The 144,179-nt window shown below is 42.0% G+C and overlaps 1 protein-coding gene and 1 non-coding gene across 2 annotated transcripts; both read left to right on the forward strand.

Moving 5' to 3' along the window:
* Positions 1 to 18,735: 18,735 nt before the first annotated feature.
* Positions 18,736 to 79,086, forward strand: LOC126481277 (protein mono-ADP-ribosyltransferase PARP11-like). The gene is made up of 2 exons (XM_050104909.1): positions 18,736 to 18,776; positions 77,911 to 79,086. The coding sequence occupies exon 2, from the start codon at positions 77,913 to 77,915 to the stop codon at positions 78,999 to 79,001; it is 1,089 nt and encodes a 362-aa protein (XP_049960866.1). The 5' UTR covers positions 18,736 to 18,776; positions 77,911 to 77,912; the 3' UTR covers positions 79,002 to 79,086.
* A 63,544-nt stretch (positions 79,087 to 142,630) lies between these two features.
* On the forward strand, positions 142,631 to 142,704 carry Trnat-ugu (transfer RNA threonine (anticodon UGU)). Its single transcript has one exon. It is a non-coding gene; the product is annotated as a tRNA-Thr (tRNA).
* Positions 142,705 to 144,179: the final 1,475 nt, after the last annotated feature.

Genomic DNA, 144,179 nt, shown 5'->3' on the forward strand with positions numbered 1-144,179 from the left:
GATTCACGATTACGCCATGCTTACCAGGAAAACAGTGCATTTCATGTTCACATAAACTAGAAACGAAACAATACAAAGGAAAAAGCACTGCAAAGAATGGTAAGATACCCAAAACATGCCTATCAGCTTTCCACCAGTACTGCCTACCAATCAAGGCATTAAACTCAAGGACCTGAGGCCAATTGATACCTGAAGAGCACCGAGAATTTTATGCTTAACTGAGAAGCAATGTGCCTGTGCCATATAAACTAAGGGTAAAAAAGCGACAGATCAGTAAACACAAGAACAGCAGAAACAACAACACTGCTCTCAGAGACGATGAAGATGATGGGTAAAAAAAGGTGTGTTTTTCAGGTGCTGCAGTGAAATAATTAAATTTATTTGGTGCTTTTTTTATTTTTATAGAACAAAATTATGGTATATTGCGAAAAATTTGTACCAACGGAAAAAATATTGCAACACCAAAAGGTAATTAACGTGGAGTATTGAATTTTCGGAAATAAATTTGTCTAGGTAACATATTTAACTGATTAACATTGCAAGATCATAGGTTAATGTAATTGCCAGATAAGTCCTTTCAAATGTGAAATGCTTTTACATTAACAACTGGTGTAACCGCCAGAATGTTGAATGCAAGCAAGCAAACGTTCATGCATTGTGTTGCACAGATGCCAGATGTCACTATGTGGGATGAAGTTCCATGCCTGTTGGTATTCGTTGGTCAACACAAGTACAGTTAATAATGCTTGGGGATGACGCTGGAGTTATCGTCCGATGATGTCCCTTATCTGCTCTATTGTAGACAGATCTGGTGATCGAGCAGGCCAAGGCCACATCTCAACATTCCGTAGAGAATACTGGGTACAACAGCGCTATGTGTGGGCGAGCGTTATCCTGTTGGAACCCCCCCCCCCCCCCCCCCAGAATGCTGTTAATGAATAGCAGCACAACAGGTCGAATCACCAGATTGACACACGATTTTACAATCAGGCTGCGTGAGACGACCACAAGAGTGCTCCTGCTGTCACACAAAATCGCATTCCAGGCCATAACTTCAGGTGTAAGTCGATTGTGTCTAGCGCACAGACTGGCTGTTTGCAGGCCATCAACTGGCTGCCTTTTAACCAACACATGGCCATTAATGGCACTGAGGTAAAACCAGCTTTCGTCAGAAAACACAACATACGTCCACCCTTCCTTCCAATGAGGTTTCACTTGACACTACCAAATGGTGGTGCTTTGGGGTCAGGCACGCTACAAGGTGTCTGACTCGAAGCTGTCCTCGAAGTAAACGGTTTATAATAGTTTTTGTGTCACTGTGGTGCCAACTGCTGCTTACATTGCTGCTGCAGATGCAGTACGATGCGATAGAGCCATATGCCGAACACAGTGGTCTTCCCTCCCGGTAGCGCCGCGTGGCTGTATGGAGCCCGTTGTTTGATTGACTGATTTATTGATCCATTTTCATCTACATCTACACAATGTGCAAGAGATATTTGGATTTTTATGTTAATATTAACAGTTTTACATATAATATACATTTGTACATAATAACATACACTAATACATCAATTAATGATGAATACTTAAATAAATGTTGTTACGCTATATACAGAGAGATAAAATGGTTCAAATGGCTGTGAGCACTATGGCACTTAACATCTATGGTCATCAGTCCCCTAGAACTTAGAACTAATTAAACCTAACTAACCTAAGGACAGCACACAACACCCGGCCATCACGAGGCAGAGAAAATCCCTGACTCCGCCGGGAATCGAACCCGGGAACCCGGGCGTGGGAAGCGAGAACGCTACCGCACGACCACGAGATGCGGGCTTTTGTCTTGTATCATAGCTGTGTATTGTGTGATTTTGAGTGATGGGTGGTCTTTTTGTATGTAACTTTTGCCTTAAGTACATTATATTTTCAAGTATATATATATATATATATATATATATATATATATATATATATATATATATATATACAAGGAAGTGGCAGGATCATCCTTCTTTGAAACAACGGTCTACATGATTTGCGATTATCTACCCCTTGCATTATTCTTATAATTTTTTTTTTTTTTTTGAATTTTGAATGTTTTGATGTTCTTTCGAGCATACGTTTTCGTGACCACCGTTGCCAGCAATCATTACAGTGGCTACATTCCTGCCGAGTCATCTTGACTAACAACTCACTACGTTCAGTCTCAAAGGCAAGTAACGCTCACGACCAGTGTTGCCAACTCTAAAAACCCCGAGTCGCCAGATTCAATATCAAAAGTCGCTAGAAAGTCGCTAAAACTGATTTTACTAGGAGTGTACTGAAAATTTCGTGCTGTGAATGGAGCAAGAAGCCAGTGGGGGAGGGGGGGGGGGGGGAATAAAATATTAATAAAAACTGTCTCATACGTAATTGCTATATTGTCTTAATTAAATGACGCATCGCGTGTAACAACAGACATATAAAATACGCTAACGTTTAATTAAACATTTTATCATAATTGACGCAACACCTAAATTGATGGTTCAATCACAGTAGTCAAATATACTAGAAGTATACAACTATATTTGTAACAAAAGAAAGCAAGAACTCAAATTAGGTTACGAAACATATACATACCGGTATGTGAGCTATTCGTCGTCGTCACTCAGAACATCAAATAACTCTTCTGTTTCATGCTCTGACAGAACTGTAGTTGATGTAGAGGGTTGAACGTCGCTCAAAAGATGATGTTGCAGTTCGGCTGGTTTTGTCGCAAAAGAGTAACTTTTGTTCGTTCCAATAAGCTCCAATACATCTGATGGCATTGTTTCTTCAGCTGGTCTCTCAGTATGATCAAAGCATTAATTGTCTTTAACGATAATCTGTTACGTTGTTTAGTTTTTATAATGTTCATCGAACTGAATATTCTTTCCACTTCTGCATTTGAATGCGGTAGGCATAGAACAGTCATTGCTAGCTTTGAAATCAAAGAAAAAGGATTCTCCCCTGCGGCATTTTTATACTGCAAAACCTCACTCCAAAATCGAACAGTGTTAGTAGTGTTATTCCACCTAATGAAGTTGATATTACGCGATTCTTGCAGCATACCGTCTATGAAATCGCCACTAAAACCCAATTCTTTGGCTACATCTGCTACAGCATTATTTTTATTAGCTTCTAGAGTTTCTTCAACATTCAGCATTGACATTTTTTTCAGGATCGTAACGTTACTTGGCAGTCTTTGTTGACTTTCTTTTATGAGTTTCAGACTAAACTGAATGCATCTCTTCTTCAAATAAACTTTATTTTCTTCAGACAAACTTGACTCAGACAATTTCTGTTCAAACATAAAGCCAAGGTACGGATTTGCGTACATACATTCGCTAGGAACTGGTGTTGTCAACAAATCAACAGTTGGAAACACTATGTTTTGTTGAGTGACTGCATGAGAAATAAAAGTGCATCTAGTAATTTAGTGGGGTCATTGTCTTCTCCTTCAAATGCTTTTATTGCTATTTGTACGTCTTTTAAAGCATGTTTCAGGTAAAACATGTAAATATGATTTGAGTCGTCACAATACATCTTGTACAAAAGATCGGCAGTGTAACAATTGTCTTGAACCATGGCAAGTGAAAAATGTAGCTTTAGTTCTTCCCACTGCTCCAGAATTCCTCGTATTGTTGATTCAATTCAAAGCCAACGTGTTGCACAGACCTTCAAAAATTTTAGTGGCTGTTTTCGACAATTTATTGTCTCATAAACCTTTTTATATTCCTCTTGTCTTTTGGGTGAAATGGAGAACCAATTATAGGTTTCCCGTACAAGAAACTCTATGTTTCTAGCTATGGTACTCACTGAGGCGTGTGAAACTGCAAGCTGAAGAGAGTGACAAATGCTTCAAAACATATTCTCTCTTGAGTTGTTCGAAAAGCCCATTGTTTATTCCAACCATTGCATAAGCATTATCTTTGCCAATTCCTACCATATTAGCTATTGGAAGTTTGAGATCTTTCAAAGAATTCACAAGAACAGCAGCCAGATTTCTTGCATCTGCATTTTCAACTACAGCGAGTTTGAGAAATACTGATTTAATGGTTTGGTTGTTTGCACTATAGTACCGTATAACGATACCCAGCTTTTTAGATATTGATACATTTGTGGATTCATCTATTAGTACACTGTATTTTTGGTTACTTACATCTTCAACCAATGATTGTGTAAAATATGGAGCCAAAACTTCAGTTATAATGTTAGTGCACTTTGTACGATGTAATTGCATGTTTTAGCGTCCTCATCACTGGAAAACACCTTCTTGCGCAGCATTCCTAAATGATCTACAGATAAAATAGAACAATGTTCCGCATTAAATAAAGAAAGGGCGCCTTCCGCTCTGCTTGCTGTTCTAACTGTAGTTTTCAGAACAATTTTCACAGGTAAGGTGGTTTGTGTTTTTTTTTTTAAATCAATTTTTTGTTTATGCTTAATAGTTTTCGAATGCTTTCTAATATCACACAATTCAGCATAAAACTCTGTTGCACGTACTTGACATCTTGCCTTGGATAAGTCTCCAACGACTGGTTTCGGCCACCCATTGAACTCAGGTTCTGCTTCCCACGCATCCCGATATTTTTGAGCGTACTGCTTCTTCTTCTGCGGGAAATCCATTATGTAAGCCACCACAAGATAAGTTTCACCAGTTTATAATCACTGAAAATACATTAAAACTCAGGCGAACTAGGGGTCGTGAAACAATCTACTCACTCTGTAACTCGATATCAGTCCTATTGTTCATTGTTTAAAACGTAATAATGTCTTAGATACCCCCACAGAATTTTTCTTGCGTAACCACTGTGCATGAGGTAATAATTTGACTGCGAGTTAGCATTTCGAAAAATTAGAGGTTGCTGGACAGAAGTGTATTTTATTATACTTAATATTACATATGGTTTTCGTCCATTCGAAAAATAAAGGGAGTTCAAAAGTTGAAGAATTATAGATCGATACGCTATCGACGATAACAGGCTAGTGGGTAATGAATAATGAATTGTTCCATAGTCGACGTTTTCTTACTCTGTAGGCAATTCCTACATTCAGGTTTACTAAATGCTGAACAATGCTACATGATCTGCTAAGAACTTAATTTAACTTAGTAAATCTAGAACAAAGTCAGTGTTGTACCCATTCTATAGTTAAAATCTTAGTTTTGTTATTGAAAATACTGGCCCAAAATAGTTTTGATTTGTACTTCAAAAGTCGTCAGTACTCCAAAAGTCGCCAGATAAGTCGCTAAATAATTTTTGTCGCTAAAACGTTTTTCTTGTCGCTAAGACGAAGGCAGAAGTCGCCATTTCTAGCGACAAAGTCGCTAAATTGGCAACACTGCTCACGACCGTTACAGCGTGTATTTAAAGCTAACCTGATTTGCATCTTCACAGTGGCGCTACTAGTGTTTCACTCATGCGACTGGTGGCTGGTGCAAAACTTGAGTAGACATCGTCTTTCAGATGCGGAAACACGACTACCAACTTTCGTTTCTGTCGCACAACCCTTTCTTGGTGATGCGTTTTTTTCCCCTCAGTGTGTGACACGTACACAGATCAGTATGTTAGTTTTTTTTACCTCTCTTTCTGCATCGAAATCATTTCCTACAAACATGTCACATAAGTTACTACCATTGTGCTTAGAGCCAATTGAACCATTTGAAAACAATCATGTGGGAAATTAAAGCGATTTTATAAAGCCACCTCCAGACGTCTGGGGCAAAATATCGGCAGTGGGGACATAGAAAATGGTGCATGTAATATATGACTACAAGTAGTATTTATGCAGAAGAAACAAAATCTGTTTACGAATCCCGTCTGTCACAATGTATGCTGTTATTTTTGATTTGTTTTCTGAGTAGAATTTCCCGCATATGCTCCTCTTATGCTGCTCTTAAGCTACCCTAGTATTCATGAAGAGATTTTTCAAATTTTGCTACTCCTCAAGATATATTAATTTAAGCAGTGGTAATTATAATGTAAGCATTGCTTAATATTAGTGTGAAGCAATTACGTCACCTTTACTCAATAATTTTATTATTGTGTTGTGTACTTTCTTTTGGTTTGTTTTCTTCCAAATAATTGTTTTTTAGAAATCAGCTTTTCCACTCTGTACTTGTCATTCATAACCAGTTTTCATATTATCTCAGTCAACACACAGGTCCTTTGTTAAACTGGTAATGCTGTTTCTTTCATAGTATGTTCGTCTGTTCCCGTGTTTTGCAAATATGTTATTTCAACACATTTAGGCCTACCTGTTAGGCGTCTAAATGATTAATCCTGGAGACGAAAGATATAACGTTTCGCTTCCTGCACCTATTTTCTTAAATAAGAGGCAATATAACGAATTTTCAGCCTTCCATGTTTGTCGCGATATTTCATCGCCACACAACCTTCAACGTCTAACTGTCCTTCTGCCAGAACACTTATTTGTTTCTTGTGTCACTTGACTAACACTCCTTGGTTTATTTTTACACCTATCAGATTTCACTGGCGATAAATGAAATGTCATAGCGCTTTCTCTGCTTTGTGAACCTTAATTGCAATTTCCACAATAAGATCATATTGAAAACTTAACAAATTGGTTGTTAATGCAACAACGACATCGCTGCGAGTATCTTCAGGAACGTGTAAATTTTCGCGACTGTTTACATGTAATCGCGTCATGTCAACCTCACCGGGCGTAACGAACACCACGCATCGACGACAAACCTCCCTGGCGTACAGAGACCACTGTCTTAGTACAGTAGTCTCGTCTTCTAATGCGTCCAGGTAAAAAGTCACCTTGTTTTCGCTCTTATCACTGCTTACAATATTAAATACAGCTATACTGAGCAAACTGGCGCAGTGGTTAGCACACTAGAGTCGCATACTGGAGGTTGACCGTTCAGATTCACGTTCAGTCATCGTGATTTAAAATTTGCGTGATTTCGGTAAAGCGCTCCAGGTAATTGCAGGGAAAATTCCGTTGAAAAGGACACGACCAATTATCTCCCCTATCCTTTTGTAGTGCGAACTTTTGATCTGTCTCTAATGATCTCATTGTTGGCTAGATGTTAAATTCTAGTCTTCCCTCCTTTTACTCACAGTTTGGTGACTGCTATTCCAAATCAACAAGTGGCTACAGAATTGCAAGATATTCGTATCTTGGCTGCACCGCCAAGCACGCTCTTATCAGCCAGGCGATGGAAACAGACTAACGCTTAGATAAACTTGTGCGTGCTGAAGTGCTCGGAGAGAGCATGCCATTGCAGATCCTCTGCCGCCTTAAAACTCTGGCGGGCAATGCAGTTAAGATGACATTTACCTGCCAAACCCTTATTGGAAGCACCTGGTCATGAGTTTCCGGAAGAGTGGGACGCCACCACTCGCCAGCCGCTATGGATTGTGTTATCTACATTTGTAATCATAACTCAGTTCGATTCAATGTCCGAAAGTTCTTGACAGTATGCGCTGTGGACCTTGAAACTTAGATACTAGGGATATACCTGTCTACAAACATTGTTGCTGTCTTTTCCAAAGCAGGAGATTCTACTTCATGCATAAATACAATGCTGGTAAGTAAAATGGCAACATAATGAAGGATAGCAAATAACGAATTTTACTTATTGTGCGTAGACACCGTAAAAGGTAGAATGCATAATTAAATTTATAGATGACTTGGAGAAACACAGAGCGTAAAATTCAATATACAGAGCTGAGAATTCTGGCAACAATAATGGTTCAAGCCGGCTGGACATTGAATCGAAGTGAGCTAGGATTACAGATCTAGACAACACATCCATAGCGGCTGGCAAGCGGTGGCGTCCCAGTCTTTAGGAAATTCATGACCTGGTGCTTTCAATAGAGGAGATACACTTCTGGCCATTAAAATTGCTACACCACGAAGATGACGTGCTACAGACGTGAAATTTAATCGACAGGAAGAAGATGCTGTGATATCCAAATGATTAGCTTTTCAGAGCATTCACACAAGGCTGACGCCAGTGGCGACACCTACAGCGCGCTGACGTGAGGAAAGCTGAGATGCATACAGTCTCAGCAAACTCACGAAATTTTATTCGGCGGTCTTGCATTACAATATCATGGATTTTGTCATCAACGGCCTTTTTTGCGGTGACCTCAACTGGACGGCTGGAGCGCGCTTCGTCATTGGTGCTTGTACGACCACGCTTAAATTCATTAATCGAAAAGTGAATAGTCTTCAATGATGGTACAGACTCGGTGTGAACTTCATACAGTTCTGTTTTGATTTGTATGGCAGACCAATCCTTCAAGTGAAAATGTTTAATAACAGTAGGTGACTCGGTTTTCTCCGTTTTCGATCGCAGTCAACACATTTGCCAATTCAGACGCCTGTCAACAACGAAATGTATGCTGTACAGTGCTGAAATGCTTTATACGATCCTTGGAATAATCAAGCCTACCAACTATGAAGACATAACAAAAATATTCCATTCTTTTGCGGAAATTTACCAGACTTATCAAACCACCCTCGTAAGGTGGACGTAGTGTTTGTTGGAAGTGGAAGGATGTGGTGTTTGAAAAGATCAGAATTTATGCTTTCTTGAGGTCAAGAGACAGAAAGATGGCAGATTTGTGGTTGCTAAGTTGGTAGTACAGGAGTTGGTTACGCTACATGAGTTAGTTGTCATTCGCTACATACAGCTGCATGTGTTAATGATTCAGTGTTATGCAATTATAGATATATTTTTGAAACCAGTAGTGACGTTAGTGAGAGAGAGAATGGCGGAAAAACTCGGTGCACATTTGACGACTCATGGGCTTCGGCTGCCTGCCAGGACGATTTTGCGCAGTGGCAGCTCCTTTGGACAGAAAATGAGAGTGAGGCCGTTAAGATCATCCTCAGCAGGCAAGACAAAAATACTGTTAGTCACGCCTCGTGCAAAGTCAGCGGTATGTGTTATGGGTCGTCTCCATGAAGAATGTGCCTCTGTTACCGACGCCGGGTCCACATGTCTTTGAAGTCACTGTCGCTGCACCAAACATGTTGCATTAGGCAGACAAACTCTCCGTTCATAACAAAATCTTATTGCAGTTGTGCTGATTTGTTCCATGTTCATTGGATTTCTGAGTATGTTTATCAGTACAAGTTGTGAACTGCAATGCGTTAAGAATATATAGCGTTTCTAACAGGGTTCCTCTCTTCGTAAATTCTCTTACACGACGATTTCAAATAACACAATGTGTTTTGCAACACACACTCATCTTGTAGCTCTAGAATCGATCTACTGTCACAGCGTTGTTGTCCAGTCCTGCAAGTAGGATCCAACAGATGCCCTTTGATCCAGAGCTTTTGCATTTCGAGTTATGTGTGGTGTCACTCGTCCGAGGAATCGTAGAGCTACGTTAATCTGGCGACTGTATTTTGTCCAATTAGTTCAGCTAGCCACACAGAGTGCCATGAGTAATTAACTGACCTCAGGTCGAGACTGACAGAGCCATTATACCACATCTACATCTACATACATACTGCGCAATCCACCAGACGGTGCGTGGCGGAGGGTACCTCGTATCATAACTAGCATTTTCTCTCCCTGTTCCACTCCCAAACAGAACGAGGGAAAAATGACTGCCTATATGCCTCTGTACGAGCCCTAATCTCTCTGCCGGCCGGGGTGGCCGAGTGGTTCTAGGCGCTACAGTCTGGAACAACGCGGCCGCTACGGTCGCAGGTTCGAATCCTGCCTCGGGCATGGGTGTGTGTGATGACCTTAGGTTAGTTAGGTTTAAGTCGTTCTAAGTTCTAGGGGACTGATGACCTCAGAAGTTAAGTCCCATAGTGCTCAGAGCCATTTGAATTTGAACCTAATCTTTCTTATCTTATCTTTGTGGCCTTTCCGCCAAATGTAAGTTGGCAGCACTAAAATTGTACTGCAGTCAGCCTCAAATGCTGGTTCTCTAAATTTCCTCAGTAGCGATTCACGAAAAGAACGCCTCCTTTCCTCTAGGGACTCCCACCTGAGTTCCTGAAGCATTTCCACAACACTCGCGTGATGATCAAACCTACCAGTAACAAATCTAGCAGCCCGTCTCTGAATTGCTTCTATGTCCTCCCTCAATCCGACCTGATAGGGATCCCAAACGCTCGAGCAGTACTCAAGAATAGGTCGTAGTAGTGTTTTATAAGCGGTCTCCTTTACAGATGAACCACATCTTCCCAAAATTTTACCAATGAACCGAAGACGACTATCCGCCTTCCCCACATCTGCCATTATATGCTTGTTCCACTTAATATCGCTCTGCAGTGTTACGCCCAAATATTTAATCGACGTGACTGTGTCAAGCGCTACACTACTAATGGAGTATTCAAACATTACAGGATTCTTTTTCCTATTCATCTGCATTAATTTACATTTATCTATATTTAGAGTTAGCTGCCATTCTTTACACCAAATACAAATCCTGTCCAAGTCATCTTGTATCCTCCTACAGTCCCTCAACGACGACACCTTCCCGTACACCACAGCATCATCAGCAAACAGCCGCACATTGCTATCCACCCTTTCCAAAAGATCATTTATGTAGATATAAAACAACAGCGGAACTACCACACTTCCCTGGGGCACTCCAGATGATACCCTCACTTCCGATGAACACTCACCATCGAGGACAACTACTGGGTTCTATTACTTAAGAAGTCTTCGAGCCACTCACATACTTGAGAACCAATCCCATATGTTCGTACCTTAGTTAGGAGTCTGCAGTGAGGCACCGAGTCAAACGCTTTCCGGAAGTCAAGGAATATGGCATCCGTCTGATACCCTTCATCCATGGTTCACAAGATATCATGTGAAAAAAGGGCGAGTTGCGTTTCGCAGGAGCGATGCTTTCTAAAGTCGTGCTGATGCATGGACAGCAACTTCTCTGTCTCAAGGAAATTCATTATATTCAAACTGAGGATATGTTCGAGGATCCTGCAACAAACCGATGTTAAGGATATTGGTCTGTAATTTTGAGGATCCGTCCTTCTCCCCTTCTTATATACAGGCGTCACCTGCGCTTTTTTCCAGTCGCTCGGGACTTTACGTTGGGCAAGAGATTCGCGATAAATGCAAGCTAACTAAGGAGCCAATGCAGTAGAGTACTCGCTGTAAAATCGAATTGGAATCCCATCAGGACCTGGCGATTTATTTATTTTCAACCCATTCAGCTGCGTCACAACCTCAGGGTTGTCTATCACTATGTCCTCCATACGGGAACCTGTACGAGACTCAAACGGCGGTATGTTTGACCGACCACAAGAGGATGGATTTGAAGACATTCCTATACACCGAGTTGACACCGATGAGTGGGTAGAATTAGATGGCACTGGTAGCGTTTTTGGGTTTAAGGAAAAGTTGGATATGGGAAACTTTCTCGGCATAGGATAGTAGCCTGCATGAAGAATCAAACTGTAGAGTTTGGCAAGGATTTCTATGAAGTGCATGGGCATTTTTAAAATTTCCGATACGTAATATCGTCGTTATCAGGAGTAGTGTTTAGTTTTTTTGTACCATTTGTATGATCTCTTGTGCTATGATTAGAGTATTAATATCTGCTTGTGATCTGTGGTTTATCTACTGGAAACTGGAGCAAGAGGTGGATGGGAGTGTTAATTCGCTCGTGGACTACATGGTATTAATAGTAATCAAGCTGCAGGTCGTCATCAGGGGTTGTAAAAGTATCTGGAAGGTGGAATGCAAAGTGCTTAGCTTCATTCAGGTTGTCAGGACTGGCTAGTAGGAAATAGGTTTATTTGCAGTACTTGGAGGAGTTTATGGTTAATGTACTGTTGAGAACGGTACTTGTTCGGAGACAGTCCAGGCGTTTCTTTGCGTTCAGTAGGTTTCTGATGTGCTTCTGTATTTGGACATGGAGTGTGAGTGATTATTAATATCTCCATGTTAATCCTAATAGTACAATCTGTAAAGTCACTACGCAGAAAGTTTGAGAGGCAAATATGATGAGACATTCATATTTTATTTTATTTTTAAAAAATTATCCTTTTTTAAAGTTTATTGCAATACCCAGAAAACCTATGGCAACATGCATATACATCCCGAACCATATACTACTTCCGTTTCTCATTTTTGTAAATTATTTATTAAAGACTTCCAAGAGCTTGACGCCGCTCTCAGGTGCATCATTTACTACTTTGTTTCTGTGTCACAATCAAGTGTAGACGTTTCATTTTCATCCACTGTAAGTAATTTACAATGAGGAGCCTGCCAGTCAAATCAAATCTGGTAAAGGATACTCTTATTTTATTAGGAATAAACTGTTCACTCACATTAATAATAGTTTCTGAGGTTTAATCGATTTCAACTTGAACACTTTTAATATTTTCGTCTGATGGTTCTGAGTCACGATTCAGTGCATTAATCATTTTCATTTTAAATCAGACCGAACATTACTACTGAAGATGGCCAAGGTGACAAGGAAGCAGATAACATATATGATTTTTCACTCTTTGTGAAGTCGCACGAGGGATGTCCCAAAAACACAATCTGAATTCTATGAAGTTTTTAAACGATAATGACGTCCAAATATTTATAAAGTTTTTAGACGATACTAAAGTCCAAACACGGTTCTTCGAAAACAAAAGGGTACAGAATCATGCTTTGGAGTACAGAGTGACAAGGAAAATACATATCTTCTTGTTGCGATGATTCAAATTTATCACTGAACATAAAAATTTTCAAGCAGAAAATTATGTTTGTCATCCACTTTGCCTGATAGATACCCTAGAGCATGGAAAGATATCCGCCGACATGGTGCTATGACAAGAGAGGTCGCATTTAATTTTAAAGAAAATCGATATAATCATCTCTAGGTTGTTATTTTCTCAAAGTATTTCCAACAAACGTGAGAATTCGGAACGCATCAGCTTGATGCAAATGTTCCCTGACTTTTTCGTGTTGAAGTCTTGTTTGGAATTTGACATTAATTCAACATCAACGTTTTTAAATTCTTTCAGGAACTATAGCCGTACCTGTGTTTGTACAGCTCATCTTTCACACAAAAACGTGTCTGAGGAGAATTTCATGTACCGGTATCTGACGCCTGTTGATAAGTACAAACATTCTTTTTCCGAGAGCTGTTCAGTGAAACCACATATGTCTAAAAACGATCGTAGTTTACTCAGTTTTGTGAAAAACTTATGCATTAATATATCAAGTTAAGCGACCGAAATACATCAAAATTTTGAGCATTGAATCACTTGTAAATTTATTCTTTATTTTCAAAAACATTCGTATAAAATTTATATTATATAAGTCCATAAATACAGGGTGTATATAAAGTCTGGGAACACGTTTAATCATTTATTGCACAAGACCTAAACGTTGTACAGATGTCATACATATTGCATTTTGAAGAGAAACTCTGAAAGTTTTTTTTACAAACATTCGATATGTGAACCATAAGTGATCCAGCAGACGTCATTGTGATAATCGAATTCTTGCCATACCTGTCCCAGCATGGCATCATCTACTGTGGCAGCCAATTCCCATATTCTCTCCCAGAGCTCTGCTACATGAAGTGGTAGAGGCGGTACATACACCAGGCCTTTATAACGTGTCCCCACAGAAAAAAGTCACACGGAGTGAGATCTGGTGATCGGGGAGGCCATTTCATGAAACAGCTGTTCTCTTCCATAGCACGGCAGATCCATCAATGCGGCAGCTCCGTGTTCAGGTACCCACGAACTTCACGATGAAAATGGGGTGGAGCCCCATCCTGCTTAAAGATGAATGGAGAGTCCGATTGCATTTGAGGCATCAACCATTGCTGCAACATGTCCAAGTAGGAATATCCAGTGACAGTGCTCTCGGTGAAGAAGAATGGTCCGTACAGTTTTCGACGTGGCAAGGCAAGGAAAACATTTACTTTGGGGGAATCACGCTCAAATTGAATGCATTCGTGTTGATGCTTTGTACCCCAGATTCAACGATTATGCCTGTTCACTTTCCCACTGGTGTGAAAAGGGCTTGGTCTCTAAAAATTAAGCGATCAACAATTCTATCCCCATCCTCATTCAATTGTTGCAACTGCGAACAAAACTCAAAACGCTTGTCTTTGTCTTTATCACTGAACTTCTGCTCTAGCACTAGTTTGAATGGTTTCATAGACAGCTTCTGTCACAGGACTTTCCACACTGTCATTGGAGCCATTTCAAGTTCATGGGATGCACGATGCACTGACTTCTTTGGTCTCCTTATGAATGTCTGTCATAAGCGCTCCACATTCACTTCACTCACACTGGGACGTCCATTTCTCTTTGTCGGGCACAAGCAACCCGCCGAAACGAATTTGCTGTGTCAGTGGTAAACGGCCTTCCTTGTTGGTGGCTTCTTACTGTACTGGGTTCTAAACATCCGTTGAACAGCTGTAGCTCACTTGTTTTTGTCGAACTCCAACATACAGAAAGCTCGCTCCGCACCTGAACTCGCCATGTTTGCGACTAGCGCTGACTATCGGCAAATTACCAAACTACGCTGTGGCGGTATACATGAAAAAAAAAAAAACTTTCAGGGTTCCTCTTCAATATGACATTATGTGTGATATCTGTTCAATGTTTGGTTCTTGTGCAATAAATAATTGTAAGTGTGCCCGGACTTATGTACACCCTGTACATTACTTACTGAATTGTATTTCATATTCGCTTGACTCTCCCCTTTCATGGCTGCGTCCACTAGTGAAGAGATTCCATGAGTGAAGCCTGGTTTTCCTTCCAACCGCTGCTTATTCAAAACTTTCTTCTGCAACAGTAATGATGTACAATGCTCAAATTGTTTGTTATTGCTCGTGAACCTCTGACAGTCTTACAGCGTGTTTTTTTGTAACTGTCTTCGTTGTTGATACTAAGTTCCTAAATTTCGTCTGCAGTTTCTCAAACTCTGTGTCGGAATTCTTTTCTCAACAAATTATCACTTTATGCACATTTAGTGTGACACTTTGACCCTCAGTTAATGTACACACCCGCAAATCTAAAAGAGAACTATTGACGTTTCTGTGACGGACGACAGCTTACTTTCAGTTCCTTCATACGAATAATATCCGAGAAAATAAATTTTCTCCCATAAGTGAAATGAAGGCAAATACACTGTCGTCACTACTATTGCTACAGCCCCTATAAACTGAAAAACGACCGGAATGGTCCATGTTGTTTGTGTAATATAAGGGACAGTCTAATGGAAACGAGACAGACGGAAAAAAGTAAGTAAACTGTTTATTATTCCAAAAGCAATCGCCATAAGTGTTAGTACATATACTCCACTGTCAGACAAGACGGTCAGTGCCTTCAAGGAGAAATGTTTGCAGTTGCCTACGGTGCCATGATTGTTGTACCCAGACGTGTACATCTTTATCCGGAGCAAACTCAGCGAAATGACAGAGCGTAGGCGAAACATGTGGGCCACCCCCACATGTGGCCAAGGTTGTTCCGAGTATGCTGCAGAAACCTCGTTGGGAAGCCCTTACACAGCCTTCATACAATCACGATCTCTTCCCACGCGATTTCCATATTTTTGGAGCTCTGAAGAAAGACATTCGTGTCGTGGCCGTCAATTTGCTTTGAACAAAGAGGTTCATGTTTGGGTGCAATCATGGTTCCACAATAACCGCATACATATTTCTATGGAGGTATTGACCATCTTGTGTCATAGTGGGTTAAACGCATTAACAGTTATGGAGACTACATCTGAAACAATAAACAAAAATGGTTCAAATGGCTCTGAGCACCATGCGACTTAACTTCTGAGGTCATCAGTCCTAAGAACATGACACACATCCATGCCCGAGGCAGGATTCGAACCTGCGACCGTAGTGGTCGCGCGGTTCCAGACTGCAGCGCCTAGAACCGCTTGGCCACTCCGGCCGGCAAAACAATAAACAGTTTATTTACGTGTTTACTTCTATATTGTCTTCATGTGATTGCCATTTATGAGAAGGAAAGGCTCGGTTTGATCTGCCCTTTCAGCGCCTCTCTTGCGATCATTGACGTTTCATATCCTCCGACCAGTAAGGTCTGCGTAAAGATAATTCATTCAGTTAAGGGGTTTGAAGTAAACAACGCACATACATCAGGAAAAGAATAAAGTTATCACACAAATTAATGTAACACGAAGTTGACGGTTTTTTATCCGATTTTGAAGGCAGTGTGGCACACTTCCCCTTATACAACTGAGCCCAAGAAGATTCATTAAACATTTAAAAAAAGTGCCCTTTAAGAGCCACCCTCGAATACACACTGACTGATGACAGTTGACCGCTATTCACGGTGATTATAAGCTCTCCCGATGAAAGACAAGCTGCATTTTTTTTCATGGTGCATTATGACTGCTAGGCCTGCAATCTTATTACTTTAGGCAGGCCGTAGTGCTGCAGACAGATCTCTTAACCACCACCACGCAGCAAAATTGTGCTACGCAGTTGAGTCCACGGGCACTGTGGCCCATATAGCACCACGTGGAGGTGAGGCTGCGTAGAGCTCTTTTATCTGCAGTTTGATGTTATCTTATATTTACTTATAGCAATTACACTTATTTTTAAAGAAAAATACAGAAATTGGGAGTAGAAAATTATAAATTTATGATATAATTTAAGAAGAGAATGAAAGAAGACAGGAAAGGGTAGGTATAAATACTCCTTCACCAACACCACCTGGGGAAGGGAACTTGATAATGAACTTAAAGTCTAGCGTCCACATGTGGTGGTATTATGCACATGAACCTCCCTCTTTGGGAAAACTCCATTTGTTCAGTCCGTGCGGATCTAATCTATGTTGGTGTTGTTTGTCAGAGAGCTGTGTTCAAAATGGTTCAACTGGCTCTGAGCACTATGCGACTTAACCTCTGAGGTCATCAGTCGCCTAGAACTTAGAACTAATTAAACCTAACTAACCTAAGGACATCACACACATCCATCCCCGAGGCAGGATTCGAACCTGCGACCGTAGCGGTCGCTCGGTTCCAGACTGTAGCGCCTAGAACCGCATGGGCACTCCGGCCGGCGAGAGCTGTGTGATTTGGTTTTTGTTCGCTTACATAACTACTGTTACCACTTAGTTAGTAAACAAATTCTGCATGACTTTGGAACAATACCTGCCTGAATGTAATCTGATTAAGCCATATACCGTTCTTACATAGCTGTAGAGAAATAATAAGCCATCAATAACCTATTATCAACGTTGTAAAAACATTTTTGTAGAATATAACTAGACTTTTTTGAGTAGTGGTCCTATTAATTTTCTGTAACTGCGTAACATGCATGATCTGTTTCTGTTATGTATTTACACTGTTTGCTTGATTACTTTATATTAAATTTATATTACATTCATATTATTACATTTACAATGTGTAACTATTAACAATGTTGGATACAGGTTTAACGTGGATTCTTGAACAATATATATCCATGGACTATTCTAATTACTTCTACTTTTACTTTGATTCATTCATAATAAGATATTAATTACAATCTTTGACTAATGTTCACATGAGTAGTTCTGTGTGTTTTACATGTTTTATGTTATGTATATTTTGTGTGTCTATGTTATATCAATCTTGTCACCGTCACGAGTTTCATCGTCGGTACTGGAGTTACTCGTGCTATCTAGGTCGTCCTGTCTTCATCGTCTGCTCCTTCTGTATTGATGAGTCTGTTTGTATATGTCCTGTTCTGCTTTTGAGATGTTGGCGATTGCGTTCGACTGCGTCCATGTATCTGGGTTCCTCAGTGCATCATATAGTGTTGTTTCTGTCAAGTGTTCTACGTCATTACGTAAGTACTTGTTCAAAAGGAAGTGTTCTGGGAAACCAATTTCCCTGAATGTGCAACGATTGCTTTCTGAAAGTGACATGCGCTGCAAGTGCATGGGATAAGGGCCGTGTACAGACACAAAATGAACCTTGCCTCGGTTGAAGTTGTCTTGGCGCAGCCGTGACCGCTCCCTGATATGGGGAAAAGTAAATAGAAATCGAGGCCCTTATCACTCACATCTCACTCTTTTTGCCGTGTCCACACATCAGTTTTTAGTTAGCGCCTATCTTCTTTGTGTTGCCCAGTGATCTGCAACTGTCTCTCAGGTCTACCCATTTTCAGCCAGTATGTTGCAGCCCGATATGTGATGGTTATATCTATCAGGTGTATTCGAGGCACCACATACAGCAAATCGCCTGATGTGCCGAGTGCCCCAGATACTCTAAGTAGCAGATACCTCTGCCCCCGCCTAACAGTGATCCTGTTCATGACGAGAGCGAGTCTATCTGCCCATGTACTAACTTCAGAGCTCAATACCGACTCGAAAAGTGCATAGTGGTACATTCTTATGTGTGAGAGTGATAGTCTGTATCGTGTCGAATTAATGAAATTAGTTTGTGAAGTATAATTTCGGCTTTATTTCCGATTAGTCGTATGTTCGTTGAAGCTATGTCGTTCGTCAATATGTGCAGTGGATAATTATGGTATTTTCAGATGAAAGCCGATTTTGCATCATGGGTGACAGACCCACAGCTCGTCAGGTGTGAACCCAATGAAACCCTGAAGGTAACTATGGGAAGCAAGGACATACCAAGGTGTTGGAAGGCTGTTCTTTGTTCAGCCTTCCAACGCCTTGTGCAGGGAACAATGAAAAGTGATCAGTACGAAGTTGTTATTGGGCGACCTCTGATATTCACTGCTTGTGATGCTTTCCCAGATGCGCAGTGGATTTTCCAACAGGATGTGGCTCCAAACCACACATCAGAAAAGGTGAGTTTTGGTTATTTAATCTTGGTAATACAATATCCAAGGTTACTGCTGTTACGCATCGTCCAAATCTATAATGTCATATTTGTGATGACTGAATTGAGTATCAGAGAACTTTCATGGCTGGGAAATTCCCCAGACCTTAATCCAGTTCAAAATTTGCGGCGAATGGTTGGGAAAGGGGTTCAGAAGAAGCGGCCTGCAACAAAACATGAACTGTTGGAGGTGATTCTGAAAATGTGGCACCATGAAATTGACATCAATACCGTAAATAAACTGATTGACTCCATGCCTGACAGATTGAAGGCTGTTGTAAGGACCAGGGGGGTCCAACAAAAAACTAAGATCATTTAAAGCATGACAACTGAATAACACACTTGTGAACACAGTATTTTACACTATGACCGAATGCGACCTATAGTAACATGGTGTCAAGTGCCCATTCACTTTATGTGGCTTATGAAGTAAGTGCATGTCTATGCGTCATATTGTGACCGCTTTAAAGTCCTCACACGCTGTGAAAAGACATTTGACATCAACACGTGCGGTTTGGCTATCACGATCTCGATCAGTACGTTAAAATCGGCCCGTGCTGCAGCGAAACCACATGACTATGTGACTAAAATGGACGAACACGGCACCCCACTTGCTCTTACGAAGATGTCAGAGTCACAAACCTTTCGTCAGCAACACCAGAGCAGCCCGACCACGGTCTAACGGTAAGTCGTTCTAGGCATCACGTTCATTTTAACTCTAAATATCGTCGACACTTTGAAGAGGGGAAGGGGTGGAGTAGCATCGGTAGGTTACCACTCCCTGGTTTATACAGGATGTCCAAGGGGGAAATGGTCAGTATGGAAGGATATAGTTGGAACGATCATTCGCAGCAAGAAAAGTTTAGTAAACAAGGGATCTAAAACGCATACCTTAAGAGCAATGATCATTTCTCCATCTTTGATACTATGAAACAGAGCTCGTCTACAGCAAGTTGTTTGCTTTCCATATTTTGTGAGGCGGTAGTATGAGCCAAAATAAAGAAAACAAATGTCCAGTAGAGATGGGCTCCAAAGTGCATACCTTAAGAGTTACGAGCACTTGTTCATCTTCGCTCCTGTGAAACACAACTCTTCTGCTGAATAAGTGCCCGTAGCTCTTAAGATGTGCATTTTAGAGCCCATGTTTAGTAGACTATTTTTTCTTGTTTTGGTCCACACCATATGTTCCCAAAATATGGAAAGCAAAAAGCTTGCCGTAGAATAGATTTCCCTCACAGCGTCAAAAAAGAAGAAGTGTTCATAGTTCTTAAGGCATGCATTTTAGAGTCCAAGCTTACCAAACTTATGTGCTTCGAACGATCGTTTCTGTCACATCCCACTCCTCCTGGGGCACCTTGTGTAAAGAGCCTTGCACGTGCATCGATGTATCGGTCGACCAACCAACCATGCATCCAACTTCGTGGCTGCCTCCACACTGTCCGATACACGGCGCTCAGAGACCACAGCCGCCTTGCTCCTGTTGGTCGCTGTTTATAAACTCGTATGTTAGGTTCGTTGCGGTTGTGTTGCTCGAGATGCCGTCTGGTTAGACTGTTGTATAACAATTTTTGAATTAATGATCGTATAAGAAGGTGAGAACTATTCGATACAGAATGGGAAAACGAAGGTGAAGTAGATGCTGCTGTGGTAGAAGACATGGAGCAGGAAGTAAACAGAGAAGAAGAGTGCCAGGAAACTGTAGTTGCATGTGTAGAACTAAAAATTTCACTATACGTGTGTGTGTATATATCTTGTAATCTCACTTGTTCCACATCATATCGATAAATAATCGGGAAAATGATCTGTGGAACATGACATAACTAAAACTAAACTAAACTAAAACTGCCGAGGAAGTTATACTGGAAGAAGTTAATGCTAGTATCAAGACTCTTAAAAACAATAAAGCGCCGGTGGAACACAATATTACAGCAGAAGCAATAAAATATGGCGGAGAAATACTAATAAGGGTTTTGCATGAGATTATAATGGAAATACGGCGGAAAGAAAATATGCCGGAACAGTAGAATACGGCTGCACTCTGTCCTATACATAAGAAACATGACAAAGCGGACTGTGAGAATTTTAGAGGAATTACACTGCTATATATAGTATATACAGAATTAGGAAAAATCATGGGCAGCGACTGAGTACACACGTAGAAGAATATCTAGGAGACTTCAGTGTGGTTTAGGGAACTCATAGATCCACTACAGATAAGATTTTTACGATCAGACAGATCCTTGAAAAATGTTATAACATCGATGTCCACCAGCTCTTCATTGATTTCAAACAAACTTATGAAAGTATCAAAAAGGATCATCTCTGGAAGGCAATGCAAGACGCATGACTACCCAACAAATTCATAAGATTGGTTCAAATGACTTTGAGAATAAAGTATGTAAAGTAAAGGTAGAGGACACGTTCTCAAAGGCATTTTAAACTAACCAAGGATTGCGACAGGGTGATATGCTCTCCCATACCGTGTTTAATGTCGCCTTGGAGAGGGTAACGCGAAAGACACAAAGTGGCAACCCTGTTGGAACACTGTTTAATAGAGTGATGCAGAATCTTGCATTTGCAGATGATACTGATTTGCTATCCAGGAGGAAACAGAACCTGAAAGAAAAACTTGAAAAATTAGAAAGATATGGAGCGGAGATGGGGCTGACAATTAATCAGTCAAAGTCAAAATAATGTTAACATCTAAGAGAAGGTATAGTGAAGGAGAAAGAAGGAAGCGCCGGCACGCCAGTCGGGAATGACAGGGAAGAGAAAGCTGTGAGAAGAATTCAGCCAATCGCTCGCTGACTGGACCTCACTCCAGGAAGATAACGCGACAGCAGCGGCCCCCGTGTGAAGAGGACATAAGCGCCGTTACCGACTTGTGATGGCCCAGTTCTATAGCAGCTTCCAGATTAGCTACACCAGTAGCAGCAACAACGCTAGTCCATTCGCTTGTACTCTCTACGTAGCACTGACTTGGGATTGTCTACACTGAAGAAGACTGATTATTTTGTATGTCGCCCTTTGCTTGCGACACATCTGTGTAATTGCCAAAGTTAATTATTGTAATTTTCTTTTTGTAATAAAACTCATTAATACCACTTGTTTCATTGTTTGTCTAGCGAACCCAGTACGCAGGCTTCCTAGACACTATACTAACAATATGAGAGAACAAATATATGCAAGGATTACAACTGATAACAGAAGCTACTTCGTACTGATGAAAGTATTTAAAGCAAGAAGCCTTAGTAGGAATCTGAAGCTGACAGTGTATCGTACAGTAGTGAGGCCTGTGGTGATGTACGGTTAGGGGACTTGGACAATGATGCAACATGATGAGGAGTTGTTGCAGGGATGGGAAAGGCAGATATTTAGGGAAATCTTCGGGCAAGTGAATGGTAGGGGTTTTTGGCGAATCAGAAATAATATGATCAGAGAGTCGTACAGCAAAAGAGTAACAGACTAAATTGGTTGGGACACGTAGAAAGAATGGCGGAGAGCAGCACAATCAAGAAAGTTTTCAAAGGAAAACCAGGTGGACGGCGTATAAGGGGCAGACCAAGGACCAGATGGCTAGACAACGTGGAGGAGGACTTGAAAAGAATGGGAATTAGAAGACGGAGAACCAAGACAGCCAGTAGAGGAGAGTGGGCGGAGATTGTCCGGGAGTAAAGTAAAGTAAAAAGCTTGCCGAAGAAGAGATTTGCTTCACGGTGTCGAATATGAAGCAGTGTTCATAGCTCTTAAGGCATGCATTTTAGAGCCCATGCTCACTACACTTATTTGCTTCGAATGTTCATTTCTGTCAAATCCCATTCCTCCTGGGACACCCTGTGTAAAGAACCCTGCACGTGCACTGATGTACCGGTCGGCTAACCAACCAACCATCCAACTTCGTGCAGCCTCCACACTGCCCAATAAACGGCACTCAGCGACCACAGCGCCGCCCTGTTCCTATTGGTCGCTGTCTATTAGGTTCGTTGTGGTTGTGTTGTTCTAAATGGCTTCTGGTTAGACTGTTCTTTTTGGATTATTGATTCCATAAACAGGTGAGACAAAACTAAGGGTAGGTAAACGACTTATCAAAGTAAGAAATTCATCCACACTTTTTTAGTGAAGGAGACGGACTCCGACGATTTCCGAAATTATTTAAGAATGGACAAGAAGTGCTAGTCGGAGCTGCCAAACCTCGTCGAACCATATTTGACGCAAAAGGTTACTCTCATCAGAGAACCTGCAATGTGTGGGGAGAGGCTCTTAGCTATGTTAAGGTTTCTAGCTACTGTCAGAACTAACGAGTAGCCCTAATTTAGTACAGCTGTATCTTTGCATTTCCTGCGTAAAATTATTTCTGAAATCTGCATACTTGCCAGTTGCCTGAGGAAACATACACGGAAGCGCCAAAGAAATTAGTGTAGGCATGAGTATTCACATACAGAGAAACTGAACAGGCAGAATAAGTCGCTGCTGTCGGCAACGCCTATATAAGACAACAAGTGTCTGGCGCAATTGTTAGAGCAGTCACTGATGCTAAAATGGCGTGTTATCAAGATTTATGTGAGTCTGAACGTGGTGTTGTAGTCGGCGGACGAGCGATGGGACACAGCATCTCCGAAGTAGGGAGGAATTCGGGATTTTCCCGTATGACCATTTCACGAGTGTACTGTGAACATCAGGAATCCCCTAAAACATCAAATATCCGACATCGCTGCGGCCGGAAAAAGATAGGACCAATGGCGACTGAAGAGAAACGTTCAAAGTGACAGTAGTGCAAACCTTCCGCAAATTGCTGCAGATTTCAAAGCTGGACCATCAACAAGTGCCAGCGTGCGAACCGTTTAGCGAAACATCATCGATATGAGCTTTCGGAGCCGAAGGCCACTCGTGTACCCTTGATGACTGCACGACACAAAGCTTTACGCCTCGCTTGGGCCCGTCAACACCGACATTAGAGTGTTTATGATAGAAACATGTTGCCTTGTCAGACGAGTCTCGTTTCAAGTTGTATCGAGCGGATGTACATGTGCGGGTATGGAGACAACCTCATGCATCCATCCTGCATGTCAGCAGGGGACTGTTCAAGCTGGTGGAGGCTCAGTAGCGGTGTGGGGGGTGTGCCGTTGGAGTGCTATGGGACCCCTGAGACATCTAGATTCGACTCTGACAGGTGACACGTACGTAAGCATCCTGTCTGATCAGCTGCATCAATTCATTTCCATTGTGCATTCCGACATCATCATCATCACCATTTAAAACTGATTATGCCTTTCAGCGTTCATTCTGGAGCATAGCCCCCCTTATAAAATTCCTCCATGATCCCCTATTCAGTGCTAACATTGGTGCCTCTTCTGATGTTAAACCTGTTACTTCAAAATCATTCTTAACCGAATCCAGGTACCTTCTCCTAGAACCGCTCAGCCACCGCGGCTGGCTGATGCCAGTTCCCTCCAGCACTACTTAAGACGCTAGTCGAGTTCATGCCATGTCGTGTTGCAGCACTTCTGCGTGCTCGTGGGGCGGTACACGATATTAGGCAGGTGTACCAATTTCTTTGGCTCTTCAGTGTATAATGGTGAAGCGAAACAGAGACACACTGATTTTTTTAAAGGACATCATATTTTGTGCATTATGAGGTGTACTAAAAGCATAGTGAATACGTTGGAAAAATAATTAATATTCGTAAGCTTTTTGTTCCTTAATAAACGAATGAAAGCCGAAAATCAAAGTGAGTGATCGGAAAACGTACTACATGCGATGACATATCACAAGAAAAGGGAGAGTAAAACGGGAATATCTGTATTATAAATCTCAGTGATGGTAATGATGAAGAAAATCTACTCATTAACTCTGCTGGTTGGTTGGTTTGGGGAAGGAGGCCAGACAGCGTGGTCATCGGTCTTATCGGATTAGGGAAGGATGGGGAAGGAAGTCGGCCGTCCCCTTTCAGAGGAACCATCCCGGCATTTGCCTGGAGTGATTTATGGAAATCACGGAAAACCTAAATCGGGATGGCCGGACGAGGGATTGAACCGTCGTCCTTCCGAATGCGAGTCCAGTGTCTAACCACTGCGCCACCTCGCTCGGTAACTCTGCTGGCCTCAAGTGCTTTGATGAGAGGGATAGTACGAGGGCGTGTGGAAAAGTAATGTCTCCGAATTTTTTTTTATGTGAAAACGTTTGAAGTTTTTTTAATAAAACTAACGGTATTAACGTTTACATCTTTATTCTTCATGTCTATTTTTTAAAGCCCTCTGTCGCTAGAGGACTCAGACTATAAGCGTGTATCATGACGGTGTGTAACGAACTATGTTGTTGTGTGAGAAACAGCTTGCAGCATCCTGTAATCGAGTTGCGAATTCGAAGAGTTCCCCCACATATGTAGAACCTTTTCTTTTAGCATGACAGTGCCAGACCACACTCGAGTGCTGCGACACCTGCAACAATCCGATGCCTTGGGTTCACTGTCGTCGATCATCCCCCATACAGCAGCGACTTGCCTCCATCCGATTTTCATCTGTTTCTACAACTCAAAGGACGCCTTCGAGGACTTTACCTGGAGAGTGATGAAGCGTGCAAGCAGAGGTGAGGTTGTGGCTCCATCAACAAAGTCAAATATTCTACAATGACTGTATCAACAAACTGGTCTCTTGTTTGGAGAAATGTGTTCGTCACCAGGATGACTATGCTGAGAAATAAATGCACCGATATGACGAATAAAGATGTAGAATGTTAAAAACGTTTGTTTTATTTAAAAAGCTTTAAGAGGTATCGCACAAGAATTTCTGGGGCATTACTTGTCAGCACGACCTCGCAATTTCCTGGTCAGTATTTCCGATTTCGGAAATTACGTGGCAGAAAAGGGAGATTGACGATTCCCTAAAGTACAAGATTTTATTGAATCCATGGCAAACTGACTAAAATTATAATTTCTAGAATGAGGTGAATGGCATGAAGAGAATATTTCGACTGGGCTGGCTGTCATTATGTACGAGGGCTAGCCACAAAGTACATTACGTTTTAGAACTAAAAATAAATAAAGTATTGGAAATTTTTTTTATTATATATAGATGAAAGCCACACTTAAATTCTACTTTTCTACATAGTTGCCATTTAAATTAAGGCACTTACCGTAGCGATGGACGAGCTTGGGAATTCCTTCGTCGTAAAATTCGGCCGCCTGCGCCTTCAACCACGTGGTTACCTCTTCTTGAAGCTGTGCGTCGTCATCAAAACGCTACATAGCCAACCACTTCTTCATTGCTGGGAATAAGTGGAACGCGCTCGGTGCCAGGTCGGGACTGTACGGCTGATGAGGAAACAACTCCCACTTAAAAGATTCGAGAACTTCACGAGTGGCATTTGCCGTGTGGGCCCGGGCGTTGTCGTGAATCAGCAAGATCTTTGAGCCCAACTTTCCCCTGCGCTTGTTTTGTATTGCTCTTCTGAGGTTGTGTAGAGTTTGGCAATATCTTTGATAGTTTATTGTAGTGCCTCTTTTCAGGAAATCCACAAAAATCACACCTTTTCTGTCCCAAAAGACAGTCGTCATCACCTTCCTTGCCGACATTGTCTGCATGCAATTCTTGGGTTTTTGGGGGTAATTTGTGTGCCCCCACTGCATTGACTACAATTTTGTCTCGCAGTTCACATGCTTAACCCATGTTTCGTCACCAGTAACGATGCGATCGAGTAATGAGTCGCAACGCTTCAAGAAGAGGTAACCACGTGGTTGAAGGCGCAGGCGGCCGAATTTTACGACGAAGGAATTTCCCAGCTCGTCCACCGCTACGATAAGTGCTTTAATTTAAATGGCAACTATGTAGAAAATTAGTATTTAAGTGTGGCTTTCATCTGTATATAATAAAAAAAATTCCCATACTTTATTTATTTTTAATTCCAAAACGTAATGTACTTTGTCGATAGCCCTCGTATATGGTTGAATTATTCTAAAGCTGTTATAGGTACTTATGTGTACTCGGATGGGTTTAAGGCACAAGAGACACAAGCAGCCACTAGGGGGCACCAAGGTGGAGAGAGGCGCCAGAGGTGCTCAAGTGCAAAATTTGTATACACGGTGTGTCATAACTGTTAGCAAAATATGACGCAGGTGAAAGATGCTGGCTCTGAGCACTATGGGACTTAACATCTGAGGTCATCAGTCCCCTAGAACTTAGAACTACTTAAAGCTAACTAACCTAAGGACATCACACACATCCATGCCCGAAGCAGGATTCGAACCTGCGACCGTAGCAGTCGCGCGGTTCCGGACTGAGCGCCTAGAACCGCGAGACCACCGCGGCCGGCATGTCGCTGCACAAGTCGCTGTAATCTCCTGGCGAGGTTCCTCCTGCGTGCGTGGCTTACGTCTTTCACGGTTCCCTACAAGTAAAAGTCCATAGGTGTTAGATCTGGCGGCCGGCCGGAGTGGCCGAGCGGTTCTAGGCGCTACAGTCTGGAACCGCACGACCGCTTCAGTCGCAGGTTCGAATCCTGCCTCGGGCATGGATGTGTGTGATGTCCTTAGGTTAGTTAGGTTTAAGTAGTTCTAAGTTCTAGGGGACTGATGACCTCAGCAGTTAAGTCCCATAGTGCTCAGAGCCATTTGAACCATTTGTTAGATCTGGCGACCGTGGAGGGAACTCAATGGGCCCTCTTCGTCCAATCCGGTGCCCTGGAAAACTGTCATCCAGGAAAGCTCGTACGGCTACATGGTAGTGTGGCGGCGCCCCATCCTGTTGGTAGAAGACCTCTTCATCAACTCCATAAAGCGCACGTACACCTGGCAAAATTGATGTGTGCAACATTTCCAGGTACACTTCACCAGGGACAGTAGCATCAAAGAAAAAGGGTACTACTAAGCCCCTAGATGATAGTCCACAGCACACATGAACCCCTGGTAGATTGACCGCTTTATACACACATTAACCCGCGGATTTGCCCCAGTACACACTGTTATGCCGATTCACGATTCCATTAAGTTTAAATTGTGCCTTGTCACTCCACACTATCTTCGTCACAAACTGTTCGCCATCAGTTACCATTTGAACATTTGCTGATACCATTCGCAAAATTGGATTCGGCGATCAGGATTGTCATCATTAATTGCGCGCAGTAATCGTGAAATGTAAACTTCTCACTTTGCAGCTTTCAGAATTCTTCGTACACTTGTACCGCTAACCCCCACTTCACGTGCACATTGAGTAGCAGACTTCTGTGGAGAATTAACAAACGTTTCCAACATGAGAGCAGACGAAGCAGGACTTGTAGCTGTACGCTGTCTTCCTGATTTTCCTTTGTGAATATCACAAATCGTTCCATGCAATTCAGACTTGTCAGTAATGCGTTTAATTGTTAGGAGGGTTGGGGGCTCAGTTTCAAACTCCCGCTGCCACTGACGTTGCACTTCAATGACATTATCAAACTTGAAAAACCACTTCACAATACATTTTCGTTGCTCGAGTGCCAAGCGTGTCCAGCCATCCTGTTTTCTCAATACCGAGATGAAAGTACTAACATCTGTTGAGCCAAAGACCATACTACAACATACTCATAACTCAAATCGAACGACAGTATCGATATCTTGATAGAACCTGATGAAGAGTGGATACATTTTTCTGACGGACTCTGTAGAACTTGGCAGTTAAACAGTGTTTTAGTTTAACATGTCAATGTAAAATTACATAAAATTTCTTTGTCTATTTGTCCAATTTTTTCCGCTCGAAAGTGAAATAATTTGAAAAATGTCGAATTAAAAATTATTTCATAAACTAAAATCTACAAAAAATTTGTTTTTTTTGTTCTTTTCACTCAGCACATTTTTACTGAAGATAGAACAGTGCAATAGATCTATTTCTTTCTGTTTCGATAATGAGCTTTTAGAGGTCTTTGAAACTGCCTGTAATGGATATTAATTGTTTCTTCTATCAATATTAAGCACTTGAAAAAAGTTAAAAAAATATGTTTATTAACATTTAGCGCTGGAAGAAGACTGATAATTTTTTTCCTGTCACAGAGGAATGTGTATGTAGTATTTATTTTAACAGAAAGAAACATTTCGACGATCATTAAATTTAGATCCGTTTTTACAGATCTTATGAAGAGCCTAATGATCGGTAACAGTCAAGACACTTTGCGCAGTAGTGATTTTTAGATATTCGTTGACTATTGTGCAGCGTACCATTAGCCGTGCATTGTCGTCTGCTTTGATGCTGAGCTGTAATGTCACTGTTTTTGTTTTGTTGCGTTATTTCATTGCTATTTTTTTCGAAAATGAGTGATGATGTGTTGCTGGGGCATTGCAGAGTTACCTCATGTTCCAGTTCAGAAAAGAAAGCCGATAATCAGGAATTCTTGGAAGCTCAGAACGCAAGTTTCTCTTGCCTTCAATGCATGCTTACATTAAAATGGTGGCAGACTTTATTACCCTTCCCTCCGCATCATGTCTCCCTCGTAGGATACCCTATCCGCTTTGCCCATTCCCTGCAACTCCCATTCACAAAATACCAAGTTAAGTTGTTAAGTTTGCGAGTAGCAGCTACAATGGGTCGTTTGACAATTATGGGACTGATGACCATAGCTGTTACGTCCCATAGTGCTCAGAGCCATTTGAACCATTTTTTGCTACTCAGAGGCCAAAATGCCACTGGAAAAAGCTTCAAATATATATACCATGTATGTACTGTCTATCAGTAAAACTGCATTGATAGTAAAACTAGGATTTATATGACGTAATTTTTCGTTTTACTATTGGTTAGGTTCTGGAGACCTTTCCACAGTCAACCAACTAAGGAAACAATGCTTCCCCCAAGTTGTGCAGACGAAATTCAAGCAATCTTTAGAAAGAAAATCGGACTTGGCTCTAATCTGCGACGAAACTACCGACTCTTCAAGCCGCTGTATGTTCGCAGTGTTATTCAAAACTCAGGGTCCTGTATCTGAACAGCAAATATTTTTGATAGAATTTACGTTTGTAGGTACCTCGATCAGCAGAACCTGTTCTCAAGAGATCTTGCATGCTTTTGAAATTAACCATGAGAACGTGAAGTATTTATTAACTGATTCTGCCCCATATATGTTTAACTGTTGTGAACTACTGAAGGGAATTATGGAGAACATTTGATTCACATCACTTTCTGGACTCATAAATTCAGCTTGTTCAATGATATCTTGCAAAAGAATTTGAAAGAGCTTAAAGCCATTGTGTCGAAAACAAAGAACTGTTGTAACGTGTCAAGCAAAATCAAACACTTGCTCGGTTCGTACCTTGACGGAAACTTCCCAGTTATGCGAACTTCATTGTATTGTGAGCCTATGTTGAGTACATGCAGAAGTTGGTTTAAAGCTGCCTGTTACATACATACAAATTTAGATGTCCTCCACTCATTTTTCCAAACAATTGTCACCAAAAAATGTTCCCAAAGTTAACTGGTTGGCAGAAATGGAAGACGCAGATTTCGCAACCTGATAAAATTACAAGCAGCATTTGTTTTTAGAAACTGTAGGTTTATTGCAGACGTTGTTTTGGATTTAGAATGAGCTAATTACCCCTATACTCATTTGGTGTTTCAGAAGTAACAGGGTGGAGGATAGGATGAATGGAATTGCTTCTGGTCATATTGGTGAACTAGTTAGTAAGATTATTGAGGAATTTAGTGACTCCTTAAAAAGTATTCATATTCTAGAGGAACTTTCCTACAACATTTATGCCACCTAGAAGCTCTCTTCCTTCCAAATGTCATGTTGTCCCTTCTTTGTTACTATCCATAATCTATATCCTGTTTGTCTCTCCTGTATTGTGCACCCAAATCTTTCTTGTGTTTTCCCATCTACCTTTGTTACACACACACGCTTCACCCAAGCTTACCCACATGGTCACAGACAACCTCTGTGACACCCTGTAGCAGCATCCGCTGCCGTTATGCTGCACTGCATACTGTTCTAAATTACATGCATCAACTGGATCACAATTATAACACCTTCCAGCAACCAATCACTACATTGAACTTTCAAATTCACCCGTCCCTCCCATACATTACTACCATAACAACTTTACATCTTTCCTTTTTTCCATGTGTGACAATAAGTATGTGCAGTTTAAATATTGCAGCCCCACAAAACCACCTTCTTGCTCCCAGCACAATATTTTCCATTCTTTTCACTCAACAAACTCACACTAATTACTCAGTTATTCTTATAACCATCTACTGCTTGCACTCACCCATTTCCTGTATGATTTCCCATTCTTATAACCATCTACTGCTTGCACTCACCCATTTCCTGTATGATTTCCCATTTTCTATCATAATCCCTTTCCCAATGGATCTCTGCTCCATCTTTATGCACCAACACAGAAAAGTATTCCTTCCCTTGCCTCAAACTCAGTCCCACAGCCTATTCTTTATATTCTGTTTAAACCATGGAATCCTCCCCAGCATCCTAACCATAAATATCGCCTTCTCGGATCCCATCCCTTCTTTGTCAATGATCTTCACCTTTCCAAATTCTGCCAGTCCCTATCCTTCATGAGCCTGGTATTGCAAAAACACCTCTCCATGGTGTAGACATCCCTGGACCACCTCTATTCCCTCCTCAAAATACTTTTACTGTGCAGTCATTACATGCACAATATCCCTGAAATAGTGACCCCTGCACTCTAACAATGGAGGAGCATTCCAGACCCCACCTACCTCCATAAATTGTCCTAGCCACTGACATCCTACTCCTGTCAACACCCATTCTCCTCACAGTAAAATCCCTCATGAAACCCTCACAGTACACAGACCCTGCCTAGCTATCCTCTTCAATTTACTACATCCTCCAAAACTCTCTTCCAACACCCTACAAAACACAGAAGCCAAGCAAACCCAAAACACCATTGTTAATCTCTCCGCCAAAAACCTCAGTCTCACAAAAGTTTCAGGCCTACCCAATCTCTCCAACAAAAGCCAATCTAATCCCAACATTGAACTTTGCTCATCTCAGTTCATACCACCATCCAGCTGTGACCCTCCCCTCCCATCTACATAACCACCCACTAATCAGTTCCAAGAATTCCTTACCCCCAACCTGGCCTCACCAGCCTTTCCCAGGTCCCTGCCCAAGAACACTAACCTTTTGGCAGAAGAAAGGATAGCCCTACACAACCTGAAAACAGATCCATGCCTAATCATCCTCCCTGCAGACAAAGGCTCCACAACTGTTGTGATGAGTCACAATGACTACCTGACAGAAGGCCTCTGCCAACATTTTGACTCCTCCACCTACAAGATTTGCCAGTGATCCTATCCTGGAAGTCAATGTAACCTCTAATCCCTACTGAAATCCACAGGCCCTTCCCACAACTTCTCACCCGAGTCCAACTCCCTCCTCACCTCAACCACATTCAACACACCCACCTTCTACAAACTCCTCAAAATCTACAAACCCAACAATCCTGGATGCCCTATGGTAGCTTGCTATTGTGCTCCTGTGCTCCCACTGAAAGAATTTCTGTCCTTGTTGACCAAAACCTCCAACCAATTGCCTGAAACCTAGGCCCTGACTAAAAGATACTAATCACTTCCTTCATTCCACCATCCCTGCACCTTTACCTCCTGGGCCCCTACACATCACTGTTGATGCCAGCGCCCTATACACCAACATCCCTCATGCCCATGACCTTGGTGCTATCGAACACTATATCTCCCAATGTGCTTCACTCCAAACTCACCACCTCATTCCTTATACATCTGACCAACTATATCCTGACCCTCAATTACTTTTCCAGTAAAGGGAAGGTTTACAAACAAATCTGTGCCACAGCCATGGGAATTTGTGTGGCATCCACCTACACCAACTTTTTTATGGGCCATCTAGAGGAAACTTTCCTTGTCTCTCAAAGCTCTCAATCCCTAGTCTGGTTAAGAATCGCTGATATCTTCATGATTTGTACTCAGGGCCAAGATACCTGGTCCATATTACTTTAAAACATCAATACTTTTCTCCCCATGCACTTCACCTGGTCCTCCTCTACACAATGTGCCACTTCCCTGGACGTTGACCTCCACCTCGCTGATGGCTTCATCCTTACCTCTATCCACATTATATCTATTAACCACCAACCTAGAATTCGAGAGCTGCCATCCCTTCCACACCAAAAAATCTCTCCCATACAGCCTAGCTACCTGTGAAGGACATATCTGCAGTAATGAGAACTCCCTTGCCCAGGATGCTGAAGGCCTCACAAAGGCCTTCACAAAAGGGCAATACCCCCCAAACCCAATCTACAAACAGATTTGCCTGGCCATATCCTCACACACACCCAATCCTCCCACCACCTCCAAGAATCAGCTACAAAGGTGTCCCCCTCATCACCCAGTATCACCCTGAACCATATCCTTCGCCAGGGCTTTGATTATCTCTCATCCTGCCTGAAATTAGGGACATCCTACCCAAGATCCTACTCATCCCTCCTAAAGTGGTTTTCCATCGCCCACGCTACCTAAACAACATCCTAGTCAATCTGTCTGCCACTCCCATTCGCAGCCCTTTGCCATATAGATGTGATCCCTGTGGCAGACCAAGGTGGGAGACCTGTCCAATCTACCCACTCAGCACCTCTGACCCCAGTCCTGTCACAGACTTACGCTACCCCATCAGAGGTTGGACCACCTGTAAAAGCAGCCATGTCGTAGGCCAACTCCGCTACAAACAAGGCACAGCCTTTTATGTCTGTATAACTACCTGTCCACCCAGACGAATGTCCAGCACAAAACTGTTGTTAAGGATTATGTTGATCACCAGTAGCATAAAATGCATCCGAGCACAACATGCTCAATTTCAGTGGCTACTTCACAACCTGACCCATTTGGATCCTTCCCTCCAGCACCAGTTTCTCTGAACTACATGGCTGGCAGCAATCCTTACAACATATCCTCCATTCCCGTAATCATCCTGACCTTAATCTCAGGTAATCCATTGCCCTGGACCCTCCACCCAACAGTTTCCTCTTCCTGCGACAAGTCATCCCTTCCCAATTCACGTCTCCGACTCACCTCCAGTGCAGCCTCTTCCCACTGTCTGCTACAGGTATACCTACCGTCCCTCCCTCTCACATGCCTTGATGGCACATTGGCCTTCCTCCAAGCTGCTAACCACAACTCCCATTTCCTTCCCTGCATCTCAGCTCCCTCTCCCTCTACCTACCCCACCCAACACTAATTGCCCACCTGTTGCAAGCAGCATTGGTGGTGACAGTGTAGCTGGCCCCATGTAGGGCCATTGGCGTGTGTGTGCGTGTGTCTTTGGTTACCCTCGCTTGTCAAACGATAACTCTGAAATGTAGCAAGTTCTCCTTGTTTTGTGTCTGCCTGTCAACAACTGAACGTTTCTGGTTTTCAGCGATTGGTCTCCTCTAATCCTTAAGTATTAACACGTTATTAGGACATTTGAATGATTTATTTCATCCAGCTAATGTAATTCAAGCTGTAATAATTCAGTCACTGCAAGCACTGAAATTAATGCACTTGGACTTTCCAAATCCTGCCTTAAAGTCTATATGAGTTCCCTGTTCATCTATGGATGCAAAGAGATTTTTTTATAAGTATATTTTCATTGACAAAGACTGGACACAACTAATGAGAGAGATTTCCATTGTAACATGTGCTATGTTATCTTGCACTAAGTATGGGTAGGATGGCCGAGTGATGATGTAACGTGTTATGTAATCATGATCAGGAATTTAATAAAATAATATTGGACGTTTATTAGTAACTTTTACATCTACCATTCATGTAAATAATTCAGAGCCACGATAATGACACCTTTAATGATTAATTTTAGAATTCTATTAAAGTGAAATAAAAGCAGTACGGTAGTATCTGCCAGGTGGTTATAGTTAAATTTTCCTTATTTAACGCGTTATAACATCGAAACTAATTATGTACGAGTACCAAACTTGGTAGCATATATGTCCAGAGTATGGGGTGCATGATTTCAATGCGCTACAGCGCCACCGTCCAGTTCCAACTATGGCCACGACTCACCGTGATCAATCATCGTGATTCATAGCCTCACACACCTGACCAGTCCCAGTGCACTAGTTGCCGTGTGAACATGAGCTTGGGCAAAAGGAACGGGGCATTATTGGTGAAGCTCTGTTATCAAAACAACAGTAATGCAGCAGCTGCACTTCGAGAATAACGCCAGATCAAAGGATTACGAAATGGTCCTCTTTCTCCAACTGCTGTGGGGAGCATGATGAAGTTCGAATCAACTGCAGAACTGGGAGTCGCTCCAGCAAGAGGCCGACGACTGTTTGCACCACAGGTGGTTGATGAAATCGCAGTTGCTATGGCAGACAACTCTGCACGAAATTCCCGATCGGCTGGCAGTGCGCATGCTGTGTCACGACGGTTGAACATCTCATGGGCCACTGTACCGAAGGTGCTTCGAACTATTCTCAAATGGTATCCGTACAAAATCCATATCGTACAGCAACTTTCAACACAGGACGCCCAACGAAGTGTTGACTTTGCTCTCCACTTTCTCGAACGGACTGAAGTTGACAAGGGCTGGCCCTGGACCATCCTATGGACAGACGAAGCCCATTTTTCTCTGATGGGTGAGGTGAACACACAGAATTATCGAATGTGGGGATCTTCATCTCCATCACTGTGCTTGAAGTCCCTCTGTATGGTGAAAGTGTCAACGTATGGTGTGGCTTCACAGCTGCGTTCATCATTAGCCCATACTTTTTTGAACAGGTCGGCGCTCAAGACAGTGCAGTGTGATTGGCCAGCGTTACTGCGATATGCTTCGCCAGCATGTCATACCCGCACTACAGGAGAGCGGAGCACTGAACTCAAGAGTTTTCGTGCAAGATTGGGCTCCACCGCACATCGCTCATGAAGTTCACCTGCTTTTCCGAAAAAACGTTTGGAAACGATCGAATTATCTGCCGATCGTTTCCAAATGCTTGGCCAACACGATCACCAGACCTCGCTCCCTGTGATTTCTGGTTGTGGGGCTACCTAAAGGACAGGGTTTACCAGCGGAACATTCACGCATGTGCTGAACTGAAGGGTAGCATATCAAGAGAGGTAGCCGATATACCTACGGACATGCTTCGTGCTGCTGTGTAGAATGAAATCCTGCGCTTTCAGACTCTTCTGGACACTGATGGGTGCCATATTGAGCCTTCTGTAGTTCTGATGATACCGATATGTAATTTCATGATGTGTCGTAGCAGCACATCTAGAGTGTTTCAGTTGAAGTGATTCTGCATTATTTCTCTTCCCCATGTCCTTGACATTAATGCTACCAAGTTTATTCCTCATACGGTAATTAGATTCCGTGTTATAACGTGTTAAATGAGGAAAGTTTAATTAAAACCACCCGGTATTCCGCGAAATAACACGAAAATTACTATCCTTCTCGTGAAATTGTTCAGAAATTAATGCAAAAAAAAAACCATGTCTGTAATTATGCAGTTAAAAATTCAGTTAGTTTTGTTAATGTTGTGACAAAAAACTGAGAGTGTAGAAGAACTCGTGGTTGATGAACTTACGAAATTAGTACAAACAGAAATTAATTGTTGCATGTGTATTTTCTGCACATTACATGAGCTGTCTTTAAGAGGAAAAACAAATTCATATGCCGTTTTCGATTATGTATTGCAGTCAGGTGACGAGACATCTGGGAAATATTTTAATGTGACCCTAAAATATCATCTACAATCCTCATAGAACCTAAAATAATTTAGATTCTGAAAAAACTATATTGTTTGATGTTGTGCATTATCCTATAGGTTGTGCATGAGTGAGAACACGATTTGAAAATCAATACTAAAGCTTTTGGTTTTATTTATTTATTTATTGTTCCGTGGGACCAAATTAAGGAGAAGTCTCCATGGTCATGGAACGAGTCAGTACATGAAATTATAACACGATATTAGAAACAGATAAAATGAAATATAAAAAAACATATTCAGGTGACAAGTCGTGAGTTTAAATGAAGAAAATCAACAATGTAACACTGGAATTTGCTTAATTTTTTAGCTCTTCCAGGAGCTCCTCGACAGAGTAGAAGGAGTGAGCCATGAGGAAACTCTTCAGTTTAGACTTAAAAGAGTTTGGGCTACTGCTAAGATTTTTGAATTCTTGTGGTAGTTTATTGAAAATGGATGCAGCAGAATACTGCACTCCTTTCTGCACAAGAGCCAAGGAAGTGCATTCCACATGCAGATTGGATTTCTGCCTAGTATTAACTGAGTGAAAGCTGCTAACTCTTGGAAATAGGCTAATATTGCTAACAACAAACGACATTAAAGAAAATATATACTGTTAGGGCAATGTCAGAATTCCCAGACTATTGAATAGGGGTCGACAATACGTTCTCGAACTTACACCACATATAGCTCGAACAGCCCGTTTTTGAGCCAAAAATACCTTTTTTGAATCAGAAGAATTACCCCAAAAAATAATACCATACGACATAAGCGTATGAAAATATGCGAAGTAGACTACTTTTCGTGTTGAAGTGTCACTTATTTCAGATACTGTTCTAATGGTAAATAAAGCAGCATTTAGTTTCTGAACAAGATCCTGGACATGGGCTTTCCACAACAGCTTACTATCTATCCGAACGCCTAGGTACTTGAACTGTTCCGTCTCGCTTATAATATGCCCATTCTGTCTGATCAAAATATCGGTTCTTGTTGAATTGTGAGTTAGAAGCTGTAAAAACTGAGTCTTACTGTGATTTAGCATCAAATTATTTTCCACGATCCACGAACTTATTTCATGAACTACATTATTTGATACTGTTTCAATATTACACACATGATCCTTCACTACCAAGCTGGTGTCATCAGCAAACAGAAATATATTTGAGTCACCTGTAATACTAGAAGGCATATCATTTATTACACTCCTGGAAATGGAAAAAAGAACACATTGACACCGGTGTGTCAGACCCACCATACTTGCTCCGGACACTGCGAGAGGGCTGTACAAGCAATGATCACACGCACGGCACAGCGGACACACCAGGAACCGCGGTGTTGGCCGTCGAATGGCGCTAGCTGCGCAGCATTTGTGCACCGCCGCCGTCAGTGTCAGCCAGTTTGCCGTGGCATACGGAGCTCCATCGCAGTCTTTAACACTGGTAGCATGCCGCGACAGCGTGGACGTGAACCGTATGTGCAGTTGACGGACTTTGAACGAGGGCGTATAGTGGGCATGCGGGAGGCCGGGTGGACGTACCGCCGAATTGCTCAACACGTGGGGCGTGAGGTCTCCACAGTACATCGATGTTGTCACCAGTGGTCGGCGGAAGGTGCACGTGCCCGTCGACCTGGGACCGGACCGCAGCGACGCACAGATGCACGCCAAGACCGTAGGATCCTACGCAGTGCCGTAGGGGACCGCACCGCCACTTCCCAGCAAATTAGGGACACTGTTGCTCCTCGGGTATCGGCGAGGACCATTCGCAACCGTCTCCATGAAGCTTGGCTACGATCCCGCACACCGTTAGGCCGTCTTCCGCTCACGCCCCAACATCGTGCAGCCCGCCTCCAGTGGTGTCGCGACGGGCGTGAATGGAGGGACGAATGGAGACGTGTCGTCTTCAGCGATGAGAGTCGCTTCTGCCTTGGTGCCAATGATGGTCGTATGCGTGTTTGGCGCCGTGCAGGTGAGCGCCACAATCAGGACTGCATACGACCGAGGCACACAGGGCCAACACCCGGCATCATGGTGTGGGGAGCGATCTCCTACACTGGCCGTACACCACTGGTGATCGTCGAGGGGACACTGAATAGTGCACGGTACATCCAAACCGTCATCGAACCCATCGTTCTACCATTCCTAGACCGGCAAGGGAACTTGCTGTTCCAACAGGACAATGCATGTCCGCATGTATCCCGTGCCACCCAACGTGCTCTAGAAGGTGTAAGTCAACTACCCTGGCCAGCAAGATCTCCGGATCTGTCCCCCATTGAGCATGTTTGGGCCTGGATGAAGCGTCGTCTCACGCGGTCTGCACGTCCAGCACGAACGCTGGTCCAACTGAGGCGCCAGGTGGAAATGGCATGGCAAGCCGTTCCACAGGACTACATCCTGCATCTCTACGATCGTCTCCATGGGAGAATAGCAGCCTGCATTGCTTCGAAAGGTGGATATACACTGTACTAGTGCCGACATTGTGCATGCTCTGTTGCCTGTGTCTATGTGCCTGTGGTTCTGTCAGTGTGATCATGTGATGTATCTGACCCCAGGAATGTGTCAATAAAGTTTCCCCTTCCTGGGACAATGAATTCACGGTGTTCTTATTTCAATTTCCAGGAGTGTATAAATAAGAAGCAGCAGTGGCCCCAGCACCGACCCTTGGGGAATGCCCCTTTTAACAGTGCCCCATTGGGACTGAACATCACTACCACTCTCAATATTGTGCAGAATTACCTTCTGCTTTCTGTTCGTAAAGTAAGAGGCGAACTAATTGTAAGCTACTCCTCTTACTCCATACTGGTCCAACTTCTGCAGTAATATTTTGTGGTCAACACAGTCAAAAGCGTTCGTTAAATCAAAGAAAACACCCAGCGTTCGCAACCTTTTATTTAGTCCGTCCAAAACCTCACAGAGAAAAGAGAATATAGCATTTTCAGTTGTTTAACCATTTCTAGAACCAAACTGAACATTTGACAGCAAATTATGTGAATTTAAATGATCCAGTAACCTTGTATATACAACCTTCTCGATAACTTTAGCAAACACCTATGGAATAGAAATAGGTCTAAAATTGTCAACATTATCAATGTCTCCCTTTTTATAAAGTGGCTTCACTACCGAGTACTTTAATCGGTCAGGAAACCGACCATTCCTAAAGGAAAAGTTACAGATATGGCTAAGTACTGGGCTAACATACGTAGAACAATACTTAAGTATTCTGCTAGATATCCCGTCATATCCATGAGAGTTCTTGGTCTTTAGTGATTTAATTATTAACTCAATCTCCCTCTTGTCAGTATCATGGAGGAGCATTTCAGGTAACAGTCTCGGAACACTTTCTTTTAAGAGCGCTGTATGATTCCCTGTTGGGACTAGGTTTCTATTTAGTTCACCTGCTATATTCAGAAAGTGATTATTAAATACTGTACATATATGCGACTTATCAGTAACACGGACATTCCCACTACGCACTGATTCTATATCCTCGACCTGTCTCTGCAGACCAGCCACTTCCTTTACGACTGACCATATGGTTTTAATTTTATCCTGAGACTTAGCTATTCTATCTGCATACCGCATACTTTTTGGTAGTGGTTCAGTAGCGCAAAGGTTGGGAAATGTTAGCCATATGAAACTTTGAATGGCAAGAAAACATTTTATGGGGAGAATACGACATGCGGCAATACGAACAGAAAAACGTAAATCACGGGAAAACGTAAAATATGAGAATGTAAGAACTGGTTTTATATGAGCGATCAAAAAGTTTCCGTTCTAAGGCCGTACGGACCAGAATTGGTATGTCAAGCAATATCAGCGTGAGCTTTGAGGTAATCATTCCACTGACTCAACAGGTTGAACATATCCGTTTGGTAAAAAACATGTCGTTGTGCGTAAAAAAGTCCGTAACAGCTTGCTGCACAACCTCATCTGACGGAATCGTCGACCCTTCTAGGCCTTCTTTTATGCAGATCAAAGGCTTGATAATCGCATGGGGAAGTATCAGGACTATAGGACGGTTGCTCGAGTACAACGGATGAGGCTGGCCTTCCATGTAGACCGGAGTCTTATGTCGATTCGTGACCAGTACGGAACTTGGCGCACCATTCCCCAAGGGTGGTTTTCGACAGACATGCTATCCCATACACGTTCTTCATTCTCCGATAGATGTTTAACAGTGGTTGTCCTTTCGCAACGAAGACAGGAATAATAGCCCGTTGGTCGTGTTTGGACGTATTTTGTATTAAAGTCGCCATAATTCATGTTTCCGCATTTACCACGCTCATTAGAAAGACTTAAGTACCAAAAAAATGGTTCAAATGGCTCTGAGCACTATGTGACTTAACATCTGAGGTTATCAGTCCCCTACAACTTAGAACTACTTAAACGTAACTAACCTAAGGACACCACACACATCCATACCTGAGGCAGGATTCGAACTTGCGACCGTAGCAGTCGCGCGGTTCCGGACTGAAGCGCCTAGAACCGCTCGGCCACCGTGGCCGGCTACTTAAATACCACACCAATATCTTGCCAATACGTCGGTGCTTACATACCTGCATCGGAGTTGTGCCACATTGTACATGCGCTGCAGCAAAGCCTCAAACGGAAATTTTTCGATCGCCCCTTATACACTGACAGAAAAAATCCCAACGCCGAAAAGAAGATGTACAAGATAAAGTAGCGCCACTATGAGAGTGCAAACCACGTTTGCTTTACATACGTGCCTCAGTTATCTTTGAGATCGGACGTAGCGAGTTGATGTTAATCAAGAATGCCGTTAAGACGACGAAGACAGCACTATCAATAACTCACTGAGTTTGAATGGGGTTACGAGAAGCTGGGGGTTCCTTCCGCGATACTGCAGAAAGACTTGGCGGGAATGTAGTCACTATACATGATTTCTGGCAGCGGTAGTCATGCGAAGGTAAAGTCGCAAGAAGGCAGGACTTCAGACGGTGATGTGTCACTACCGAGAGAAAAGACCGTCCTGTTTGACGTATGGCTGTGGCACCTCGTACTGCGTCTGCAGCAGCATTGGTACCACACTGACGCAACGAACTATTACAAAACGATTAGTTCAGACTGCATTCCACTTGCAAGTAGGCTGTTTGCTATATAAGTAGCCTGTTTAGGTTTTTATGTTGGTAACGCCACGTCGCGCTCTGTATGAAAATCACTATCTGTGCTGTGTGCAGTCTGTGGCTGGTTTGTATTGTTGGAATATTTGCTATTGTAGTGCTGGGCAGTTGGATGTGAACAGCGCGTAGCGTTGCGCAGTTGGAGGTGAGCCGCCAGCAGTGGTGGATGTGGGGAGAGAGATGACAGAATTTTGAGAGCGGACGATCTGGACGTGAGTCCGTCAGAAAGAGTAAATTTGTAATACTGGATATCATAAACTGATATATATATATATATATATATATATATATATATATATATATATATATATATATACACTCCTGGAAATGGAAAAAAGAACACATTGACACCGGTGTGTCAGACCCACCATACTTGCTCCGGACACTGCGAGAGGGCTGTACAAGCAATGATCACACGCACGGCACAGCGGACACACAGGGAACCGCGGTGTTGGCCGTCGAATGGCGCTAGCTGCGCAGCATTTGTGCACCGCCGCCGTCAGTGTCAGCCAGTTTGCCGTGGCAATCGGAGCTCCATCGCAGTCTTTAACACTGGTAGCATGCCGCGACAGCATGGACGTGAACCGTATGTGCAGTTGACGGACTTTGAGCGAGGGCGTATAGTGGGCATGCGGGAGGCCGGGTGGACGTACCGCCGAATTGCTCAACACGTGGGGCGTGAGGTCTCCACAGTACATCGATGTTGTCGCCAGTGGTCGGCGGAAGGTGCATGTGCCCGTCGACCTGGGACCGGACCGCAGCGACGCACGGATGCACGCCAAGACCGTAGGATCCTACGCAGTGCCGTAGGGGACCGCACCGCCACTTCCCAGCAAATTAGGGACACTGTTGCTCCTGGGGTATCGGCGAGGACCATTCGCAACCGTCTCCATGAAGCTGGGCTACGGTCCCGCACACCGTTAGGCCGTCTTCCGCTCACGCCACAACATCGTGCAGCCCGCCTCCAGTGGTGTCGCGACAGGCGTGAATGGAGGGACGAATGGAGACTTGTCGTCTTCAGCGATGAGAGTCGCTTCTGCCTTGGTGCCAATGATGGTCGTATGCGTGTTTGGCGCCGTGCAGGTGAGCGCCACAATCAGGACTGCATACGACCGAGGCACACAGGGCCAACACCCGGCATCATGGTGTGGGGAGCGATCTCCTACACTGGCTGTACACCACTGGTGATCGTCGAGGGGACACTGAATAGTGCACGGTACATCCAAACCGTCATCGAACCCATCGTTCTACCATTCCTAGACCGGCAAGGGAACTTGCTGTTCCAACAGGACAATGCACGTCCGCATGTATCCCGTGCCACCAAACGTGCTCTAGAAGGTGTACGTCAACTACCCTGGCCAGCAAGATCTCCGGATCTGTCCCCCATTGAACATGTTTGGGACTGGATGAAGCGCCGTCTCACGCGGTCTGCACGTCCAGCACGAACGCTGGTCCAACTGAGGCGCCAGGTGGAAATGGCATGGCAAGCCGTTCCACAGGACTACATCCAACATCTCTACGATCGTCTCCATGGGAGAATAGCAGCCTGCATTGCTGCGAAAGGTGGATATACACTGTACTAGTGCCGACATTGTGCATGCTCTGTTACCTGTGTCTATGTGCCTGTGGTTCTGTCAGTGTGATCATGTGATGTATCTGACCCCAGGAATGTGTCAATAAAGTTTCCCCTTCCTGGGACAATGAATTCACGGTGTTCTTATTTCAATTTCCAGGAGTGTATATATATATATATATATATATATGATGCCTTTGAACATTATTAAGGTAAATACATTATTTGTTCTCTATCAAAATCTTTCGTTTGCTAACTATGCCTATCAGTAGTTAGTGCCTACACTAGTTAGAATCTTTTATTTAGCTGGCAGTATTGGCGCTCGCTGTATTGCAATAGTCAGAGTAAGGAAGATTTTTGTGAGGTAAGTGATTCATGAAAGGTATAGGTTATTGTTAGTCAGGGCCATTCTTTTGTAGGGATTATTGAAAGTCAGATTGCGTTGTGCGAAAAATATTGTGTGTCAGTTTAGTGTTGATCAGAATAAGTAAAGGGAAAAATGTCTGAGTACTTTCAGTTCTGCTCAGCTGTTTGAAAATCTAATAACGTAAGAGGTTTATCAGCACAGTAATTCATTAATTTTTCTAAGGGGATGTTTCGCACTGATCCCAAACCGTTTGTAGCTTCATTGGTGTCAAGCGTGAGCTCAGTGGAGGAGGGAATGGCGGTCTTTTATCATAAAACACAAAAACTAATTACGCCTCTGTGGCAGTGGTGGCTGTATATTGGTTGGAAGGCCAGGTGAATGCTTGCAACCAATTTGTCTGCGGCCTAGCCACACAAGACCTGTACTGGAGTTACATTCTGGGGTGCTAGAGGACGAGCCCCCTGACTCCAAATATATACGTCAGTATGATGATTCGACCTGTTGTGCTGCCATTCATGAACAGCATTCCATATGGTGTTTTCCAAAAGGACAATGCTCGCTGCTGTTGTTACCCAGCATGCTCTAAGAGTGACGACATGTTGCCTTGGCCTGCTCGATCATCATACCTGTCTCCAGTCGAGCACATATGGGACATCGTCAGACACGTCATCCACAACCAGCATTAACTATCCCTGTATTAACTGACCTAGCGCAACAGGTATGAAACTCCATCCCAGAAAACTGGCATCTGGCACCTGTATAACACAATGCATGCTTGCATTCTACATTCTGGCAATTAAACCGGTTATTAATGTACCAGAATTTCACCTTTGCAATGACTTGTCTCGTACTTATCTTAATCTGTGAACCTTTTTTACATTAATTACTTACATGTGTTACCTCGACAAATCTATTTCCGAAATTACATTATTCTTCACGAATTATTTCTTGGTGTTGGATTTTTTCCATCAGCGTGCTATAGTTATACTTAAGCTTGTTTATAATGTTGATCAGATGCAGAAAGTGCACCTCAGAAACGAGTAGGAGAAAATGATGAGCAAGTAACAAAATTTATAAATCACATGTATGGAAAAGATGTTTTGCCCCTACTTACAATAAGATCTGCTAGTGGCCCTGTCACTTAACACTTGACGCGACATGGCGTCACTGGAGGGGAAGAGGCTCCTTTGTTATCGTGTTACGCCGCGCTGCATGCTGGGATCTGCAGCTGTTGGTAAGGAGGGAGGCATGTTCCAGTTCCATCATAAGTCGCATGAAGAGGATACCGCTCTTTTACTTCCCTTACTGAGTAAGAAAATCAAAAAGGCGAAATTGAAAAGTGAATCCTGAGTGCCGCCATTTCTCGAAGGAAGATTAATTAAAGGCTTATTACGAATAAAGAGGCAGCCAATTTAGCAACCTATGTGGCGGCTATAAATGGTAGAAATACGTGACATCAAGCCAACTGACTGTTGCTTACTTTATTACAACAACATTCTATCTATGCCAGGTAGTTATAAAACATTTTTCTTCATTTTTTGCTGGCTGTGTGTGCTTGTCAATAGAGATTCATGCTCATTGTCGTTGGAGCGAATAGAGGATCGCCAGATTCATCTGTATTCAAGAATTTATTGCATGTTTATGGCTTCTTCTATCACTTCTTGGTAGAACAATTCCCCATTTAAGTTTGAATAACAAGTAAACTGTTTTTATTCTACTGATTTCTGTTAATTTATGACTCGTTTTGGCTCATTGAGTCATCTTCAGGAAACAACTGACTATCGTCCACAAGGCAGATTTGTTCTTAGTTAACCAAACGTTACAATCCACTTGCACAGAATATTGTGCACCAAATTGTTTTTAACGTTGCACATTGCACTGTATATAGTGGACAGCATTAAACGCAGTAAATAATTAAAATACACGATACTACAGTATTACAGGTTATGTGGTTATAATGCTAAAGTTCGTGAGGTCGTAACACTTGTCGAGAAACTGCCAAACCGAGAACTCTGTATTTATGATGTGCACCAGACTTATTAAAGAACATGATTGGTGTACAACATTCTGTGCTAGAGGATTGTATCTTTGCTCATAATGTTTTGTTACGTAAGAGCTAGTAGTGTCCCTTGCGGACGATAGTCAGTTGTTTGCTGAAGATGGTCCAGTAAGCCGAAAACTAGTTAGAAACAAACGAAACTCGATGGAACAAAAAGAATTTACTTATTCAACCTTAAATTCATTGTTTCCTAAGAAATGAATTGAGAACGAAATTAAATTTCCTCAAAGCAGGCTTGAAGGCTCTGATTACTTTCCTGTTGTAATCACTGGTGATTATGGTAACGGTATCTCGTCTTTCTTCCTGCGTTAATACGGAGTCAAAAAAAGAAAAGAAAAGAGGTTTTCAGTTACAATTTCCGTAGGGTTAGAAGATATGTTGAATGCACTTTTGGCATTCTTGGTAAAGAGTGCAGAATTTTTGATCGACATTTGAATGCATCTGCAGAATTTGCTGAAAATTATATAAAAACTTGCTGTGTGTTGCGCAGTTTTGAAAGTGATAGAGACCGGTGCAGATTTGAAGACAACCTGACTGCTTGTAGGGTTGCATCACATGCCAACAGGCCCAACAAAAGACGAAAGAAGTGCGAATGGCGCTCACCGGTTGTCTTGTTCTCTGAAGCACTTTTTCTTCGAACGTCCAGTGAAAATTTTCTGAAGTTTGTCTGAATATTCCTCACATTCCATGATCCGTATCGGTGAATATTTTTTACCTTCGCAGATGAAATATTTTACATTGTTTCCCGTCTGTAAAAGTAAAAGCAGCCATCAGTCTGAAAACTGAAACTTCCTGGCAGATTAAAACTGTTTTACTCTGCCAGGAAGTATCAAATCAGCGCACTCTCTGCTGCAAAGTGAAAATTTCTTTCTGGAGACATCCTCCAAGCTCTGACTAAACTATGTCTCCGCAACATTCTTTCTTCCAGGAGTGCTTATAAGGTTCGCAGGAGAGCTTCTGTGTAGTTTGGAATGTAGGAGATGAGGTAATGGCGGAAGTAAGGCTGCAAGGATGGGTCGTGAGCCGAGCTTAGGTTGCTCAGTTGGTAGAGCACTTGCCCGTGAAAGCAAAGATCACAGCTTCCAGTCTCGGTCTGGCACACAGTTTTAATCTGCCAGAAAGTTTCGTATCGGCGCACAGTCCGCTACAAAGTGAAAATTTCATCCTGGACTCTGAAAACTGTTCAGAACATCTAAATGCTTTACTAGACATAGCACTGTTTGATGAGGTATGCCACTGCCTTCCACTGACCAGTGAACTGAGTTACCCAGCTAGTTATAGAGAAACCTACGGTTCAATGTGGATTCCGAACCACGGCGCAACTCGGCATTTTTCACATCAACAAAAGTGCCAGAGCTGAAACAACTGGCATGCAACACAAACAAATCTTAGACCTGGAAGGGGATCGAACACAGAATCTATGAATTTGTAGTGCGGGGCTTACCACTGGCCCACCAAGCTCTAACAACACGACCTATACAACTCTACTACCAAATAACAGTAAGCTGCGATCCCAGTACATCACAAGCTGACTGTTCACGTGCAGCGTTACCCGCTTCTTGGCCTGTCAGCAGCACCACTGAGTAGCATCGTGTGAAGGCATTTTCCGCCAATGGTGTCACAGTGCGTTTCTTCGCCACCAGTGGCAGTAGTCCGACACAGAAGCATGGTGGTGCTGCCATCTGAAGGCGTCCATTTAAACTAATGCTCGGGCAGCGGAAGTGCCACCGAGAAGCGGTATTGACTCCGTGTGAATGGGCTCAGTCCGGCCAGGGCTCGAGTAGAACCGAGATTGGATGACAAATATGACTGCACCATCCCATGTTACTTCAAGTCGATGCCAGAGTCATGGATCGTGGTGGCTGTTAAGTGGCGGCGTAACACACTCTCGGCAACATACGACTGGGTATTTTCGATGGTGAAAGATGTGGAGAATGTGCTGGCCAGGGCAACGGTCTTACATCCTCTATGAGGTCGGTCAGGACAGCAAGGGAAACATGTTTTACGTTATCTTATTGAAAGTTAACGTCACGGAGGCTTCGAAAACAGCCACAGTCAGTGACTTTAATGCATCAGAAATGTAATAGATTCTCTCCGAATTACCGGCTATGCGAATCATAGATAGTCCTTTTGTGCACCCAATGGCACTCCATACCGTGACACCAAATGTTGGACCCATATGACGATGACGAATGCGATCAGGTAAAGTTCATTCTCCTCATAGCTTCCACTTATGGATACTTCCATCTTTTTGCAGTACACAGAACTCGGACTCTTCTGAAAAGACGACATGGTGCCACACATCTGTCTAGTAGTTTTGTTGGGCGCATAACTGTCGATGCGCTTCTATCTGCTGCCACAGGAATAGAAGCCCCAGCAACGCTCGCCGGGCTGACAGTCCACGGTGCTCTAGACGGCTTGCTGCTGTAAGGATACTTGTCTTGCTCCAAACGAGTGCATTCCCCAGACTTAGAGTGGATGATGTGGCTGTACAAGCCTTCATGGGCGAGAAAACAATGTCTTTACCATCAAGCGTTAGTCACATGGGGTCATTGACCTCCTGCACATCGTTGAGCACCGCATCCACATGGAAGTCGTGGCATCTCAATCAACGGTAGCAGCACTATTGCGAAACTACGAGGGTTGTTCAACAAGCAACGCAACACTTTTTTCCGAAAGCAGGTTAGCTTTATTCAGAATTTCAATACACCACGTTATTCCCCACTCTCTTGGCTATAAAATCCTATTTTTTTCAACATAATCTTCGTTCAGTGCGACGGCCTTACGCCACCTTAGTGGGAAGGTCTGTATGCCCACACATTACCGTTCTACTGGTTGACGTCGGAGCCAAAGTCCTGCTGCATCAATATCCTCTCCTTCAACCATCTACTGCTTCCTGCAGAGTGCATCCTTCATTGGGACAAACAGATGGAAGTTGGAAGGTGCGTGTTATGTCAGATGGCCATTTGTTATGACTTCTGCAGTACTTGTTATGGCCGTTCGCTTCTTGTTACGACTTCTGCAGTACTTGTTAGCAGCAGATACAGTGGCTGCGCCAGAGACTGAGACGGCGTGGAGTTTTACAATTATTTATTGAGCTTTCTTTACAATTTCTCCCTCGTCGTCGCTGCCCAGCCCTGCGGATCCTTCCGTCTGGCTGCTGTTGTGTAGATTCTCCGACAATGCGCGCAGCGCGCGCCACCAGTGCTCCGCTGAAGCCAGGAAGCCCTGTGGTTGAGATGAACTCGTCGCCGCTCGGCAGCCCAGTATGGCACCCCCACGGAGCCGCGTCGCCGTGAGGTCAGCTGCCGACGCCTGCTGCACCGGCGGCTGGGAAGCCGTCAGTCGCGATGTCCGCGAGCTCCCGTCATGAACGGACCACGCGCCGTGGGGCTGGGTTGCCGTGGAGTCCGGGCGTCAGTTCCCGGTAGCGCCTGTGACCAAGACCGCGCTGCGGCCGGTCCTGCTGGAAGTTCTCGCTGTAGTTAGTCAGCCATGGTGCCGACCGGACTCGGGTCGACCTCCAGAGCTGAAGTTGACATCTGGCGGCGAACGGATGACTCCTGAGAGCTGGAACAGACTTCCGGAATCGTCACCTACGAAGATTGAACATTCGGACAAGGACCACGTCCGTCCTCAGATTCGAACTGCTTCCTAATGGCTTCTGTCTGTTGCTGCCTGCGCTCCACTGTTTATATCCGGCAGGAGGACGTTTTTTACCCTCGGTGGCAGCTTCTTGTTATTACTCCCGCAGTATATTGCAGCGTAACTTAGCGTGCTGGCCTCACTTCCCTTACTCAGCACTCTCCAGACTTCGCTCGGCGCTCGGTCTGCGTGTGCCCTTGCGTCAGCCGCGCCTATTTCGCAATGTGGCTGCAACAGTGCGAGATCTGGGCCAGTGGGTGGACGAGGAAGAACAGTCCAATGAAATTCTGTGAGCTCCTCTTGGGTGCGCAGTCTTGCGTGATGCCTTGCTTTGTCATGGACAAGAAGTTCGTTTGCATTTTTATGGTGCCGAACACGCTGAAGTCGTTTCGTGCAAGCTCCTATGAATATCTACGATGCTCTGAGAGTTCGCAGGAAGAAACTCAGTGACAACTCTCTGCTTGGAACGAATTTTCGTTACAGATGCCATTTTGAATGGCTACGTGTAGCGCTGACAACTATCGGAAATTCATGACACTGTGGGGGCTGAAGCGGGAATATTGCACTATGCCCTACAACAAATTCCCCATTTTTTCAACCGAAATTACTGGACGCCCTCGTGTAATCACTGTCTCGTTTCTGGCACGTGCTGGTAGATATTTTTCCTTCTTACACAACGCATAACAAGACCTTCTCACAAATATACAAAATTCATATACGATTTCTGACTAATAAACCCGTTGCATACTATTTCTTTATATATAGAATGTAGATGGCGTTACACCTATTCATTTTTTTCCTGTTGCACTGCATATTCCTTTGAAATTTTTCGCGTCTTCATAGTGCTGCCATTCTAATGGATTGCAGTGTAGTTATCTTTATTACGTCTTCTGGCTTCTTCTGTCAACTTATAGGACATTTTGTTACATTTTTCACATAATTTATAAGTTCTGATCTGGTGTTATTATGTTTGATGCATGAACGAAAACTTTTGTTTTTGCTGGAAATTATGCTTTTTCTTATCCAACATTAATTTTTTCGCTGTCTAAATCATCCGCTTTTTGATTCGAAATGTTATATCAGTAATACAGGTACACATCTTGGGAGCTGTCAAACATGCCATTTGCTTCAGTGTTACTGAATACAGCTGCCTATATTTCCTCTGATAGCATGAAATTAGACTCTGATGGAATCACTGAGATCTCTCAGTTCAATAATTTTAGCTTTTGGACCACACTTTCTGTGGTTTTAAGTTAAAGTCAAGCTTCTTGGTCACTGTAACTCATATTTATTATGTTGCTGTTGTAGTTAAGGTAGCATTTATAAAAGATTGGTCCACTGCCAATTTTTCTTCAGCAGCAATTTTAGATGGAGAGGTGGCTGTTGGTATAAACTCAAAATACTTTTGGTTTGAATCTTTTGATAATTCTACATTTAAATCTTCGCGAAAAACCGCGTTACATACGAGGGCAGTTCAATAAGTAATGCAACACATTTTTTTTCTCGGCCAATTTTGGTTGAAAAAACCGGAAATTTCTTGTGGAATATTTTCAAACATTCCCGCTTCGTCTCATATAATTTCATTGACTTCCGACAGGTGGCAGCGCTGTACGGAGCTGTTAAAATGGCGTCTGTAACGGATGTGCGTTGCAAACAACGGGCAGTGATCGAGTTTCTTTTGGCGGAAAACCAGGACATCTCAGATATTCGTAGGCGCTTGCAGAATGTCTACGGTGATCTGGCAGTGGACAAAAGCACGGTGAGTCGTTGGGCAAAGCGTGTGTCATCATCGCCGCAAGGTCAAGCAAGACTGTCTGATCTCCCGCGTGCGGGCCGGCCGTGCACAGCTGTGACTCCTGCAATGGCGGAGCGTGCGAACACACTCGTTCGAGATGATCGACGGATCACCATCAAACAACTCAGTGCTCAACTTGACATCTCTGTTGGTAGTGCTGTCACAATTGTTCACCAGTTGGGATATTGAAAGGTTTGTTCCCGCTGGGTCCCTCGTTGTCTAACCGAACACCATAAAGAGCAAAGGAGAACCATCTGTGCGGAATTGCTTGCTCGTCATGTGGCTGAGGGTGAGAATTTCTTGTCAAAGATTGTTACAGGCGATGAAACATGGGTTCATCACTTCGAACCTGAAACAAAACGGCAATCAATGGAGTGGCGCCACACCCACTCCCCTACCAAGAAAAAGTTTAAAGCCATACCCTCAGCCGGTAAAGTCATGGTTACAGTCTTCTGGGCCGCTGAAGGGGTTATTCTGTTCGATGTCCTTCCCCATGGTCAAACGATCAACTCTGAAGTGTATTGTGCTACTCTTCAGAAATTGAAGAAACGACTTCAGCGTGTTTGTAGGCACAAAAATCTGAACGAACTTCTCCTTCTTCATGACAACGCAAGACCTCACACAAGTCTTCGCACCAGAGAGGAGCTCACAAAACTTCAGTGGACTGTTCTTCCTCATGCACCCTACAGCCCCGATCTCGCACCGTCGGATTTCCATATGTTTGGCCCAATGAAGGACGCAATCCGTGGGAGGTACTACGCGGATGATAAAGAAGTTATTGATGCATTACGACCAGTGGAATGGTACCGTGCTGGCATACAGGCCCTCATTTCAAGGTGGCGTAAGGCCGTAGCATTGAATGGAGATTACGTTGAAAAATAGTGTTGTGTAGCTAAAAGATTGGGGAATAACCTGGTGTATTTCAATGCTGAATAAAACAACCCCAGTTTCAGAAAAAAAATGTGTTGCATTACTTATTGAACTGCCCTCGTATATTTTACATGAAGCAGGTTTTCAAAATTTGAAATACACACTTACTGATCTCCACGCAGAGATCTGTAAAATGTAACGGCGTATCGTCCGGGAAGGGAATGCATTGCTCCCATCCTTCCAAAGTCTTGAAGGATACTGTGTACCGGTACATACTAAAGGCTAGTTTACATGACGACGCTACAGACTACGGACCAAAATTTCGAAACTGCGCGACCGGCCACTGCGCATAAATGGTTCAAATGGCTCTGAGCACTATGGGACTCAACTGCTGAGGTCATTAGTCCCCTAGAACTTAGAACTAGTTAAACCTAACTAACCTAAGGACATCACAAACATCCATGCCCGAGGCAGGATTCGAACCTGCGACCGCAGCGGTCTTGCGGTTCCAGACTGCAGCGCCTTTAACCGCACGGCCACTTCGGCCGGCCGCCACTGCGCATGATCGGCGCCCAAGCAGCTGGCGAAATTAAACAGTTTCGGCTTGCTCCAACTTTGTTGAGGCGAAATTCGGGAGTACATTTGTCTAGGCAACATATTTACACTAATAAGCCAAAACATTATGAACAGTCACTACCGAGACGTTGGATGTCGCCTGGTGACGTTGCGGGCACATGACGCGGTAGCAAAAGTATATAAACGGACCAGACACGGACGTGGGATCACCTTGCCGAAAATATGAGCTGAAAATGGGGAAGTCCATTGAGATAAGCGACTCTGACAAAGAGCAGATTACACAGGCCAACGAAAATTTTTTTTGTGAAATTTCTTTTCTTTGATAGCTGATCTTTATAGATTTTTATGAGCTGAATCCAAATCTAGCCTTAGCTTTTTGTATCACCCATAGTTTTCAAGCAATATGCTTTTTACTGTATAGTATAAAAATCCTATGCTATACGGTCAACAGGGAAATTAATGAAACACTTTGTTACAACGTAAGCATGGTATGTATTTACAGTAAGCTGCTTAAAACAATGATATGTGTTAATAGAGGTTTCACTTGTCAGCTGGAATTGGGTTGTATTTTCTTTCGCTGAAGCTTCTTGTGCAGCTTTTCTACGATGAGTCGCTTGCTGAACTTCTCGGTCAAGTGACCAACAGCAGTCCCCCATGACGTTGGTGTTCCAGCCGCCTTGGTAACGTTTCTCCATCACTTTAATGTCCTGGTGAAAACGCTCTCCTTGCTCATCACTAACATCTCCCGTATTGTCCGGGAAGTAATCAAGGTGACTGTTCAAAAGGTGAACTTTCAGGCTCATTGAACATCCTAAAGTTTTAAACTTCTTTAACATTGTAGCTATAACAGAAACATATTCTGGGTCTTTTTCTTGTTCTAAGAACTTTGTAACGACTTGCTTGAACGATACGCATGCTTCATTTTGGACTCAAAGTTAACATCAAAAATCAATTTTCTAATGTCAGGTCCGACAAAGACGCCTTCTTTTCGTGTCCTTGGTGTTTTTTAATCACAAATTCACCACAGATATAACAAAAACTGTCAGCAGAATTTTTCCAAGCACGATTAGACATTGTACTGAGCACATGTACAGGAAATGGGAAAGTGAGGTTAGCCTGACAGGAAACAAAACACCATCTGTTAAGACAAAAATAGAATCGACCTTTTTTGCCAGTGCTACCTTCATTACACCTCCTTTTTAAATTTTTTAACTATATAAAAGCTGTTAAATTCTTTAAAAAATCACTTATTTTAATCAATTAAACTGTAAAATGCGAAGAAATGGTGGGTGATACAGTTTTTTAAGTATGATATTTGGATTTCTCACCCTAAAAAACATATGAATAATGTATTTTCAGCAAAAAAGTTTTTCCATTGTTGGCCTGTGATATTATTATGCAGAGCCTGTGAATGAGTATCTCGAAAACGGCGAAGCTGGTTGAACGTTTACGTACTATTGTCGTGATTATCTACGGAAAGAGGTAGGACAGTGAAACTACCACTAGGGGCTAAATGGTTGGACGTCCGCGACTCTTCACAGAACGTGGGATTCAGAGGTTTATCTGCTCTGTTAAGTAGGACAGATGGTGATGTGTGGCATCTCTGCCAAAAGAGCACAAAGCTGCTGCATGCTCAAGTATTTGGGAGCACATCGTTCATCGTACACTGGTGAACGTGGAGCTAGACAATCCCCCCGCCCGTGTTCACATGTTGACCCAACGAAATAGTCAATTAAGACTGCAGTGCGCATGGGACCATCGGGATTCGGCCGTCGCTCAATGGAAACATGTCGACTCTTCGGGTGAATCTCATTTTTGCTATACTGGGTGGATGGTCGTCTTCACAAACGCCGTCATTGAGGCAGACAGCTTCTCGAAACGTGCAGCGCGCCACGGACGCAGGCTGGTGGGGGCATTTTTGTGCTACGGAAGACATGGTCCTGCGCTTGGATGGGACCTGCGGCAATAATCGAAGTCACGCTGACAGCTACGAATCACCTGGATCCCTTCACGCTGGATGTCTTCCCCAATGGCGACATCATCTTTCAGCAGTAAAACTGTCCCTGTCTCGGAGTCGGAACCGTGCTACAGTGGTTTAAGGAGCATAATAGTGAACTCATGTTGGTGTCTCGACGACCAAACTCGTCTGATGTAAATCACGTGGAATCCATCTGAGCTGCCATTGTGCGCCATCATCGTGTACGCAAACCACCGGCCCGTTATTTATGCGGATTACGTGTCCTGTGCGTAAACAAATGGTTCAAATGGCTATGAGCACTATGGGACTTAACATCTATGGTCATCAGTCCCCTAGAACTTAGAACTACTTAAACAAAAAAAAAAGGTTCATATGGCTCTGAGCACTATGGGACTTAACTTCTAAGGTCATCAGTGCCCTAGAACTTAGAACTACTTAAACCTAACGAACCTAAGGACATCACACAACACCCAGTCATCACGAGGCAGAGAAAATCCCTGACCCCGCCGGGAATCGAACCCGGGATGTGCGTAAACATCTGGTGCCACATACTTCCACAAACCTACCAACAAACTGTCGGGTTCCTGATACGCAGAATCTGTGATGTACTCCGTTCCAAAGACAGACAAATAAGTTATTAAGCAGATTGTCGTAATGTTTTTTTTCTCATCAGTGTAAATGATTAACTTTTCAAGGCCACAGGTAGATGTAAGCGCGATAAGCCATTGTAAATGTGAAATGCTTCTACATTTAGAAACGGTGTAAGCGCCAGAATGTCGCATGCAGACATACATGCATCGTGTTGTACAGGTGCTGGATGTCAGTTTGTGGGCTGGAGTTCCATACCCTCCGTCAACATTGGGACGTTAATGCGGTTTGTGAATAATGTTGGAGTTGTTGTCCGATGATGTCCCCCATTTACTCGTCTGGAGACACATTTTTTGACCAAGAAAGCCAAGGCAACATGTCGAAACTATGTAGAGCATGTTGGGCTACAGCAGCATTTTCCACTGTTGGAAAACACCCATTGGAATGCCGTTCATGAATGGCACCACAACAGGTCGAATCACTGCACTGACGCACATATTTGCAGTCAGGGTGCGTGGGATAACCACGAGAGCGCTCACGCTGTCATACGAAGTTACACCCCACACCATAACTCCGTGGGTAGTTCCACTGTGTCTAGCTTGCGGACAGGTTGGTTGCAGGCCCTCTACCTGACTCTGTCTAACTAACACACAGCCCTTACTCGCACCGAGGCAGAACCATCTTTCCATCGGAAAACACAGCAGACCTCCGCCCTGCCGTCCAATGAACTCTCGCTCGACACCACTGAAGCCGCAAATGGTGGTGCTCTGGGGTCAGTGGAATGTACACTACTGGCCATTAAAATTGCTACACCACGAAGATGAGGTGCTCCAGACGCGAAATTTAACAGACAGGAAGAAGATGCTGCGTTATGCAAATGATTAGCTTTTCAGAGCATTCACTCAAGGTTGGCGCCGGTGGCGACACCTACAACGTGCTGACATGAGGAAAGTTTCCAACCGATTTCTCATACACAAACAGCAGTTGACCGGCGTTGCCTGGTGAAACGTTGTTCTGGTGCCTCGTGTACGGAGGAGAAATGCGTACCATCACATTTGCGACTTTGATAAAGATCAGATTGTAGCCTATCGCGATTGCGGTGCATCGTATTGCGACATTGCTGCTCGCGTTGGTCGAGATCCAATGACTGTTAGCAGAATATGGAATCGGTGGATTCAGGAGGGTAATACGGAACGCCGTGCTGGATCCCAACGGCCTCGTATCACTAGCAGTCGAGAGGAAAGGCATCTTGTCGCATGGCTGTAACGGATCGTGCGGCCACGTCTCGATCCCTGAGTCAACAGATGGGGACGTTTACAAGACAACAAACATCTGCACGAACAGTTCGACGACGTTTGCAGCAGCATGGACTATCAGCTCGGAGACCATGGCTGCGGTTACCCTTGACGCTGCATCACAGACAGGAGCACCTGCGATGGTGTACTCAACGACGAACCTGGGTGCACGAATGGCAAAACTTTATTTTTCGGATGAATCCAGGTTCTGTTTACAGCATCATGATGGTCGCATCTGTGTTTGGCGACATCGCGGTGAACGCACATTGGAAGCGTGTATTCGTCATCGCTATACTGGCGTATCACCCGGCGTGATGGTATGGGGTGCCATTGGTTACACGTCTCGGTCACCTCTTGTTCGCATTGACGGCACTTTGAACAGTGGACGTTACATTTCAGATGCGATACGACCCGTGGCTCTACCCTTGATTCGATCCCTGCAAAACCGTACATTTCAGCAGGATAATGCACGACCCCATGTTGCAGGTCCTGTAGGGCCTTTCTGGATACAGAAAATGTTCGACTGCTGGCCTGGCCAGCACATTCTGCAGATCTCTCACCAATTGAAAACGTGTGGTCAATAGTGGCCGAGCAACTGGCTCGTCACAATACGCCAGTCACTACTCTTGATGAACTGTGGTATCGTGTTGAAGCTGCATGGGCAGCTGTACCTGTACACGTCACCCAAGCTCTGTTTGACTCAATGGCCAGGCGTATCAAGGCCGTTATTACGGCCAGAGGTGGTTGTTCAGGGGACTGATTTCTCAGGATCTATGCACGCAAATTGCGTGAAAATGTAATCACATGTCAGTTCTAGTATAATATATTTGTCCAATGAATACCCGTTTATCATCTGCATTTCTTCTTGGTGTAGCAATTTTAATGGCCAGTAGTGTACGTTACAGGGCGTCTGTCTCGGAGCTGTCCTAGAAGTAATAGCTTTGTAACAGTTCGTTGTGCCACTGTGGTGCCAATTGCTGCTCACATTGCAGCTGCAGATGCAGTATGATGCGCCAAAGCCATACTCCGGTAGTGTCGAGTGGCCGTCAGGAGAACTGTCTTCTTGCGACCGTATATTCTCGTGACCACTGCTGCCAGCACTCACGTACAGTGGCTATATTCCTGCCAAGTCTTTCTGCAGTATCCAGCTTCGCGTAGCCCCTTTACAAGCCCACGTTCAAACTCGGTGAGGTGTTGATAATGTTGATAATGGCGTCTATGTAGCCTTAAAGGCATTTATGACTAACATCAACTTACCACGTCCAATCCAAAAGGCAACTAATACTCACGACCGTTACATCGTGTATTTAAAGAAAACCTGATTTGCATCCTCCTACTGGCGCCACTAACGCCACTCTTGTGCGACTGGCGCAAAAATGGAATACACATCATCTTAAAAACATGTAGAAACACATCTTCCAGCTTTCGTTTACATCCCACAACACATCTTGTTCGGATTTTTTTCCGTCATTGTAGTTGCACATGGTATGAGATTAGGTGTCGTGTCGGCAGAGCGTCGATGGAGATAAATATGAAGTGGGGAACTGTGGAAATTGTTCGCATCTTGTACATTTATGCTAAGGTAAGGTGCCTACTGGATTTCATTAGTACCCTATAAAAACCAGCAGCCCCATGTCGCTGTATTTGATGCGGTCCTAATCGATATGAACATGGACGGATTGTTGACATCTGAACTGAGGAACAAAATTAATTCCATTAGAAACACATACACAAATGAATTACGAATATCAGAAGCAAGTAAAATGTCTGGCTGTGGAACAACAACTTCTACTGTAGAGACGAATGTGAATTGCATCTTGTCAAAAAACAGTTATGTGTAGTTTTATTTCAGGCTACAGTGCTTGAGGCTTTGGATTATGTTTCTTCCTCGTCGCAACACCAACTTTACTAGGAAGAAATGTGAACTGTTCTCGTAACATTCTCAGATGGCTGCAGTAACTTCCTGGGGTTCCACAGTCTTCTCTTAGTAAGGTAGCTGTCACCCGAGCTGAGATTTTTTTTATCCAATCACGAAGCCAAATATTTCCTTCACTTTTTTGTTGTGTGTATCGATTTCGTGCAGGCAAGCATTAACTCCACCACCAATCGTGCAGCTGCCAAAACTATTATTTCAGAGACTAATCTGGCCTCAACTAAACGACAATAGTGACGTATACACTGGTGTCGCTGTGTCTAGCCATACACGAAACCATTTACGCGAGCCAACTGTTGAACAAAACTGTGAAAGCGATTTGTTAAATTGAAAAAAGCACCATGGCTTTGTCGCCTACCGTGCTGAACACCTGCTGTTCGTAAGATCGCGCATTTAGTTTAGTTCATGTATTTTATCTGTTTATTACAAATATGTGTTGTGCGTTTCACTTGTAACTTAAACTGTGTGTCTGCTTGCTTACTCCGAAATTTCCTCAGTTGCAGATTATCGCACGAAGTCCGCTTTATCATATCTCTGTCTTCCGCTTGTGACGTGGGGAGGAGCGTTATCTAACACAGACGTGAAGACACGACTACTTACTTAAACTAGTGAAATGGAAGTAGTGTGAATGAATGAACGTGTTCTTAACTTACAGTAACTAAACGATTTATATATCGTCTCTTTTCCTGTGTACAACAATAGTACTGGGTGTTGCAAGAAAGAATCTTTACAGCAGCTGCAGGTTGACGTCAAATCAGTATTTTTAACACGGTATCTCTATCTTAAGCTCTTTAATATCATTATGTCACTTACGCAATGAAAATAAAAAATATTCAGGCACACTAAACGCATTTCACCGACAGAATTACATCTCAGTGATGAAATAGCTGTTACGTATAAGAATAATCAAACATAATTTAGTATTTTAGTCAGGGCCGGTTTAGGACTTGAGCGACACAAGCGGTCGCTTGGTTCTCCAAGCTGAGAGAGGCGCCAGAGACACGATAGTGCAAAATTTTTTTAGGGTGTAGAACCGGGAGGATGCCAAATAACATCTCGCTTGTGTGGGAAACTTTCTTGAACCGGCCCTGATTGTACTACACAACTGAATTTATTTACAGATCAGAACTGGATTTTCATTGAAAAACATTTCGTCTGACAGATTAGTTGTACAAAACTTTTGTTGCACATATTTTTCCTTAATTTTAGATTTATCACTGCCAAATTTCTACCTGCACCTGTCAGGAATTTTATTGAGTAATGAGCGTGAATAATCATATATCGTAGTGTAGCTATTCCGAATGTCAGATGTGCATATGTGTAAGAAAATCATTCGGAAGACGCATAAAAAGATGATAAAATAACAAACACCACAAAAAGTTTAAACGCAAAAATGTTTTTGTTCATATCACTTTAGAGAAGAAATTGTGTACTGCTCTTATCTTCTGTGTGAATAGTTACGTACTTCATGACTACCATCGCGCTACAAAATTTTCGGGTCAATAGCAAGGTCCGATTCCACCCATCTGCTTTGACCAATGGCATTCTGTAAGCCGTCAGTAATTTACGTTGTGAAGGATGTAAGCGACCTGTTATTCAATGGTATCTGGGCTTGAATTGATTTCTCGTGTAATCTATGACGTTTGGCAAACTATGATATATGATATTTACTCCAATCATATGGTGGTTTGTGTGGGTGTGTTTTTGGTGGAATCTGAGAGCATAGCTTAAATTGTCGATAGACAAACAAGTAGCCTATATATGCGAGGTGTGTGAGAAAAGTAATGAGACTGAAAACACTGCAAGTGATCTGGCAACGCTGTGTTCTTCTTCTTTCGTAGACCGGCGTGTTCATCCCTTCCAGTTGCTCAGTCAGAGTTCCAGCTCTGTACAGCCATCATGATTCGAGAGCGCCATCAGTGAAGTTGTGATTTTGTTGTGTGCTATGAAAACGCAACAGAGGAATTCAGAGCAACCTTATGCCATTAAGTTTTCTGTTGATCTTGGAGAATCTGTGAGTGTGACCTTCGAAAAGTTGAAAAAAGGCCTATGGGGAATATTTCTTTTTTGCTGGCACAGATCGTTTTTGGAAGGTCGAGAGCACATTGAACATGAATGTCACTCAGACAAACCTTCAGCTTCAAAAAAGCGACCAAACGTCGATTGTGTGCTTGCTCTTGTGAGATCAGACAAACGGTTAACAAGTAAGGACGACGGGTGACCTGTTACACAGTTTCACTGTACATCAAATTTTGACTGAAGTAGCCGGCCGGTGTGGCCGAGCGGTTCTAGATGCTTCAGTCTGGAATCGCGAGACCGCTACAGTCTCAGGTTCGAATCCTGCCTCGGGCATGGATGTGTGTGGTGTCCTTAGGTTAGTTAGGTTTAAGTAGTTCTAAGTTCTAGGGGACTGATGACCTCAGATGTTGAGTCCCATAGTGCTCAGAGCCATTTGAACAATGTTTTTGACTGTGAAAGACGGGTACCAAAATGGTGCCGATAAATCTTACAGCTGAGCAGAAGGACACTCGAAGAAGCGTGTGCATTGATCTTCTTGAGAGGACTGCAATGACCACGATTGGTTCAGTCCTGTGATGACAGGTTATGAATCATGGGTTTTTGAGTACGATCCTGAGACAAAACGGCAAACTGAAGAGCGACTCGCTGAGACATCTCCTCGACCGGAAAACCTCGAATTACCAAATCAAAACAATGCTGATTTGCTTTTTTGACAGTGGTGGTATCGTGCATAAAGAATTTGTTGCAAGTGTTTTACAAAGATGTCCTTGAAAAGCTCAGGAAAAGGGTAAAAATTGAGTGACACCAGACATTGCAGACAAATCGATGGAGCATCACGTCAACGTTTCATGTCACATGGCCACTTATTACGAAATTTTTGACCTCAAAAAGCATTCCTGTTGTTCCACAGCCTCACTATTCACCTGATCTGAGGCCTTGTGGCTTTTATTCTTTTCCCGAAATTGAAAAGTGTCTTGAGAGGATGAAAGTTTGAGACTCTGGAGAACATTCGAAAGAATGTGACTACGTTGTTGAAGGCTGTAAAAGATGAAGCCTTTCAACGTTGCTGTCAGGACTGAGAAAAACGATTCCGCCGGTGCTTACAAGGGAACCTCCCCATTGCACCCCTCTCAGATTTAGTTATAAGTTGGCACGGTGGATAGGCCTTGAAAAACTGAACACAGATCAATCGAGAAAACACGAAGAAGTTGTGTGGAACCGTGAAAAAAATTTGTAAAATATACAGATTGAGTAGTCCATGTGGAAGATAGGCAACATCAAGGACAGTGCAACTTCAGCAGCGCCGTGGTCCCGTGGTTAGCGTGAGTAGCTGCGGAACGAGAGGTCCTCACCGATTCACGTGCGGGAATGCCATCAACATCTGGGAAGCGTGCCAGCAGATGGTGGCCCACATCAACAGAACGGCGCCGGGAAGCATCACAGTGGAAGCAATCACCGCCCCAGACTGCAACCCATTTCCACGACCCAAGCGACTGGCGACTCTCTGGATCCTCGCCATGACGGCACACTCCATCGTAGCGCGGAGGCAGACCGACCGGCTGGCCTTCCTGATGGAACTCTGGGAGGAGAACAAGACGGCGCAGCAGCACAGGCGATACCACGAGAACTTCAAAAACTTCCTGCAGATTCCACTGCAGACAGCGATCGCCAGAGTCCTCCCCAGCCTGTGACCCTCAGCACCGCCACCAGCCACCTCACCACACTCACCACAAGAATAATGTGTGCAGTGATAGTGAACAAGTGCAACACAAAAGATAAAGAGCTTTCTCTTCTCGCATCAAATAGTGAAGTATAGTAGTATAAAGTGTTTCTTCCTAGTGGAATCAGTGACACAAAGTGCTCCTTAGTGGAAAGTGCCAACTACTCATTATTATTAGATATTTTGATTTCCTTTACTTTGTGCCTATAAAATTCTATTGATTACTCACACTATCCTTTCTGCTTCTCTTATGTAATATGACAAAATTTTCTCTCTTCTTCAATTAGGTATATTCTGTAGTATATGTAAAAAAAAAAGCTTCTTCCACTTCTGCTCCAGCTATCATGGTGACGGTCCTTCATACTGTCCCACTAAACAGTGTAACTAGAGGAAGAGATCAAACCAGGATACACAATGTGCCTGTGTCATCACAAGTGCATCACATACAGAAACATAAACTCAAATCAATGCAACGATGCCAAATATAAACTGTTATGCCTGTCCTGCAATGTCTACCCCCCTCAAAAAAAAGACGACAAATGGCCATGTAAAAGGGTTTAAGGAACAAACAATAAGAGAAAAACGAAAACATATAAAATGACAATAATATTAACCATCACTAGGATAATAGATTAATAGAATAAAATGTCTTTTTTTAAATGTATCGTTGTTAAAATATTTAAATAAATATATATGGTTACAAAAAAAAAAAGGTTCAAATCTCCTCTCGACTGAAAATTTTACTTTCTATATTTTCGCAAAGTTATGATCTGTCCGTTCGTTCATTGACGTTTCTGTTCACTGCAATAAGTTTAGTGTGTGTGTTTTGCGACCGCACCGCAAAACCGTGCGATTAGTAGACGAAAGGATGTGCCTCTCCAATGGGAACCGAAAACATTTGATCGCAAGGTCATAGGTCAACCGACTGCTCCACGGGAAAACACGTCTGATATTTTCTATACGACACTGGTGACGGCATGTGCGTCACATGACAGGAATATGTTGTCGACCCACCTAACTTGTACACTTAGCGAATGGGTAAAAAGATTCTTCTACCTTGCGCGATTTAGGTTTTCTTGTAGATGTGATAACCACTCCCAAAATAGTGATGAAAACATAAGAGTTTGTCAAATAAACTGGAAATAAAAAATCAAACTTTTCACTCGAAGGAAGACTTGAACCTAGGATCTTTCGTTCCGTAGCTGCTCTCGCTAACCACGGGACCACGGCGCACCTAGACTCCATATGTCCTTGATGTCGCCTATCTTCGCATGGACTACTCAGTTTGTATATTTTACTAATTTTTTTCATAGTTCCACACAACTTCTTCCTGTTTTCTCGATTGATCTGTGTTCAGTTTTTCAAGGTCTATCCACTGTGCCAACTTATAACTAAATCTGAGGGGGGTGCGATGGGGAGGTTCCCTTATTAGCTGCCGAAGTCAAGGAAGACAAGCTATTTATTTATGAACTGGATACGATTTCTGAACGTAATGTTAAGTAGGAACTTTAGTGCGAAAGTTAAATTGCATCGAATGAAACGATTAGTAATTGTAATGTTGTTTCTTACAATTATTTTTTAGTCTGACGAGATTTTTCAGGGTAGGGCCAGCTAGATACGTGCATTGCTCATATGCTCGTAAGTGGAGTGAGTTTCAATTCTAATGATAATTTTGTTTTTTGTTTTTTTCCCAATAATTTACTTTATCTTAAAATGTGACGTTGTTGAACTATTGCATATACGAAATCGATTATTTTTATTACATGTCGCATTGTTGTTATCGGTGGGTCACTTCTATAGTGGAGTCGTTTCTTTCTGATAGTGCTTTGCAGTCATGATTTAGTTAAGTGGAACTGATTCTTTCGTGTTTATTGGTTACTTTTTTGCTGTATACCTACTGACTTGTCAGTTTTCATTTGTACTGCGCTTTCAATTTTTTATGTATTTTCTTTGTCTTTATTATGGAGGAATTTGTGTGTGTCTTTTTCGATGAATTCGTTCTTTTCTGTGTGTGTGTATGTTTTTCTTTGAGCTACATACATCAGGCAAACAATGCGATTGCTATAGTGCGATTTTCTGTATATTTTAGAGGTTTTCGTTCGCATAATTTTTCTCTTACATAGAGTTTCTTTTTTTAAAATTTATTTTGCTTTATTTTGGAAGAGCTTCTGTGTGTTATTACTAGATTTGTTCTAAATATTAGACCCCATTTGGGCATTTATTGAGGGTTTTTTGTTTAGTTCATTCTTAAAGAATGTGTGTGGGATGTTTTTCGATTATGTGATTTCTTGGCGGTGGGGATGTCTGGTATCGTTGTCTTCGTTTGAATTACATAGGATCAGAATATGATGGGATTCCAATATCTTCTGTATTTTGTAGTTTTATTGTGGGAGAATTACTTTTTTTTAAATTTTAGTAAGCCGCCAGTTTGAGTGTGTGTGTGTTGGGGGGGGGGGGGAGGGGGAGTTCTGGATAACTGTCTTCGTTGCGAAGATTTACATTCCAAATGTGCGATGCTGTGATTCCATGTGCTGGCTTGCCTGACTCAACGTAACTCGAAGAATTCTATTTCTCTTGTGAAATTTTTTTCTCCTTTCTGCAGTTATCCTCTTCATCTTTTCTTGTTGGGTGGAAGGGGGGGGGGGGTCGGGAGGACGAGTTTGAGTGAGATACCCGTATCGTTGTCGTCCTTTAACGTATTCAGGTTTAGCATACACTTATATTGCATTTGTGTGTGTTTTTTTTATAGATTCGTTTTATTTTCCTTTGGAAAAAAAATGTGTTTATCCCTGTCTCCCTCTCAGCAATATAAGTCAAGCGAAGAATTTGATTCCAAGTGTTTTTTTATGGATAAATTCATGTGTCTTACTTTTCAATACACACATCAAAAAAAGTTTTGCATCACCCCAGTTCCCAGAAATCGAGAAGATAGACGTTGACTGTGGGTATTGTATCACAGACACAGTCCCTTTGAATGTTCAGAGATAACATTAAACACGCCCAAAGATGTAAAAAACCATGCATGAGCAGCGCCTATTAGACGGAGGGGGTCCGATAACCGATCAGTTCCAGTCATTCCACTAGGAAGGAGGTACACGGCTCGTGTTGTCTGTAGTTCAACCATGCCTAGACAGTCAATACCGCGGTTCGATGGCATCCACATTGTTAATTTGTGCCAGGAAGGGCTCTCAACAAGAGAAGTGTCCAGTCGTCTCGGAATGAACCAAAGCGATGTTGTTCGGACATGGAGGAGATACAGAGAGACAGGAACTGTCGATGACGTACCTAGCTCAAGCCGCCCAAGGGCTACGACTGCAGTGGATGACCGCTACCTACGGATTATGGCTCGGAGGAACCCTGACAGCAACGCCACGGTGTTGAATAACGCTTTTCGTGCAGCCACAGGACGTCGTGTTACGACTCAAACTGTGCACAATAGGCTGCATGATGAGCAACTTCGCTCCAGACGAGTCCATATTTGCAACCATAACACCATGCAGCACGTTACAGATGGACCCACTCAGGATTGGCATCACGTTGTCTTCACCGTTGAGTGTCGCATAGGCACTCACCCTCAACCAGACAATCGTCGGAGACGTGTTTGGAGGCAACCCGGTCAGGCTGAACGCCTTAGACACACTGTCCAGCAAGTGCAGCAAGGTGGAGTTTCCCTGCTGTTTTGGGGTGGCATTATGTGGGGCCGACATATGCCGCTGGTGGTCATTGAAGGCGCCGTAACGGCTGTAAGATACGTGAATGCCATCCTCCGACCACTAGTGCAACCATATCGGCAGCATATTGGCGAGGCATTTGTCTCCATGGACGACAATTCGCGCTCCCATCGTGCACATCTCGTGATTGACTTCCTTCAGGATAACGACATCGCTCGACTAAAGTGGACACCATGTTCTCCAGACATGAACCCTATCGTACATGCCTGGGATAGATTGAGAAAGGGCTATGTATGGATGACGTGACCCACCAACCACACTGAGGGATCTACGCCGAATCGCCATTGAGGAGTGGGACAGTCTGGACCTACAGTGCCTTGATGAACTTGTGGATAGTATGCCACGACGAATACAGGCATGCATCAATGCAAGAGGACGTGCTACTGGGTATTAGAGGTACCGGTGTGTGCACCAATCTGGACCACCACCTCTAAAGGTGTGGTTTTCATGAGCAATAAAAAGGGCGGAAATGATGTTTATGTTGATCTCTGTTCCAGTTTTCTGTAAGGTTCCGGAACTCTCGGAAACGAGGTGGTGCAAAACTTTATTGATGTGTGTATGTCGTACTTTGGGATTGTGTCTAATATCCCTGCGTTTGTTGTATCAATGTAGGTCAAGTGAAATACTGAATTTTTTTCTTTTATATTTTTCCTTGGTTGCTAATGCACGAGGAATCTGTGTAACTTGTTTTCGATTGTGTGGATCCTTTGTGGGTGTGTGTTGGTATCACTGTGTTCATTTGAGCTACCTACGTTCAGTGTATGTTGAGACTCAAATGGTGGTTTTTTTGTACATTTTGTTTCGGTTCATTGTGAAGGATTTTTTTTTTTTTGTTATTTCGTGCATGTCATTCTTTCGTGGCTCTGTGGTTAGTATCATTGTCTTCGTTTGAACTATGTAAGTCTACCGTAAGATGCGATTCCACTTGTTTGTTTTGAATTGAGATGTTTTGTGTTATGTTGTGTGGAGTCGTGTATACTCGGTGTATTTCAAGCTTGCCTCCTGAAGCAAGCGTGGACGTGTACTCTTCTAGTGGATGTTTATGTTTGTAATTTCGTTTGTGGAAATTGTGTCTAATTATTTATAGTAGTATGTCAGCTACGTGATTTTCCTTTTATACTTGTAAGCTTTCGTTTTAAGGTAGTTCACTCTTGAGACTGTAGTTTGTTTGTCGTTTTTCATATAATTTTATCTTTTGAATTGTGTTTGCTCCTTTCGTAGTCTCAAGTATGGCTTGTTTTGAGACTTCGTTCGCACTTTAGTGAGTTTTTTATTTTTTATTTTTTCTCACTCATTATCTCGTTTCGTGGCTTTGGGATGGGTTTCATAGGATTTTTTTGTCTCTCTCTATCTTTGTATTTTTGTTTTAAAAAAGTATTACAAAGTTTCTTTCTGGATGAAGATGTTTCCTTGGTTTGCATGTGTTGCTATATTTCCTTTCTGTCGTTTGTAAATTCTTGTTTTCAATTGGGTATGTTGTTAGACATCTGCATTTGTGGCTTGGTCGTGTGCTTCGTCATTACATAGAAGGTGTTTGTCAGGTATGGTTGATATATATAAATGTGTATGTGTGTGTGTCTGAGAGAGAGAGAGAGAAAGAGGGAGAGAGAAGATGTCGATAATGCTTCTCATAGTTCGGCTTTTTTAAAGCCAAAAAATGTGTCTGACAGTGTCCCAGAATCTTAGTCACCATAGCGTTTAAGAACAGATTGACGGACCAAGAGGTCAATTTCAAGGATTTGGATAAAGAGTAGAAAAGCTTATGCCTAGAAAATTTGGACACTTTCACCCATGTTTATAAGTTTTAGAGTCAGGTACTTGAAATTAAAGACGCAAGTGGCAAAAAGAAAGATGAAAACGTCATGAAACTGCTACCATATTATTTTGCTTTGTCTTTTTCGAATGGTTTAACTGAAAGGTTGTTTAGCACTCGAGGAAATATCAAGACTAGTAATCGAAAAGAGTTTATGCCCAAATTTTTTCCGGTTTAATATGCAGCAAAGAAGGTTTAAAAAGGACCAAAACAACCCCTTTAGATATTCTGTCTGGAAAGTTACATAATTAAAATTGTTTCATAGCACAGAACGTCTGAGAATTTCAGAAGATGGCGAATAACCTATTTCAGGAATTGTAAAATTACAACGAAACTGCAACTTTGTCCTTTATTCTCATTCGTTTCATATATAATGACGATATTATTTGTAGTGTTATGTGCTTTTTCAGCCCTCATTTTTGTATATTTTACGTTGAACAAAAAAAGTATGGTACAGTACTACAATTTATTCATTTTCTCTACTGCATCTGGTAAATTTTATATTAATTTGTTTCATTAAGATTTTGGGTGTTTTGCACTGCTAAAATTTATTTCAGTATTCATTATCTAGTTTGAAAATGTTATTCATTTATTTTCAATTAATATTATTTTACAATCATTTTCCACGTTAATTTTTTGTTAATGACGTTTTTTAGTGTAATTGAGCCGAAACAAATCAGTATTGTTTGCAACATAACTTTTACTTTTCTATTTGCTCTTTAGTTATCAAACTAAACTGAAAATGTTTCTCTTTGACAACGCCTACTATTCCGCAGAAGACTATCTATTACTGTAATGCGTAATTAGTAGTGGGTAGGAATTACTGACCAATGTCTGTCTGCCTTTAATTAAAAAACAAAAACTAATAAATGATCAACATGGAGGCATATTTAAGATGCTAAAATAAAATGACTCGTTCCACATCATCGTGCAAATGATATCTGGATAAAACAGATGATGAATGTACTAGAAGTACATTCCAATTGTGATATGTTTGGTTATTCCTGAAAAACTGACAGTTGCTGTTGAGGAATATTCCAGGAAGAGAAGGAAATAGGCTACTGTTGGAAAGGCAGGCCCATATGTTACTCTGGTTAGGCTATAATTACTAAAAAATGACTTTCTTATAGCTAAAGCAAAATGTTCGTTTTAAGGGATCCAACCGTCTGAGACCATTCCCTTAATACTATTAATAGTATTGGTCAGTGCTGGAACATGTTTAAGAAATTATATCTTTCTTGACTCTGTAAATAGCTGTTATTAGTCACACACTGAATGAGGCATCATAATTAAGATTTCAAAGCGCAAAGATGTGTGAACTACAGTGAAGCTAATGCACTGACAATCTAATAAAACAAGAACGCTATTCTGCAAGGAGGCATAGCACTATGCAATTGTGTTTCTTAGACGTTTCAATAATGGTTCACTTCGTTGACATGCACAAGACACGATACCATGCCTTGCTTCTTTCCTCATTGCACACAGTATATTGACTTGTAAAGAAAGTGTAGCTAAGTTTTTTGCAAACATGAACACTAAAAATATTGTGCATACGAGTTAAAAGATGAAAATGTAACGAACAAGAAGCAGTACTAGTAAGCAAACAAGCATTGGTTTCGGAGTTCCAGCACCATTTGCTATCGATACAAATATAACAAAGGGGAATTAAACGGATTACGAAAGCATGCTTTTCATATCAATTCCTTCTCTTCTTGGGTATTTGATATACAGTGTGCTTAGGCGTATAATTAAAGTTAAACTTTCAAAACGCTGTAGAAATAACACCACTGGTCAGAATGATGTCAAATTGCAACGGAATATTATCGGAGGAGGAAAACGCATGGCAGAATAAAAAAAAAAAATAGTGTGAAAATTGATCAATAGATATGATTTGGTATAAACATGCCAGGTACACAGCTTTTCCTCCTTTCGCGTGTGCGACGTTCGCCATGACTGTCTCAATGCAGGATCGCGCTCTGCTTGTAAAGCTGTATTACAAAATGATGACGTGCATATGTCGCTCTGCAAAAGTTTCAGACACTGGAGGGTTTGAAAAAAGACGTTGGTCCGGTGCGTCTGGAGAAAATGATTCGGAAATTCGAAAAAAAGGGTTCTTCCGGTTTGCAGCCTGGTAGAGGGAGGAAACAAATTGATTCGACGTCAGTGGAAGCAGTGGCTACAGTCATGCAGGATGAGACGAGTGGTGGTGTGCAAACGTGTAGTACACGGAGAATTGCCCGAACATTGGATATACCCATGAGAATGGTGTGTAAAATCCTATGAAACATTCTTCTTTGCTATCCATTCAAAATTACCCATGTGCACGAGTTGCTTCCTGTTGACCTGCCAGCATGAGAGACATATGCTTCAGAATTTCTTGCTCACATGGAAGTGGACAATGATTGGCAGTGGAAGATTTTGTGGACACCAGACAGGATTTGCCAATACACAGAATTGTCGAATATGGGCAACAGAAAATCCACACGCAAATCAACCAGTATCACATCACCCTGAAAAGGTCACCGTGTGGTGCGGATTTACGGCATCATTTATCATATGGCCATATTTTTCTGAGAGACAGGTGCTACCAGTCCTGTTACCTGTACCGTCACTAGTAAGCGGTATGAGTGTCTTTTGCACAACCACGTCATTCCAGCTCTCCAACTTCCCCGAATGGGGCCTCCTGGCCAACGATGCCATTCGCTCATTTCCCTTTCCAGCAGCGTGGATGTGTGGATGGGATAATTTTTATGTAACGATGGCGCACATCTGCAAATTGAAAATCCAGTTAAGCAGATACTGAAGCGCAATTTCGGAAATGCTAGAATTATCAGCCGTCATTTTACCTACAGCCTGGCCGTACCGACCACCTGATCTACATCCGTGTGACTTCTCGCTGTGGGGCTAACTGAAAGATGTTGTGTTTAGTGTTCAGATCGCAAACTTGGTTGCACTGAAGGCATGCATTGCGCAACAGATTCTGATCGTGACCCCGGAAACACTTTGATCAGTTGTGGAACATGCTGCTTCGCGTTTTCAACTTGTTGCAGAAAACGGTATACATCATACTGAACATGTTTTGCGCCAGTCACACAGAAATTAATAATCCTATTTGATTTTGATTGATACTTTTTATGCGGTTTTTGGCCTCAGGACACTTAAAAACCCATGTGACTGATGATTTTTATGCTGTTTTTTGGCCTCAGGCCAATTAAAACCAATGTGAGTAATTTTTTTATGCTGTTTTTGGCCTCGGGACAGTTAAAAACCGATTTTTCCCATCTGATGTGACGTGACCTTGCCGCGGTGGATGGATTTATGTAGCTAACAGTATCACATCTATACACCCATGCACACTAAGTAGTATAGTTTGTTTAACGTCAGATGCACATCTTAGGCATTGCCTGTATGATTCATTTGCCATTTGTAGTCGAGCACAATTAAATTGTGATGCTTGCAGCGCCATCTATTGCTACATTTTGTAATTATATATTTTTCTTCTGCATACGTTTTCCCCCTTCTCCTATAACATTCCGTTGCAATTTGACGTCATTCTGACAAGTGGTGTTACTTCTACAGCGGTTTGAAAGTTTAACCCTAAAAAATTATTCTAACCCTGTATAACAACAAAAAACAAATTACATTAACAAGGCCACATGTCCGTATTACTAGATCAAATACTCGCTAAAGAACAGAAAAACCCTCGAAATTGTCTTCCTGACACTATGTTATTAACGTATGCTCTGTAATTTTTAGTATTTAAAACAGTTGTTGCGTACTGCCGATAGAGTTAATGAATAAGAAGCATTTGTAAATGGTAGTCTGCTGATGTTTTGTGCTATTTAAGATGGCAGCAGGACACGCCCACTCTGGCTTCAAAATAACGTACAGCATAAGTTCATGGCTCCATCTCTATTTTTTTTTTACATCCATGATTTTATTAGCCGTTTGTAATATTTCGTGTGTTTATTGTGTTTCTTTTCGACCGTAGAGGTACATATTGTAATCTTCGTCTCGAAGTATGTAATCGGCTTGTTATTAAATGTTATCTGTGATTGTCATGGTAACTGAGATCGCCTTTACTCATATTGACACCATTGCTCAAAGCAGACGGCTGGAATCAGACCTTACTCTACTCCCAAATTTTTATTGCTCACTACATTTTTTTTTATAACTGCACATTTGTACTTTCCTTTGTACCAGACATATAAGTTCATAGAAATACGATGTATACGGTTTTTGGCGACATCGCTTTTAATTAGGTACTGGTATTGTCTAAAACAGCTAAATTTAACGGTCCCGTCTAAATCCTGTTAAAACGATATATTTCTAAAAAAGGCCTAGTACGGCATCGCTTATTAAGACTTATAATACACTGATGAACCAAAGAAACTAAGAAACTGCAACTGGAAACTGGTACACCTGCCTAATGTCGTGTAGCCCCCCACCCCCAGCATGCAGAAGGCCGCAACACGACGTGGCATGGACTCGACTAATGTCTGCAATAGAGCTGGAGGGAATTGACATCATGAATCGTGCAGGGCTGTCCATAAATCCGTAAGAGTTCGAGGAGGTGGAGGACTCTTCTGAACAGCAAATTGCAAGGCATCCCAGATATGCTCAATAATGTTCATGTCTGGGGAGTTTGATGGCCAGTGGAAGTGTTTAAACTCAGAAGAGCGTTCCTGGAGTCACTGTGTCGCAATTCTGGACGTGTGGGGTGTCGCATTGCCCTGCTGGAATAGCCCAAGTACAACAGAAAGCACAATGGACATGAATGGATGCAGGTGATCAGACAGGATGCTTACATTCGTGTCACCTGTCAGAATCGTACCTAGACGTCTCACAGGTCCTATATCACTCCAACTACACGTGCTCCACACCATTAGAGAGCCTCCACCAGCTTGAACAGTCCCCTGCCGACATGCAAGGTCCATGGATTCATGAGGATGTCTCCTTACCAGTACACTTTCATCCAGACGAAAAAAAAAAAAAAAAGATATGTGTTTGAAATCTTATGGGACTTAACTGCTAAGGTCATCAGTCCCTAAGCTTACACACTATTTAACCTAAAATATCCTAAGAACAAATACACACACCCATGCCCTAGGGAGGACTCGAACCTCCGCCGGAACCAGCCGCACAGTCCAGGTCTGCAGCGCCAGACCACTCGGCTAATCCCGCGCGGCATCCAGTCGATACAATTTGAAACGAGATTCGTCCGATCAGGCAACATGTTTCCAGTCATTAACAGTCCACTGGCGGTGCTGACGGGTCCAGGCGAGGCGTAAAGCTTTGTGTTATGCAGACATTAAGGGCCCACGAGTGGGCCTTCGGCTCCAAAGGCCCATATCGATGACTTTTTGTTGAATGGTTCGCACGCTGATACTTGTTGATGGCCTAGCATTGAAATCTGCAGCAAATTGCGGAAGGGTTGCACTTCTGTCACGTTCTCGTCGGTCGTCATTGGTCTCGTTCTTGAAGGATCTTTTTTTAACCGCAGTGATGTCAGAGATTTGATGTTTCACCAGATTCCTGATATTCACGGTGCACTCGTCGTGAAACGATCGTACGGAAAAATCCCCCTCCATCGGTACCTCAGAGATGCGGTGTCCACCGATCTCTCTGTATTTGAATACACATGGCTATACAAGTTTCTTTGGCGCTTCAGTGCGTAAAACGGCGTATTTTTCTTACATTTTCTGAGAAATATATCAGCTGTAACGGCTAATGTTCATTTTTGTTTGTTACGTATTTGGGGATTATTAACAACAGTGTTGGTTTCAAATCAGTATGTCTGTTAGACAGTTAGTGCAAGGATCGCTTTAAAGATGTCGCAAAAAGAGGGAAGTATTTAATATTGAAGAAAAGTCACACTTATTATGACGATTAAAAAATCGGAAAACAAACGTCAGCATCGCGAAGGAAATGGATGTCTCACACTTGGAAGGACAGAGCGAAAATAGTCTCTTTTTGAACACAGTTATTTAAAAATCAAGCAGGCGAGATCATCTGAAAACAAAGAACTTAACAGATATGCTTCAAGTGGCAAAGATTACATAATGCGCCGATTGATGGACCATTCATTCAAGCGAAAGCCAGTGAATTTGCACGTCTACAATTTTATGTCGACGCTGTCGGTGTACTTGATGATGTAACAGACGAGTTGGCATCTAATTGTAAGAAGTGGCCTGTATCGCGTGAAGGTTACAAGTCAGATGACATATTCCGTGCAGACGAAACTGACTTGTTTTGCAGCAAGTCACACTGAAATTTAAAGATGAACAGTGCTCGGGTGGGAAAATGTCTATGACGTGAATCACAGTTAAGTTGCGGCAAACATGACAGGATCATGTGAAGAAAAAGTTTGGTGACTAGAAAATCGAGGAAACCTACATGTCTTAAAAACATTCACTCCCTCCCTGCAGTTTATGACAACAATGCAAAATCTTGCATGCCGTCTGTCATTTTTGAGACATGGTTGCGTAACTCAGACTCAGCTGCAATCAAAACTGAGCGAGGTGGCGCAGTGGTTAGTACACTGGACCCGCATTCGGGAAGACGACTGTTCAAACCCGCGCCGCTCATCCAGATTTAGGTTTTCCGCGGTTTCCCTAAACTGCTCCAGAGAAATGCCAGGATGGTTCCTTTGAAAGGCATGGCCGACTTCCGCCCCATCCTTGACACCAACCGAACTTGTGCTTCGTCTCTAATGAGCTCGATGTCGACGGGACGTTAAATCCAATCTTCCTTCCTTCCCAAAATCAAAGAAAAGAAAAATTATTTTCTTGGTTCCTAAATGGCCATACAGCAGTCGACAACCTATAGTGCATAAAGCTTGCGTTTTTACCTCCAAACATAACTTCATTTCTGTAACTTATGGACCAGGTATTTATAAAATCTCTGAAAATGTACAGGAAACTTCAAGTGCTGCACGTGTTACAAAAAATTGAAGAAGGTACAAAAAACAATTTCTAATGTTCTTGATGCCATTTCAATAATATCAGAAGCGTGGGAAAACGTCACTCAAAACACAATTGCCAATTGTTTTAAACATCCAGGATTCAGAGATCTTTGTTCACCATCCCTCAGTTAGGGGTGGTGAAGAAGCTTTCAGCAGCAACTGGTGGTTCTGGTGATGAAGATCAGGATGACATTCCCCTGGCGGAACTAGTGCAAGAACTTTGCCCAACTTTGTGAACCTGTGAAATACAAGGTGTTCGGATATTTCCTTTACAAACTTGTAAGACTTGTAGAGGGTCGTGACTACATAATATTTTGAATTCAGATGGGTAATGCATCCACGACTGCTGAGAGAAAGAGAAAATTCTGCGTTGCTTGTCCTGTTGTGCAATCCGGTAAACAGAATGAGGTTTACTACTTCAGGCACTCACCTGATGTTATTTAACGTCTGCCTTGCTGTGAGACCAACTCAGTGCCTGTGCATCGCCAATATACTAAATGTGATTCAGTACAAGTTGTACTGTATGTGTGTAACAGAGGAGCTACTAGTCACCTGTACCACGAATATTTTCTGCAATGTAGGACACACATCATTGCATAAACTTTTTGCCCAAGTAACACAGAGAATCTGTCAGTGTGTACTCAAACAACTGAATGTGCCATGGGTTTTAGTCACAGTATCGTCTTGGATGTTCTGCTTTGGCAACAATTGCATCAATATTACTTACGAAGGTTACACACTATGGGTCCAGCTGATTTTCCATAATGCATTGCCTGCTGCGTGTGGTTCCTGTACTGCTGTGTTGACACAACCCTGCTTCCACATCAAGTTCTGTTCACGGATGAATGTAAGCTCACTAGGGACTATGTTCTGAATTTGCAAAACAGTCATGTCTGGGCAGACGACAGCAGTGGTTTGGTATTAACATGTGGCCAGGTATTCCGGACGGTCATGTGATCGGGCCATATGTCCTTCCATTCAAGCTAACTAGTCCTGCAAACTTGATCTTCCTGCAAATCATATTGAACTTGTTGTTGGAAGCTGTGTCACTGCATGTCCATCTGGAAATGTGGTTGCAGCATAATGGTGCGCCTCTTCACTTCTCACGTGAGGTATGGAGACACCTCAACAGATGATATGGTGAAACATGGATGGGCTCAGGTGGTCCAGCCATTCGGGCACCATGATTGTCAGATTTAACTCCCATGGACTGTTTTTTGTGGAGTCATATGCAAAGTTTAATTTACGAGACTCCTGTAGAGACAGAGGAAGATCTGCTAGCTCCAGTTCCAGCCACTCGCTGCACCTGAAACTGAAGACACATCAGTTGGGATGAAGACTGTGAACCAGAACATACATCATAGGTACAATGACTGCAACAACATTGATGGTCACTGGATTAAACCGCTGCTGTAATGCATCTGTGCTATTCTGTATGTACAATATACTGGGTTCTTTTATGTTTTGGAATAATGTAAACATGGAATTTTATGTGTTAATACAAAAAAATGTGCTTCATGATAAATGCATGTTTCGCTATGTTTCCTTTCGAATTTTAGCTAACAATTGTATTGCATCTGTTTCAATCATTTCCTCAAGCAGAAGTCGATGAGTTAAACGTCTGAAGAAACTGTCTTAGAATGGAAATGATATGTTTCTGGACATGGATTCCTCTTCAAAATATTACCCACTACTCACTTTCCTCTACAAGTCGTAGAAGTTTGTAACTGGAATTTCCAAACACCCTGTTGAGGACTTGGCTCAGTTACTGGTAGACAACAGTCTTACCATGTATGCGATAGTGAAGAAGAGAAATTGTAGCTGACACCCGAAGTCACAGGTAACTGACGAATATGAAAACAAAAAAGACCTGTAGTTTGCTGTGGCGTCACTTAATCCAGCTCTCAGTGCAGAGAAAACTTTAAAAAGGTTTTAAAGAATTTAATACAAATTACAATAAGAATACACTGTCAAATGCAAAATGCGTACGCACTTCTTACACGCAAAAAGTAAACAAAGATAACTGATTATCTGAAGTAGGACAATATACCGTAGTATATGTTACTATATTACATTTTGAAGTTAAAGCAACTGCTTAAAAATCTAAACAACACTCTCTGTGCTGCGATTGCAAAGAACTAGAAAATTAAATTCCAATATTTGTCACTTTTTCAAAGCACTGAAGTGGAATAATAGTGTGTTAATTATTGATGTTTTATGGTTACGTCTGTTGGACATTTTCAATGTGTTAGGTACAGTACATCATATCTGTACAACATTTCAAAGAGAAATGCAAGAGACAATGTAGGCCTTTGTGCAATTTCTCCATAGAATACTGTCTTTCCATTTTGGTTCTGTTGAGTAATTGCTGTAATACAGTAACGCGAACAAAGTTGTGTCATTCATGACTATTATGCTATACAGCCCTTACAATTAGTTTTAAACATGCTCAAACATTTTATGTCATTCATTATCCAAGACCCAGTACAACATTACTGAACAGTTTTCATTGCTGCTTCTTCTTCCTTCACCTATTAATCGTTTTTACATTTTGCTGGCACATTGCTGCTGTAGATGCTGAGTAAACATATGGAAAATTCCTCTTTGGTCCCTCTCCACATGTACTGGATTTTTGCTACTTTTTGAACTTTTAACTCTGTGAGAGCCTAAAATTAACAGATATGAAATTTTTGTCTAAAAACAAAGCAAAAATCCAGTTTGTGAACTGCTGGTCCCTTCAGTGAGATTGTAGCTGATTTTGACTATATGATAATAACGTTCATATTATTACTTTAAGTGGGAAGGGTGTAACTGAAGGAAGTAATTTATACCTTCTATTGCTAATGTTTAGTAAGATTATGCACAAAATTGTACTACTGTAAATTTAATACCCAAAGAACCAGGAAGCAATGAGCTTACGACTAACAAAAGCTGTACCTCTACATCTACATCTATACTCTGCAAACCACCATGAGGGGCGTGGCAGAGGATATGTCCCACTGTACCTGTTATTAGAGTTTTCCTGTTCCACTCATGTGCAGAGCACAGGAAAACTGATTGTTTGAATGCCTCTGTGCATGCAGTAATTATTCTAATCTTATCCTCAAAATCCCTATATGAGCGACACTTTGTAGTACAACTGAGGGAATGTGCTTGATCAAATATATGTGTGCTTCTAGAACACAAGTAGTTAAGTTTGAAAGAAAAATATAAGTATAGCAGCATTTTCTTTTTGGCAGAGAACATGTAGTTCTTGTGTCTAATATATGGAAACAGATTTTACTGACATTTTATTATCAGTGTTTTAGACTAATCAACTATGTGTTTCAGAAATGGGCTGTTGTTTCAGCCATGACTCCAGCAGTGAGGAACTCATCAGACCTCATAGACCACAAACAAACTATGGGGCCACCAGCAGCTTTCAACCACATGTGGCCAGTAACAACAACACAATTGTGTCACCTTCCTATTTACAAGCACACATCAGCAATATCCACCAAGCACCAACTTCCACAAACAGACTGACGAGATCACAATGGAGAAACCAGGAACAAGTCAGCCATAATAGACCAAAACCATACTTTGAGGCATACAGCAGGCTTCAACCATTTGTAACTGGCACCAATAACACGACTGTATCATCTTCTTCTTTACGAGCACATAACTGGAATTCCTATCATGCACCAACTTCTAGGAACTATTCTAGATTGGCAAGTTCACAGCGCATTGTTAATCGCAGTCACTCAAGTTATTCTCTAGTCAAGACTGTGGAGTCTACATTGCACAAAACTATCTTACAATTAACTGTTGAGTGGGACCATATGAATGCCAGCTCAGAATTTGAGCTGTGTTTGTTGCTTTCTGACACTACTGAATATGAAGAAATACTGAGGTTATTCAAAAAGACCACACAGAAGCAATTCATGGTTGAGAAAATTTACAGGGTTCAGAATCCATACTTGTTGGGATGTTACTTACTAAAGAAACAAGAAATGGAATCAAGGTATGGTTATGTTGCTGAGGAGTATTTATTTCATGGTACCAAAGAAGAAAACAAAGATAAAATTTGCAGAAATAATTTTGACTGGAGGAATCATGGCAGATCAGCAGGCAACACTTTTGGGAAAGGTGTTTCATTTACACCTATTTCTTGTTATGCCAGTCATTATTCAGATAAACATAACTCTCAGAGACTCATGTTTGTATCAAAGGTTCTAATTGCACATGAAACTGTAGGTCACAAGAGTATGAAAATACCACCTCTTCTATTTGCTTATAGGCAGTGCCTTAGATATGACACTACTACTAAAGAAAATCGCCATGTTATTGTAAAATACTCTGATAATGAGTTCTATCCTGCATATATTGTGTATTACACAGGACAATATGAGAAGAAGGAACAGGGACAATTAAGACTGTAATGCAAAACTTGCAATTTTCCCCAGGAGGTGTATTTTTAAGATGAGTTAACATGCATTAACAGATTTTATAAAAAATGTAGTGTGTTTACAGAATGTTTTGACGTAAGAAACTCCAAATGTATTTTAAATAAAACAGCCTAACTTCTAGATGCAACCCTTTGCAATAATGACTGCCGTTTTTCTGCCACATACCACAAGTTTGTGACAGCTGCTTGTAACTCATTGTGCTCCTTTCACACTTTATTTTGTTTCTGATGTAGGTGGTGTCAGAAGAATCTCATTTAATTTCCATATGTGAAAATACTTGCAGCAGACTTTGATATTTATTGATCCGAGAAGAAATTCTATTGGTATAGAGACTACAAAACTGTACCAGAAACAACTTTAACAGATTCTTATAGTTGAAAATTTTTATTGCTGTGCTGTTCTGCTGCCCAAACAAATTAGAAATTACGCAGACATTTTAACTTCACACTTTGTGTGCAGACTGTTGGTAGTGATTTTAAGGGGTTCTGTCAATTCCTAGCACACTATTCAAGTCAATATAGTAGGATGGATAAAAATCTACTCACCAAACAGCAGCAGGAAAAAACTCATAGAAAGGTGTAGAAATATTGCAAACTTTCAGAGCCAGTGGCTCCTTCTTCTGGCAGAAGTACTGAATAGAAAGACATAGGGATGAGGAAAAAGGACTACTGGGGTTAGGAAATGGGAAGGGTTGTTGTATTATACTTTTGATACAACCACAGAAGGAGATCTTATTCGTCGCCAGCCCTAACTATTTATAGTGTACTGAGGGAAAGACTATGAGAAGAGAAAAAGGAGAACCCTGGAACACTGATTATGATTAGTGACAAGAACACGAACATTTATTGACGAACACTCAACTTTATGAAAATCGACTCAGGTAAAAGATCCTGAAGGTCAACTACTATTCCACAAGCTAAGGCTGGATAGTAAACAGTTCTTGCCCCATTAGAATTTCCACTGGAGATGGGCTGGTGTGGAGCCATTAGAAGCAGACGATGTGGCATTAAGTACACAGTAGAAGGCAGTCTTCTCAAAAGTCAGGCTGACTTGTAACTGCCTGCTCTGCTGTGGCACTGTGCATATCACTTCTCTGGTGGCGCCACCGCTGCAACTCCTTGGTGTGGCAATCACTGGACTATACACCACAATAATTACAGAAATCTAAGTGCATTCTGTGGTAGGCAGAAGTGGCAGCAAGAGGCGGAGGGAAGAGACAGGGAAAAAATACAGGTTTGAAAATAAAGATGTTAAAGGGGAAGAAAAAAGGAATAATTATTGAAAAGAAATGCTGTGACCACTGAAATTTACATGTATTTAAGCCAGGTTGGTGGTGAGAACCAAGTACATATTGTAAAGCCAGTTCCAACTTGCAGAGTTCTGAGAAACTGGTTTCAGGAGGGAAAGTTCTGTTGGCACGTATGGTAAAACAGGGACTGAAGTCATGACTGTCATAGAGTCTGCTCCACAACAAGATATTGTGTGTTGCTAGTATACATCCTCTGTGTATGACCATTCATCGTAAGTGATTACTTGGGGAAATATACTGGTGTAGAAAACAGGACATTGTTTGTTAAACAGCTGGTATACGAAATGTGCCATTTCAAAGGTGACTCGACCTTTGATAATATATGTTTTGCCAGTTACAGGGGTTATGTAGACACTGGTGGTTTGCAGAGAATGGGATGGGGGTGACGCAACTATTTGGAGTGGTCGAAAAGATGGCATGGACCTCATTTCAGGTCATGATTTTAGGAAGACACAGCCCTGTTGAAGCAGCTGAATAAACATTCAAGACTAGGATAGTACTCAGTGATGGGAGGTGTACTCCTAATTTGTTTTCTGGGTGGTTCAGCAGCATTGGGATAGGATGTGATGGCACCCTGAGTATCTGTTTTTGAACTGGAGTGGTGGGTAATTACGTATATTTAAGGTTGACATGAGAATGATGGTGTTAGTTAGTTACATGTTCCATTAATCAATCTCATGGTAAACATTATGATGGGGAATGTGTCAAGTGGATAAGAAACGCACACATGAGTCAAGGGTCAAAAGTTAAAATTTTTAATACCTACCCCCTTCCCTCAAATGCCACAAAATGCATAGATTACACCTACGGATTTATTTATTCCTTTTCAAGAATTCATCTGTGGTATAGAGGGAGTTGTCAAGGAGATATGATTTCAATTTATTTTTCAAAACTATTATTGCTGTCTGTCAGACATTTTATTTCATCCGGTAATTTATCAAAAAGTTTTACAGCAGCATATTTTACCCCTTTCTGTACCAAAGACAGGTTAAGTTGAGGAAAGTGTAAGTCTTTCTTTCTTCTGGTATTATAATCATGAATGTCACTGTTTTCAAACTGGTCCATGTTGCTGAGAACAAATTTCATTACTGAGTAAATATACTGTGAGGCTGTTGTAAGAATTCCTAACCCTTTAAACAGATGCCTACAAGGTGTGTGACTATGTGCCCCACATGTTATTCTAACCTTGCTGTAAAGAATATGCATCTGAAGAAATACACTTGCAACGAATGCAAAGGCTGTGCGGGAGGGGAAATTTGACACGAAAAGGACAAGAAGTTTCAAAATGTAAGTACTGTTGTCTGTGTGTAACTTTAATGTGAACAGAAGTATGTAGCGTTTCTTGAGGATGAGTCAACACCAAGGAAAGTGGTACGAGATTCAGAATAGGATTATATGAAATTTAACTGGGAGAAATATTCAGAGATTCCAAAAATTTCAGTAGGTCACCCTCACCATATGGCAAAGATGCCATCCAGGTTTCTAAACCAAACGAGGGGCTCAAAGTTTATGGATCTCAGAGAACCCTCCTCATAACGACCCATGAAAATGTTGACAAATAAAAGAGCCATCTGGGTTCCCATGTCTGCACCCCTGATCTGTTTGTATGTCCTCTCCTCAAAGTTGGTGCAGTTGTTAGTATGTATAAAGTTGGTTAAGGTGAGTGGGTAGAATGTCAAAGGTTTGGTTTCAGGTGGATGCTGGTAAGATAATGTTCAGCAGGACACAGACTATGTGGAAGGGGAATGTTGGTACATTGACAGGTGGTATCAACTGTGACAAGCAAGATGTGCATGGTGAGTGTGATGGGCCCATACTTCAGACAACCTAGGAAATGGTTCGTGACTTTAATATAGGATAGGTATCTTTGTATTTTGATTGTAGATGTTGATCAACAAAGACAGAAATACATTCAGTGGACAAGGATGACCAGGGTGGTGTGTCTGGATCTTAGGAAGAAGGTAAAAGGTGGGAACTCGATTTGGGCGCGATGCGAAGTTCTATGGTTAGAAATGTCTGGCCTTGAGAGAATCCAGAGGTTTTAAGGAGGGATGGTAGGTACGTTTTTACTACAGGAGTGGCACACGGTTTCTGTATAATTGTCAGAAAACTGGCATAGACCCTCGCATACATACTCCCATTGGTCAAGTATGATAGTAGAAGATCCCTTGTTCACTGGGTGTCAGCTACTGCGACAGAACTATGACTTCCTCAGATCATGTACTGAAATTAAGTCCATTCAGTCTGATATTTTTCCCCCTAGAACAGCTTTTAGTTGCCACCATCCCTGCCCCCAATACCCACAATATCCTGATCAGACCCTGTCCTCCTTCTGCACCTGTTTCCCTACCCTATGACTCCTACCCTTGTGACCACCCCTGCTGAAAGACAAGCCCCATGCACTCTCCTAATAACACTCACACCAGCCCTGCAATCGGAAAAAACATTTAAAGGGCATCTTAAAAGGTACAGTACAACTTTAATAGGTTATAGCATCCAAAATAATTAAAATATTCACACCATATTTGGCTTATGTGGCACACTATTCACTAAGTTTTTATGCCAGTCAATCAGTTTCAACAGGTGTGCCGTTGGTGGGACACACAACATCCTGTCTGTGTTCGAGCTCTACCCATACTGGACACAACGTATCCACATCAACTGTGGCGATGGCAGATACAATTTGATTGTTTAAATCATTTATGGAGCGACAGGTATTTGGTAGCGTTTGTTCCTGACATTTCCCTATGGAAAGAAGTCCATCGGTGTAATGTTTAGAAGCTATGACTCCAGGAAATTGGACACACCTACCAATCCTACGATCTGGAAACACCTGGTCAAGAACACCTCGCACAGTCTGAGTCCAATGTGGTGGTGAACCGTCTTACTAGAAAATGACTGAGCCTTAGTGATCAGACAGTTGTGCTAATGCAAACAGCTACAGTTTATCAAGGTAACTTAGAATTAACTGTTTTTTCTGTTAACAAAAATGGCTCCACAGTGCGATCACCCATCAAATAACCACACATATTCACTTGCAGTTTATGCATACTTCTTCTATCACAGTACACAGATTGGTTGTGACCCCAGATGTGAACATAGTGTTTATTTACTTTACCACACAAGTTGAATGTTACTTCATCATAAAATGACACGTTTGTTTAGAAAATTTCCATTCTCCTCATGGCAAAGAACATGCACAGCAGATCGTATCCATTGTGACTTGCTGTCTGGTTTCAATGTGTGCAACAGATGCTATCAGTGTGGATAAACCCTTGTTCATTTCCAAAGGTCCCAGGGCACAGTTTTCCTACAGATTTGCAGCTTCTGTGATGAACACTGAAACGCCAACTGTATGCATTCTGTGTAACTTCATTTGTTCCAGGTTGTCCACTGTGATGCTTCATATCAGTGCTTCCTGTCTACATAAAATTCCTGTATCGCTAGTGTATTGACATCCACAAGAGTAGGTGCTTCCTATACCATGTTTGGAAGTTGCTTCGAACCTGTGTCTCCAGTTTGGTCTGAATACCACACACTGAGCCTTTCCTTGAACCTTTGCCACAATGCTTCACTCATAACAACCTGGAGCACATGCAAATAAATTATGCGAGTTTGTCTGTCTGAGAAGCCAAACATGGCATGGATATCTTTATTAATTTGGGTGCTGTAACACAATGAAATTGTAGCGTAGCATATGAGACTCACTGCACTATCAAATGGAGAGATACCCACAAAGTGACAAATGTCATGTACCAGAGGTTATGTAAACACTGTCCTGCCTTCTACCGTGGTATGAGAACCACCAGGATACCACTTACAATAAGAGGCTATATACTGACAACACACAGCACATTCTATAACATGACCTCATGATATCATATGCTTGGTTCTTGCCGACCACCTGGCTTAAATTTATGTTAACTGCAGTGGTCTCAGCATTTCTTTATAGTAAAAATTCCTTTTACTCTCCACCTTTTACTTTTTTATTTTCAGATGTGTTTATTTTTCCTGCCTCCTCTCCTGTCTCCCACAGAATGCACTTAGCTTCCTGATTTTATCTTTTCTCTTTCTTTTTCTTTCTTTTTAGAAATCTCTGTCTTCCTTATTACTCTACTTTCCACCTTTAAGTTCTCAGGGTTTAAAATCTTGTCTGGTGCAGGAACCAACAAGCAGTCTTTCTTTCTCAACTGGCCTAGTAAGTATCCCCTGACGCCTTTCCCTTCAATCCTTCTGCCAAAAGAAGTGGCCATTGATACTGAAAGCTTGCACATTTTCACAATCCCCCCTGCTGTCACCTGATAAGTAACTTCTTATCCATCCTATTACATGACATTTTCAAACATTGATTTTTTTCTTTGATAGGAAGCTGTATGATAGATGATTCTTCCATCTGTTAGTTATATATATGGACAACATCAGTTTACGTATTACAAGTCATCTTATAATGGCATAGATGCTTCTATCTCACTCAGAGGAAATCGTATATCTTGAGAAACATCGGAGCAAGATTTTATACAACAATAAGTTCGGAATACAGTAGTAAAATGATTTATCTAATTTTTTTAAAACGCATATTCAGAGTTCAGAGATATAATTGGTATAAATAAACTATGGATGTAAAAAAGAAGGGAGTTGTCATTACGTCAAAAACTTTAAGCGACATCCCCGATCTTATGTAACCCAAAACATTAGGTACACCACATTCACACCTCCGTGGGTCAATGTAGTTATACTTCTCCCTGAGGTCACACCAACTCGAGGTGCACAGTTTCGACCTTCAGGGGCATCTATCAACTTTTGCGGTAGTGTCCCAAACAGTATCTGGTGTTTTGACTGTGTAGATACATAGCTGTTTCATCAAAAATGCCAACTTGCACCGTTCAAGGGTATATTAATCGATCCGATCGTAATCTAATGTAAACTTTAAAGGAATCACATTTCATTCGTAAGCGGAGCCGTTGAAGCAAAATTTTCTTTGTATATATGAATTATAGTTGCGCTTATATTCATTCCTGTGTTTTTCATTGCTTTCCAAACCACAAACGCTCCGACATCCGAGCCACATTGTCACTACGTTCACATGTGACATCTTTTGAAAGACGAAAATCGAATTTGGGAAACCGTTTTTAGGCGTCGTGTTTACATGTTAAGTTCTGAAGTGGATTTGGTAGCCCAGTTAAATATGGCGCCTGGAAAACAGCTGTTACAAATTCTGATTTAATCAGCACAATCGCTGTGTTTCTTGAATTAGACGAGGTGTAAATAGCTTAAGTTTAATAATTCTACTTATCTTTCATTGTACAAGAAGCCACTCCGTCCATATTAGTCGAAAATTTTCAAAAGCAAGACGATACCTGACAGCCCAAGCACATTTCAAAACCGGTTGCGTTTACATGGGGGCGAAAATCGATTGCGGCATTGGAAAACCGGCGACTGGATGCGGATTTCCAGAATCGATTTTGAAGTGTTTACATGAACACCGAAAAACAGCATTGGGAAATTGGTTTATGAAATCCAGTTTTTGGGAGCCCCCCGTAAATCGGGTGTGTATCAACTGCTACGTGACCGCGCTTACTGTTGGTACAGAATCTCATGCCCTAAATGCCTCCCGTCGATAATTATTCATTGTTCACTTTTCCTCCTTGTTTAAAAAATATCCTGGCTAGAACATACAGAGCAGCGATCACGTTTGTGAGTCCTGTGTGTATGATTATATGAATTTGTGTGTGTGCTTTGCTTCCTTTCTGAAGAAGACTTTGGTCGAAATCTTATGTGAACACGCTTTTCATCGTGCTTGCCTGCTGCTCGGCGTGTGAGTAGCAATCTGTGCGCTTCATAGTTTATCTGTTCCCTCATAAACTTAGTTGTAAATAATCCACTGTACCTCAACAATGATGTACGTAATAACAATACCAAAAGAAAGAAATTCCCTTGATTACGTCACACAAGGTTGTCTGTAACACAAATAGGGGTTCATAATGCTGCAACCAAAAGATTTGATCACTTATCTAAGCAGAAGTTTTGATCACTCAGCCAGTGACATAAAATGCCTGACAAGAGCAAAGTAAAATTTGAAGCTAAACTGAAAACATTTCTCGTTGACAACCACTCGAATTCCGCAGAAGACTACCTATTATTGTAATGTGTAAATGGTGGTGGGTAGGAATTACTGCGAAACATATGTCTCTCTTTAATTAAAATATCTAGTAAATCATCAGCAAGAAGGCATTTCTACAAAAAAGAAATATATATGAATATAAAATGACACGTTGCACATCATTATGATTAATTATACTAATGATACATGAAAAATGAAACTAACTAATTACCTAACGATTGGTATATCACAAAGAATAATATAGACTTATATACTTTGAAAACCTCGAAAGGAAATTCGAAAGTAAAGCGAAGCACATGATCAAAGCAGACATACATTCCAGTTGTGATATGTCTGGTTATGCTTGAAAAACTAACATACGTAGTTACCGGCAAGAAATATTTAAAAAAAAGCATATAGGCTACTGTCGGAAGGTAGCCCTATATGTTACACAAGTTAGGCTGTCATTACTAAAAATAATAACTTACAAAGTATTCATTTTAGGCATCTAAGCGTTTAAGACCATTCCCTTAGATGCACGCCGACTGCGTGGATGAGTCGGGGCTCGAGCACCCAGAAAATTTTTAGTGTGATAAATACAAAATAAAATAAAAATATTTCTCACTTGCCTTTATCAAAAAATAATGAACCGTTAAAACACAGAGATGGAAGTTAAAATTTCTGACCTCTAAAACATAGCTGTTTGTTTCAGATGTCTTTGTGCAAAGGCAACTAAGCGAGACATTACCCTGCTCCTTGCCTTTCTCTGGCCAAGTCAAAGGCACTCTCCGGGATAAAAGTCCCACTGTGCTGCGAATGGAATCCTGCCTTTCCAGCTTGTTTACATGTTTCCTTACAAGTGATACACTACAGTAAGCCCATTGCATGGGGGGGGGGGGGGGTCCAACATTATCATTTAGGAAGGTAAACCTGTCTTCGTCCACATAAAAAGGTTTTGCTGTTAACGCCAATAGAGTCAATTAAGCAGAAATTTAAAAAACCACAAATATGTTAGCATCCACATTACATGCGGGTAAAACTGTAGAGAAACACTAATTGATCCAAGCGTCTTTAAAGAAAACATATGTCTTGTAGCTGTTGAGGTATTTATTTATGAAAAAGCAACTAACTGTAAGCCAACATTGTAGGTGATTATATATTTTTGAATATCATTATTAATCATTTATATTAAGCAATAATAGTATTATATTAGTCTTTGTATTTAAATTGTGACACTATGACATTTTGCTGTAACTTCAGGTCGTACGTTAATTCAAAAATAAACATTAATTACTTTAATTTAAAGTATTATATTTAGACTTTTACGTCTTGCTGCTAACTTACTAATAATTTCTTCAAAATCTAGTTGCAAAATTTTTATATCCGCCACTGTTTGTCACATTTACTTTTCAGCCAATGAACAGTCACCATTTTTGCTGGCAAAGAAAAGCTATTTCAACATGGACAAAGTTGCAACCATTATTCAATATTAAACTTCATAAAATTATATCACACTGTACAGTCTCAGCGATCGTAGTTTCAAGATTAGGTACCACAAAAAGAGAGCTCCAAAACAATCACACGCTTTCTATGTTTATATTGGCCATGGAAAACTTATTTTAGAAGAATTATAAGAAACTTTCAATAAGTGATTGAATAATTCTGTAAGTTGAGATTTACACTGCCAATACATGTGCCTGTAACCACATGAAATTTCATTAACATCATACTAACACGTTTTAAGAGCTTTGAAGTGAGTAGTTCCTAGGGAGAACGCCCATAATCCAGGCAACTGTTACTATAAATATAAATAGAAAATAGTTAATAAACATTATAACCATATAATAGCCTAACGCAGAATTAAACTAGAGAAAATTGATATAACGTATTTTGCGATAGGCCCATTTGTTCACTTGTAATTAAATGTTAAACTAGAAGGTTCTTCTTAATTTTTTACAAAACTGCGGCTTAAAATCCAATAACCCTTTTTATAATGGTAAATAGGAGACTCACCCTTCTTTGCTTCATCCTCAGTGTTCCCGGATGGTCCCGCTCCTTCATGCTGGGATTCCGCATCACGTGGTGACGTGCCACTCTCTTTCGAAACAAGTGCATCAGGTTTCTATGTCTCTTTTTTAGAAAAAAAACCAGAAGGTATTTCTGTCTTGTCCGTTTCATAGTTTTTTTTTTTTTCAAACACGACTATTTTAACAACCAAACACACGCACGCACAGTTTACGCTGGCTTAACACGCGACGCCCGAAACCTCGTCACTCTAATTATGACTGCTCAAGGGGAAGCGACAGAACACACTGGACTGGTTCCGTTCAGTGTGGCCAGCCAAAAATAAGTTAATTCCGCCACGAGCACATCCAAATTCCACTACAGTTTCAAATGTAATTTATGATTTATTCTACATAATTCCTGACGATATACAGGCTAAATAAATAATTAAAGATATAAACAAATATATTCCATATCTTTCCAGCTGGGGCATTTAACGATAAGCGACAGCTAGGACGACAGTGTCCAGTGATGGACCTGAATATCGTGCTTCATTCAAATAGTTGCTGTTAATATAGTAATTGTAGTTTGATGCGACGGGTAATTTTCCTCTTTATATGGAATCTGAACTGGCTAAGGCGTAAGGAGTTAATTTACAAGTTTTTTTTTTTTTAGCATTGTGTGTGTGAAACGTTTCAATGTTTATTAAACTCACAGTGAAATGTATGAATTTGTTGATGCAGCAATATTTTGATCACCTTCAGTTCTCAGAAAATAATTGACACGTTTTTCAAACTTACGGAAATGTTCCACCGTAATTGTGTGCGAAATATAATAATGATCAATAACGGTTCTTGTTTTGGATGTCTAGTCATACTTTCAACAAGTCACTTAACGTTTCTCCGAGAAGCTTATGTCTTTTAGTTTTAATGTCTGTCATCATGGAGAAAGACTGTTCGGTATATGCATTCCCGTGCATATATTACATGTTTTGTACTTGGCAGTGAAAATTTACGAGGGTTTTACATTTCGCCAAAGAAAGTTGAATTCCGCTACATTTTTAACAATTTCAGAATTTTGCCTCTACGCCACGAAGGCCAAAAAACTCCAATCCGTGTAGCGGAATTCCGCTACGGTTGGCCAGACTGCATTCACTTCCGTTTCACTCATAGTGAGGGTGGGGGGCTGACACCTCGCCGCAGGGCACAGCTATTTTTTGTAGCCTCATTCCTCCATGGCTTGTCACTACGTCAACCAAGCGCAGTGCGCGACTATTTTGTGGCACGTGGTTTCAAAACCGAGTATTCTTCTAATATTGGCGTTTTTTGTGTAAACTGAGGTAGGGGGGGGGGGGGGGGGGGAGGGCGGTTCCGGACCCCCTGGACCAACCCCTTATATACGTCCGTGCCCTGTCGGAGGTTCGAGTCCTCCCTCGGGCATGGGTGTGCGTGTTGTCCTCAGCGTAGGTTAAAGTTAGATCAAGTAGTGCGTAAGCTTCGGGACCGATGACCTCAGCAGATTGGTCCCATAGGATCTTACCACAAGTTTCCAAATTTACAGGCGGATATTATTAACACGACAGTAGCGAAAATCAAGTTTAACCAAAAAATAAGGAACCCAAGAGTGTGTCCTTTGCCAGTTCTTGCAGAATATGAGGAAGAAGTGTCAAGAAACTGTCAGGGAGGTCATGCCACGATGAATAAAAAACACATTTCCTTGGATTCATTACAAAAAGATTTGGAGAAACTGTTCTGTATTGTGTGTAAAAACGCTTTTGATTCGAGTATAGTGCTTCCGTCGGCAACTGCTATTTCTGCTTACAGAGGATTCGTGTAATGCATTTGTTTCAAATGGGTTTTCCCAATGCCAATAGACAGTTTAACGTTTCAGAGTTCATGAAAAATGTGCACTTCACCGTTTGTCCGCCACTGCTCTGGCAAATACGAAACAAGGTACCAATGTACCATCCCTTATCTTAACACATAAATTAGAAGATATGAAATATGCACACAAGGCGATTTTAAGGGTAATAGCGTCCCTCCAGTTTTTAAGTCAGCAAGGAATAGCCATTCGTGGTCAACTGGTGAAGCATAAAAAATTCATCAGTTTCTGCTGCTTAGAGCGGAAGACGCTCCTGACTTAAATCTTGGCTGCAGCGAACTTCATATTAGTGAGTTTCTCTCGAGAGACTGAATAAAATTGTCTTGTTATTATGCAGTCATGTACAGCAAAACATTGTGAAACCTGTTAAGGAGGCACTATGTTTTTCTCTTCTTGTAGATGAGACTTTCTACATATCAGTAAAGGAATAACTAACCACATAGTGATTAAATTCATCTGGGTATTATGCCGCGTCATTGCTAAAAACTAGCAACAATAATAAACTAAAACCGACGACCCAAAAGAATTTTAATCACTATGACACCGGCCGCGGAAGCCTAAGTTCGTATAACAAACCACATGTTTCAGATACATCGATAAAAATCTTGAAGTTGAAGAAATTTTTATGGACTTCTATGAAGTAGCTTCAACAATGTTAAAACGACCAATGTCTATACTACATAGAACGAGAGATAGGTAGGTTTTAAGATGTAAGCCCCTAAGTGTTTTATCACGTTTCCAATCAGCATAAAAAGCCAATCTTGACATTGGCCCTACCTCTTATTCTACATTTGTTGTAAGAAGGGGCAGTGTAGACATTGGTCTTTTTTGCTAACAGATGGTTTCAACAACTGAAACAGTGCTGTGACATTGGACTTAAATCTGTGGGTAATACACAATAATAAGAGCTGTTCCTTTAATAATTCCCCTAACTATTCGGCGTATTATTAGTGAGGAGTCTAGACAGTCTTGGTGGGCACAAACATATTTCACAGAGGCGATAAGGAAGAACTTGAGGAACAAACTGCGCTTGAAATATCACCACTGAAGTCGTCACTTCGTCTTGAAGATAAGTTTAATAAAATAAACTGCTATCAGGAGCATTTGCCCTAATTTTTCCAGCACAATACCATAAATTGACTGGTATCTCTACTTCATGCCATATATTATCAACTGCCTATTAAATTTATTTCATTTTTGTTTTCATTAAGGTCATCCCAATATCAGGACAGAAGGAAATGCATGTTCGTCATTATTGACAGACTTGATTTCCAGTTCTGATGAAGATGTATTTGAAAATTCTGATGAATATGTTCCAAGTGGTGGCGAAAGCAATGACGGAGGGTATACAGCTGTACGAAAGACAGTTAAAAGATCTTCAAGGATTGAAGAAATTGATCGAATTCAACAAAAGCCTGGCAAAGAAACAATAAAATTCTGTGGAAGGCGGAGGAAGAAATGTGATCCATAGGATTCTTCCAGAAAAAGAAAGCGAAACGAAAAATTATGGAAGAAAAAGCAGAGGAAATAATTGAAAACTGCAGGAAAGGAATATGTGACGCCGAAAGAAAAAGTTATACCTGCTAAAGTTCTGAAACCATCGCGCAAGTGCAGGAAAAATTGCAGAGGAAGAGCAAATGATGATGAGAGAGAGAAAACGTTCATAGAATATTACAAATTGTCCCCAAAAACTCAAAATCAGTTCATAGCTAATCATGTGTCTGAGGAAAAGAAACATGGGGAGCGTTTAAGGAACAAATCTGAAGGAACTGCAAGCAGGTGAAAATATTCCGGAAAGTAATTTCGTTACAGTTCTTCTTTGCAGACTAATATAGAAGTATGTCAGAATATGTTCCTTAGTACATCTTCTTTAACACAAAAGAAGGTAAGAATAATTGTGGAGTAAAGGCGGGGCTCTGAAGGAGGAGTGTGCTCTGAAGATGGGCGTGGTAAACATTCTAATCATCCGAAAGTTCCATCTGACGACATTATTCTTGATCTCATTCTTCTAAAAAATATTTATCTCCAGACTTGAGTATTTCAGCAATGTACTGGCTTCATCAAGAATTTTACCAAACCAAAGGTATGAAGCCAAGAAGCGAAACATCTTGTAGAAGAGTTTTTTTGACCTGTTTCAATGTTAGTTTCCACAAACCAAAGACTGGCAGTTGTGCAAAATGTGACAAATACGTCATGATACTCAAGATTTGTACTGTTGATGCTGAACGTTGTAAGGTTGAAGTAGAACGACAGCTGCATAATTCCAATGTAATAACCCTGACCTTTGGTTTATAGAAATGTCTACCCATTCCTTTTCTACGCTGTGGTGTGGCATTTTACAAAAGACAACTTTGGACTTTCAACTTGACCATCTACATAAAGAGACATAGAAAATGTTCTCCAGTATGCTGCATTTGGAATGAAACAGCGGCAGGAAGAGTGGGGCCAAGAAATAGCTTCTTGACTATATGATTATTTGATGAAACTGGCCTACGAAATTGTTGAGATACACCTGTACAGCAATTTGTGTACCAGACAAAACAGAAATATTTTTATTGCCGTCATGTTTCTGAGAATAGTTGAAGAAATCATGATTCAGGGAGACGTTCGGAAATCAACCACAACTTTCTTCAGGTTGGATATACTCACTTGTAAGCTGACTCAATTCACAAAGCCGTTGAGAAGACAAAGAAAACAACAACTTTTGAAGTAGAACTACCCAGAGACTGGGCCAAATTAAAAGGCATGGTTCCCCAAAAGTCACCCATAACAGCAACAGAGCTGGAACAAAAGACTTCTACAACTTGAAAGACTTGATGAGAAGTCATTATCTGCACAAGCAAATTAACACAGAAGGGAATCCTATTGTTTGGAACAAGATAAAATGGATGAAGTATCACCCAGGTATGCCACGAATTGTCTCCTACAAACACAGTTACTCTTCAGCAGAACCATTCAAGGTGATAGATCTGAACATAAAGAAAAGTCGATGCTTGTCTGTGCCAGAACTTGCACCTATTTCTGATGCCATCATACCCGTTTCAGAAAAGAAATTAAAGGTCTTAAGGAGTCTCCTTCCATACATCAATGGAAGCAGTTGTCGATTCTACATGCAGTTCACCAATCAACCGAGAGCCAATACACAGTCAGATGAAAGAGATCAACAGATATCTTATGAAGGGGAAGTTGAGGATGGTGATGATGAAGGAAACGAGTGATATATTTTTTCTCTCCCCTTTTACAGTATAAACCATAGTGCATGCAAATTATTTGTCTGGTATTAATAAATGTGAAAAAAAGTTTCCCCCTGATTACGAGACCGAACAGTGTTTACATGATTTACGATGATAAAATGTGAATTTTGGAACATGTACCAGTTGCTGTCAGTTATTAAATTTTTGAGGATTGAATAAAGTGATTTAATTAATGAGTACAAGGAAATTTTTATCTTAAAACTACGTGTTACTGGTTATTCAGTATACCTGACCCTGATGTCCAAAGCGCCAGTGTCAAATTATTTAAGAGGGTTTATGACTTTAAAAAGAGCGAATGTCCTCTTTTGTCCTTTAATTTTGAAGCTGAAAATTCTAGAAATTTATTATTTAAAAATAAGCTTTAGTTAAGTTGATTTACTATAATGATAGTAACAAATAGCCCCGAATATATTGTTAATAGTTCTCAGGAAATGACAGAAAATATTTAGCAGATTATAACTTAAAACTAAGAATCTTGACATTGGCCCTTTTAGAACCAAGTTTCAGATTTATCCCTACACATTAAATACTGTCATGGTCGATATTATGATGGCGCGAGCAATGTCAGTCTACATTTAACAGGATTACAAAGTAGGGTTACTCAGTTGGAGCTGAGAGCTATTTTCGTTTATTGGTCGGCGCATAACATGAATTTGGTAGTTCAAGGTGCAATGCAAGGTATCAGTTATGTGCGAGACTTTCTGCTGATTCTTCGTGATTTAATATCATTTGTAAGACATTCGCCAAACTAGGTACTGGTTTTTCAAATGCTACAAGAAGACAACGAAGTTGGTGTTGTAAAAAAAATAATTCACAGACACTTTATGACCCTTCTGCCCTACGAGGCGGTGTGTCAGGGTACAATCCTTTAAATCGCTGGAAAGTAATTATGACACTCTCTTGAAATTATTAGAAGATCTGACAAGAATAAAGTGAAGTCGGTGAGAAGTCAAGTGGATATTTTTCTAACCTCCGTCAGTTCACGTTTCTTATTTCCCTGAAACTGTTAATTTCAGTTGTCGGCTTATGCAACTTCATTCTGCTTTTCAGAAGAAATCATTGTCATACTGAGAAATGAAAACATTGCTGGGAACTTTGTCTGCAAGTTTAGCTTCACAAAGGGATTTACATTTTGAGTTGTGGAATGAAACCATTAGAGAAGCCGAGGAACTTAACACTGATGAACCAGTTTTGCCAAGAAGAAGCAAGATGCCAAAACGCTATGCCAATGTGATCCTCATATGTATCAAATACCGGAGGAAATATACAGGCAAATATTTTGTGAAATAATTGATGTGGCTTTGGATTCGCTAAACCATAGATTTGACTCAAAGGTCCCAGAACTTATTTCACAGCTTGAAGCTTTTGCTACCAGTCAAACTGGTGCTGGTGAAATCCTGCAGTTCTATGGGGCAGACTTCAATAAAGACAAGCAAACATTGCATTGGAACATATTTCTAGATGAGTGCAGAAATAAGAGAGGGGAAGTGGCCAACTTGTCAGACATTATAAATTTTTTACGTAAAGAAAACAGTGGTCCCATGTGTCAAATGCTCACAAAATTTGTACAGTTTGTTCGGACGGTTTTTAACGATAGCTGTTACTCCTTGTAACACTGGGCGCTCGTTTCCAGCACTTAGGCGAATGAAAACGCTTTTGCGGTCAGAAAAGATTGAATGATTTGGCAATTTTGCATGTTCATAAATAAATGACTAAAATATTGATATTACCTAAATTACAAACAAATTTATATGTGCAAATGACCTACTCTCTTATACTGAAAGTTAATATGACATGATTGTTATTTTTTTATTGTTTGCATTTACAAATAAATTTTTGCATAGTTCTTTCTTCAATAGATTAAAACTGATTTATGAACATTTGTTTTGTTTTAAATTGCATGAATGTTTTATTGTCTATTAGTAATGTGTTGATAACATCATTGGCTCTTAACACCACAATCGATTGTGAGAAATCGGTACAGTCCAACTTTATTTAAGAAGTGTTTACTTGTTACTGGTTAACTTCCCTGAATCACTGGAGGGAGGTGGTACTTTATGAGGTATAAACTGTTTAACGTAATAGTGTGCTTAAATGATGGAATTTTATTAAATTTGTTTGTTTATATAAGAGAAACTGCAATGTAAAACTGGTTCGTACTTAGGGATTTTGTATTGTATAATATAAAAGACATAGTGATTCCCTTCCACTACGGAAGTAGTTTAGTGTGCAAAGAAAAGATGGAAGTGACGGTCAGGCTGAGCAGGAAGCAAGAGAGCACAACAGGTAGTCAGTGGCCAGCAGTTGTGGAGTCAACACTGCAGATGCCGAGTGAGGCGTTTGGTATTCTCATCTATGACGGAACAGCCGCAGATGTGGTTACTGCTATAAAAGGGTGCTCTCGCATCAGGAATCCCTTGAAAATTAATTTTTACATCGCCAAGAAGAAATGAAATAGAGCAATAATACGCCAGATGACGGACCAGGTAGGCACCATGTGCTCGCCACCACTATTGCGCCACTGCTCCAACAACTTCATGAGGTTAGAACTGTATATCAGTATGAACCAGTGTGCTTGTGTGTGATTAATTTTACAATAATAATCCAAATGTTTCAAAAACTGGTATTTGAAACATGAAATTTTCCGCTTCAGTCAACCAAGCAGGATCTTTTCCTCAAAGTATTTAAGGCCAAGTATCATGTTTGTGAAAGACTGATATTGATCTATTTTATTTTATGTTGAATTTATGTAAAGCTCCAATTTACTTTGAATAGCTTCCAATTTACAAGTGTCATTGTTAAATGTGTAGGAATATTAAAATTGTGAGTGAAAGCTACTCGCTTTATGAGTAATAAAAGGGGCACATAATATTTATCAGATGAAAAGTTTTTAATTTTTTATGAAATATTTCGATAGGAAAGTGCCAAATGGTTAGTACTAATGAATCTAAATGTGATTGCTTAAAATCACTTGCTTCACAAGTGATGAAAGAGACAGAAAAATTTGACACCTTTTGAATATTTGCTTTAATTTGAAAAATTAAAGGAAGATAAAAATATTGCTAGAGTATATTGTTTTCTAGCTTTGAGAACTAAATGATCTTAAGTGGGGTTGTAGTTCAGCATTTATTATAATGCAAGGATTTTTGTGAAGTGTGCTTATTTGTGGATAAAGGAGTGGTCAGTTTGTAGGATTCCAATATAATATTTAATAACAGAATAAGTCAAACTGAGAGTAGGTTTCTGTGAATGAACCTGAAATAATGACAAAGTGAAATGCATATGAAATGTGAGTATTGTGAATTTCATTGTGTTTATGATATGTGTAAGTGTGTTAACCTAAACTGAGCTCTGGTCAGATGCTAGTTAGTATCGTTTTAGTCTTTGAGAGCATTTTTTGTGTTGAATTATTTGAAGACTGAAGTAGTGATTGTAGTCAGCAGGGATAAAGTTTCTATTTTGTTTCTGCGAATGCTAGTCTTTGCAACTGAGTGCTAATACTACCCGCTGTGGACTTCATCTGGTTATGGTAGGTGTTCATTGCATTTTTCTGAGAAAGAATCTATGAAAGACACTTTTGCAAGAGTTATGCAAATCCACTGGAAATAATGTTTTCACAATTTTATGCCTAATTAGGCTGGCTACCGTTTTATTATTTCATTTATATTAAATCTGTTACTGTAATTTCTTAACAAATTTCAGTCTTTCTGTCGTTTACCAACTGCCACAGTTTGAATTTTATGTTCGATACCCTCTTTCTGTTACGTAACACATGTCAAATCCAAAAATCCTCCCAGAGGGTAATACTATACTGTGCAGGTTTAAACCGTTTTTGGTAGTTATTAATCCGCAGTAGTGTTATAGCTCTTGGAATCACTGTGCATGTGAGTTGCTTAAACTAAACAATACCTGATACAGATCTAACTGGCATTTTGTTAGTACATTAAAAGTTGAAAGAATAAAAATAATTGATTACAGAAAGAATCAAATAATGTTACAATTACATATTTTGAGAACATTCATTGCAGTAATTTATTCTGATACTCCAAATCCACTAGCGCGACAGCCCTTGCGGACCAAGGTCTGTCATAGAGACCTTTGTGTGGGAGGACACGTGGTCAGTGATCCGCTTTGGTCCCAGGGCTGCCCACGGTAGTCATTTCAGATTGAGTAAACCGCGGAAACATATGCCCTATTCAGGTGTGCAGGGGTGTAACGTTTTGGCGTGCAATGTGGGTCGGCCTGGTACTTTAACGGCCCACAGAAAGGAAAATATCATTGTTATTTTATTAAGAATTGAAATTAAAATGTATCCAAATGTAAACACAGAAATATGTGTACGATAGCCAGTAAAATGAGAGCAATAGAAATGGTCAGATCAGTACGGTTTCGTAGAATCACTCAGCACTATAGTGAGTTAAGCACAGAGTATGTAAACAGTGCTTATCCTTGCCATGTCTCGTACCACTTGGATTGAAGCATGTTCCTCGGACCTCACAAAAGAGTGGTGCAGATTAGTTATTAAAAAAACAATGACAACAATGAAAATGTTTACCAAAGTTTCACATCCAGATAGAAGATATCCATTCTTCATGTTAAGTGTACCGGAGACTGTATAATGCTCATTTTTTCTGAACATTTAACTTTTGTTATATCTTTATTCAGCAACACTGCTAATTAGCCATTAAGAAATAATGATGTAATAATGGGCAGTCTACTCAGTTTAGCACAACAGTCATAGAAGTTTGCAGTGCCACAAGTAAATGCTGTTCTGAAGTGAAAAGTTATAACAGCAATTATAAAGCCGAAAAAGAAGATGATAGCAAAATCGCTATAAATGTAATTAGGCCTATTAATATCGCAAATTATTCAAACAATAGCGCAGACTATCAGTTGGTTGTCAATGATGAGACTAAAAAGCTCTTTGTTTGAAAAAATCCTTCATCTTGGAGGGACGTGGTTCAAGATTGGAGGTGGTAACAAGTAGTGAATGAGTTTTGGGTTTTGAGAAGTAAAATAACTAAATCATGGCTGAAGTAGGGAGGATATAAAATGCAGACTGGCAATCGCAAGAAAAGCGTTTCTGAAGAAGAGAAATTTGTTAATTTCGAGTATAGATTTATGTGTCAGGAAGTCCTTTCTGAAATATTGTATGGAGTGTAGCCATATACGGAAGTGAAACATGGACAGTAAACAGTTTAGACAAGAAGAGAATAGTTTTTGAAATGTGGTGCTACAGAAGAATGGTGAAAATTAGGTTTGTAGATTACGTAACTAATTAGGAAGTACTGTATATAATTGGGGAGAAGAGAAATTTGTGGCACAACCTGACCAAAAGAAGAGATCGGTTGGTAGGACACATTCTGAGACATCAAGGGGTCACCAGTTTAATACTGGAGGAAGTGTGTGGGATAAAAATCGTAGAGGGAGACCAAGAGACGAATACAGTAAGCAGATTCAGAGGTATGTAGGTTGCAGCAATTACTCGGAGATAAAGAGGTCTGCACAAGATAAAGTAGCATGGAGAGCTGCATCAAACCAGTCTTTGGACTGAAGACCACAACAACAACAACAACAACCAAAAGTATTGTGTGTCATGAAACAACAAGCACATCTGAAGGTATGTGTTGTATTCAATTTATAGTGTAAGAAAAACACAGTTGACCTGGGTATGTATTCATAGCTAAGAAAAAGTGAGAACATGTAAAAATAGGTGCTTGAGCTTAATGTGAATATAACGGTAACACTGGAATCCAATAACATAGCTTTTGAGGGTACAGGAGAAAAGAGGAAAATCAAACAGTGGAAACTTTGTAGCAAACATCAAACTTCTCGAAAAGCACAATCCGGTATTACGTGTTCTAATTAAGAAAAAGCCTGTATGAGGAAATACCTTAGCCCTTCAATACAGTCGAAAAAGAAATTATTGATGACATTAACACTGCCTCATTATTATCTGTTATCAAACATGCAACACAAGACATTACAAATAGAGATCAGTCAACTCAGATATTTAGATAGGTTTAAATTGGAAAGCCTTGTGAAGTAAAGGTAAATGAAAGCTTTTTAAGATTCTATGAAATAAAAGATCAAAGTGCACTTGGAACAGGAAAGGAAATGCTAAATGCAATAGATGAAAATTGACTTTTTAGCTAAATGCTGTAATTAAGGTTATGACGGTTGTGCAAATATATCAGGCATACACCAAGCTGTCAGAATGAGAATTCAATAAATACAAAAGACTGCAAAATATGTGCATTGTGCAGTGCACACTTTAGGTCTAGCACTTAAGTCTAGCATTTCCTTTCACAATGCAGTAGACACGTTGTACCTTTTGTCAGTCATCACCTCCATGCAGTTGTTTGGTAGCATTCCTCAATGCCACAGACTGGTCCTATTTCCATATGCTACAATACCCTTCACATGTTTCTAATTTTATTTATATTTTATTCACCAATAAGATAACTGTACCTCTTTTTATTTGTGCTACCCCAATGTGTTGTGAACAGCACCTTCCAGCGATGATCAACAACGGAACGGTAATCATGTACATGACTGCAAAATGAAGGAACAACGCTTTTCGAAATGGAACACCAAGAAATCCGCTACCCTGTCGATGGGGAAGACGAGATTAACAATAGCTGTTGGAAGTGCTCTACAATACCGCAGATGCTTCCAGTTTCCATATGTTGCGATGTTTTCCACATTTTTGTCAATGAGGATCATCGCCTCTGTGTTTTATTTTGACCAGCCTGTGTTGTGGTAACTGTATAATTTATGCCATGCGATGATCAGCTTTCTGTGAGAGTGAGAGGCTCAAAATGTGTTAATGTCGATCTAGCAGCAGCTGACACGGATCTCTAAGTCATGACATAAAAAGCAAAGTGTATGGTGGTGCTCATTGATTGGGCGTGTTACAACCAAAAAACGATGTATTAAATTGCTTATGAAGGAACAATACAAAAACCCTCTCATGTGATTGATAGTCTATTGGATATGGTCCTCCTACAGTATAGGTGATGAAACTTTGCACCAGTCTGTGGAAGTGACTTCGATCACGAACCACCTGCTCCAATGTAACAATATCCCTATATTTAATAAGATCGCCACATATGGTCAATACCAGAAGGCAGACTGTATTTGTTTTCGATGTGTCAGAAGACAGGGATGTGGTAATATCTTATCGAGTTCTCTAACAGATTGTTAGCAGAGTTTTATAATTCGTAGGTTTTCTCTGTTGGATGGTATAAAACACCAAGGTGAGAGAGAATGTTTGGTGGTAGACATGAATGAACCCTGAGAGACACAGATTGCCTTCGGACTGCAGTACCTGTATGTAGTTCGGAGATGTGTCGCAATGCAGTAGCAAAATCCTCGTCCTTCCTCCATGCAATGTATGACGTGGAGTCTTCCCAATTTTCCCAACAGGAAACTCCTCCATAACTGCTCGCTCTACCTTTTCTGCTACCTCGTGTAGCAGGGGAAAGCTTTGTTTGACGCTGGCTTTGCACATTGTACACAGTTGGCGGAGCTACAGCAACATGTTCCCATTTCCATTGACGAGTCAAAACGCGCTCCCATCGCATTAACTCAGCTCGTCCTGTTTCTCCACGAGATGCAGAAGGTCTTAGATACAGCGCTCTCCGACTCCTACTCAGGTCCGACTTAAATTGGGATGATCACATGGAAGAAGCTACAGGGATGACAGACCAGAGATTGAGGAGTAGTTACAAGATGCAGAGAGGCTGTTTAAAAACCAGTGCTGGAGATTTTGCTGTATGGGATCCTTAGCAGATAGGGTCGAAAAAGGCGACTCGTTTCAAGATATGAGAGTGGCATGAATATGATTCACCTGTGGCTGTAATCATTAAAAGACGTCTCTACAGAATCCAACGCAAGTACGTGGTTGAATGGAGAGACTTGATTCCAAATCGCTGACAGCATTTCTACCCAAAAGTGTTACACTCTCAGCGACTCATGCGTGCCTGTAGACTCGCGACCGCTTTTTATCCAGCGTGACGGTAACATAGTTGCTACGATCATGTTTGTAATAGCGCAGTCCTTACGCAAAATGTATGATATGGGCTGCTCAATCCCTCTGCGGTCAGCTTCAGTTGTCGATTCTCAATAGTGTTCCTTGAAAAGAATATCGTCTTCCCTCCACGGATTCCCATTTGACCTACCTGGTGAGCGTAAGCGGACTACTGAAATATGCAAAAATTACTCTCATGATTAATTTAATTACTTAACCTATCAAATTGATATCAATGACGTGCCGCCTGGTGGGTGGAGGAGGTGGCTAGGGCACCATGGAATGGTTCTTGATGGGTATTTCTTTCCTTTTCGTTGCGGCGATATCTTTTGACGAAATTTCAATCTCCCATCTACACAAGACAAGCCAGGCTCTTACGATTTGTTTCATTAATGCTAGTATGATATAGTATCGCATTCGTAAAATAGGACTTGCGACAGTGTACAAAACAGCTACGTCCTTTGAAATTATAGCCTGTTGTTATTGAAAGTAAAATGAATGTATTTTTTTCCCAACATGTGAGCCAATGGAGTGAAAGATTGTGTCAAATCTTTGTAATACACACACATGTTGCATGGGGGCTTAATTATATAAATATGAAATGCAAATACTTTTTAAATTTTTAGTAGCTAACTGTCCGGTTACGCTGTGTCGTAAACGGTTGGCCCTGACTAGTATTTGTACGCAATCTGACTGCATAGAACAACAACAAAGAATGAAACGAAATTTCCGTTAACACAATTAATTAATTAAGTCCCCAGCAACTATGAAAGCTACGAAACAACAAGGCACAAGTGTCGCTGTTCTGTGTGTGGAAGTGTGATTCAACGTACACATCTGGCACGGTTCTTCTTCAATAAGACAAGAAATTTTAAATACCATTTATACTGAAGTAATTAAAAAAATAGAAATACTATAATTGCGCAAGAAAACCAGAATTACACTCTAATACAAGAACACAAGCCAGATGCTTTGTTGACTGAACCTGTAATGACGCATTATTTAAGACACTGAAATAATGAAAAAAACAGGGAATATTTTACCTTCATATATATTGACGAAAAGCACTCTGATCATTACAATATCTCCATTAGAACAACATCTGCTGTCTATCCCATCAAACAACTGCATAAAACATGGAACAAGCACTCTCCACTACGACTTCTCGACAAGAACTTTTCACTACGACATCTCAGCAAGCACCGTCTACTACGAGTTCTCGACAAGCACTGCCAGTGGAGGCGGTGGAATAATACTCTTTGGCGCAATCTCTGGCGCTGTGGCTCAGTGTAGCCACCTTTCAATGTATGACAGTTTATTTACAGACACCGAACGTGAGAGATGCTCTCAGATTGTATAATTTGTTCAACAAGCTGAAAGAAATTTCTTAATATCGATTATTTTGCCGGCCGCATTGGCCGAGCGGTTCTAGGTGCTTCAGTCTGGAACCGCGCGACTGCTACGGTTGCAGATTCGAATCCTGCCTCGGGCATGGATGTATGTGATGTCCTTAGGTTAGTTAGGTTTACGTAGTTCTAAGTTCAGGGGGACTGATGACCTCAGATGTTAAGTCCCATAGTGCTCAGAGCCATTTGAACCATCTTAGCTCATTTTTTATGTTTGGGGCTTAAAATCTTGCTTTTTCTTTATTCCGATGACGGTTTCGCGATAACGAAGAGATTCTGCGGATATCAGTCATTTTCTCAGCAAAACAGTCGATTTTTTTTCCTGATTTTACACAGGGTGGGCATGTCCCTTCCGATCATTTGTGATCGGCGGCGGTGCATTTCACTGGATGCTGCAAAATAACGAGAAGCGAATTGCATCCTGCGGTCAAACATAAAAACTTTACCGATTTTGCTAACAAAACTAAAAGAAAATGGACTTTGACTATTTTCTTGGAACGAGGACATTTATCGTCGTCGCGATTCGTTTTTCTTTTTTAATAGGTGCTTGATTATAGATGTGTTGACTTCAAATACAGCTGTTCTCCATCACAGAACGGCGGGCTGCTGTGGGCGACAGGGGGCATGTCTGCTGTGGGCGGTCGCCACACACAGCCACTCTCTGTCAAGGGGGCGGCATGTCGGGGCTCTGTCATTATATTTTAGATGAACAAGTTGCACTTGAGGTGGGCGTCCTTTAATCTCCTATTGTTTAGTTGATTATACACGCTATTGAGACATTACTGAGTTGGTGTAGGAGCGTCGCCTTAAGGCAACCACCAGACGGTGGAAAGCTGTGTTAGCCCAGCAGTCGCAGAGGGGTAGAAAAACAGCAGTGGGTGGAAAGCGGACAGCATATGCCACGAGGTGGTTGGCAGAGGAGCTGGCCATTTGATAAACCCTGTGTCCTCCCCATAGGTGGATGGATGGAGTGAGGGAGGGGAAATGGGCTTGATTTTCAGCAGTTTGTGACTGTACATCGAGGATAATGCATGTTCAACTACCGCCCCGTTTACAGACTTTTAGGGCGACGATTTTCCCTAGTACATGTGCTGCATTATGAACTGTTCATTATGAATGCTGGTTTTTTCACGTCAAATTCGAAGAGTAATCAGAACTGTGCCACATTTTTTACATCAGTTGTGGGCCGGCCGCGGTGGTCGTGCGGTTCTAGGCGCTCCAGTCCGGAGCCGCGCTGCTGCTACGGTCGCAGGTTCGAATCCTGCCTCGGGCGTGGATGTGTGTGATGTCCTTAGGTTAGTTAGGTTTAATTAGTTCTAAGTTCTAGGGGACTGATGACCACAGCAGTTGAGTCCCATAGTGCTCAGAGCCATTTGAACCATTTGAACCATCAGTTGTGGTATTGTGTATTGGCTTTGGTTAGCTGGGCTGTAAGGTGGTTCTTGAGTAGGCATCTGTGGCAGACTCTGACGTCAAACAACGTAGATACTGTTTGCTTACAGAAACACACATTTTAAACTCCTCTCTCTCCAGCACCAGCATCTCATCACTTGAACGTATTTCCCATAAAAAAGAATAAAGATAGTACCTCACACACTACCTTTTTCCCACCACCTTGTAGGTGTAGGATAGAGTTTGAATGTGTCTGTCGATGTTTTGGGGTGGTATTCCCAGCAGAATAACGCAATTTGTTTGGCATCGTCAGTTTTTTGGTTGTATTGCGAGATTATACGGTCCTTGTGTAGTACTATGCATGTGGTTGCGTAATTAGGCCTGATCTTCATGATAAATTACGTAATAAGGATCGATTTTTGTGTCTGTTTCCCGACAAAAATAAAGTACACTAACCTAACCTCCCCCTCCTGCGTCTGGACAGTTTCCATGTGTTAAGGGGTGTTCGAGTCCTGGGAATGGGATCGCCATTTTTAATTTCCCATCAATTCCAAGGGTCTCTGGTGGTATAATTGTGTTAGGCGGGCGCACTTGTTCTTTCTGTCCAGGAGGACCAGGGTTCAGGTCCCAGAAAGGGTAATGCCAATTTTTATTTCTCGCCAATTCGCAGGTGGGGGCGGGGCTGTGCACATTAGCACAGCCCTGGCACAAAGAAATTCCCGCCAAAATTCGAAATTCCTGCCAATAGGGTAGGCTGAGGGTTGGGGAGGGGGCTGGGGCCCACATGCACGCTGAGAAAAACTCGTGACTTCGTCTAGGCAGAGGGGTGGGGTGATCGGAGGCAGGGATGGGCATGGTTTTGTGAGGGGGTGGGCGTGGTTCGGAGTGGGGGTGGGCAGGGGCGGGGGGTGATTAATTGATCAATTTAATTAATTTGTATATCAAAATTGCACCTGTAACCCCATCTCCCTACTACTGGCCTGTGCTTATTGATTTTGACTGTCCATCACTATCTACTACTACCACTTCTACTACATGATCAGGCCCGGTGGACTGCACGCTGCTACAAGTTTCCTCCTCCATTGTATTCTGTACTTAGCTGCTATCCACCATCTGTCCACATCTATTGATACTTGGTTTAAGTCTTCATGTAGGACATCCCTCCAACGCTACTTGGGTCTCCCTGGGGATCTCTTTCATGAAGCCGGCCACGGTGGTCTAGCGGTTCTAGGCGCTCAGTCCGGAACCGCGCGACTGCTACGGTCGCAGGTTCGAATCCTGCCTCGGGCATGGATGTGTGTGATGTCCTTAGGTTAGTTAGGTTTAAGTAGTTCTAAGTTCTAGGGGACTGATGACCACAGATGTTAAGTCCCATAGTGCTCAGAGCGATTTGAACCATTTTTTTTCTTTCATGAAGGTGCGAAATCCAGGAGCTTCTGAGGCCATCTGTTATCTTCTGACTGGGCCACATGGCTGGGCCACTGCATTCGTTTGGCCTTGACAGTTCCTGCTATGTTGGGCTGCTAGTACAGTATAGTTCCTGTGTCTGATCCTCCACTCCCCTGTGTCTGCATCCAGAACTGGACCGAAGATCTTCCGAAGCACTTTTCTCTCAAAAACGAGAAGCTTATGGAAGTCCTGTTTCCGGATACTCCATGATCACAGCTATATAGAACAACAGGCTGGATCAGGGTTTTGTATAGTCGAATCTTGAACTGTCTGGAGAGATATCTGGACTGAAGTAGTTGTGCTAAGCCGAGGTAAGATCGGTTTCCTGTTTGTATTCTGGGGTTGATATCTGCTTCACATGACGTGTTCTCAGTGAAAAGTCCCGCTAGGTATTTAAATTCATGCACTCTCTTGTAGGACTGGTCTCCCACCTGCAATGATTGTAGATGACCAGCAGTCTGACTTTGACCATGCATCATAACGAGGTACTCTGTCTTGGCTTCGTTTGTGTTTAGCCCAAATTTGCTGGCAGCCTCCTTTAGTGCTTTGATCATTTGTTCCAACTCCTCTTCAGACCTAGAGAGTAAACAGATGTCGTCTGCATAGGTGAAGTATGCCAATCTCTTTCCTTCGATTTCAAATCCTTCATTCTCTTCAAAGGTCTCACATACGATCTTCTGGAGGGCAAAATTGAACAGGATAAGGGACAACCCGTGTCCTTACCTGAGTCCTGTCACAATTTCAAATTCCTCAGTTAAGCGATTTCTCATCTTCACCTTTGCCTGTGTTTCGCTCAGACAGGTCTACATCAGATTGATGAGTTTCTCTGCCATGCGAAACTCCCTTAAACAGCTGAGCAGGATCTTGCAATGTATACAATCATAGGCCTTCTGAAAATCAACGAATAAAATATGCAAATCTTCACCATATTCACCCAGTTTCTCAGTGAGCTGCCAAAGGTTGAAGAGGTGATCTACTGTTGATTGCCCTGGCTGGAAACCTCCCTGATACTCCCCAATCACCGATTCTGCCACTGGCTGAATTCTCTTAATCACATTTATAGTATTGCACAAAGCTGGAACATGCTTAAAAATTATATCTTTTTTACCCTGTAAATTACTATTATTGGTCACACACTGAATGATGAATCATAGGTAAGATTTCAAAGTGAGAAGATGTGTAAACTAGAGTGAAACTAATGCACAAACAATCTACCTAAACAAGATCTCTATTCTGCGTTGGGGTACTCATCTGTGCTGTTCTGTTTCTTTGACATTTCAACGATCGTTCACTTTGTTGCACGACAGCATGCCTTGTGTCTTCCGTTATTGCACAGGCTAGAGAAAAAAAACGTAAGTAAGCTTTTTACAAATATAAACATTAAGAATGTTGTGCATAGGAGTTTAAAGCAGAAAATATAACGAAGAAGAAGCAGTAGCACTAACCAAACAAGCATTGGTCACAAGAAAAGTTTGAATTAAGTGGATTACGAAAGCATGGTTTGCACATCACTTCCTTCGCTTCTTGGTCGTTCGAAATACATCAGCAAAAAACTAGTTACTTTAACGAGGCCAAACGTGTCGTATTACTAGAGCAAAAACGTATTTCAGAAGAGAAAAACGTTCGAAATTGCCTACGTGTCACTACGTCGTTCAGTCTGGAACCGAGCGACCGCTACGGTCGCAGGTTCGAATCCTGCCTCGGGCATGGATGTGTGTGATGTCCTTAGGTTAGTTAGGTTTAATTAGTTCTAAGTTCTAGGCGACTGATGACCTCAGAAGTTAAGTCGCATTGTGCTCAGAGCCATTTGAACCATTTTGATCCACTACGTCATTCATGTAAGCACTGTAATTTTTAGTATTAAAAAAAGTTGTTGCGTGCACACGACAGAATTAATGAACAAGAAGCAATCATAAACAGTAGTCTGCTAGTGTTTCGGCCTATTTAAGATGGCGGCTGGCCCCAATCAGTCTTGCTTCAAAACAATGTATAGCATAAGTCTGTTGTGCCACCTCCTTTCTCTTTTAACACCATGAAATAAACAGAAGTAGCGAAATAAACTATTAAAATAGCTGGTATAAACAAAAGGCAAAGAGATAATTTTCATTCACAGAAGCTGAGAATTTCTACGAAATATTCAAGCTGCTTAATATTATACTACGAAAAGTAATCAGTTTACTACAAGGAGACATCGGTTTTATCAAGGTATAGAGATTACAGAAAACTTATTCAAGTTCTTTGTGTATTAACAACAGATATTGTGACTTACAAAGTGGTAATCCAAACTAGTTCCGTAAAGTTTTTACGTGAACTTTGACGTGACAAAAACTGTTCTAAATTTTGGCACTGAATTATTAATGACTGGTGGACATTACCGTGATTTTTTACTTGGATTAATCATTCGTCGCGTAGACGTCATTTTTGAGAATTTAAAATCAGCTAAATCCATATCAGAAACTACAAATTGTTCTACTGCGTACTGGAATCTGTGAAGCACATCAGGTGCTCTTGCGCACACTATTTATTAAAGTACTTTTTTTCTGGTGTACGAGCTGCGCCTTATTACAATTGAGTGGAGTGTGACTATTGTTCCATAATACAGTCATTAACAGCAAAGTACTGTACAAGATCAAATCGTATTAAACGAAAGTCCAATTAAAAAATTTCATTCAATGGAAGGGGTAGGCGGGCACCGTACAAGAGGGAGAGCGAGAAATACAAAAATTAGTTATGGGAACAATATATGTGTACCTAGGAAGAGTATCATAGAGAGAGGGAGAGGTAAGTTACATAAACAGAAAGAAAAGAGGAGAATTATAATTTAAGAGAATGAAAGAAGGATGAATGAATAGAAGGATACGAATCCCAATAGCACAACCACTGGATAGCAGTTGTTATTCATCAGTTACTAAGTGGGAAATAGCGAGCTCTGTGATTCTTACTTTGCGTTACTTGGTGCGCAGCGATTTTTTTTACAGTTTCCTTTCAGGGTAAGGCAGAAACAAAGCAGTGTTTTATCACTATCTTGGCGGTAAAAGAACTGTGCCGATACAGAGTGAGTAGGTTACAGTTTGCCGTCCTATTGTGGTCCAGATGTTACAGGCACATGAAAAATACAACCGTTTCTAGGGGGAACAGATTTTCAGAAAGTAGATCCTTACAGGGTATACTCAGTGTCTGACTCACGTATAGCACTTATAGCTTTGACTATCTGTTATGAACAAGTTCTTCCGAGGGAAACAGAATTATTGGAATTTGGAATAACAGGACTCTACTAACTGGGGTTTAATGTGACATCTCTGGATTGACTTTTCGGCTTTCAGTGACAATAACATGGAAGACTGCTCTGAATCTAACGTATCATGTGCTTTATCTAACACATAATACTTTCAGAATACTGCCAGAAAACCACCTAACCTACCTGAACTATACCTTTGATACCACCATATCCAGTCTTCTCGTTGCAGAATGGCACATTAGCGCAGAACAGAGGTTCGAATATATGCTACAGGACACAGCAGGTACCAGCACCGGATAATGATGATGGGAATTTCGACTTCAGAAACATTTCTAACCCTGGTTGTCACTTACGCATCTATCATTGGGAATGAATCATCCACCCCCCAGATCTCTCAGTCCTTTGAATACCAAACCAATGAAATGTCACAAGGGTTGATGAAAGTGAGGCAACATTTTGGATATTCCAGTTGCCACACAACTCTATATGATGGCGTATGTAGGAAGAAGGGCAAACCATCATCTGTAGTGTATATAGCAGTGTGAGAGAGAACGTTCTGTAGGTGCATGGGAAAATGTAGACACAAGTATTGGAGCAAGGGGGTTTCTGGTGCAAAGTATCATTATCCGAGATGGTGGCGATGACGTCATCCAAGATGGCAGTGATGACGTCATCCAAGATGGCGGCTGTGACGTCATCCAAGATGGCGGCTTTAGGTGGCAAGTTTGAATTTTGGCAAGAAGATAGGTCAATTGGGCTACCTCCACTAACCTAACCCCTCTCCACTGATCTCCCCTAGAAAAAAAATCAGGGAAGTTCAAATTCCAACAGGATAATGCATCACACCTCTACTAACCTAAGAAAATCGCCAGAAGATGGGTCACTTGGGTTAACCCCACTAGCCCATGTCACCCAACTGCCACCTCTTCTTAAGGATTCATGGGAAAATGACTTGACCAGTGCTAGACATAGGTCTTTATTATTTTGCATGCAGTAGTCTTTATTTAAACAAACTGATGCAGTACAGCCATCCAGTGTGTTCACCATGAGGTCTGGACTCCAACTGACCTAGTACACAGTGCCACCAGCAGAGGGTGCTGTCATCTGTGATGTAATCCAAGATGATGGGGGGGGGGGGGGAAAGACAGGAACTAGTGTGGTCACCAGGGGTCCAGACTCCAGTTGACGTAGTACACAGTACCACCACCAGAGGGCACTCTCATCCATCTCGTTAGGTAATCCAAGATGGAGGCCATGACGTCAGATGATGCTGCAAGTACTGTTATCCAAGTTGGCAGCAAACAGTGTGTTCACCACGAGGTCTAGTACACACTACCAAGATCAGAGGGCGCTACCGTGATGTCAGCTGATGATGCAAGTACCATTACCCAAGATGGTGGCATACATTGTGTTCACCACATGATCTAGTACCCAGATGGCCACAAACATCATGTTTACCATGTGGTTTGGTGCACAGTACCGGCACCAGGGGACACTGTCATCTGTGACATCATGCAAGATGTTGGCAAGCATTGTGTTCACCATGTGGTCTAGTACACAGTACCACCACGAGAGGGCGCTGTTGTCCATTCCGTGACATAATCCAAGATGATGTTCTGGGGTGGGGGAAAATGGCAGGAACCAATAGGAACCTTTAATCCAGTCACGTGCTCGACTTCAGCCAGTAGGATGGTAATATCTGTCGACGTCATTGTAGGGGATATAGCCAAGGCTCAGCAGCTCTGGAACCTCTGTCTTGTCCAGTCAGTCAGCAGCAGAAGCAGAAGAAGAATAATCATGAAGCACCAACAGCAGTCGCACTCCAGCACAGTCATGCAGAACAGTATTAAATGAAAAGTATAAGTATCCCATATAACGTCATTCTCTCTGCTTAGCCTTAGTATTATTATTACTATTATTATGCAAAGTAATCACGTCTTGGCCAATATCTAATGCTTCCTCGTCTTTGTTCAACAGGGTCAAGTGCCAACATGCCAAGCTCTGCTGCCACGTCCCGGCCTGTAGCAACCTCAGTTGCCTTCTTGTCAAGACATGCAGCAACAACCTCCAACCTGTCTAAACCAGTAGCGGCCATGTGGGATCCAGTAGTGCACATAGCCCACTTTATGGAGCAGGACAAGGAGTTGCTGTTGTCTGTTTCACTCATCGATTTGTGTGATGAGGACATGTGATCTGTCCCCGACACATCGAATGCTGTCACTGTCAGTGTTAAACAACAAGATGGAGGTCAGTACTGGTCACCAACATTTGACCCATCCTAGCAGAACATCCCTGTGATAGCGCAAGCACAGAGTGCAGATGCCGTGGATAAGACGGCGTTGAGTGCACCTAGGCTTTTCACCTCCACATACAATTTAACTCCCAGTGGATCGAAACATGTGAATGTTGCTATAGAAGCCCATTGTGTCTGGGGGTTGCATGCGAGAATGGAGATTGAAATTATATCAAAATGTGTTAAAGTGCCGGTTTCCGAGTTCGACTGGGATTAAATATGTTGTGCAGAGCGATACATCCATCAGCAGATGACTATAGAGTATTATCCATCTCGTTCTCCCCCAGACATTCACCTTACTGGTGTGACACTTTCTATTACAAGAGTGTGTGATGACTGTGCATTATGTGTGAAATGGGGTGAAAACTGTGTCTATCAAAGACATGCCTCAGTTATGAAGTTATACGATCTGGACACTGGGCAGACTCGACTGGTTGCCTAGCATAGACTCTACATACAAGGATGTTGTAAACTCCCTATGCGTGCGTAGTGTACATATTGACAATTTTAAGCAACACCTTTGTTCACACATGAATGCTAAAAATAAAGAGAAACAGATTAAATGTGTGTATGAAAAACCTGAGTACTCTGAGGCACCTACTGGCTTGAGGGAGATATGCACTGAATTTATTGCATGTCAAAAAGCTTTATTTACTAAATATTGAACATGTGTGAAGAAGAAGATACATACAGATTGTAATGATATTCCTGAAATACTACACCCCATGTCTCATATTTAAATAAATAATTTATGTATATATATAATCTCAAACCCTGTTTGTATTTTATTTCATACCTCTGTCATTATAATCAAAGTAATCGAATTATTAATTTTTTTCAGTGCTATATGAGTTACTGAGTTGATCATTTGGTCAAGTTACTCTTCATGGGTAAAATATATAGCTGTTTTCTCTGTGTAGTCAATATAGCTCAGTCGATTAAGTAATGGAACTATAGTGGCTACACGTACTATTATTATCTTTTTCAAGTGTATTTGTCTATATATGTCGACTACTTGTATGTACCTGGCGTAGTTAGTATCATGGCAGGCTGGGTGAAACACCCTCGCCACAAGGACTTTGTTGTTGGTGACTGGTCCTGTGAAGATGCAACTGGAGGCCAGAAGAAGAGCAAGAAGAACTGAATTCTCCTTCCTGATAATATATGAGCAATTATTGTAGGTCCATCCAATTGTGGGAAGACGTACTCATGACTCTGCTAACACATGTAGATGGGGTCCGGTTTGAACATGTTTGTGTATTCTCAAAAACACTGTTTCAACCCAAGTATCAGCTAATGCAGGAAATATTGGGCGGTGTAGATGGTGTTACATACACGACATTCAGTGAAAGCGGTGATATCCCTCCACCTGAAAAAGCAAAGCCGAACACTGTCTTCATATTTGATGATGTTGCCGTGGAAAACCAAGACCAAATTCGAAAATATTTCTGTTTCGGTCGTCATATGGGTGCCGATGTGTTTTATCTTAGTCAAGCATATTAAGAATCCCCAAACAGTTGGTTAGGGATAACACAAACCTGATTATAGCTTTCAAACAAGACAACCTGAATTTAAAACACATTTACCAGGCACATGTCGGAACGAACACGTCCAATGATTTTGTAAATATATGTGCAGATTGCTGGAATCATTCACAGTATGGGTTTCTCGTTATTGATAAAACTGAGTAATGCTAGGTACAGGCGAAACTTTCAAGAGTTTTTGCACGCACGGTAAGACACGTTAATACATCACTCTACGCTACACCATGAACAAATTCGCACGTATGTCTGCCTCTCAACCCAAGAGGATGGGTGTACACAGACAGAACATTCGCCTGTACATGGATGCGAAAATTCAAGATATTGTGGATAAAGTTACAGGTATGTGCAAGGAACTAGAGATGTATTACCAGACTCTTCTGAGAACGCTGAATGAGTTAAATGAGCTAGTTAATGAAGACAGTAAGAAGTAACCGACTTAACTAAAAAGGTCGAGGCTATTGAGGGGAAAATAGCTGTAGAGTTCCTTGTTGTTGAGAAGGGCGATCAGGATCATAGTAAGAGGAGGAAGAAATTGACTGAATATATAAAGCCTCACACTGTGGAGATGTCTGATTAGTATACATCGAGATGTCGACGAAGCAGAAAGTGATTCAAGCGCGGAAAGCAGTTCGTGAGAAATTATAGCTGCTGAGATTAGGTAATATGGATCGCCAGCAAACACTAAGAGAGACCTTTAAGCCGGTTACTGAATCTCTCCGACAGCTTTCAGCAATAAAAAAAAAACACACACAATAACGAGGGTGTTGCCATTGACGAATTCATTATCCGACGCACCCTCGGTCAGATAAATAGAACATTCAGCATTAGCAGGAGAAGACCGTACATGTTGGGTACGCATCCTATAACTGTAACTGATGACGCAATACAGATTGGTGATAGATGGTTTGAGAGAATACCAGTCTTAATGAATCGTATTTTCCTAAGACCTACCAAAAAACCTATAAATTAATCAGTTAATGATAAGGAAACATACCGTGAAATACAGCACTGACTGGTGTACACAAGATCACGAAAAGCCTGAGCAACAAGAAATATAAAACCATTATAAAACCAATACTTGAAGTCGAAAACAACAGCAGCAGCAGCGGTGATGGTATTGACATTGAGCATAAAGCAGTGAACAATCGAATCCCAGACTATATATGTTATGACGACCCCAACGAGCTAATAGATCGACTAAGGCTGCTCATGGCATCAGCTGCTGCAGGTAATACAGCTCATTCGAATGAGGTTGTTTCAATAATCTTTGAGCTTAGAGAGAGAGGTATCATCGAATAAGTATGGAGGCAGTACTTCGAGAACCGCATAAACCAGCATGCAAAACATACCCTCGCAGTCATGTTATGATTCAAGGTTTGGATTACCTACGGCAAGGTGATCTTGTAGATATGAGGGAATATTCACATGAGAATAATTGATTCAAATATATATTAATGATTATTGATACATACTAAAATTTGCCGTGGTATTACCTGTCAAAACAAAAACGGGTAGGATGTTTTTGAGCGTTTGCTCCAGGCAGGGACGAATCGATGCCCTGAAAACCTCCAAACCCATCACGGTGGGGAGTCCTACAACAGGTATTTCAAGACTGTGATGCAGCGGTACGGAATACATCACTACTGAACATTTACTAACCTGAAGGCAAGTATCGTGGAGCGCCTGAATAGAACAATAAAAGGTCGAATGTGGATGCGTTTTAACCTTCGCGGCTCATACAAATGGACAGATATCCTTCCAGAAATAATTGCTCAGTATAATCGAACCAAACATAGCACAATAAAAATGAGACCAATCGATGTTCGTGATAATGGACTCATGGATACGGTGTACTATCGCATTAAGATGCTGGATCCACGCAAACAGAAATTTAATGTTGGTGATTTGGTGCGTATCTCAAAACACAAAATGGCACTTGAGAAATTATACCTACTGAACTGGTCAATTGAGATATTTACAGTTTCAAAGGAGCAACGAACGAATCCTAGAACTTATATATTGAAGGATAGTAAAGGTGAAGAAATTGCAGGCTGCTTCTACACCGAGGAGTTGCAGAAAAGCACAGAACCGGATGTTTTTCTCGTGGAGAGTGTCATAAGACGTCGGGGAAATAAAGCACTAGTCAAATGGCTTGGTTTTCCTGCTACACAAAACAGCTGGATTGATGCCAACGATTTGCTATATCTACATCTACGTGATTACTCTGCTATTCACAATAAAATGCCTGGCAGAGGGTTCAATGAACCATCTTCATGCTATCTCTCTACCGTTCCACTCTCGAACGGCACGCGGGAAAAACGAGCACTTTCTGTGCGAGCCCTGATTTCTCTTATTTTATCGTGATGATCATTTCTCCCTACGTAGGTGGGTGCCAACAGAATGTTTTCGCAATCGGAGGAGACAACTGGTGATTGAAATTTCATGAGAAGATCCCGTCGCAACGAAAAACGCCTTTGTTTTAATGATTGCCACTCCAATTCACGTATCATGTCTGTGACACTATCTCCCCTATTTCGCGATAATACGAAACGAGCTGCCCTTCTTTGTACTTTTTCGATATCATCCGTCAGTCCCACCTGATGCGGATCCCTCACCGCACAGCAATACTCCAGAATACGCGGACAAGCGTAGTGTAAGCAGTCTCTTTGGTAGATCTGTTGCACGTTCTAAGTGTTCTGCCAATGAATCGCAGTCTTTGGTTTGCTCTACCCACAATATTATCTATGTGATCGTTCCAATTAAGGTTATTTGTAATTTTAATCCCTAAGTATTTAGTTGAATTTACAGCCCTCACATTTGTGTTACTTATCGAGTAATCGAAATTTAGCTGATTTCTTTTAGTACTCATGTGAATAACTTCACACTTTTATTTATTCAGGGTCAATTGCCACTTTTCGAACCATACAGATATCTTATCTAAATCATTTTGCAAGTCGTTTTGATCATCTGATGACTTTACAAGACGGTAAATGACAGCATCATCTGCAAACAATCGAAGACGGCTACTCAGATTGTCTTCTATGTCATTAATATAGATAAGGAACAATTGAGGACCTATAACACTTCCTTGGGGAACGCCGGATATTACTTCTGTTTTACTCGATGACTTTCCGTCTATTACTACGAACTGTGACCTTTCTGACAGGAAATCACGAATCCAATCACACAACTGAGGCGATACTCCGTAGGCACGCAGTTTGGTTAGAAGACGCTTGTGAGGAACGGAGTCGAAAGCCTTATGGAAATCTAAAAATATGGAATCAATTTGACACCCCCTGTCGGTAGCATTTATTACTTCATGAGTACAAAGAGCTAGTTGTGTTTCACAAGAACGACATTTTCTTAATCCGTGCTGACTTTAGTCGATAAATCGTTTTCTTCGAGGTACTTCATAATGTTCGAATACAGCATATGTTCTAAAACCCTACCGCAAATCGACGTTAGTGATATAGGCCTGTAATTCAGCGGATTACTCCTACTTTCGTTTTTGGGTATTGGTGCGACTTGAGCAATTTTCCAGTCTTTAGGTACGGATCTTTCTGTGAGCGAGTGGTTGTATATAATTGCTAAATATGGAGCTATTTTATCAGCATACTCAGAGAGGGACCTAACTGGTATACAATCTGGACCGGAGGCCTTGCCTTTATTAAGTGATTTAAGCTGCTTTGTTACACCGAGGGTATCTACTTCTATGTTTCTCATCTTGGCAGTTGTTCTTGATTGGAATTCAGGAATACACTTCAACCACGTTTAACAAGAACGATGAAATCAGGATTGTCATCCAGCACCAAGGCGCACTCTCGCTTCCATGCATGAGTTTCATATATCTAGAGGGGTCATTCAAGAAAGCCGACGGCAGTGATACAGTGGGGTCCAAGCTGACACGTAACACTTTAGCATTCCTGTTCCAAGAGATACACTATGAACTTAACGGGGAATCGACCACACACGCAATGTCGGCATAACATCAGCCCTTAAAACATATGTCTCGGCATCACCGCCGGCCAGAGTGCCCGAGCGGTTAAAGGCGCTACAGTCTGGAACCGCACGACCGCTACGGTCGCAGGTTCGAATCCTGCCTCGGGCATGGATGTGTGTGATGTCCTTAGGGTAGTTAGGTTTAAGTAGTTCTAAGTTCTAGGGGACTTATGACCACAGCAGTTGAGTCCCATAGTGCTCAGAGCCATTTGTTTCGGCATCACCAGCAGATTTGCGTAGTTTAGAAAATGCAGGATGGCTCATAGACGATCCAGAGGATAGAACAGTTGCAGAGTACAAGCGATTTGCAGCCTGCATACCTCTAAAAATGCATATGGGATACTTTGAGGACATGAGACAGATTATTATGAACCCTTAACAGGAACTCATTCTGGTGCGGAGTGCGACAGACAATAACTCATACGTTCAAGAAGCTCAAGAGGAGAATATGATCACAACCACCAAGATAATATGGAAAATGCCTCACATCAGTGTATCAGATGAGGAGCGTTTGAAGCTTTTAAAAGTCCTGAATTCAGGTACATTTCTGTCACTGACATTTCGCTCGTGGGAGATTTTCGAGTACCCAGTGTTACCGACTGCGAGCAGACAATCATGGGCTATTAAAACCTCCAGCCGTATAAAGGCACCTAGATTCATCATACTTACGTTTCAGACTGATAGAAGAGGTTATATAGCAAATGATTCCACCGTGTTCGATAACTGCAAGTTAACTAATGCCAAAGTCTACCTCAATTCAGAATTTTACCCAGATGACAATCTACATCTGCAGTGGAATCAAAGTGTATACAGTATAGCATATGGCATGTATGCAGGATTTCGCACTTCTTACTATGAAATTGCTGAAGGAGAGGGAGGAGCGTGTCTACTCGGTCCGCATAAGTTGAAAGAACTTTCACCGATCATCATAATAGACTTCTCGAAACAGAATGAGGTAATTAAGTCTGGACCTATAGAGGTGCGAATTGAATTTGAATCACTGACAAATTTCCCCGAACACACAGCCGCGTATGCTCTAGTTCTGCATGACCGTGTGATCAACTATTACCCGCTCACAGGTGTTGTGCAGCGAGCTATATAAATACTGCACCATACCTAGAGCATTTCACGATGATGTATCATGCTATGAACATCATTGCGGACACTCAGGGTTTCTATGACGGTGAGAGTAGGCTGTTCGTATCTAAAGATGTCGCATTTGTAGCGGTTACACAACATGCTGGAATAATAGAGACATTCTCTGCAAACATTGCATCACCAAGATCTTTCAAGCAAGTGAGGTGTGCTAAGAGAACGAAGACCGCAAAGTGGTTAACGCATTTCTACCATGGAATTCACTGTGACGATCCTGGCACACCCTATAAAAATACGGTGACTGCGCTCAAATTATTCGATCACATGGACACCATCGTCTATGTGAAGGGAAAGGACAAGATCTCATGGATGCGTCAAATCTTACATTTGCTTCTTTTCAAGACCTGGAATTCTACTGATGTCCTTCTATCCATCGACTCAAGAACATGTATTAAAAAAGTGCTATTGTATCTGATTATGAAAACGTAAAATTACTTTTAAGTTGTATGAGAAATAAATAATTTTTCTTCCCTAACAACCGTTGTATATTTTTTTCTTTTTGACAAGTACGTCCTTAGTAAGTAAGTTCATCCTTGATACTATACCTGCCTCCATATATACATGCATTCCACTGGGACTGTCTGACTCGCTTACCACAGCCTTTGCACGCTGTCACTGGGGGAATAGCGCTACCTGTACTATTAATAGGTGCGCTTGCACCTTCCTCGCCCCTCGCCTGCAGGGAAGTCTCTGAAAATGTATGTGTTAAAGGCGCTACGCCATGTAGCCATGCGTGCAATGCAGATGTAACTGCAGAACGTTCACAGATATATTTTAGCAAAAAAATAATTATTAGGGTTTTTTAACGAATTTTTTTCCTTTATTGATTTCAATTCAGTTCTTGAGATTTCAATTGATTTAGAGCCATACTTAAAACTAAAGCAGGGGTATTGACTAACTTACGTTCATGCTAAATACTATTACTAAAGAAATTCCATCCAAACAAACTATATTGAACAGAGCTGCTCTGTGAATTAACGTTCTGCTACTTAACTAGATCGCTCTAATTTTGTTTTATTCTGAAGTAAACATTTTCTGTGAAATAATTAATTAATTGAGTGGCTCCAACTTAATGAGACAAGTTATATATATGTTTGAAATATACATTTATCATTGAAATACTTTAATAACATTAACATTTAATGGGATGGTTCCAACTTAACTGAGCAGCTTTTTCCACCACAGACAGCTGAAATACTTTAATAATAACAATTAATTGGGTGGCTCTAAGGCGTCCAATTGAAATAGCTGTACTAAATAAAAAAATATTTGGATGGAAATAAAACTACTTTGACTGGATGGCTTGTGGTGGGTGAAGCTTACACACTACTACTAAATATATAAAAGTAGATGTATTTACTCATTCATACATATACACATACGCACACACACTCACATCCACATACAACCATTAATTACAGTATGATAAAAGAGCCATACTATTTTATGCATAAACGCCCTCACCCCACTCACACACTCATTCTCTCTCTATCTCTCAATCAGAGTCCCCCACCCCTACTTTGGCTTCAAGTAAATAGATTGAGTATGGGAGGGTTTATACGCCATCCCCACAAATGACTTTCATCGTCATGAGGAGACAATCCGACTTTAGATTGCAGTACAGTGTACACTTCGTGACCTCGTGATTGAAAAATAGTTTGCCGAACGATGTGTGGAGGAGCAGCTTGACCGCTGCGACCGTACAGGCACTGCAAATAGTCTTCAACTGTGAGAGTTTGAGATGCCACACGTCTAACGTCCTTTGCCCGCCTCTGGATGCCCCCGTCTATTGTACGACATGCATACATTTCGGACCTCAATCCCACAAACTCTACAATCGATAAACCATTCCCTTCGTCTTTCATGGGACCGATAACCTTCTTGTTCTTAGGAACAATACCGTAAGAATTATCGACCTCATAAGAAGAAGTGTCGAATTCTTTACTGTGGCACCTAATTACTTCATATGGATGGCAGTTCTTGATCCAGTAGATAAAGCTGTTTGTATCCGTATAAAGCAACTTTGCTTCTATGAAATGAGGTCTCGCAAACTCGTAGTGGAAGCGGTACATGTAGAATTTGGAGATATCCAGTATGCACATTCCCAAATAAATAGGCTTCATAAACTCTACTTTAGTCTTTGACATTTCCACAGCAACAAAGTTTTCATTGAAGATGGTGGCATGCTTAAAATTTGGCCTGGCGATACACTTTCTCACGCCATAACGGCCTTCCCATGCGGTTCTAATCAAAATGTTGCGTTCGTTTCTTACATTCTGCATAGCTTTCCCGAAAATGGAATTTTTCCTGAATTTATAAAAATCTTTTTCAAAATCATTATTCGCGACCGCCCTCTTTTCGGTATTTAGTTCAATTTACTCCTTCAACCAGGGTAATTGCTTGAAAGAGATAGCCTGGGTGATTCAAACAAGCTTCATCTGTAAACTGAGGCATTGCTGGAGATTACGATAATGAACAATATGTCTGCTTATCTCCGTCCCTGACATAAGACTCGTAGCGGTTAAGTTTAGAATCATATCTACATACAACTTGGAACACTGCCACATAAGGTACGTGTTTTTGTGTGAAGGTTGTACGTAAGGCTAAGGGGTTCCCTTCGCAACGAGTAATAGGAGCCAGCAGGCATTCAAAGTCGTCGTACACTACAAAATGACATTGCTGCTGCTGGTGACCATTTGGAAATTTAATCAAGTTATTTTCCTCTGTGGGCATAATGGCACATGCCGGGTCTTTGGAATCACAATCTAGTAGATGTATCGCTAATAACTCTACTGATGAAAAATAATTCAGATACCTTAAACAAATATGATTTTTGCACAATTTGTTACTTAACTGGAATCAAAGGGGGCAGGAGATGTCTTTGATCCAAACATAGTGATAATTATCACCTTCAGAGAAGAGCAGCATGTTTAGAAGCAGCTCTTGCTCACCTGCAAATTTTGAGAAATGGGGGGGGGGGGGGGCGGCGGCGATGGTGTGCTTGTCTTGCTCATCTTACTTGTCGTTATTCTTCTCCAGGCCATAAACGTGAACTGTTATTCCGGTATTCTGAGCCTCAAACTTAGATATGTCCTGGATCTTTACGGGGAACTCTATACCATGAAAGTTTTAACTCTTATGAATATCAAGGTATCTGCCATACTGAGTTGTGCGCTCTGGATTCTGTTTAATGTTTCTTTCGCAAGCCAAGATTGACCACGCAAAATCAGCCTGATCCTTTTGATTTCTGACTTTAATACACGCATGCTTATTAGCTATATCTTTAGGGGAATTGATATAGCTAGACCCTTCATTTACCGGATCATAGACATGTATATGGATGTCAGAGTGTGGTACATGGCTGAGAGTTTTAGCGGACCCGCGTATTTCCATCTCGGAAAATCGGGCCATAGTAGCGCTCAAGGTGGATTCATGATACCACTCAGCAATAGATGTGCTCCGAGAAATAACGCCATTATCACCCCATATATATAGTGCAGAGTGGATGTCTGGGTGGGTGATACAGCTCGTAGTATAGTACTGCGCTACATTTAATGGCGTTAAATCTCGGATCGTCTAGGACTTTGACGAACTCGATCTCCAAGACAGGGAGACATGCTTTCAAAAACCCGACAGGGTCGCGGTAGCTCCCTTCCAGATTCTCGATCCTTGTGAATGAGATGCGCCCCTTAAAAGCCCTAGCAACTGCTGAGTATTCTAGAGGGGTCATTGTACCGTTATTCTGATGTCCTTCACTATCAATAGGATGGGGAGAGTACTATCGCTAGCCATAGGATAATCAATATTACTTGGGTCCCGTTCACAGAAGTTATCACTCCTCTTCGTTCTCCGGCCAATCTGCTCATTCCAGCTACTATCTCCCTGAGAATTCCTTTGATTTCTCTCATGATTATTAATTTTCTGATGATTATTTGGATTCCCATTTTCATAACTACCACCCGATTTGCTCTGAGATTTGAACTTCAAAGCCCTCTCTAATTTTTCTACAAATTCTAGAAATTCGTCCATGGAATCACATGAACTACGGACAAGTCCCACTGCAAATTTTCAGGTAATTGCTTTTTTAACGTAGTGATTTCCGTTAAAACCCCCAAAGGATGTTGTACATGCATAAGCTTGCCAAGTTCGCGCTTGCAAAAACCTCTCATCATCTCATTACCGTACCTGTAACTCGGCCTGTTTAAAAATTAATTTTGGATCCTTGTCTGTTTTGCCTCACTCCAAGATTTATTCAAAAAACACTTTTCGAACTCTTCGTACGAGTGGCACGAACTACATTTTACATTTGCCCAAGTCAGTGGATCTCCCTCCAAATGCCGTTTAACATATTTTATTTTCGCTTCGTCGACATGGCGTGAACAAAAGCGTCCCTACACGCAGCCAACAAATTTACTAGGTGATATCTTCCGTCGTCTGTGTAGCATTTCACAGATCCGGTATTTGCCCAAGGGATATCTATAACCAGCGTGGCCTGTTGGGGGGCTAACGAATTTAAATCACTTATTATCTGTTGCATTTGTTTTTTAAATTCAATTTCACTAGTGAAACTGGACCCTATTTTATCTTTAATTTTGCCCACTTCTTTCTCTCCCTCACCTACACGATTGGCAACGTCACTAATTGCTAAATTTATATCGCGTTTATGAGCATCTTGCGCTTTTATACAGTCGCTTAACTTTCCCCCAAGTTCCGCCTCCTAAAGATCTTTTTCCGCTGATTCGATTTTACTATCACAACTTCGTCTGTAATTTTCCCCATATCCACTCGGACACATTTTAATCTATCATCAGTTGCTTTTTCAAACTTACCCATAATTTTTTCAACTTACTTTTTCGTAGCGGAACCTATTTCAGTTCGCATTGTACCCATATCAGTGCGAATCGATCCGTAACTGTTTGCAATGTGCCCATATCTGTTCGCAATGTACCAATATCTGTTCGAATTGTCCTGATATTATTTACTATTGTATTCATACTATGTCTCAATCCCTGGATCATTTGCATTAGCTGAGACATCACATCTCACCCACATTCATTCCCCTTGCCTGAATTCCCACTAGATACACTTTAGCGCTCTGATTTCGGAGTAACCGGCTCACTTCCGTTTTCAGAATTACACGTACTAGGTGACTGTTTTATATTCGCGAGATCTGTAAGTGGAGTCTGAACTTCAGAGTTAAACACTATCTCACTATTTGCGCAGGCACTTTTCTGATCTGACGTGGACCTCTCTGCCATGGTTATGCCGTCGGTTGCAGTGATAGTGGAAGTCGACACTGAAGACTGCCTTGGAGTACTCGAAGAAGCTACCGTCGTACTGCACTGGAGAAGTTGCCTGATGTAACTGTAGCTGCTGGCGGTTACCACGTGTTCCAGCCGTCTCCGATACCGCCGTATGTTAAACGCGCTAATCGCTACCGTTCCCTGCACTCAAATAATTTAGACTCAGCCCCCACGGAAATCGCCTTTAACGTGATAGATTAGAACCTCTATTGATAGCATTTGTTAGTTGTGAAAATTACCTCGTACTTTGACTATTTCCAGAAACCTACTCGCGGAAAAATACCTCTCACTGTGTTTTGTGAGAGGTTCATTCTACAGAAATCTCTACTGGTTTTGCAAAGGTTTTTACACTTCGCATAGCACGCTGAATAACAGGGCCAAAGAAATTACCACTTTGCAGGATACAAATTCCGGACGAGCCCCCGATTGTGGGCTTTCAAAAAATTATGTGACCCTCGACTACGTACCCTCAGACTCAGAGCTGAAATATTAAAAGTTTGGCTGGTTTCGTTGTCTAGGGGCTGGGATACGTAGTTGCCGCATTACAAGCCAAATACTGCTGACTCTTCAGTATACAATACGAATATACACATGAATCGAATGATCGAAAGTTCCTATCACTCGACAATTGCCAAATTTGAATGTAACATAGAAATTTATAAATGAAAGATTGCAATTAAATAAAATCTGCAGGTACTATTTTAACGACTTTAAATGATGAGTACGATAGCAGAAATACCTTTAAGAATGCCATTTATTATTGTGAAACACTTATTGGTGTCTATGGTCCAGTGTGAGTAGCTGTGTTGATGATGTACAGCTCGTGAGACGTCATCAGGCTCTCCAAAACTCGACCCTGAGGGCAAGTAGAGGCTGAGCCCCACAAAACATGAAGAGCATTGAAGTCTCTCAATAGAAGGAAAGGCCAAGGGAGTTGTTCCACAAGATCTATGAGAGCCTCAGAGTCGATTGCATCTTGTGGAGGGAGATACAAGGAGAAAACAGTGATCCTCTGACACCTGCTTGCAGGTCAGTAGCTTGGGGGGGGGGCAGAGGATTGATGCACGTTATAGACAAGCGCAGCAACACCCCCATTTGCCCTGTCCCCAGTCAGGTCATCCTTCCAGTGAAGGGTATAGCCACGTAGCACAGGGGTGTCAGTGGCTTTAAAATATGTTTCTTGTAAACACAGGCACAGAGGGCATCCCTCTCCTAGGAGTTTCAGTTCCTCCTCATGTACCCTGAACCCATTAATGTTCCACTGTAATATGGAAGCCGTCTATCATGGGCGTTGCACTTTCACCCTGTCTTACGCCAGGGAGGGGAGCATGTAATAGGTGGGGACTCAGTCTTGGGGCGATATGATTGCCCCATTCTGACATCAAGTTCCATTTCAACCAAATATTCAAGAGAGATGTCAGATAGTAGGACATCCACACCATCGGACTGTTTACTCCCAGACTCCGTCGGTGGTGGACACTTAGCCTTTGATTTTTTGCCCTGGGTAGGCTTCAGGGCCAATACCACAGCAGTGGTAGTGGTACCATTGGGCGGTGGTCCGCAGTGAACCTTCGAAGGTGCAGAGAGCTCCACAATGTTAACAGACTCGTCTGATGTTTTGGGAGGGAGCTTTGAAGGAACCCAATGGCACAAGCGCACCAGGAAACTCAGGTGCTAGTGGTGGCACTAGCAACTTCCGTTTTGGCTGCAGCATTGGTCTTCTGAACTCGTTGTTTAAGAGGGGACACAAAGGAAATGGCAAATTCTGGGGGCTGCATGGCCTCACAGATCCTTTTGGCCTCTTCATACGAAATACGTCAAGTTGTTTTGATTCCCTAGATCTTCCTTTCTTCAAGGAAGAAACTACAGTCCCTACTCCAGACAGGGTGATTGCCAGAGCAGTTAATGCACTTTGGAGGAGATGCTAAACCAACACCTTCGTGGGCGGCCTTTCCACACGTGCCACAAGTGCCAACCCCCTTATAACCCGAGGAGGTGTGCCCAAAGTGCTGGCAGGTAAAACATTGCATCAGGTAAGGGAAATGAGGCTGCAGACTGAGGTGGAGGGAACCAGCCTGAAAGTGCTCACGAAGTTTGGTGTTGTCAAAGGTCAGTGTAAATGAGTTCAACTTCACGAGATAACCATCCACCCGTTTTATTATGCACTGAACTTCAATGATGCCTGCCTGGGACCACTCAGTTTCAGTTCTTCTCCGGGAATATCAACCAGATCTCTGCAAGGCACAACACCTTTGCTATAGTTTAAAGTGTGGTGCAGTTCACTTTCTGTTGGATGCTCCCCAAGACACTGAGCTTTCTGGACGTTATTGACTTGTTGGGAATTGGACGTTTCTACCAAAAGGGTCCCATTTTGCAAGTGTTCGACATTTATAAGATTTCAGCGATTCCCGCTACCCCTTTTTTATGTAAAAAGGTGAAACTCTCTCAAAACTCCCCTCTTTCCGTTTAATGATAAGAAACACATTCTGGCCACCAGCATGCGTTCTGTTACTAAATACTGACAGAGACTGTGTAAATCCCAAGTCTGGAGGACTGGCTACACGAGCCCTCTTTTTTGTTTGGTTGTTGGTACCTACCAGCGGCCCGCCCTTTCCGATGAGAGGAGGAAGAGAAGACTGCGAAGGATCCATCTCGGTCCTACGAGCAGTTAGGGAACTAGAAGTCCATCTAGACACAGCCCCACAATCCTACGTAAGCCTTATACAACAGGTGTGGCAGGTTACCCAGGGGTTGATCGCTAATGCCTCTTCCTCCTCAACAACCACGAATCTCACCAGCTCTCAGCACACCTTGAGATTGAGGGTTTTTTTAGAGAGGTGTGTACCATCCTCGCGATCCGGGCGGTCAAGCCAAGATCCCCATTCCCTGAGACACACAACGTCCCACTGCCGCACTGCACGGTGGTCGCTGAAGCGTGCCCAGAGTTTATAGTGGCAGAAGACTGGGGGCGCTTACCAGCCCCCAGCTCAGGAACCCTGGGGTCGCCAAGCCCCTACTCAGCAAACGAATGCTGAGCCTCTGAGGGCACTGATTTCGGTGTGTGACTCCACCCAACCGCCGTAACTCTAATGCTGACCTCTACGTGGCTACTGGCGAAATACAAACCACAACCATGGTCGTGAGATAAACATGTCCACGAAGTGATAGTGACAGGCGTTCCTGCCACGGATACACAAATGTCGTGTAAAAACACTCACACGCTCGCCCCATAGCTCGGCGCTCCAGCACATGGCATGCCCCACTCAAGCACCATGGAACTTTATGAGCACCAACAACGAACTTCCCGGCCACGCTCCTCTCTGGAGCCTGTTCTGGCACAGCTGGTGCCATGGATATTACAGCGTGACAATTATTAAACTATGTGAAAAAAACATAAATAAACGTAAATTAGTTGCAAGCTATGGCGTGCGCAGTCTTTATTTAACATGTAAACGTCACTACAGATATCTGGATTTAGGTTATGACATGTTCGATATGCCTGCTATCATTGGTGAAGTTGTGGCACAGATGAATAGAGAAATTCTGCATGACCCGCTGAAGTGTCAGAACATCGATGTCGTCGATGACCTCCTTCCTGAATGGCTGTTTTCAGCTCAGCAGTGGTTTTGTAGTTATTGCTCTACACCTTGTCTTTAATATTGCCCCACAAAAGGAAGTCCCAAGTGTTCAGATCCGGAGAATATGGCGGCCAACTGAGACCCCCGCCAGTGGTCCCCAAAGTGCTCCTTCAGGGCATCAAACACTCTCCTGTTTCAATGCAGTAGAGCTCCGTCTAGCATGAACTACGTCTTGTCGAAATCAGTATCACTTTGGATAATGGGAATGAAATAATCTTCAAAACCTTCAAGTACCGCTTGGTAGTCACCGTGCCACCGAAGAATATTGCCCCAATTATTCCGTGACTGGACATTACACACCACAAAGTCACCCATTGAGGGCGAAGAGAAATGCACCATTTTTCTTATTAACAAACCCATCCAAATAAAAGTGGGCTTCGACGTTAAACTAAACCAAGTATGCGCTTACTAAATTAAAACTGTGTGCCAGACCGAGAGTCGAACTCGGGACTTTGCATATCGCAGGCGAGAGCTCTACCATCTGAGCTACCGAAGCACGACTCACTACCCGTCCTCACACCTTTAATTCCGCCAGTACCTCGTCTCCTACCTTCCAAACTTCACAGAAGCTCTCCTGCAGACCTTACATAACTAGCACTCCTGGAAGAGAGAATATTGCGGAGACGTGGCTTAGCCACAACCTGGGGGATGTTTCCAGAATGAAATTTTCACTCTGCAGCCGATTGTGCACAGATATGAAACTTCCTACCAGATTTAAACTGGATGCCGGACCGAGACTCGAACTCAGGACCTTTGCAAGGCAATTTCGCTCTTCTTTCTGGATGGGCATACTAATTCCCATCATGCCCCGTATCCAATAGTGCCGTTTGAACGTCCTAATGCAAACCGTTCATAAGTTACGATGATTTTGTTTCATATAGTTTCATAACTGTCATCCTGTATATCTGTTGCAGAGAATATCGGCGTAATTTTACGGCGAGACTGCAGTGGTGAGGGACAAGGGCACTCACTGAAATTAAGCAGTATCAAGAATCAGGATGAGGACGGAAAACTATTAAATGCACGTTCTTGTTCCTGTTAATGAATATCGACAAAACATATAGCTCACTAGAATTAATCTGGGAGTGCTCTATCGAATGGACACCTAAAATTTCGATTTAAAAATGATTTTTTTGTAACGGGAAACAAACCGTCGCATTCCGTCGGCATTGAGCGTCGCATAGGAGAGCTGTCTTGGTTGACTCAGTGCACTGACACAGGCCGGCCGGTTTGGCCGTGCGGTTCTAAGCGCGTCAGTTTGGAACCGCGTGACCGCTACGGTCGCAGGTTCGAATCCTGCCTCGGGCATGGATGTGTGTGATGTCCTTAGGTTAGTTAGGTTTAAGTAGTTCTAAGTTCTAGGGGACTGATGACCTCAGTAGTTAAGTCCCATAGTGCTCAGAGCCATTTGAACCATTTTTTTGCACTGACACAGTGTAACAACGAAATCGCAAGTGGCTCTGAGCATTATGGGACTTAACATCTGTGGTCATCAGTCCCCTAGAACTTAGAACTACTTAAACCTAACTAACTTAAGGACATCACACACATCCATGCCCGAGGCAGGATTCGAACCTGCCACCTTAGCAGTCAAGCGGTTCCAGACTGAAGCGCCTAGAACCGCATGGCCACACAGGCCAGCGAAATCGCAAGTATCCGCTGAAACGACAGAGAAAATGAGCCTGATTCAGGAGTGACACCCCTTATATATCATAAAAATGTATTTATGTCTCCTCCTAAATCACTGGGTCGATCTCAATCAAACGTCGTACAAATATCACTTATTGTCCGGAAAGAAGCTCCTTGGAGCGAAGAACATCTATTTCTCATTGGGATGGGGGCGAAAAAACAGTTATTGCTTACTGTGAACTACACAGAGTACTACTTGTCCAGTTAGAGTTCCTGCAGGACCGTCGTATTGTGTGGGTAGTACTGGACGGCGTTGCTGTCGATATGCGAGAGGGCGGGCACCACTGTGCAGGAGCAAGGGGGAGGAGGAGGTAGGTAGTGAAATGGTGGACTGGGAAATGGACAGAGAGACTGGGGAGAAGGAAAAAGCGGGGGGATGACGAGCTGGGTAAGGGAGGAGATGGATGAAGACAAGGGAATGAACAGAGAGATGGGAGGAGGTGGATAAAGAGAGAGGGAGGAGGAGATGGGCAGAGGGAGGAGGAGGAGGAGGAGGAGGAGGAGGAGGAGGAGGTGGACAGAGAGAGGGAGAGAAGGAGGAGGTGGATAGACAGGAGGGAGGAGGAGATGGAGTAATAGGTGATTGGAATGGACAGAGAGAGAGCGAGAGATGCGAGGAGGAGATGGAGGAACAGATGATTGGAGTAATAAATACCCAGGAAATGTTGAGTTTCTCAGCTCAACCGTGCTACTATTATATACATGTGGAAGTAACTCCAGCTGCTACATTTTCATTACTTAACACTGAGCAGATTATGATGAAATTTGGTATGGAGATATCTTGAACCCTGAGGAAGAACATAACTTACTTTAGAAAGTAAAACAAAAATGCTAACAGCATAATTATATTAGATAGTTAATTCTATAATATTTTTCAGAGTACAGAAGAATAGGAGAGCAAAGTTTATCTCGACCCGTAAGAGGATGGAGTATGGAATGCAACATCTTTCCTTTTTACATCAGTGAACGTAAGCCATATTAAAAAACTATTACATTTGTTCTAAGGGTAATAGACAGATCGTGAGTGTCATCTATCTTTGTCATCAACATTGTCACCATTCGATTGGGAGTTGGTGGATGTAGCCACGGAACAACATGCAAGTTTACCCAAGGCAACGTCGAAGCAATATGCTAAGTTCGACCGACTGAATCACGGAAGAACTGTTGTGAAATCCGATAAGGCCCATAGAACGGTTGCTAATCTTTCCAACCAAGAACTGGACAACGGCTCTATATCAGCGCTGAGTAAACGCCTCAACTTTTCTCCAGCTCCACGACGTCTGCCAATATTGGATATAATCAGTGGAACAGAGCAGTGCATTAGGAATCTCCCGCACGATGCAGCTGAGGATGTCAGGCTAACTACCAGCCATATCCTGGCGAAAGCTAAGCCACCAAAATCTAATATTAGCCAGGAGGAACGACGTTGCTTACGGTTATTACGTGAGAATGAAGACTTGGTTGTCTTGACAGCTGACAAAGGGACTGCCACTGTGGTTCTGAACTCTGCAGACTACCACCTGAAGATGCTACATTTATTAGAAGACGCCGCGTACCGCAAGCTTAGTCGTGATCCCACACAAGCCATTGTCAGAAAGACAGGGAAGTTATTAAAGGATTCTGGTTTACCAGATGAAGTGGTGAAGAAATTAACGCCTCGTGCCGTCAGACTTCCCAGGCTTTATGGATTACCAAAGATACACAAGGAAAGTGTTCCTCGGAGGCCCATTGTTAATGCAATCAGTTTGCCCACCTACAGACTTGCTAAACATCTGGCATGATTATTAGCACCAAAATTGGGACATTGGGAACACCATGTTGTCAACTCGCAGAAATTTGTTGAGACACTCAACAGAATGAAGATAGGCCCAAACGATCTAATGGTTATCCTGGACGTTGTGTCACTTTTTATGAGGATGCCAATACACGATAAGCTGGATCTTTGCTCCATCTGGAATCATTAAGTTGTTTCGTCACGTCCTAACGACAACGTACTTTTTGTACTGCGATGAATATTATGAGATGACGGACGGCATAGCAATGGGATCACCACTGTCTCCAGCAGTTGCAAATTTCTTCATGGAGCACTTTGAGGAGCAGGCTCTGCAAACTGCGACATTACTGGCGTCTGTCTTTCTACGATATGTTGATGACACCTTCCTGATATGGCCTCATGGTGAAGATACACTACAGCAGTTCGTCGATCACATGAATGGCGTCCATCCCAACATTAAATTTACTGTCGAGATGGAAAAGCATGGCAAACTACCATTCTCGAATATTTTGGTTGAGGGGAATGCAGGAGGCCAGCTTGGCCATACAGTGTACCGGAAACCAACACACATTGATCGGTACTTTAACGCCAATACTTTCCACCACCCTGTACACAAGAAAGCGGAGCCAGGATTATCTCTGACGACGACCACCTACAGTCTGAATTGCAGAATTTAAATCGTGTTTTCGGGGAAAATGGATACAGCAAAAGAGACATCGCAAACACTTTCAAGGGCCACCGACGAAAGACACCTGGTGAATCAGTAGAAGAGGCTAAATGAACTGCATTCTTGCCATACTGTGGAGCAACTAGCAGCAAGTTAGGGTGTCTGCTGCAGAAACATGGGCTAAGACCAGTGTTCCGGCCCGCCCCCAAGATACAAATATGTTCCGCCCTATTAAAGACGACATTGCTCTTCGAGTGTCCGGCATGTATGCTGTAACCTGTGAATGTGGCAGCATGTATATCGGACAAACAATTCGCACGCTTGCGGAGCGTTGTACTAAAGGGAGCTTGACAAGTCGGCGATAGTGGAGCATTGCCTAGAAAACAGACATAAAATACAGTTCGAAAATACAAAAATGTGGGCTCATGCATCTACATATTTGGACTCCGTTATAAAGAAAGCGGTCGTGATTCGTTTATACAACAACAATTTCAACAGAGACCAGGGGTACACAGTCAGCAGGGCATGGGGGCAGGCGTTGGCCATCGAAAGAAAGCAAAGGCAGATGCACGACGCGGGAGCGGCAGTTTCATACCTGACGTCAACGGTGCTGCTAAGGGCAATAGCCCCGCTAGCTGCCCGGGTCGACTTAAGTGCGTGCGCCACATTGGGTCTATCTGATTGGCTGCTGATGATGTCATCATACCTATATAAGCGAGAAACCGCAGCAGCCCCAGCCTCACCTCCGTGTTCAGTAAGGTCTTCGAGAATATCCTCTCTCACCGTATTCACCGCCACCTTAACTAGCACCATCTTCTTCCCCTTACCCAGCGTGGCTTCCGGCCTTCCTTCTCAGCCGACGACCAGCTCCTTAACCTTTCAATCTTCTTTCCCTCCAACTTAATTCCCGTCGCTCCTCTATCTTTGTTTCCCTTGACTTCCAGAACGCCTACGACCGTGTCTGGCATCCTGGGCTCCTCTTCAAACTCCAAACCTATGCTCTCCCCATCAACGTCGTCCGCCTCGCTGCTTCTTTCCTCTCCTGGAATCCCTCCTATGTGACTATCCACAATTCCAACTCCCGTACTTTCTATCCCTCTGCCGGTGTGCCCCAAGGCTCCGTCTTTTCCCGTCTCCTCTATCTCCTGTATACTGCTTATATGCCTAAACCTCCCCCGCCTGTTCATCTCCTCCAATTTGCTGTTCCTAGCCCTTTATCCTACCCTTCAAAGGTCCCAACGTACCCTCCAAATCCACCTCGACCAATTCACCACTTGGTGCACCCAGTGGCTCCTCAGTATCAACCCCTCCAAGACCCAGGCGACCATCATAGGCCACACCATCCGCTCTTTCTGTCTCTATGATTTTTACCTCACCTTTTATGGCCATTCTATCGACTTCACTCGTACCCCCAAATACCTTGGCCTCACCCTCGACCGCCATCTCACCTGGACTCCCCATCTCCTTATCATCCAACAAAGCTCACAACCGCCTCCGCCTCCTGAAACTCCTGTCCGGCCGGACATGGGGTCTGCATCCTTCCACCATCCTTCACACCTACAAATCCTTGATCCACACCATCCTCTATTATGCCAGCATTGCTTAAATTTCCGCCCCTCCTAGGTTCTATAACTTCCTCCAAACCCTCGAACACCATGCACTCTGTGTCACCTTCCGCATCTGCCTTCCATCCCTCACGCACATCCTCTATGACCTCATCCCCTTCTCCCACCTTCTCCTTTTCCTTGAACACATCCGCACGCTATATACTGCCTGCCGCCTTGATCCCCCTCACGCCCTGGTGTCTCCCTTCCTCTCCACCCCCAGCCCATTCCCTTGTCTTTACCTTTGTGTCCCACTCTCTCCCCATCTCCAAACGCTCTGCCTCCTTTCCCAACGCAACTTCCAACATCTACCCCTCTCGGATGATGGGTTTTGCCCTGACATCTACCCTACGTACCAATTCTAGCCCCCATCTTCCTCCTGTCTCCTCCTCAGGGCTCCCTCTCGTCTCCCTCCCTTCTCCTGAGTGGCTTTCCCCTCCTACTCTCCCTCCCTCTCTTGTGCTCCCCTTCAGTGTCTCTGCACTCCCTCCTGCCTTGTCTTCCCTCTTCACCTCCTGCCCCACCTGTGTCCTGCCTCTTGGTGCACCCACTGACGCACCTACACTTTTCATCCAGCCCCCTCCCCTGCTGCACCTTGCTCTCCCCTCCTATTCCATCCTCTCAGGCCTCTCCCTCAATAGGTCCCACCTGGCAGTTTTATTCTTCATCGTGTGTACGCCAAGTGGGTTTACAGTGTGTTGTTCTGGAGTGTTTTTTAATACTGTGGCCAACTTTTAACCTGTGCATGTGACTTCAGTGTCTTTTTTGTGTTCTACGAACCGCCAACTGTGTTTTTTAACTTTATGTGGGCTTTTTTAATTGTCCCCCCATGAATGTCTCCATGTTAGTGTATTTTTACCTCCATTATCTCCCCTTACTCTGTTTTATGTCCCCATTTTTTATCACCTTATATGTAAGGCGGATAATGCCGCTGACAGCCCTACCTGCCCATATGGGGCAGGGAATGAAATCACGATAAAGAAAAACAAAAAAAACAAAAAAAAAGCAGCCCCAGCAGTCAGTGAACTTCTGACGACGATGGCGAAGATGGTCATTGAAAGCTCCAGGATTTTATTCGAATTGACGCGTCTTGTAAACCGAGAACGTTTTATTCAAGAGCTGTATTTACCTGAACAGGCAGACGTGAGGGCAGTTGACGTTACTGCACGTACGAATATTATAAAATTTGCGCTGCACCAAATTACAATCTATTTAATTTCTTTCTTCATCAGTTTAAGTTCACATTTCATTTTAATGACCAACTTGATTCCATGATGTAGGCAGCCATTTTGCTTTACATACTTCACTTTTTTTAAAATTTCGTATTTAATTTAGTTCTGCTAATAAAGTCACAAATTAAACAGTTGTATAGCAATTTGTTGTGTTTTTTCGTGATTCTTTTTATACGAATATATGTTACTGATTTTTATAAGTAATCGTTAATAAGGTAAGTATCTAAAGCTGTTTTTAATTTTTAAAAAGTACTGTTGAACTAAATAGTTGTGCAACATTTAGTTGTTTCTTTATCTCTGTAACAACCTTTTCCTTTTTTTTCAATTTCTAAAGAGGTTTCAGTTTTTTCTGTTTCTGGAACAACCTTTCTACTTTCTTTCAGTGAGGTAGTTTAACAACAAATATATGCATACAACTGCACAACGACACAAAGTCAGGATGGCATGCATGTGCTCTTCTGCATATCTGCAGAGTTTGCACTGACAGGATGCTAACGGCATAATTATATTAGATTGTTAATTCTGTAATATTGTTCACAGTACAGAAGAATTGAAGAGCAAAGTTTATCTCGACTTGCAAGCGAATATGAGAAATAAAAAAGGGTGTGTGAAAGGGCAGTTGTTTTGGCGCTGGATAATGAATTTATACGACAGATAAATTAGAAAATTATGTCACAAGCGGAAGGAGATATTGTACAATATCTGACTGTCGATAATATAATGTGGACTGAACAAATCACCTCATACCCTGTAGAGTTTCTTTCATTCTTTGGGATTGTCAGGCGTGCTTTCTTATAAACTGCAGTTAAAGGTACTACATTATGGGATTTATATGTGAGCATAGTCTTAGGAATGTAAGTTCTGAGAAAACGTACGAAAAACTTTCCTTGCATAGACAAAGTTCCGAATGATGTTCCGAAAGGGTGAGTAAATAAACTCACAGATAGACGAAAAGAAACGCCGAACATGAGAGAAGTTTATTGAATAGAACCGGTTGCTGTGAAGATGCGAATTGTTCAGAGGGGAAGAATTCACCAGTATTGTTTTCAATCAGTTGCTTGATCAGTCTATCGAGTAATACTTATGGGTGAAAAACGAGGGAAATTCAGCGAACTTACAGTTGCATGACATGGAGTTGCTTGTCCGTAGCTAGTAAGGATTAACTAAGTGTAACCCTGTTATGAAAATAGCTAAATATTTGGTCAGATAATGCAAATTCACTTTTTATCGCTATGAAATCGCTGTTGCCAATCCAATGAATACGTACCCTTCAAATAAATGTGTCACATTTTTCGATCTTTGAACCATGTCTTTTCTGTCGTTCTTCCTAGGACGAACACAACAGCGCCCTACTCCAGTAGTATTCTCTGTTGCAGTGTTTAATTTGGGTTTAACTTTAGGTTCTTTTCGCAAAATATCACTTCATCAACGACTATCGCACCTTCTTCGTCATGATCATCATCTCTGCACTCATCTTCGTCTATTTCATTTCGACGACATTCGTACCGCCCTTCATCGACACTTCTGTCTTCTCAGAAAAATATCTGGAGATCTATTCTTTCCAAACTTTTTTCACAGCCATTTTCAGCAACTCTGATGTATAAGATAAAAAGGCTCTATTATTCTCATCTTGGACCTGTATAAGTTTTACTAGGCCTACTACTGCTATTTTTTTTTCTTTTTTTTTTGCTTCGAATAGGCTATCTGAAGACCAGGTTTCAATTTCAATTCTCCACTTTTTGTTTTTTCTTTTCTTCCACTACGTTTTCATCTGTTCGCTACGTTTCTTCTTTCTATCTTGATACCATTTTGAACCAGTCTTTTTAGCTACCCTGCCTTGGAATCCTTTCATTTTCAATACTTTTTCCCGAAAAGCTTCTCTGTTGTTTATGTCTTCTATTTTTATATCGTTTCTTTCAAAATCCTTTTTTACTTCGTTGACGTAGCTTGTCGTGAACTTCTTACCCCACAAATATTTGCAAATCTTATTACTTGATCTACTGTCTCGCATTCGAAATTGGGGATAGGCCGTCACTTTGAGGTACATTTGTTTTTATGTCGAAAGTCTGTGAGATTTCTACAATAAATTTTACTCTACAGACTTATCTGTAAGTGAGTGTTTCACGTATTAGGTCTGCCAGTTTAAACTTTACACCAAATCATCGAATTATTTTATCTATTCTTTCTCTGTCAACAGAATCAAAAGAACTTTTGGAATCCACAATCCTGCTGTTAGTATTATTGTTGTTGTTGTTGTGGTCTTCAGTCCTGAGACTGGTTTGATGCAGCTCTCCATGCTACTCTATCCTGCGCAAGCTTTTTCATCTCCCAGTACCTACTGCAACCTACATCCTTCTGAATCTGCTTAGTGTATTCATCTCTTGGTCTCCCTCTACGATTTTTACCCTCCACGCTGCCCTCCAATACTAAATTGGTGATCCTTTCATGCCTCAGAACATGTCCTACCAACCGATCCCTTCTTCTGGTCAAGTTGTGCCACAAACTTCTCTTCTCCCCAATCCTATTCAGTACTTCCTCATTAGTTACGTGATCTACCCATCTAATCTTCAGCATTCTTCTGTAGCACCACATTTCGAAAGCTTCTATTCTCTTCTTGTCCAAACTATTTATCGTCCATGTTTCACTTCCATACATGGCTACACTCCATACGAATACTTTCAGAAATGACTTCCTGACACTTAAATCAATACTGGATGTTAACAAATTTCTCTTCTTCAGAAACGCTTTCCTTGCCATTGCCAGCCTACATTTTATATCCTCTCTACTTCGACCATCATCAGTTATTTTGCTCCCCAAATAGCAAAACTCCTTTACTACTTTAAGTGCCTCAGCATCACCCGACTTAATTAGACTACATTCCATTATCCTTGTTTTGCTTTTGTTGATGTTCATCTTATATCCTCCTTTCAAGACACTGTCCATTCCATTCAACTGCTCTTCCAAGTCCTTTGCTGTCTCTGACAGAATTACAATGTCATCGGCGAACCTCAAAGTTTTTATTTCTTCTCCATGAATTTTAATACCTACTCAGAATTTTTCTTTTGTTTCCTTTACTGCTTGCTCAATATACAGATTGAACAACATCGGGGAGAGGCTACAACCCTGTCTTACTCCCTTCCCAACCACTGCTTCCCTTTCATGTCCCTCGACTCTTATAACTGCCATCTGGTTTCTGTACAAATTGTAAATAGCCTTTCGCTCCCTGTATTTTACCCCTGCCACCTTTAGAATTTGAAAGAGAGTATTCCAGTCAACATTGTCAAAAGCTTTCTCTAAGTCTACAAATGCTAGAAACGTAGGTTTGCCTTTCCTTAATCTTTCTTCTAAGATAAGTCGTAAGGTCAGTATTGCCTCACGTGTTCCAGTGTTTCTACGGAATCCAAACTGATCTTCCCCGAGGTTGGCTTCTACTAGTTTTTCCATTCGTCTGTAAAGAATTCGTGTTAGTATTTTGCAGCTGTGACTTATTAAGCTGATAGTTCGGTAATTTTCACATCTGTCAACACCTGCTTTCTTTGGGATTGGAATTATTATATTCTTCTTGAAGTCTGAGGGTATTTCGCCTGTTTCATACATCTTGCTCACCAGATGGTAGATTTTTGTCAGGACTGGCTCTCCCACGGCCGTCAGTAGTTCCAATGGAATATTGTCTACTCCGGGGGCCTTGTTTCGACTCAGGTCTTTCAGTGCTCTGTCAAACTCTTCACGCAGTATCGTATCTCCCATTTCATCTTCATCTACATCCTCTTCCATTTCCATAATATTGTCCTCAAGTACATCGCCCTTGTATAGACCCTCTATATACTCCTTCCACCTTTCTGCTTTCCCTTCTTTGCTTAGAACTGGGTTTCCATCTGAGCTCTTGATATTCATACAAGTCGTTCTCTTATCTCCAAAGGTCTCTTTAATTTTCCTGTAGGCGGTATCTATCTTACCCCTAGTGAGATAGGCCTCTACATCCTTACATTTGTCCTCTAGCCATCCCTGCTTAGCCATTTTGCACTTCCTGTCGATCTCATTTTTGAGACGTTTGTATTCCTTTTTGCCTGTTTCACTTACTGCATTTTTATATTTTCTCCTTTCATCAATTAAATTCAATATTTCTTCTGTTACCCAAGGATTTCTACTAGCCCTCGTCTTTTTACCTACTTGATCCTCTGCTGCCTTCACTACTTCATCCCTCAAAGCTACCCATTCTTCTTCTACTGTATTTATTTCCCCCATTCCTATCAATTGCTCCCTTATGCTCTCCCTGAATCTCTGTACAACCTCTGGTTCTTTTAGTTTATCCAGGTCCCATCTCCTTAAATTCCCACCTTTTTGCAGTTTCTTCAGTTTTAATCTACAGGTCATAACCAGTAGATTGTGGTCAGAGTCCACATCTGCCCCTGGAAACGTCTTACAATTTAAAATCTGGTTCCTAAATCTCTGTCTTACCATTATATAATCTATCTGATACCTTTTAGTATCTCCAGGGTTCTTCCATGTATACAACCTTCTTTCATGATTCTTAAACCAAGTGTTAGTTATGATTATGTTGTGCTCTGTGCAAAATTCTACCAGGCGGCTTCCTCTTTCATTTCTGTCCCCCAATCCATATTCACCTACTATGTTTCCTTCTCTCCCTTTTCCTACACTCGAATTCCAGTCACCCATGACTATTAAATTTTCGTCTCCCTTCACAATCTGAATAATTTCTTTTATTTCATCATACATTTCTTCAATTTCTTCGTCATCTGCAGAGCTAGTTGGCATATAAACTTGTACTACTGTAGTAGGTGTGGGCTTCGTATCTATCTTGGCCACAATAATGCGTTCACTATGCTGTTTGTAGTAGCTTACCCGCATTCCTATTTTCCTATTCATTATTAAACCTACTCCTGCATTCCCCCTATTTGATTTAGTGTTTATAACCCTGTAGTCACCTGACCAGAAGTCTTGTTCCTCCTGCCACCGAACTTCACTAATTCCCACTATATCTAACTTCAACCTATCCATTTCCCTTTTTAAATTTTCTAACCTACCTGCCCGATTAAGGGATCTGACATTCCACGCTCCGATCCGTAGAACGCCAGTTTTCTTTCTCCTGATAACGACATCCTCTTGAGTAGTCCCCGCCCGGAGATCCGAATGGGGGACTATTTTACCTCCGGAATATTTTACCCAAGAGGACGCCATCATCATGTAATCATACAGTAAAGCTGCATGCCCTCGGGAAAAATTACGGCTGTAGTTTCCCCTTGCTTTCAGCCGTTCGCAGTACCAGCACAGCAAGGCCGTTTTGGTTATTGTTACAAGGCCAGATCAGTCAATCATCCAGACTGTTGCCCTTGCAACTACTGAAAAGGCTGCTGCCCCTCTTCAGGAACCACACGTTTGTCTGGCCTCTCAACAGATACCCCTCCGTTGTGGTTGCACCTACGGTACGGCTATCTGTATCACTGAGGCACGCAAGCCTCCCCACCAACGGCAAGGTCCATGGTTCATGGGGGGAGGTTAGTATTATTATTATTATTAAAATACCAGTACAGTTTCGCATCGCTATAAGAACTTTACAAAAACTGAAATGTGGAAAGAAAAACTTAAAGTAACACTATCCTGGGATAGGTGGTGGCCCAACAATGTTGCTAGTGAAAAACACAGCCACTCCAAAAAAGTTTGCACCTGTTACAGGGGCTTAACTGCGCTCAGTCTTGAGGGTCACGGCGCTAGTACCCACTGTCAGTAGCCCCTGTCCTCTATGCCTGCTGCATGTCCTCCCCATTGCCAACTCAGCTCAACAAAACGTCCCCACACATTGTTCCTTACAACAGTTGCACTTGTATGCATTCTCAACTCTTTTGAAACACACGACTACTTTCTGCTTATCCTCTTAACCTCTATATCATTTTTAAGGACTAGATTCAAATTGTGTGTCGATTCTTTTTTATACACCACTGCTTACCCCATTCCTGATGAATGCTCTGTCACAGACTTGGCAAAAAAAAACTTTTGCTCGTCTTATCCATTTCGTTCTACATATTCAATTAAATGCTGTTCGAGATTGATTTTGACCTGGGTGAAGAAGGTGAGTGATTCTCATTTCTTATCCGCTGAGTGATTTCAAAAACAGTGGTGCCAGCTGTGTTTGTCAATAGATCGGATTTCACAAGGCATGGCCTGCACTCTTCGATAGGTGTAGGAATAAGAGGTCAGCAAAGCTTATGGGTGACAGTGTAGTGCGGGGGAGGGGGGGGGGGGGGTAATTACTCATGGAAAAACTCCTGTAGCAGTTGTTCTTACATCTGCATCTTCTTTGGACTGAAGTCAGGTGATACATATCCCTGCTTAAGGGAAGTCTCCCTAATAAAAGATCCACCTTCAGAAATGTCGAATATCTCAGTAATGAAGGAATTAGCATATTTAATCAAATATAAGAAGTATTAGAAATAAAGTTAGTGAACTGTTTAATAGATGTTGACTCTGACATTATTGGTATACAGTGCACCACTTAAATAATGTGACGTTTCAGAAGCTCCCTTTTCCATGATACAGATTAGCCGGCTATTTTTCAAGAAGCTCGTCAAGGAGTGGAGGAGTGGGCAAGTATGTATGAGTCTATTGGCGTATCAAAGCACTGCAATAAATAGGTCTTTCGTTGTTGTTCAGGAGCAGGTCAATTTAGTGAAACTAAAGAATTAATTAGAGTTCTTTTAGATCCCCTAATTGTCATTTCAGGACATTTTTGTCCAGTCTAGAGAAAGTTCTAGATTCAGTTTATAAAGAGTAACAAAAATAAGTTGTAAGTGGTGACTTCAATATTAATTTGATAGGTGACTACTCAAGTAAAAGAATGTTGGAAGATCTAAGGTCGTATCGTCTGGTGCAGACTGTAATCTTTCCAACCAGAGCACAGGAAAACAGTAACACAATCACTGACAACAGTATTGTTCGATTTTCATTACTAGAGGGGCATTCCGTTAGTAAGACGGTGCACAAATTTCAAGGCTAAAAGAAATTTTTGAGCACATATACAGACACGCCATGTTAAGTATAAACGCAATCTACAGCGACGGGAAAACTTCGCAACACCAAAAAGTTTGGGGTCAGAGGAATGCACGCTACGGGACCTCTGGCTCGGAGCTGTCCTTGAAGTAACCGATTTATTGCATTACAACAGCGGTGTATGAACGGCCGTTATCCTGTTGGAAAACATCCCCTATAATGTTGTTCATGAATAGCAACACAACACGTACATTCTGCGGTTAGCGTGCATGGGATAACCAAGAGAGTGCTCTTGCTGTCATATGAAACTACACTGCAGACCCTGAGCCCAGATGTAGGTCCAGTGCGTCTAGCACGCAGACATGTTGGTTTCATGTCCTCAACTGGTCTCCTTCTAACCAGCACACGGCCATCACTGACCCCGAGGCAGAACTGGCTTTCATCAGAAAAGACCTCCTTTCAGTCCTCCAACGAGCTATCGCTTGACACCATTGAAGTCGCAAATGGCGAAAGTTTGGGATCAGTGGAATGCACGTTACAGCGCATCTGGTTCGGAGCTGGTCTTGAAATAACCGATTTGTAACAGTTCGTTGTGCCACTGTGGTGCCAACTGCTGCTCAAATTGCCGCTGCAGATGCAGCGTGATGCCCAGGGTTATACGCCGAACACGATGGTCTTCCCTGTCGGTGGCTCCATGCGCCAGGGAGGTGGTACATTTTCGTGACCGCCGCTGCCAGCATTATCACAGAGGCAACATCCAGCTTCTCGTAGCACTATTACACGACCTCACTCAAACTCATTGAGGTTTTGATAATGTTGTCCTTGTTGTCTTAAAAGCATTCTTGACTAACATCGTCTCACCACGTCCAATCTGAAAGGTAACCAACGCTCACGACCGGTACAGCGTGTGTTTAAAGCAAACGTGATAGCGTCGTCCTAGTGGCGCTACAAGTGGGGTGAAATGTTGCGTAGACATCGTTTTCAGGTTTAGAAACACGCCTACCAATCTTTACTTTATACTTATATGGATATGGTGTCTGTTCTTTCGGATATGTCCTGCAGCCGTCTAGAACGAAATTAGAATTACATTAATATCGTCAGCTGCGCAAGGCGTTGATAAAGGTCAACGGGGACAGGTGAAAATTTGTGCCCCGACCGGGACTCGAACCCGGGATCTCCTGCTTACATCGCAGATGGTCTATCCAGCTGAGCCACCTAGGGCACAGATGATAGTGCGACTGCAGGGACTATCTCGCGCACGCCTCCCACGAGACTCACATTCTCACCTTGTATGTCCACACACTACATTCGTAGTGTCCCTCCCCAACAGACTCATTACTCGTGGAAGACATTCTTCCAAGTCCCGTAAGAGTTCGGGGAATATGTGTCCGCAAGAACAGACACCATATCCATATAAGTATATAGTTCTGGCGATACCGGCCATGACCTTCTTCTTCTGTGCGGATGCACACATATTAACCGAACTCTTACGGGACTTGGAAGAATGTCTTCCATGAGTAATGAGTATGTTGGAGTGGGACACTACGAATGTAGTGTGTGGACATCCAAGGTGAGAATGTGAGTCTTGCGGGAGGCGTGCGCGAGATAGTCCCTTTAGTCGCACTATCATCTGTGCCCTCGATGGCTCAGCTGGATAGAGCGTCTGCCATGTAAGCAGGAGATCCGGGTTCGAGTCCCGGTCGGCGCACACATTTTCGCCTGTCCCCGTTGATCTATATCAACGCCCGTTCGCAGCTGACGGTATTAGTATAATTGTAATCTGTAGTTTACGTCGCACAACTCCTTTTCGGTGTACTCAGAAAAATTAAGCCCGTAGCAATCGAAACTTCTTTAATCTCATCTTTTAAACCTTGTCACAGAACAAGAGTAACATGATGTTTATAGTGCTGATAAAATGGACGATAAATGTCCTGCTTTCCTCAACACAATGATCACGCTCTTTGAGAATTGCTTTCGGTTAGAACGTTCAAAAAGGGTACTGGCACCAATAGGCAAACTTAGTAGCTGGTTAGTCGGTAAGTATATCATGTAGAACGAAGTGGGAATTATATAACGTTAGAAATAGTCACAATCGAGCTCCAATAGCCCATTACAGACAGTACTCCAAAGCACTTAAAGTAGATGTGGTATGAAAATAGAATAGATATTCTCAAGATAAGATTAAAAACCATATAGTCACCAGTGAAGGAAGTGTTGGTCAGGAGCACTAGAACGAGGACATAAAGTCTATACGTACTAAAAATCTTTTTTTTTATTGATAAATCAGATATCTGTACAGTATTTGACAAGCACTTTCTCGACACAAGTGGTGAATTAAATAACAAACTTAGTTATACAGGGAACCACATAACTCTATTAGAAAATAGCTTTACAAGACTGCTATCTGAAATACACTTCCGTGATAATGACGAGGAGAAAAGTGAGTCACAATCACTGAAGACCACGTGATCTCATGGATATGATGGGGTATCTAACACACCACAAAGGCACTCTGCTGGATATGTTAGCCCAGTACTTTGCCATATTTGTAATTTTTCGCTTAGGAATGGTCAGTTTTCTGAAGGATTGCAGTACTCAGTAGTGAAATGGCTTTATAAAAAAGAAGGGAGATGGTACAAAATTTTTGACTTATTTCTGTGTCACCGGTGTTTGCTAAAGTTATTGAAAAGGCTGTGTATGTAAAGGTAAGTCATCACTGCAGTTCTCATAATTTTCTGTCAACATAGTTTGTTTTGAGAAAAGGTGTAATTGAAAATGCAATATTCTCTTTTCTCCGTGAGACACTGGACGGAATAAATAAAAAGTTCCGAACAGTAGATGTATTATTTGGTTTAACTAAGACGTTTGATTTGTTGATCATAAAGTATTACTGCAGAAGTTGGACCATTATGAAATCGAATAAGAATTGTATCTCACAACTGATTCCTCTTCAAGAACATACCGCTACAGGTCATTCTCCATAGCAATGGCAACGGCTACGACGTGGTGATAGGTGCACGGGTAAGTTGTGAGGGGGGGGGGGAGGAACTGATCTTAAATCACAATAAGATTCAGCGTCCGTAATTTCTAACACACAATTAAACTAAAATGCCATTTTGATTACACGGAGTGGGCATCTGACTAGTGAATCTGAACAATCCAAATTCCTCGGTGTCGAGGTAG

This window comes from Schistocerca serialis, chromosome 5 (genome assembly GCF_023864345.2).
Source record: "Schistocerca serialis cubense isolate TAMUIC-IGC-003099 chromosome 5, iqSchSeri2.2, whole genome shotgun sequence".
NCBI lineage: Eukaryota > Metazoa > Arthropoda > Insecta > Orthoptera > Acrididae > Schistocerca > Schistocerca serialis.

Bases quoted from the DNA above. Each gene is read 5' to 3' on its own strand.
- LOC126481277 (XM_050104909.1), top strand. From the start codon at position 77,913: ATGGGCTGTTGTTTCAGCCATGACTCCAGCAGTGAGGAACTCATCAGA.